The sequence below is a fragment of the Panthera leo genome, chromosome A1, assembly GCF_018350215.1.
Source record: "Panthera leo isolate Ple1 chromosome A1, P.leo_Ple1_pat1.1, whole genome shotgun sequence".
Lineage (NCBI taxonomy): Eukaryota > Metazoa > Chordata > Mammalia > Carnivora > Felidae > Panthera > Panthera leo.
Window position 1 is genome coordinate 106358278 of NC_056679.1, and position 128828 is coordinate 106487105.

Sequence of the window (128828 nt, forward strand, 5' to 3'; positions counted from 1 at the left end):
AAATGGGCGAATTTGGTCAAAAGGCATAAACTTCCAGTTTAAAAAAGAATAATTTCTGATGAAGTAATGTACACTGTACATTGTGTACAACATGATGACCATAGGTAATAATACCATATTGTATATGTAAAGTTGCTAGGAGGGTAAATCTTAAAAGTTCTCAGCACAAGACAAAAATTTATAACTCTATGTGGTGATGAATGTTAACTAGACTTATTGAGGTGATTATTCTGATACATATACATATATTGAATCCTCGTGTAGTACACCTAAAACTGATGTAATGTTTTATGTCAATTATGTCTCAAAAAAAAAAAGTTTTTTTAAAAGCGAGATCTACTATTCTCACCTTTTCTAAAATCACTTTCTGAGGAAAAACTTCCCCTTCATTTTTATGGTATTTTATCTTTTTATTTTATTTTATTTTATTTTTAATGATTATTTATTTGAGAGAGAGAGAGATTGTGAGTACGTGAGTGGGGGAGGGGCAGAGAGCAAGAGTGGGAGAGAGAGAATCCGAAACAAGCTCTGCACTGTCAGCTCAGAGCCCAGCATGGGGCTCGATCCCATGAACTAAGAGATTATGACCTGAGCCTAAATCAAGACCCAGATGCCCAGGCGCCCCTATTTTCTCTTTTTAAAGTGTCATTGTTCTATTTCAGATAATACCAGGGATTTGCTCATATGGCACATATTTATTTATATACTAGTGAACCTCCTTGTTTGTGTAGAAGGCAGCTCCCCGAAGGTAATGATGATTGGATGATAATATGAAAGAATAATGACAATGATTATAAGCTCAGCGTTCATATTTTGTGTTATTCCAACATGTCTGCACAATGCAGTAAAATTATCTCTATTATTTAGCTCCGTAGTTAGGTTAAAGTAGATCCTCAAATAATTCTATTTGCTGAAAAATGTACAGTCTTATTGCTTTATTGGAAATCACCGACCTGTTGTGTATTAACATTAGCATCATGTGTGACTACTCTTTTGTTTTCCTGCAGCACAAAGAAGATGCCATTTGCATTCACACTGAACCTCCTCCATTCGATTCAAGACTGTATTCTTGGTGCTGCATGGAATGCATAAAGGACCGAGGCAGTGTCTGACTTCAAGGATCTGGCCATCAAATCGTAAGGATAAAACAAGAGCACAGTATAAATCAGATAATAAAACCCGTAATTGGAGGCACACACAATATGCTATGGAATTTGAAGTAAGGACACATCACATCAGATTACAAGTTAAAGGAAAGTTGGGGCGCCTGTCCGACTTCAGCTCAGGTCGTGATCTCATGGTTTGTGAGTTGGAGCCCACTTCGGGCTCTGTGCTGACATCTCAGAGCCTGGAGCCTGCTTCAGATTCTGTGTGTCCCCCCTCTCTCTCTCTGCCCCTCCTCTGCTCATTCTCAATCACTCACTCTCTCTCTCTTTCTGTCTCTCTCCCCCCTCCTCAAAAATAAATAAAAAGAAATTAAAGGGAAGATTTCATGAGATAGGTGGCATGTCATTTAGGGACTCTGTGGCAGAAACTATTAGTTGTCTACCTACATATCCACAATCCCCCTTCCTTCTTAGTTCAGTATCCTGAATTTTAGCTGAGCCTGTTGATGCATGGAAAGACCACATTTCCCAGCCTCCCTTAAAGTGAGGTGCAGTCATGTGACCAAGCACTGGCTGGTGAGATGTCCACAGAAGTGTTATGTATGATTTCTGCGAAGGATGTTTAAAGAGTAGCTGACTTGCAGGAAGGAGTTTCTTTTTATTGTTCTGCCTTTTTGTCTTCTGCCCCACAACTCAGATATAATGGTTGAAGTTACACAGACCGTTTTAGGTCTCGATGTGTCATGAATGTAGCAACCTTATGCTAACCTGGTAGAAGAGAACAACAGGAGTTGGGGTTTCTGATGAAAACATGGGATGGACTTCTTACCAGGGCACCTGGGTGGCTCAGTCAGTTAAGCATCCAACTTCAGCTCAGGTCATGATCTCACAGTTTGTGAGCTTGAACCCCACGTGGGTTCTCTGGTGTCAGTGCAGAGTGCACTTTGGGTCCAGTGTCCCCTTCTCTCTCTGTGCACCTCCCTTCACCGTCTCTCAAAACTAAATAAACATTAAAAAATAAGACGGACTTCCTACCTTCAGATTTGTTTTACATGAGAATAAAATCAACTTTATATTTATGTAACCCCTACTGTTAAGGTATATTCTGGTCTCTAAAGATCATAACACTATAAGCTGTAGACAGTTTCATTAAAGGGAGGCAGAGAGGAAAGTTGTTTTAGCAAAGAAAGTAACACTGTATTGGGAGATTGTATAATTTTACCTCTATTCTCATTTTGATAATTTCTTAAAGCCTCTGGTAGTATTTCTTGTGGTCCTCTTGCCTTCTAACAATACTTGAACTTCAAGAGAGGCAGTTTTCCTCAGTGATTAACGTTGCAGACTGTTGAGTCAGACTACATGGTTAAAATCCCAGCTTGACCTCCCATGAGCTGTATGACAGGAGCAATTATTTAACCTTCCCCAGCTTTCTCATTTGCATAGTGTAAAAGGTGATAAAACCTATTTCCTAACGTTTTTTGTAAAGATTGATCAGTAAAGCCTGTAATAATAAATGTCAGCGAGAAATGTGGCTATCACTTTCCAGAATGATATGTCGAGTGTTCATTGAATATCAAGCTCTATACTCAACCCGGGAACTCAGAGTTAAATACATCACATTCCTTACTCTCTGGAAGTTTACAGTCTAGTGATCTGTGAGAGAAAATGTGTTTGCATATCAGGGATGATTCTCTTTGTAGTTCCGCGTCCTGTGAACCGCACCACACTATGCAGTTCTGAGCTATAGAACAGTGTTTATTCAGCAGACGAACCATGCAGTTCAGTGCGCGCTCCAATGCCAAGAAAAGATGTTCTGGCATGGACCACAAGAAGATCAACGTGATCATATCATGAGATTATCCCCGCTACAAAAAGGAAGAACAGACTATCTCTCAATGTGTTCAGGTTAATGGTAACTCCGTTTGGGGGAGACCTAAAAATGAGTAATGTCAGAGTACAACGGCACTAAAGGTGTCTAGTGTTACTAGATAACAATTTGTGCAAATGACAAATGACAAAGCGGTCCTGACACGTCTCTACTGCCTGTCCATGTGTTTATACTGAGAGATACTTCCTCTTTTGTGCACATGACTTTTCATCAACCTCCACTTCCACTTGGAAGTATGGAGGAAATTGCCAAATCATTAGGAAGTCTGTCAGTTCTTTGGAAATTGCAGATATTTATTGGAGAAATAATGAATACGTGTAGCCTACCTGACTCATAATGCGCCTCATTAGAGCAGCATTATAGCATAACGTGACACTAGCATTGTGCTCTAAGCTCTCCCAGGGGAAATTCATAATGTATTCTAACTTCAGATAACAAAAACCACGACCCACTGCTGTAACCCTTTCCAACGCTGCCTCCCCAATCACTGGGAATGATTATTGAGACCCGGATGAAGAGTTGCAGCCATCTGGGGCTTGGGTAAAGGACAGTTGGAAGAGGGCAACGACAGTTCTCAGGTCCTTTGTTCTGCATCATCTCCAAATTACATTACTTACAGAGCCCTGACAGTGACCCACATGTTTTCAGTTCTGCTGCCCTGATCTGTCCCTTCTGCCCCCAGTCTGTCTCCACTCCCAGGTCACAATCGTGAAAAACTGAAGTTATTCTCTAGTCTCCAAATGCCTGAACCCAAGTGTACAGTCCTTTGGAGCAATGGTTTTCAAACTTTTATTTACTATGACCCACAGCATTTTACATTGTAATTAAATAAATATGTACCTATATATTTACATAACTGAAACTGTTTTAGGGAAGAAAACTCATCACACTGGGTGATAGGCACGTTGACCATTTGTATTTCCTTCTAGCATATTGAAAAAAATCAGCTCACTAAATTGATTTAATGACAGATTTAGAGGTCACATCTCACTGTATGCAGAACCCTTATTTGAAGGTTTTAAAAACATTTTATAACTTTTTTTTAATGTTTTTATTTATTTATTTTTGAGAGAGAGAGAGAGAGAGTGTGTGTGTGTGTGTGTGCACGCGCGCGCGAATGCGCACACACTCGTGAGAGGAAGAGAGAGACGGAGAGAGGGAGAATCCCAAGCAGGTTCTGCACTGTCAGCACAGAGCCTGCCCAACACAGGGCTCGAACCTACGAACCTGAGAAATCATGACGTGAGCCGAAATCAAGAGTCGGACGTTTAACCGACTGAGCCACCCAGGTGCCCCAACATTTTAATAATAAATCTAAAAACATTAGCTTGAAACTAACAAATAGGGAAATTCACAAAACTCAAGTCATCTAAAGTGTCCCTCTACTGGGCCTTTTACTTTACTTCTGCCTGGTTAGTTATTGAAGCTCTTTCCTACTTTTGGGGAATTCTCCACCTCGTGATGCCTGGGGAGGCAGGACCCATCTCCTACTACGAAGTTTCCATTGTCCAAACACTGTTCTTTCTCCAGGCCCTAGAAGTGAGGGATGAGTACAACCCTACAGGCCCTTGGTCTAGAGCAAGAACTCATCTGGCAGCTTACAAGGCCTTTGGCTGGTGCATCAATGTATCCTGTCTGGTGCCACATGGAACTGGGTGTCTGGTACTATACCTCACATACACTTGGAAAGATAGCAGTGCCTACCTCCACATGGTGCTTGGTCAAGGTGTGGTTTTAGCTGTACTCATCGTGTCTAAACTCCTTTGGCTCTTGCCTTGGCTTTCTCCAGTTCTCTAGACTTTCTGGCAATTCCTTTTCTGTTTGTTTATTTATTTTTTCAATATATGAAGTTTATTGTCAAATTGGTTTCCATACAACACCCAGTGCTCATCCCAACAGGTGCCCTCCTCAATACCCATCACCCACCCTCCCCTCCCTCCCACCCCCCATCAGCCCTCATTTGTTCTCAGTTTTTAAGAGTCTCTTATGCTTTGGCTCTCTCCCACTCTAACCTCTTTTTTTTCTTTTTTTTTCCTTCCCCTCCCCCATGGGTTTCTGTTAAGTTTCTCAGGATCCACATAAGAGTGAAAACATATGGTATCTGTCTTTCTCTGTATGGCTTATTTCACTTAGCATCACACTCTCCAGTTCCATCCACGTTGCTACAAAGGGCCATATTTCATTCTTTCTCATTGCCACCTAGTACTCCATCGTGTATATAAACCACAACTTCTTTATCCATTCATCAGTTGATGGACATTTCGGTCTTTCCATAATTTGGCTATTGTTGAGAGTGCTGCTATAAACATTGGGGTACAAGTGCCCCTATGCATCAGTACTCCTGTATCCCTTGGGTAAATTCCTAGCAGTGCTACTGCTGGGTCATAGGGTAGGTCTATTTTTAATTTTTTGAGGAACCTCCACACTGTTTTCCAGAGCGGCTGCACCAGTTTGCATTCCCACCAACAGTGCAAGAGGGTTCCCGTTTCTCCACATCCTCTCTAGCATCTATAGTCTCCTGATTTGTTCATTTTGGCCACTCTGACTGGTGTGAGATGATACCTGAGTGTGGTTTTGATTTGTATTTCCCTGATGAGGAGCGACTCTGAGCATCTTTTCATGTGCCTGTTGGCCATCTGGATGTCTTCTTTAGAGAAGTGTCTATTCATGTTTTCTGCCCATTTCTTCACTGGGTTATTTGTTTTTTGGGTGTGGAGTTTGGTGAGCTCTTTATAGATTTTGGATACTAGCCCTTTGTCTGATATGTCGTTTGCAAATATCTTTCCCCATTCCGTTGGTTGCCTTTTAGTTTTGTTGACTGTTTCCTTTGCTGTGCAGAAGTTTTTTATCTTCATGAGGTCCCAATAGTTCATTTTTGCTTTTAATTCTCTTGCCTTTGGGGATGTGTCAAGTAAGAAATTGCTATGGCTGAGGTCAGAGAGGTCTTTTCCTGCTTTCTCCTCTGGGGTTTTGATGGTTTCCTGTCTCACATTCAGGTCCTTTATCCATTTTGAGTTTATTTTTGTGAATGGTGTGAGAAAGTGGTCTAGTTTTAACCTTCTGCATGTTGCTGTCCAGTTCTCCCAGCACCATTTGTTAAAGAGACTGTCTTTTTTCCATTGGATGTTCTTTCCTGCTTTGTCAAAGATGAGTTGGCCATACACTTGTGGGTCTAGTTCTGGGGTTTCTATTCTATTCCATTGGTCTATGTGTCTGTTTTTGTGCCAATACCATTCTGTCTTGATGATTACAGCTTTGTAGTAGAGGCTAAAGTCTGGGATTGTGATGCCTCCTGCTTTGGTCTTCTTCTTCAAATTACCTTGGCTATTCAGGGCCTTTTGTGGTTCCATACGAATTTTAGGATTGCTTGTTCTAGCTTCGAGAAGAATGCTGGTGCAATTTTGATTGGGATTGAATTGAATGTGTAAATAGCTTTGGGTAGTATTGACATTTTGACAATATTTATTCTTCCAACCAATGAACACAGAATGTTTTTCCATTTCTTTATATGTTCTTCAATTTCCTTCATAAGCTTTCTATAGTTTTCAGCATACAGGTCTTTTACATCTTTGGTTAGGTTTATTCATAGGTATTTTATGCTTCTTGGTGCAATTGTTAGGTTTATTCCTAGGTATTTTATGCTTCTTGGTGCAATTCCTAGGTATTTTATGCTTCTTGGTGCAATTTATGCTTCTTGTGCAATTATGCTTCTTGGTGCAATTTATGCTTCTTGGTGCTTCTTTATTTGTCTTTCTGTTGCTTCATTATTAGTGTATAAGAATGTAACTGATTTTTGTACATTGACTTTGTATCCTGCAACTTTGCTGAATTCATGTATAAGTTCTAGCAGACTTTTGGTGGAGTCTATCGGATTTTCCATGTATAATATCATGTCATCTGCAAAAAGTGAAAGTTTGACTTCATCTTTGCCAATTTTGATGCCTTTGATTTCCTTTTGTTGTCTGATTGCTGATGCTAGAACTTCCAACACTATGTTAAAGAACAGCGGTGAGAGTGGACATCCCTGTCATGTTCTTGATCTCAGGGAGAAAGCTCTCAGTTTTTCCCCATTAAGGATGATGTTAGCTGTGGGCTTTTCATAAATGGCTTTTATGATCTTTAAGTATGTTCCTTCTATCCCGACTTTCTCAAGGGTTTTTATTAAGAAAGAATGCTGAATTTTGTCAAATGCTTTTTCTGCATCAATTCACAGGATCTTATCTTTTCTTTTCTTATCTTTTCTTATCTTTTCTTTTATTAATGTGATGTATCATGTTGATTGATTTGTGAATGTTGAACCAGCCCTGCATCCCAGGAATGAATCCCACTTGATCATGGTGAATAATTCTTTTTATATGCTATTGAATTCGATTTGCTAGTATCTTATTGAGAATTTTTGCATCCATATTCATCAGGGATATTGGCCTGTAGTTCTCTTTTTTTACTGGGTCTCTGTCTAGTTTAGGAATCAAAGTAATACTGGCTTCATAGAATGAGTCTGGAAGTTTTCCTTTGCTTTCTATTTTTTGGAACAGCTTGAGAAGGATAGGTATTATCTCTGCTTTAAACGTCTGGTAGAACTCCCCTGGGAAGCCATCTGGTCCTGGACTCTTATTTTTTGGGAGATTCTTGATAACTGATTGAATTTATTCGCTGGTTGTGGGTCTGTTCAAGCTTTCTATATCCTCCTGATTGAGTTTTGGAAGTGTGTGGGTGTTTAGGAATTTGTCCATTTCTTCCAGGTTGTCCAATTTGCTGGCATATAATTTTTCATAGTATTCCCCAATAATTGCTTGTATTTCTGAGGGATTGGTTGTAATAATTCCATTTTCATTCATGATTTTATCTATTTGGGTCATCTCCCTTTTCTTTTTGAGAAGCCTGGCTAGAGGTTTATCAATTTTGTTTATTTTTTCAAAAAACCAACTCTTGGTTTCATTGATCTGCTCTACAGTTTTTTTAGATTCTATATTGTTTATTTCTGCTCTGATCTTTATTATTTTTCTTCTTCTACTGGGTTTAGGGTGTCTTTGTTGTTCTGCTTCTATTTCCTTTAGGTGTGCTGTTAGATTTTGTATTTGGGATTTTTCTTGTTTGTGGACATAGGCCTGGATTGCAATGTATTTTCCTCTCAGGACTGCCTTCGCTGCATCCCAAAGCATTTGGATTGTTGTAGTTTCATTTTCGCTTGTTTCCATATATTTTTTAATTTCTTCTCTAATTGCCTGGTTGATCCATTCACTCTTTAGTAGGGTGTTCTTTAACCTCCATGCTTTTGGAGGTTTTCCAGACTTTTTCCTGTGGTTGATTTCAAGCTTCATAGCATTGTGGTCTGAAAGTATGCACGGTATGATCTCAATTCTGGTTGAGGGCTGTTTTGTGACCCAGTATGTGATCTATCTTGGAGAATGTTCCATGTGCACTCGAGAAGAAAGTATATTCTCTTGTTTTAGGATGCAGAGTTCTAAATATATCTGTCAAGTCCATCTGATCCAATGTATCATTCAGGGCCCTGTTTCTTTATTGACCGTGTGTCTAGATGATCTATCCATTTCTGTAAGTGGGGTATTAAAGTCCCCTGCAATTACCACATTCTTATCAATAAGGTGAGTAATTGTTTTATATATTTGGGGGCTCCCATATTCGGCGCATAGACATTTATAATTGTTAGCTCTTCCTGATGGATAGACCATGTAATTATTATATAATGCCCTACTTCATCTCTTGTTACAGCCTTTAATTTAAAGTCTAGAGTGTCTGATATAAGTATGGCTACTCCAGCTTTCTTTTGACTTCCAGTAGCATGATAAATAGTTTTCCATCCCCTCACTTTCAATCTGAAGGTGTCTTCAGGTCTAAAATGAGTCTCTTGTAGACAGCAAATAGATGGGTCTTGTTTTTTTATCCATTCTGATACCCTATGTCTTTTGGTTGGCGCATTGAGTCCATTTACGTTCAGTGTTATTATAGAAAGATATGGGTTTGGAGTCATTGTGATGTGCGTAGGTTTCGTGCTTGTAGCGATGTCTCTGGTACTTTGTCTCACAGGATCCCCCTTAGGATCTCTTGTAGGGCTGGTTTAGTGGTGATGAATTCCTTCAGTTTTTGTTTGTTTGGGAAGACCTTTATCTCTCCTTCTATTCTAAATGACAGACTTACTGGTAAAGGATTCTCGGCTGCATATTTTTTTCTGTTCATCACATTGAAGATTTCCTGCCATTCTTTTCTGGCCTGCCAAGTTTCAGTAGAGAGATCCGTCACGAGTCTTATCGGTCTCCCTTTATATGTTAGAGCACGTTTATCCCTAGCTGCTTTCAGAATTCTCTTTTTATCCTTGTATTTTGCCAGTTTCACTATGATATGTCGTGCAGAAGATCGATTCAAGTTACATCTGCAGGGAGTTCTCTGTGCCTCTTGGATTTCAATTCCTTTTTCCTTCCCCAGATCAGGGAAGTTCTCAGCTATTATTTCTTCAAGTACACCTTCAGCACCTTTCCCTCTCTCTTCCTCCTCTGGGATACCAATTATGCGTAGATTATTTCTCTTTAGTGCATCACTTATTCTCTCATTTTCCCCTTATACTCCTGGATTTTTTAATCTCTCTTTTTCTCAGCTTCTTCTTTTCCATAATTTTATCTTCTAGTTCACCTATTCTCTCCTCTGCCTTTTCAATCCGAGCTGCGGTCGTCTCCATTTTATTTTGCAGCTCATTAATAGCATTTTTTAGCTCCTCCTGGCTGTTCCTTAGTCCCTTAATCTCTGTAGCAATAGATTCTCTGCTGTCTTCTATACTGTTTTCAAGCCCAGCGATTATTTTTATGACTATTATTCTAAATTCACTTTCTGTTATATTGTTTAAATCATTTTTGATCAGTTCGTTAGCTGTTGTTATTTCCTGGACGTTTTTCTGAGGGGAATTCTTCCGTTTCGTCATTTTGGATTGTCCCTGGAGTGGTGCGGGACTGCGGGGCACTTCCCCTGTGCTGTCTTGAACAACTTGTGTTGGTGGGCGGAGTTGCAGTCAGACCTGACGTCTGCCCCCAGCCCACCGCTGGGGCCACAGTCAGACTGGTGTGTACCTTCTCTTCCCCTCTCCTAGGGGCGGGATTCACTGTGGGGTGGCGTGGCCCGTCTGGGCTACTTGCACCCTGCCAGGCTTGTGGTGCTGGGGATCTGGTGTGTTAGCTGGGGTGGGTAGGCAAGGTGCACGGGGGCAGGAGGGGCAGGCTTAGCTCACTTTTCCTTCGGTAATCCGCTTCGGGAGGGGCCCTGAGGCACCGGGAGGGAGTCAGACCCGCCGCTGGAGGGATGGATCCGCAGAAGCACAGCGATGGGTGTTTGCGAGGTGCAAGCAAGTTCCCTGACAGGAACTGGTTCCCTCTGGGATTTTGGCTGGGGGATGGGCGAGGGAGATGGCGCTGGCGAGCGCCTTTGTTCCCCACCAAGCTGAGCTCTGTTGTCCGGGGCTCAACAACTTTCCCTCCCGTTGTCCTCCAGCCCTCCCGCTCTCCGAGCAGAGCTGTTAACTTACAACCTTCCAGATGTCAAGTCCCGCTTGCTGTCGGAACACACTCCGTCCGGCCCCTCCACTTTTGCAAGCCAGACTCGGGGGCTTTGCTTTGCCGGCTGGCTGCCCCTCGCCCGAGCTCCCTCCCACCAGTCCCTGGAGCGCACACCGCCTCTCCATCCTTCCTACCCTCTTCCGTGGGCCTCTCGTCTGTGCTTGGCTCCAGAGAATCCATTCTGCTAGTCTTCTGGTGGTTTTCTGGGTTATTTAGGCACGTGTGGGTGGAAACTAAGTGATCAGCAGGACAGGGTGAGCCCAGCGTCCTCCTGCGCTGCCATCTTCCCAAACTCCCTCCTTCCTTTTCTGTTTAAATCGGCATGGCGTTAGTTGGTTTCTCTCATTTGCTATCAGTTGCAATCAGTTTCCCTAAGGTTTAGTTAAACATTAGGGATTTTCACTCTGCTTTATGCAAAAGATGACTATCTTGGCAGTTCCTTGCAAAATCTGCATTAGAAGTCCGGTGAACAGAAGGATGGGGAACTCTGACAGGTGAAAGCTTCATTGGGAGACTGACAGTGCATCTTGCTGGTGAGACAGTATGTAAGGGGAGGACCCACCTTGGAGGTTTTACACTTTCCTTTCTCAATTAGCTTCCTTGTTATTTCTCTTCTTACTATGAAAAACTCAGGGTGTGGGTTGTAGATTGTGTGTGGAGAATAGGGAAGGCAGTCATAGGCAATGAAAGGGAAGGGAAGGTGCAGGCCTGAGGAATAAAAGTAAACTATTATGGTCCTTCTCTGGGATAGCTTTTCACATTCCAGAGGGCCAGTCCAGGGTATACATGAGTATACTCATGCTATAGATGAAACTACAATACATCTACCACCCATGAACAGTCACTGCAATATAAATATCTGATTCAACCTTTCCTTCGCCCTTCCCCTCCTTCCCTTCTTCCTTCCTTCTTTCCCTCCCTTCCTCCTTCCCTTCCTTCCTTCCATCCTTCTTACCTTCCTCCCTCCCTCGTTCTTTCTTTCTTTCTTTCTTTCTTTCTTTCTTTCTTTCTCGATTGTTTGCTTGCTGTCAGCAAACTGTTAGATCCAATTTAATTCTTCCCAGTCAAGGAAATCAAGGGCTATACTGGTTAGATGGCCAGTTTAAATTCTCTAGTTTGAGTCATCAAGGTGGTACCTCAACTTCTATAATTTCTAGTAAATAGGATTGGAGTAAGGAGTACCCAAGTCCAAAGATACAGGTTTGTTGGAGCAAACACTCACTCAATTCCATTGCTGCCTTTCTTTTTAGGACATTAATGTTTTGACATCTCAACCTCATTACACAAGATATTTCAGACAAAGTACTTTGTGTGCAAATCCAGTAAGTACAGATATGTTGGAAATTTTAACTTCCAACCCAAGTGTCACCAGCCTACCAAATCCATACTGGACTAATTCAGTGTGTGAATGTGATGATTCCTTGCCTGCTGCTAAGCCAAGTAAACAGAAATATGTTCTTGTAGCAATAAGCACTTGCAAACTAGTGAAATAAACAGGAAATAATAATAAATTAACAACAAAAAAAACCCAAAAGATGTAATAAATAATTTCATTTAAATGTTGGCTAATTTAGTGTAGGTAGTGACCATATAGATACAATTAATGAATTTGTTTTAGTATCAAAATATCAACTTTAATGTTCAAAACATCTGGAAAGGTGATATTTACTGGGTTTGATCTCATGAATTTTTATTAAAAAAATAGTTCTTAGAAATTTTTTTTTCTTAGAACTCTTCTTTATCTGCATCTTGATAATGAGATAGAGATGTAGGGCACAGATAGTGTTCACATGAATTATTGTGCAATAGGAATTTTGAATCGTATGAATATATGATTAAAAGGTGTCACCTGTGGTTTCAGGCTTGAAAAATATTAAGGCTGAGTTGCCTGAACTTGTTTTAGGTCTGAGGTGTGAAGGGGCAGGACCTTTGAGGACATCATCTAGTTCATCCAATGAAGTATTTTTCTCAACTTTTTAATTTTTAATTTTTTAATGTTTGTTTATTTCTTTTTGAGAAAGAGAAGGAGGGAGAGAGGGAAAGAGAGAGAGGGAGAGAGAGAGAGAGCACCAGTGTAGGAGGGGCAGAGAGAGAGAGAGGGAGACAGAGAATCCAAAGCAGGCTCCAGGCTCGACATGGGGCTCGAACTCACTAACTGTGAGGTCATGACCTGAGCTGAAGTCAGACACTTAACCGTCTGAGTCAATCTGGAGCCCCTCCAATAAAGTATTAACGTGTTGGGAAGAATGATTCTTCCTCATAAACTAAATGCTAATGTTAACTTACAGAATCTGATAGATAAGGTATCTTCAGAAATATTCATGTAATCAAGAATGAGAAGGAAAATACTTAAAGTTTTTAAAGAGCAAATAGTTTCAATTTTTGATCCAATTGATTAAAAAAATCATGTGAGGGTTATCACAGAAATATGTGAAGATTTTAATATCTTATTCCTTTTATCATAAATTTCTGAATGCTACTTTGTTTAGGAATGACAAGCTCAAAATCTAAGTATATTTAGAAACAAAAAAATAAAAATGAAGTAAATTCTATTTCCAGAAGAGTCATAAGTTAATTTTACAAATTATTTCAGATGATGAATGCCCTGCGAGGCTATGCCTAAGCAGCTTCTCTGGATCTGCTTTTCCTTCTCTGTGAAACCTGAACCAGTGGAGGGCAAAATGACAGTATCCAGAAAAATAATATATATGTTTTCTCTTGGACTCAACAATAAATCACATTTCTAGGAAGCTATCCCAAAATTACATTGGGAAAAATATATACCATGTGCATGGATTCATTACTTATAACACTATTCATAATGGCAAAAGATTAAAAACAAGCCCATCAGTGGAGAGCAAGTTGAATAAGTTATGATATCATCACATGATGGAGTATATACAACCATAAAAGGAAGTGATGAGAATGTCTGCATAATGATAGATTGGGGTCACCAGAGTACATTAGGTGGAAAAAGCAAGGTGGACATCAGTGTATACAGTAAGGTACATTTCATCATCAACAGTGATGAGCAGTCTGATTCACAACAACTAGATATCATGTTTATCTTGATGTAATACAGCATAAAATACATAGATTCTCCTATGAAGTATTCTTGCCAAAAGTGCTTGACCGGAGTCTAAGTCTATAGGTCTAATTCTCAGTTTACTTGAAATATGGGGGACAGAGGAACATTTTAAAGGGGTCATGGGGAAACAATCAGATCAAAGCAGAAGGTGGGACACTCTCCACAACCACTGGTCTATTGTCTTTAAAAAGGAAACTTCTGGGGAAAAGATAAAGAGGTTGTGATAAGGATTCTTCTAGATTAAAAGAGAATTTAGACTTCAGAGCTTGAATTGATTCTGGTTTTAGACCAACCAATTCCCAAAGGCATTTTGGAAGCAATTAAATATGGACTAAGTATGAGATGGTATTAAAGAATTATTGTTAATCTTATCACATGTGATCATGATATGGTGATGAGGTAGGGAAATGTCCTTCTTTCAGAGATGTCCCTAGATATTTAGGATAGAAATACTATGTTGTCTGCGATTAAAATGCTTCAGAAAAAAATAGTTTAAACAAACTGGCCAGAATGTTAACCATCACGAACTCTAGGTGATGACTATATGGTAGGGGGTATTATTATTATATTATTTCTACTTTTATGCGTGTTTGCAAATTTTATTTGATAAAAAGCTAAAAAATAAAATAAAACAACAAGACACTAAATGAGGTGACTCCTTCAGTTCCTATCCCTTCCCCCTCTTGGAGACTGGGAGCAGGCAAGAGCTGGAGCAGCTGCCTTGACCCCCCTAAATAGAAGGCATGAGTTGAAGTTGGCAGAGTAGTGCCAGGTCTGGAGCACCCGCCCACCAGCACTGGACCACCTGTCTACCCAGGGAGAAATAATTATTATAATTAAGCCATTGGAAAAGTATTTAATTTTAAGTGTTGTAAATTTCCAGGATGTGCCAAGAAATGAAATATTCATGCTGAATCTCAGAATTCCCACTGTCCCCTCCCAGAGCTTTGAGACTAAATCTTAGACCCTATGGGATTTGCAAAAGTGGGGCCCATGGAAGAACTCACTGTGATATTTGGAACATTGTTAATTCCTAATAAAGGTTGCCAAAGAATTTCTTTGATTTATGTCACTAATGACCAAATGACCTGCCTCCATGTAGGTGGCTTATTAAATAGAAATGAAGCTACCCTGAGGATTCAGAATAAACATACAAAACTTTGCATAAATGTCCTTCCCAAAGGGTATATTTCACCAACACTGAGGAAGGGAAAGTTGCCGCAAACAGACGCACTTAGATGTAAGAAAACTGTTTCTAAAATGCATGAATAAAATACATGTGTAAAATATCTTCTTGGCAGGATGGTGATTGGCAGAAGTTTCTAGGCATGGTTTGTAGTCTGTGGCAAAAATGATAGTTAAACATTTAATTTGGTTGAGAATTGCTGCCCAGACTGTTATTATAGGATCACTTATTTGGTGCTGTAAAAATTTTATATTTCAAGAAGTGTTTGATGTGTCTAAGACATATGGTAATGTTCATACCACCCAACCTTCTAACCCACTTCTCATCTTTAATGTTGAATTGGCTTCTTGAGTTCTTGTGGGGAATAATCTTGTGGGCAATGATGGCTCATTAACACAAACAAAGCAACTGACGGTAGGAAGAGTGAGGCTTCCCATTAAAATCAAGCTATGATGAGAGACGAAGACAGTGATTAAAACCTGAGCGAGACCCCCTTCCTGTATGGAAGTGTTAAGTGGAAGTCTTGCATTCACCCTTCCCTACCTCATTTTACCAATCCATCTCCCTCACACATTCCACCCCACTCCCACCCACCTCCTCAAGCTCTGCTACACTCAAGGAACTCAGCTTCCTTGCCCATTGTAAACACCTTTTGCGGATTTTTGACTTTCTAAACCTCTGCCTTCCCCAAACCTCCTATAATCCAAAATATGACTGCTGTAGAATTTTGTCAGAATACTTACAGACACGAGTAATTTGTCTACACAAAGTCAGAATTCTTAAGTTACAGTGGTAAAATCCTATGGGCATAAGATGACTCCGTGTCTACCATACGATGCTTTTTGTTCAGTTTTACTTCTATCTGCTGCCTAAACAATCTGCAACAGAGGGGACTGGGAGCAGGTTAGAGGGGAAAGTCAAACCAGAAATGGGAATGGGGGAGAGGAGATCACATATACACTGAAAATAAAGGAAGGGGATTTATTTGCATTGACTTGCATTTAGTCACAATATTTATTTTCAGATAACATTAAAAGCAATTAAATTTCTATATTCCATAAAAGGGAACCTGAGAAATACTGCATTGTCCCTAATCAAAAGTAATAGTAACAGAAACGTCTAGACTCTTCCCATGTGTTTGTTTTTATTTTAATTTAACAATAAATTTACTCATTTGCAGTTATTCTTAGTGTCTTACCCCCATTTTGCAATAATTAGCAACTGTAATAAATAATTATATATATTTTACTGAGCTGTCTTTGGTTCTTTCTGAAAGTGAATACCAAATTTATGGAAAAACAAAAACAAAACAGGAACAGACACATGGGCTGATTTAAGAGTACATACAATACTGCTTAGCTGTCCCAATATTTTCATTGACTCTTTTATGGTGAGATTTCAGGTGAGGAATTGTTCTTGGCCCATATAAATTTTGGCAACGTAGCTTGTAGCTCTCCTAATAAATCAAAGTGTCTCATATTCATGGTGCCAAATATTTTCTTGACTCACTTATATCTGTAGTTGATAAAAATCTATCTCCATGCCTTGGAATGATGTTAAACATGATGAGAGGGGCACCTGGGTAGTTCAGTTGATTAAGTAAGTGTCTGACTCTTGATCTCAGCTCAGGTCTTGATCTCAGGTCTTGAGGTCAAGCCCCAGGCTGGGTGTGGAGCCTACTTTAAAAACAAAACGAAACAAAGGGGCACCTGGGTGGCTCAATCAGTTAAGCATCCAACTCTTGATTTCAGCTCAGGTCATGATCTCTGGGTCACACTCTGTGCTGACCCTGAGGAGACAGCTAGGGATTCTCTGTCTCCCCCTCTCTCTGTCCCTCCCCCATTCGCTCACTCTCTCTCAAAATAAGTGAACATTCAAAAAAATGATGAGAAAAATAAGTGTAACCCAATGAGTTTTTCATGAAGTTAATTTTATTTATTTAAAAAAAAATTTTTTTTAACGTTTATTTATTTTTGAGACAGAGAGAGACAGAGCATGAGCGGGGGGGGGGGGGGGGGGGGGTCAGAGAGAGAGGGAGACACAGAATCGGAAGCAGGCTCCAGGCTCTGAGCTGTCAGCACAGAGCCCGATGCGGGGCTCGAACTCACGGACCGTGAGATCATGACCTGAGCTGAAGTCGGACGCTTACCCGACCAAGCCACCCAGGCGCCCCAATTTTATTTATTTTAAAAGACTGCCCTTTATTATAATAGTATTACTTTCTTGGCTTTTAATGTTGAAATAAATCCTTCCCTTTATAAAACAATGGTGACAGTAGCAGGTAATTGTTTTAACGTGTGCTTAATGTTTTTAATTTAACAAATTAAAGGATGGCAAACCTGTGTCTCCTTAGTTGTTCTGTTCCCACTAGAGGAAGACAGATTTTACTTGTAGTGGAAATCCAAAAGCTGAAACCCACTGCTCATGGTCTGTATGGTCTGCTTTGAAAGTTGTTTTTCCAGGTGACTGAATCAGATTACAGCTAGGAGAGAAAAGGATCCAATTTCAAAGGTGCTTTTCAAGTCATAAACTGACTTTTCAAGTCATAAACTGACTTTTCAAGTTGTAAACTGCTTGATACTAACACTTTTTTTTTTTAACTGAAAAGATGTTTTTGAATTGAAAAGACCATCCCTTCTGAATAAACTGAGAAAGCATTTTCTTCATCTGCGCAAAAAAGATCAAAGAGCCTGTCTTTCTCCTGGGCTCTTCGCTGTGATTTCAAAGTAATCATTTTCAGATTGATAAACCAGAGTCGGCCTTGGAGTTACCAGGTTTTTTTTTATTAGGAAATCTGAGGCTAGCTAGAACCCAGCTGCAGAACATAAGAGAAGAAAGAGGGAAATGTGAGGCAATGCTTAATGGTTTCATTATGTACAATTAACCATTTATTCACACTCCTTAAAAGCAGGGGCCTGGGATGATGGTGTCTGCAAGAAAAAAAAGTGTAACTAAATGCCCCTCAGTTTTTTACCTTCAGTTAAAATTTCATCATTGCAGAAAATTTTATAATTCTTTGCAATTACTTGTTTCTTCACCATCTCCTCTCCCATTTTGGGAATTCTTAGTTCAAGTTCCCGATCTAAATGGGGGATTTAAAAAACAGTTATTGTTAAGGACAGAGAATAGTATTTTTCACCTAAAAAGAAATATGGATGTAGATATGGACTTAAGTTTCCACATCAATCAGTAATTTTGGAACATTTTGTAAAGAGCAATGACTAGGCACTCTAAGGATAGAATTTCAACATACATGTCAATACCAAACTTTAAGTTTTCAAAAGTACTTTTTGTAGAACAACCCAATTTTGTGTTTTCTGAAGAAAAAGTTCAAATATTCCTTGATGTGGCCAATTCATAAATATTTTTTTGTCGTTTTCGTTCTTTCTGTCGAGACTTTTTTTTAATTCTTCCAATCGCCTCTCCAGCGATTTTAGGTCTTACTGTTTAGTGAATGAACTCTCTCGACCCAATTCCAGCAGCCTGGTTGCCCTTGACTCTAGCCACGACTTCCAGGATCCCCGGCTTTCCCTGCATTCGGGGACCGTCTTTTCCCGGCCAGAGGCCCGGGGCGGGTCGAGCGGCACACTCGCCGGGGCGGCGGGACGCACGCCCAGAGAGGAGGCGGCGACGGAGCCCGAGCCGTCCCAGCGGCGGCGCCCCGAGCAGGGGTTGGCCGGGAGCCTGGAGACGGGCTACAGGCGGACGACACGGCCGCGGTTCCGAGCAGAGATACACCAGCCCAAGAGCACCAGGAGGGGAGATGGTGGCCACCCGGAGCAGTTCGCGGGAACCCAGTGTGTCCGTACGCCCGGAGGGGAGGGGGGAGCTCCTGGGCGCGGGGCGGGGGCGCGGGGCGGAGGAGGGGCGGGGCTCGGGCCTGGATCCCACCTGACTTGGGGGCATCCCCGGCAGAGGCGTGGCCCTGAGACCCTGCGCCGTTTCTGGCGGGTTAAGACCCGCAGCGGCTGCGCTTGTCAGCCCTCGCCAACTCCAGCTTCTCCAGGCTCGAATTCAGCGTCCAAGTTGCAGCCGCCCGAAAGCCCACACCCAGCAGAAGAACGTCTGCTCCTGGACATAGTTCTCCTGAGGGTGGTGGGGTTGGCTCAGGGCCGCAAAGCCGTCGGGGGTTGAGCCAGCCTGCAGCGAGAGGGCTGAGAGGGCCAGAGAACCCCGCAGGGCGCGGACAGCCGTCGGGGCTTGCGAATTGGACTCCTAGATTGCGAGGCCCCTGATAGGTGATGACCTAAGCCTTATCCCCAGCATCCCTCGGGGCGATTTCTTCCGTGCACACTTCTGATTCTGTTTCTCAAGATCACCCTCTTCCTCCCAGAAAGGCTGACTCAAGCTGCAGGTGCCAGCCCTCAGCTCTGGGTAGCCGTGGTCTCTGCGGAAAGCTGCATTTGAAAAGAAGGGCTGGGATCACAAGCTGCTCTCTGTTCCGGTTGCCCCCATGCTCCTGCCATGGTTAACAGGACTAGCGGCTGGAATAGGCTTCCTGCATTTCTTGCAGAAATTGGTGTTCCCTTATTTCTGGGATGACTTCTGGTACCTGCTGAAGGTGGTACGCTATGGAATTCGGCTGGAGATGTACGTGCTGAAAGGGGAGCTGTTCACTGTCCTGGATAAATTCCTGAGTCTTGCCAAGAAGCAGCCCCAGAAACCTTTCATCATCTATGAGGGAGACATCTACACTTATCAGGATGTGGACAAAAGGAGTAGCAGAGTGGCTCACGTGTTCCTGAACCATTCCACGCTGAAAAGGGGGGACACCGTGGCTCTGCTGATGAGCAACGAGCCTGACTTCGTCCATGTGTGGTTCGGCCTGGCCAAGCTGGGCTGCGTGGTGGCCTTCCTCAATTCCAACATTGTCTCCAACTCCCTTCTGCATTGCATCCGCAGCTGTGAGCCCAGGGCCCTCGTGGTGGGTGCAGGTAAAAAGCCCGTCCGGGTGAGGTCTCCATGGGCAAAAGGCAACCCTGCCTGTCATCGCTCCCTGGCCCCTGTTGGTTACAACACTTCACAACTAACACTTCGGGTGTGTGTGATGAAGTGTGCATAGTATGGCTACAAAATAGTTTTACAGTTCTGTGACTGCTGGTTTAATATCCCCTGTTCTATTTCAATCACTTACCCTTTTGTAGATTAGTAACCACCAGGAAAGGTTCAGAAAACTTTTCTGAAATCTCTGCTTCTTACTATTTTGAAAGAGGGGCAGTTTTACGGTTATTGGTATCTTCCATGAATGCAAGAACACAGAGAGATAGAATTCGGTAAGTTCTAGTTTTGTCAGATCTGACAAAATTATTTGATGAGTAGGAAAGTTACTCTCATTTCATTGTGGAATACCTACCTGCCTCTAACAGTAACAATATGAAGGTTGACTACATTTGAAGAGCAAATTAATCTGAATTGCATGAATTCTTATCTTCATGTCTGCTCTTATTTTGCCATCCCTGCAAGCTGGGACTTGCATAGCAAGGTTAGGCTCCCATCTCCCAGCCAGTGGGCGGGCTCTTGGCAGAGTCTAGGCTTCTTGCTCTCCCTTCCCTCACCCCCATCTCTGCATTTTTTTTTTCTTCGCTTCCATTATGTTCTAGTCTTCTCTCCCTCCTCCCTTGGGTTAGGCTTTGGATACACATACTGACACAGAACTGCAAAGAAAAGTTTTTGGTTGAATACCTCATTAACAAAGAACCTGGGAAGTTGAGTTGCACCACCAAGTGGAATTGAAGTATGACAAGTGATACTTACTTGGTATAATGTAATGGGTTTATGTATATTCTTCTTGCATGAAGCCAGGAAGGTAGAGGATGAAGAGGCTCCATGGCAAGGACCTTAGCTAAAGTATTTAAGTATTTTAGATGAATAGATGCATACTGACAACTCGTGCAGAGTTTTTAGATTCACAGAGCAGTCTGGAAAAATTATCTACATTGATATGTAAGTGATCTTGAAGGTGTAGAACTTCACTAGTAACCTTTCTTGTATCATTATTGCACATCACACAATCATGGGTTAGGCGATATATAGTACAAAGGTTACTCAAGACTTTGATTTCTCCTTGCTCCCATTGTCCTTCCAGCTCAACTTAGGACCTGATAAAGTAGCAAAATGTTTACTCTCAAGCATTGATTTTGTCTTGTTTAATCTAAAGAAGTGGAGAAGCTGCATAGTCTCTCCTGTGTATTTTTTGTTCATTTGTTGTTCATTTGTTCAAGTTTAACTAGCGTGATGAACTTTCTCTGAACTGTGACCATAAGCAGGATAAATAAGTCATACAGAATTTTGATATCATGGTGAATGGGGCAAGTGTGAATGAATGTGAATGAAGCAGAAAAAAAATATTATAGTTCTTCTTTGGATATATTTTCACATTTTATTCCATTGCCCCTATTATTGCTCAATCCAATTAGATCACTAAATCCAATTTAGGTCACAGTTTCTAGAACAAATCAAAATTAAATTGTGCTGAAATTTGATAAAGCCATAAATTGCTTTGACAAGAGCAAACGAAGAGGGCCAGAGTGTCCCTGAAAAGGTTTCTGTAGCCATATTTTTAAAGTCAACCTGAGAAACATCCTACAGCCAGTCTCCTGAGGGATTCCTCTCAAAATGTATAGGGCTTATTACCTTTCAACATAGACATTCCAACTTTGCTCTTTGCTGAGTGACTGCCTAATTAGGACCAATTAATTTTGCAGTGTTACTTGTGCCAGAGTTTTGCTTTCCTTGCCAGTAACTTAATTGCATTGTTTCCTTGTTTTTAACACCAACAGTAAGTTTTGGTATATAAAAGCCTATTTGAGATGCTGGAGTTTTAAGCCAACAACAGTCAATTTGCTTACGAGTAGATAGGTGGGGAAATCAACCTTAAATCTTTTTAACAGTTCTTTTCAGCATATCTTTAAAATATATAAAGTACATAAGTTTTTCGGCTATGGGACAATTCCGTTTCATTTAATTACTAGATTTTTGTTGTTGTTGTTAAGATGTGGCTTATATCACAAGCACCTTTCTATATATGAAGCTCTTAGCCTGAAATACAAGAAATTCTGTATTCCTGGCATCTTGAGTTAAACATACATATGGTTTTTAGAGCCTTAAATGTTAGAGCTCTTAGAATCTCATGGAATGTTTCTGATGGAGATGTACCATTAAACCATTATATCCCCAGGGAAACTGTATTGAGGTGGAAAGAACAATCAGATGGTTTAGATGGAGATAAGCCAGACATTAAGGATAAGATGATCTTCCTCGTTCCCTCGCTCCCTCTCGTTTTACTTACTTGCAAATGGTGACAATACCATCTATTTCACAGTGTAATTCTGAGATTAAATGATAGACCTTATGTAAAGGGGCTAGCTGAATGCCTGGTATGTACCAACTGAAGCCTTAGTGAATTGAAATAATTGTTACTATTATTATCATTATTAAGTCATCTGAGGCCTTTAATAAGGAAACTTGTTTGGATTTTGCTGCTGCCATCTAACTGGTGTTAGCTATAAGAAAGGCTAGTAAGTGGTTTGGCATAGGACCCCAAACACCTTACTTTGGTATGTTTTAACAACATTTTATTTTCCAGAAGTTATCTAGAATCGATTTCAAACAGGTTTTACAGGTAGGCCAGATAATGTCTTATAATTCTGTCTCCATGAACAAGTCAAAGGGAGAAGATAGCAACTAATCTACCAGGCAAATGTTACTGGCATTAACAAAAATGTTAACAGTTGCCTTTTACTCAAGGCTGACTATGTAAAAGATATTCCCAGTGACTCCGAGAGGCAGGTACAGAGTTATATATTGGAAATCGAAGGGAAGAAATTGATTGAGGGTGTCCAGGTTGATACAACTTAGGTTTAAGAGCAGACGTTCCCAACCTGGTCTCCTATATAAGACAGTGCTGGACTGTAGAGCCTAATTGTTTCTGTATCTCAGTCCCCTGGTGATACTACTAGGAAAAAATATGCATTCCAGTTATATAAAAATAGTAAAATAAAAGTTGCCAATATTAAAACACCAGGTAGTTCATACACAGATAACTAGAAACAATTTAAATGGTTTTAAAACTTGTATTTCATTCTCTCACGGTATGCAGGTTCAAAAATACTTACTAGGAAGTTTCCTGTGTGTACTCTGTAGTTTTGAAGAAGTGTCAAATGGCATTTCAGATTTCCCTGGAAAATGTCAGTGCTTACTGAAAAATAGGCTTAGATTAAACCTAGTCCTTTCCTCACAATATCTCAACTTTGATATTAGTAATAGTGGCTGTTGCCAAAATGATTTCTATGTCTATATGCTTTTCTCTTTGCTTAGAATAAATAGGAAAGTGTTGGGATGCTTGTGTATCACTTTAAAAAGTCTGTGTAATTATATTCTTTGACCTATTTACTACTACTACTACTACTACTACTACTACTAAATAATCTCTCCCTTTTCTAAAGTACTTAATAAATTATAAATTGTTTTTATATGTATTATCTTATGTGATTCTCACCACAGCCATAGTAGCCTTGTTTTAAAGATCAGGAAAGCATAGGTTAGAGAGGGCAAGCTGTTCCCTGAAGCTCACATATGTAGAAGAAGCATATGACTAGAGCCTGCATTTTCTGATGCAAAGGCCTGCTGGGTACACCTTTGTCCTTGTCCTCGTGCTCCTGTTCATTCCCCCATCTCCATCTTTTCCTTTCTTTTCTGTTCTCCATCCCCCCCCCACCCCACCCCACCCTTCCCCCTTTCCCTTCCTTCTCTCTCACCTTTCATCTATCCACTTACTTTCTTTCAGTACCTTTTCCACTAAACCGTCCTGCCTCCCATATGCTCTGGCTATTCACAGCCACCCAATGGAGTGGTAAAGTTCTAGTTGCTATTTGTGTCTCTCTGGGGACTAGACTGAATGGGGATGTAAGCTCTTTGAGCCGAGGAAGTTGGTTTGGTTCACCACTGTTATGCCCAGAATTCGTGATCCCCAAAGACCACTAGGGAGCCGAGTCCGATGCAAAAGCAAAAGAACCTTTATTCGAGCTAGCTCGAACTCAATCCCCTACCTGCACCGACGCAGCGGTGAAATACCAGGGAAAGAGAGCGAGTTTCAAAAGCACAAAGGTTTTATAGGGGTCTAGGGGCAGTTGGTGAGGTAATGGCTGTGGCCTCAGCCGATTGGCTGGGGAAGGGTCGTGGCCTCAGCCGATTGGCTGGGGAAGGGTCGGAGTCCTGTTACTGGGCGTGTTTTGATCAGGAAGTTTGAACGGGTGAGCGGGAGGTTACTCAAGGGGAGGAGGCGCGGTCTGAGGTGTCTGTGATTTTCCCGGAAAAGGGGTCATGTCGGGGACATAGTCACTCAAGGTGGAGAACACAGAACAAGATGGAGTCGGCCGGCGTAGGCCCGCCCTTTCAACCACTAAATTCCCTGAACTTAGCACAAAGGAGATGCTCAACAAATATTTATTGTCTAGATGGATGGATGAATGAATGAATGAATGAACTAATGAAAAACTCCAAAGTACATATATACACTCAGTACCTTTTTATTTACTTGCATAGTTTTGCTAATAAACTGTCCCTCTGCTGTTCATCTGGTAATTAATGTTGCTAAGTGTTAGGATCATGACTTCCCAAAAGTACGAAGTCTTTTAGACGCACTAGGCATCCCCAAGTTTTCAGATTTACTTGCATGTGTGTGTTTTGTACTCTCTTCCTTCTGAATATACACAAATTATTATCAGTGGATAGCTAAAAAATACATATTAATATTACCCTGAACTCTTACTTTAGATTCAATAGTATTTTGTTTTTCAACATGTTTGGAAGGGTTTTGTGTTCCTGTTCCCAAGAAACAGTACTATAAACTTAAAGTAACATGCAGGTTTGCCTCGTTAGTTTTCATGAACCATCTCATTCAGACTGTTCCAGTCATCAAGCCTTTGTAATTCTCCCAATGACTATCAGCCATAAAGATAACTGCTTTTTAAAGACCAAGAGGAAGAGTTAGGAGAAAAACAAAAGCCTTTTAAGTTGTATAGAAAGGAATGCATATTCAGATAAGATACATGGCTCATGTACACTTTTATCATTTAATCCATGTGCCATAATTGTCTTCACATATATTGGTTTTAATTTGGGGGGCACTTTAATATTTTTGCTAATGTTTAGTAGAATGACTGGCTGTTTTGCATTTTTCTTTTCCATTTTAGACTCCGCTCCATCAAAGATTACCTCCATTCCAAAAGAAAATTGCTCACTTCAATAGGAAGGTTCAGTGGCTTCATGATTCATTAACTAAAAAAGACAGTGTTCTAAGTACTGATACATTTGTAGTTTTCTTTCTTTTCTAATCATGGGGACACTCAATGGGGTTCTTATTTACACTGTCTGCTGAACACGTGTTTACTGTAAGGGGATGATGTTTGAATACTGGCAGGAGCAAAAACTACTTAAAAGGACATCATGACTGCTTAGAGAAGTGGCAGGGTAAAATGGGAGAAGTATACATCTTGGAGCCAGGAAAACTTGGGCTTGGATCCTAGCTCTGCCGTTAACTGACTGCTGACACATAGCAGATGATCAATGAGTATCACTGGGTCTTGTGTGAATTAAACGTAAAGAACGCAACAGAGTCCCTGGACCATAGTATCTATCCATTAAATGGTTGCTATAATTATTTTTAATTGCAGAGGAGCAGAGACATGTATACGAAGTAGGAGTCTCTGTCTTTGTTGGGGAGAGGGCTGACAGGAGGGAGTTCCAGGCACATGGCACACGGCCCATGTGAACTGGTTTTAAGCATCTATTGTGTCCTCCCCAGTAGCATTGCAAACATGTCCACTTCCCCGTCATCAGCAGCTGGGGCTGGAAGAGTGTCAGGCACAAATTAGCAGCCAAATGGGTTAGCTCTTCTGTGGCTGAGAAAAAGAGGATACTTCCATTTATAACCAAAGAGGAGTGTGGAAAAGAACTCTGATGGGGTCCGAAACTTGTAGAAATACCACCTTGTATTTGCCTTTTACCACTTTATCCTCTACTTACTGTTTAGTCTGTGTCTAGAGAGCTTTTCTATGCATTTACTGGTTTATACTACTTTGTCATTGAAAAATAGTAAGCCAAATATATTGTGGCGTTGTGGTCCCACTTGAGTGATTATTTTTCCTTGGCAATAGGAGATGTGCTAGAAACAAAGTCAAATGAAGTGTTCTACTTTTTCTTTTTTTGCACAATTTTACCCATAAGGAATATGATGTCTCTTCCTCAAAATGGGTGGGGATGGCCAAGAGTGAAAACACATAAACCCCCTTAAAAACTCATGTGCATATATTCAGGGCAGCTAATAAAATCGTTTCAGGGAAGAATATGTTATCACAATTGAAAGTCTTGTGCTTCTGTGCCCTTCCTAGGGTTATTATGATAATTAATAAACTAATATTCATTAGGATATCAACTAAATATCAACTTTCTTAGAAACCAGAGTCTGCCCATGTTTTCTATGAAAAACCTATTCTAAGCTGCTGAAAAGCTACCCTAAGTAGTAGGATGGTGGTTAAAGCATGAAGTGAGGTCTATAATTCCACTTTGGATTCTGTGTGATTATTGCTTTGGAGTGTGAAAAGCTCAATCTAAACGTTTGTAGTTGAATTTCATATAAGTTTTCTTCTTAACCTAAGAATTCAAGTATATTAAGAGCCACAAGCTCTTCCTTTGCAAGCCTTTTAATAACCTAATTCATGTTAATGGCATAGTAGAGTGATATATTAAGTTTTACTAATTGCATTTGTACTATCAGAAATAGGAATAAGAGACTTGACGGAGAACCAACTTCATTGGTACAAAAAGTGCTACATGATCATAAGCAGAGATCACAACTTACCTGTTTTTATGCTTGCAACACCACCTAATGAAATGCCTTGCATGCTTGAGACATAATGTGTGTTTTTTTAAGTTTATTATTTTCTCTTGAGAGAGAAAGAGAGAGAAAGAGAGAGAGAATGCATGCATACAAGCAGGGGAAAGGCAGAGAGACAGGGAGAGAGAGAAAATCCCAAGCAGGCTCCAAGCTGTCAGCTCAGGTCCTGACATGGGCTTAAACTCACGAGCCGTGAGATCATGACGGGGGCTTGAACTGTGAAATCACAACCAGGATTTGAACTCATGAATCATGAGATCATGACCTGAGCTGAAAGAGTCAAGAGTCAGATGCTTAACCAACTGAGCCACCCATGTGCTCCAATAATAAGTGTTTCTTAAAAGAACCTATTGCTTTGAAAGTCTCCTCCATTACAGCCTTGTCCTATAATGTTGACTTAATTAAAGGTCACAGAATATTCAGCTGTCTCACTTTCTTATGGTAGTTTTCCGTCAAAACCTGCATCCACAGTGGATCCCATGGGCAGAGCTCAGTTCCGTAAGCACATCTCTGTCCAGCAACTCCCGTGTGTGTGCCAGGCACAGTCCGCTCAAGTATGGATTAGGGTCCACATCATTACCTTGAGATGTTTACAGTTCTCTGGGTTTCAGTGGTAGCACACTTCACTAAAGAGTAAATCTTCATGAAAAACAGACAAATTTCCTTGAGGCATTTGAACAAATGTTCTTTTCTGTCAGGACTTAATGTTTAGAATTTATTTTCAAAATTACACTGAAACTTTTCATTTTGTTAACATAAATTGGCCGTGAAGAGTAAAATAATATTTTATCTTCTGCAAGACTTTTTTAATTTTTATTTCAGTTTTCACTATCCTCACCCACGTTTCCTACTACTACTGAAGAAATAATTTGTATGATGAAAGTTCTGTGGAATTCTAAATGTTTCAGCTAAGTCAGTTTAATGTTAACATATGAAGGAAATGAAATTGTATTTCCTCTAATTCTTAGGAATCTACTCACTTCCTTTTTCTTGTAAAAATCATGACTCTTTGACAACATTGAGTGTTTGTTTTTTATTATATATATATTTTATAATATATATTTATTTACATATATATTTTTAAAATATATATTAAATAAGTATATATATTAATATTAGTAAATATTAATCTATATTAAAATACATATATATGTATTTAAAGTCTACTTATTTATTTTGAGAGAGAGAGAGCGAGCAGGGGAGGGGCAGAGAAAGAAGAAGAGAGAGAATCCTAAGCAGGCTCTGCACTGGCAGCATGAAGCTTGAGTCTGGGCTGGAACCCATGAACCGTGAGATCATGACCTGAGCTGAAATCAAGAGTCGATCATTTAGCCAGCTGAGCCCGTCAGATGCTCCTGAGTATTTCTTAAGCCTCTACAATTCCAACAAAGATTTCGGGCCAGAATTCATCATCCTCTAACTTTCTTTGTACTTATTTTTTCTATTTAGACATACATACCATTATGAACATATAAAAGTTTATGCTGTTAATTTACAATTCCCCGTGAGTGATTTGAAATTAAGATAATGAAATGAGTCACTTAAGAGACTTGTACTTATATGTTCAAAATGTGAGAGTCATTAAAATAAAAGAAAATAGAAAGTCTAGATGATTTGTCCTATTTTTTTCATTTATTGTGGCTTGTTCTTCCCCCCCAGCCAGCATTCCTTGTGATTTTTCACTTCTTCTTACCAAAGCAACCTGCAGCATGCTGTATATGCTCAGTGGAACTCTGGACTCTTACAGTTTATTTTCTTTGGATTTGCTATAGGAGTAGAAATTAATTCAGAAAACTTCAAGTCCCAGTTTTCCTCCCTACGCCCTACATATGAACTCCTTATTATTTTCTGTGTTTCCCTAGTATTATTGCAGGTTTTACTTGTGAACAACCTGGTCCCATTTGACATATTTCTCTTGTTGTTTCTTTGTGATCAATCTGAATGATAGATTTTGAGGAACTAAATCATGAGTTTTTTCCCAAATGTATTGAATTATAGTAGAATTAAGTAGTGGCTGACAGATGGCTTTTTGAGATAATCAGATTCTGATTTACATTTCAAAAAAGGTGTTTAATGCAGCACACTGAGTTCAGCTTCAAATATATCTTGTAATTATTTTTAAAAATTTGTTAAAAATTTAGAAAAAAATATAATTGATTGGAAATGTTCATATCTATATGTACTTGAACATTCTGACCAGGGTATATTTAATATTTAATATGTTTTTTAAATGTTTACTTATTTGGGGGTGAGAGGGGCAGAGAGAGCAAGAGAGTGTGAATCCCAAGCAGGTTCCATGCTCAGTACAAAGCCCAAAGTGGGGCCCAATCTCATAAACTGTGAGATCATGATCTGAGCTGTAGTCAAGTGTTGGACGTTCAACCTACTGAGCCACACAGTGCCCCTAATATTATTTTTTATAATTGATTTTTTTATGAGGTAGTGTATACACTTTAGAGATCATCAAACACAGGTCAGAATAACAATTCTGGAGGAGGGGCCAAGATGGTGGAACAGCATGGAAGGTTTTTTTTGTGTCTCATCCATGAAATACAGCCAGATCAACACTAAACCATCCTGCACACCTAGAAAACTGATTTGAGGATTAACACAATAATCTGCACCACCTGAACCATAGAACTCAGCAGGTACACAGTGCAGAGAGGTGAACTGGGGGAGAGAGAAACCACAGAGGGCAGGGAGCTGTTTTTGCTTGCAGAGAGAGGATGAAGATGGCAGGGAGAATATGGGAAGAGCACCCCCCTCCCAAAGTAGCTGGAGAGAAAGTGGAAGAGTGCAAACAGCCACAAGGGACTGAACAAAAAAGGGAAAAAGGAGAAAGGAGAGGGTTTAAATTCCATTAAGACTCTATAAACAGGGCATGTGCAGAGTCTGAAAACTCCGCATATCAATGCCTGGCAGTGCTCTGGTGGGAAAGGCAAATCCCCAGGAACAGACAGCAAGGTCCAGGAGGCCCTCAGGTCACCTGGGGAGTGGCGGTTCCTTTGCTGCGAGGATATTTGGTAGAGGCTGTGTGGCCTCTCCACAGGCAAAGGAGAACCCAGAGAACACAGCATTCACTGGTGTTGAAACAAGGACATTAAGGGTGAAGCCTGGTGCCAGATGTGTGTTGTGATTTAACCATAATCCTTAACATGCTGCTGCTACATGATCGCACAAACTTTTTGGGGGCAGCCTGGCACCGAGCAGCAGTCTCTGGTCATCGACAGCAGCATGGTCCTGCTGATGTTCCTGGGGGCGAGCCAGCACCCAGCCATTGCTCAGTGAGACCCTCCCCAGAGGGTCTGAGTGGGTCAAAGCCACAGTCCCTCAGAAGTGAGGGGTGTGGGAAACACAGCCCCATCTGAGATAAAACTCAGAAAGGAAGTGCCACCTGTCAGCCTGATGGCTTGCTCACAGAAAGTGGAGAAGCGCGGAGTGGACAGAAGCCAGAGACAAGGAGGGGTGTAGATTGCCAATAGGAGAGAGCACAGAGTTCTAAAACTAGAGACTGGGTAGCTGGGTATGCCATTTTCACCTGCGCATGTGCATACATGCCTACAAGCACCACAACAATCCACCCCGGTAAGCTAAGCAGTGCCATCTAGTGGAGAATGGAACCATGACACTAAGCCCCTCCCAAATGGGCTAACCATGCTCTTGAGGGACACCACAAGTCTCTCTGTCTGCTTAGTTTACAGACTATAAGGTGCTTCATAGTTTGACTTCTAGGGGAGACCAGATGTAATTTCAATCGTATTTCATTCTGTTCCCTGATCCATCTATCCAATTTTTTTTCTTTTCTTATTCTTGAATACAGAAAGGGAAAATTTTTATTTTTATTTTCCATTTTTATTAAAAAGACTTTTCTTTAATTTTTCTACTGTATTTTTTACTTTTTTGTAAATTTTTAAAATTCTCTTTAGACTTTCATCATTTCATTTTATTCTACTTTATTGTATTTATTTTTTCTAATTTAAAAACATTTTCCTTTTTTTTCTTTTCTTATCTTTTCCTTTTTTCTCTAATCTGTCAACCTTCTTTCAACAACCAGACCAAAACACACCTAGGATCTAGCAACCCTTATTTGATTTTTTTTATGTTGTTTTAAATTTTTTTATAGGCATTTATTTTTTTTTCAATTTTTTTTTAATTTTTAATTTTATTTATTTATCTTTTTAAATTTACATCCAAATTAATTAGCATATAGTGCAACACTGATTTCAGGATTAGATTCCTTAATTTAGCCCACTCCCCCTCCTACACTCCGTCCTGTAACCCTCTGTTTGTTCTCCATATTTATGAGTTTCTTATGTTTTGTCCTCCTCCCTGTTTTTATATTATTTTTACTTCCCTTCCCTTACGTTCATCTCTTTTGTCTCTTAAAGTCCTCATATGAGTGAAGTCATATGATATTTGTCTTTCTCTGACTGACAAATTTCACTTAGCATAATACCCTCCAGTTCCTCCATCCACATAGTTGTAAATGGCAAGATTTCATTCTTTTTGATTGCCGAGAAATACTCCATTTTATGTATATGTATATATGTGTGTGTGTGTGTGTGTGTGTATATATACTATAACTTTTTTATCCATTCATCCATCGATGGACATTTGGGCTCTTTCCATACTTTGGCTATTGTTGATAATGCTGCTATTAACATTGGGGTGCATGTGTCCCTTCGAAACAGCACACCTCTATCCCTTGGATAAATACCTAGTAGTGCAATTTCTGGGTCATAGGGTAGTTCTATTTTGAGTTTTTTGAGTAAGCTCCATACTGTTTTCAACAGTGACTGCACCAGCTTGCACTCCCATGTTGTTTTTAATTTTTTAATTTTTTTTTTTACTTTATTTATTTTCTTCCTTCAAAATGATGAAATGAAGGAATTAAACCCAAAAAGAAAGAACAGGAAGAAATGAAAGCCAGGGACTTAACACAGATACAAGCAAGATGTCTGAACCAGAATTTAGAATCATGATAAGAATACTCGCTGGGGTTGAAAATAGATTAGAATCCCTTTCTGCAGAGATAAAAGAAGTAAAAGCTAGTCAGGATGAAATAAAAAATTCTGTAACTGAGCAGCAATCTCTAATGGATGCCACAGTGGCAAGGATGGAGGAAGCAGAGCATCAAATCAGTGATATAGAGGACAAACTTATTGAGAATAATGAAGCAGAAAAAAAGATGGAGCCTAAGGCAAAAGAGCATGATATAAGAATTGAAGAACTGAGTCACTCATTAAAAAGGAATAACATCAGAATCATAGGGGTCCCAGAAGATGAAGAGAGAGAAAAAGGGGTAGAACATTTATGTGAGCAAATCATAGCAGAAAACTTTCCTAACCTGGGGGAAGACACAGACATCAAAATCCAGGAAGCACAGAGAACACCCATTAGATTCAACAAAAACTGACCATCAACAGGCATATTATAGTCAAATTCACAAAACACTCAGGCAAGGAAAGAATCTTGAAAGCAGCAAGGGAAAAAAAAAAGTCCATAAGACTTTGAAGCGGACCAATCCACAGAAACTTTGCAGGCCAGAAAGGAGTGGCAGGATATATTCAATGAACTGAATCAGAAAAATATGCAGCCAAGAATTCTTTATACAGCAAGGCTGCCATTCAAAATATAAGGAGAGATAAAAAGCTTCCCAGACAAACAAAAATTAAAGGAGTTCATGACTACAAAACTAGCCCTCCAAGAAATTTTAAGGGGGACTCTCTGAGGGGAGAAAAGAAAAAAGAAAAAAGAACAAAACAAGACCAAAAGCAACAAGGCTAGAAAGGACCAGAGAACACCACCAGTAACTCCAACTCTAAAGGCAACATAATGGCAATAAATTCATATCTTCACTACCCACTCTAAAGGTCAATGGACTAAACGCTCCAATCAAAAGACATAGGGTAACAGATAAGAAAACAAGATCCATCTTTATGCTTTTTACAAGAGACCCATTTTAGACCTAAAGACACCTTCATATTGAAAGTAAGGGGGTGGAGAACCATCTATCATGCGAATTGTCGCCAAAAGAAAGCCAGAGTAGCCAAACTTAGACAATCTAGATTTTAAAATAAAGACTGTAACAAGAGATGAAGAAGGGCATTCTATCATAATTAAGGGGTCTATCCACCAAGAAGACCTAACAATTGTGAACATTTATACTCCAAACATGATAGCACCCAAATATATAAATCAGTTAATCACAATCATAAAGAAACTCATTGATAATAATACCATAATAGTACAGGAATTCAACACCCCACTAGCAACAAAGGACAGATCATCTAAACAGAAAATCAACAAGGAAACAATGGCTTTGAATGACACACTGGACCAGATGGACTTAACAGATATATTCAGAACATGCCATCCTAAAGCAGCAGAATATACAGTCTTCTCCAGTGTGCATGGTATGTTCTCCAAAATAGATCAAATACTGGGACACATATCAGCCCTCAACAAATACAAAAGGATTGAGATCATACTGTGCATATTTTCAGACCACAATGTTATGAAACTAGAAATCAACCACAAGAAAAAATTTGGAAAGGTAACAAATACTTGGAGACTAAAGAACATCCTACTAAAGAATGAATGGGCTAACCAAGAAGTCAAAGAGGAAATGAAAAAGTACATGGAAGCCAATGAAAATGATAACACCACAGCCTGAACCTCTGGGATGCAGCAAAGGCAGTCATAAGAGGGAAGTATATAGCAATTCAGGCCTTCATAAAGAAAGAAGAAAGGTCTCAGATACACAACCTAACCTTACACCTTAAAGAGCTGGAAAAACAAGAGCAAATAAAATCCCAAACCAGCAGAAGACAGAAAATACTAAAGAGTAGAGCAGAAATCAATGTTATCGAAACCAAAAAACCAGTAGAACAGATCAATGAAAGCAGGAGTTGATTCTTTGAAAGAATTAATAAAATTGTTAAACCCCCTAGCCAGTTTGATCCAAAAGAAAAAGGAAAGGACCCAAATCAATAAAATCAAGAATGAAAGAGGAGAGGTCACAACCAACATGGCAGAAATACAAACAATAATAGAATATTATGAGTAATTATATGCCAATAAAAAGGGCAATCTGGAAGAAATGGGCAAATTCCTAGAAACATATAAACCACCAAAATTGAAACAGGAAGAAATAGAAAATTTGAACAGACCAATAATCAGCAAAGAAATCTAATTAGTAGTCAAAAATCTCCCCAAAAACAAGAGTCCAGGGCCGATGGCTTTCCAGGGGAATTCTACGAAACATTTAAAGAAGAGTTAACACATATTCTATTGAAGCTGTTCCAAAAAATAGAAATGTAAGGAAAACTTCCAAACTCATTCTATGAAGCCAGCATTACCTTGATTCCAAAACCAGACAAAGACCCCACTAAAAAGGAGAATTACAGACCAATTTCCCTGATGAACATGGATGCAAAAATCCTCAACAAGATACTAGCCAACTGGATCCAACAATACATTAAAAGAATTATTCACCCCGACCAAGTGGGATTTATATCTGGGATGCAGGCACTGGTTCAATATCCGCAAAACAATCAGTGTGATACATCACATCAAGAGAAGAAAGCATAAGAACCACATGATCCTCTCAATAGATGCAGAGAAAGCATTTGACAAAATATAGCATCCTTTCTTGATAAAAACCCTCAAGAAAATATGGATGGAAGGATCATACCTCAAGATCATAAAAGCTATATATGAAAGACCAACCAATAATCTCATCCTCACTGGGAAAAAGCTGAGAGCTTTCTCCCTAAGGTCAGGAACAATGCAGGGATGTTCCCTCTCACCACTGTTACTCAACATGGTATTGGAAGTCGTAGCCTCAGCAATCAGACAACACAAAGGAATAAAAGGCATCCAAATCAGTCAGGAGGAGGTCAAACTTTCACTCATCACAGATGACATGATACTCTATATGAAACACCCAAAAGATTCCACCAAAAACTGCTAGAACTGATCCATGAATTCAGCAAAGTCACAGGGTATAAAATCAATGCACAGAAATCGGTTGCACTCATACACCAATAATGAAGCAAAAGAAAGAGAAATCAAGGAATTGATCCCATTTACAATTGCACCAAAAAACATAAAATACCTAGGAATAAACACAACCAAAGAGTTCAAAAATCTATACACTGAAACCTATAGAAAGCTTATGAAAGAAATTGAAGAAGACCCAAAGAAATGGAAAAACATTCCATGCTCCTGGATTGGAAGAACAAACTTTGTTAAAATGTCGATACTACCCAAAGCAATCTACATATTCAGTGCAATCCCCATCAAAATAACACCAGCATTCTTCACAGAGCTAGAACAAACAACCCTAAAATTTGTATGAAACTGAAAAAGACTCTGAATAGCCAAAGCAATCTTGAAAAAGAAAACCGATGCTGGGGACATCACAATTCCGGACTTAAAGATATATTACAAAGCTGTAATCACCAAGACAGTATGGTACTGGCACAAAAACAGGCACTCCGATCAATAGAACAGAATAAGAAACCCAGAAATGGACCCACAAACATATGGCCAACTAATCTCTGACAAAGCAGGAAAGAATATTCAATGGAACAAAGACAGTGTCTTCAGCAAATGGTGCTGGGAAAACTGGACATATGCAGAAAAATGAACCTTTCTTACACCATACACAAAAGTAAATCAAAATGGATGGACCTAAGTGTAAGACAGAAAGCCCTAAATGAAGGACAGAAAGCCATCAAAATCATAGAGGAGAAAGCAGGCAAAAACCTCTTTGAGCCTGGCTGCAGCAACTTCTTAAGACATCTCCAGAGGCAAGGGAAACAAAAGCAAGAATGAACTGTTGGGACCTCATCAAGATAAAACGATTCTGCACAGCAAAGGAAACAATCAGAAAAACTAAAAGGCCACCAACTGAATGGGAGAAGAGTTTTGCAAATGATGTATTAGGTAAAGGGTTAGTATCCAAAATATATAAAGAACTTAGCAAACTCAACACCCAGAAAGCAAATAATTCAGTGAAGAAATGAGCAAAAAGACATGAATAGACACTTTTCCAAAGAAGACATCCAGATGGCTAACAGACATTTGAAAAAATGCTCAACATCACTCATCATCAGGGAAATACAAATCAAAACCACAATGAGATACCACCTCACACCTGTCAGAATGGCTCGCATTAACAACTCAGGCAAACACAGATATTGACGAGGATGATGAGAAAGAGGATCTCTTCTGCACTGTTGGTGGGAATGCAAACTGGTGCAGCCTCTCTGGAAAACAGTATGGAGGTTCCTCAAAAAATTAAAAATAGAACTACCTTTTGACCCAGCAATTGCACTACTAGGTATTTATCCAAGGGATATGGACATGCTGTTTCAAAGGGGCACATGCACTCCAGTGTTTATAGTGGCGCTATCGACAATAGCTAAAGTATAAAAAGAGCCCAAATGTCCACGGACGGATGAATGGATAACGAATTTGTGGTATACACACACACACACACACACACACACACACACACACACACATATACACACACACACACACATATATACACACACACACACACAATGGAGTATTAGTCGGCAATCAAAAAGAATGACATCTTGCCATTTGCAACTACGTGGATGGAACTAGAGGGTATTGTGCTAAGGGAAATTAGTCACTCAGAGAAAGAAAATATCATATGACTTCACTCATATGAGGAATTTAAGGTACGAAACAGATGAACATAAAGGAAGGGAAGTAAAAATAATATAAAAACAGGGAGGAGGACAAACCATGAGAGACTCTTAAATATGGAGAACAAACAGAAGGTTGCTGGAGGCGTTGTGGAGGGGGTTGGGCTAAATGGGTAAGGGGCATTAAGGAATGTACTCCTGAAATCATCATTGCACCATATGCTAACTAACTTGGATGCAAATTTAAAAATTAATTAATTAATTAATTTAAAAAAAAAGAATAACAGTTCTGTTCACCAGCTTGTGACCTTGGTGTATTAATTTCCTGGGGCTGCTGAAGTAATATATCACAAACTAGGTTGCTTAAAACAATAGGAATTTATTCCCTCACATCTCTGGCGCTAGAAGTCCAAAATAAAAGTGTCTGCAGGGCCATGTTCCCTCTAACGGATCTAAGCAAAAAAATCTTCCCTTGACTCTTCCTAGCTTCTGGTGGTTGTTGGTAATCTTTGGCATTTCTTGCATTAACTCTACAGGCTAGTGGGGTATTAGTGTTTTCTATCTCTACTACAATAATGTAGATTTTAAGATAAATAATGTAGCCCTCAGAAATCACTTATATCTTCGACAATTGGGACAGTTTATAGGAATACCAAACTAAAATTGGAGCACCTTTGTGGAATGTAAAAGTCAAACTTCACTGTTAGAGACCCATATTAAAGTAGGGAAGTGTCAAATTTTAAAAGAGTTTAAAATACGTAAATAACTGTGTCTCTTCCCTGGAAAAAAAAAGAAGGCCTCCTCACTGGCTTATGCAAAGACTCTCCAGGAACAAGATGCCTCCCCCACCCTTGTTTTATATCCTACAGTGTGCTGGGTACCCTAATAAGTATTTCCTCCTCAGGGACTCATGCCCACCTTCTGTCTTGCTTTTTCTCTACCCACCTCTCCCCATGAGCAGATTACATTTTCTTCTACACTAATGACCAAATTAAGAAGATTTAGTTCAGTCTCCCAAATTAATGTAACATAGCCTCTCCTCTCCAGGTGCTTTGTTGTGATCTGTACGGTAGATGCATCTTGAGAGAGGTGTCCCTTTCTCCTTTCTGAAATCTTTATTGCAACCCAGATTCTTTGTCTTATGAGACTCTCAAGATCTTCAGGCTTGAAGACACCAGTGTTTCAGGATTTTCTTTCTACTCCTCTGCCTCCCTTTTCGCCTGACCTTGGTTCTAGCCGAGCCTTGGATTCCATTGCTGCTGATGGAGGGTGCTGCTGTCATCAACCTGCTCCTACTTGCCATTGTTGGACCTTGCTGGGAACCGAGGATCTTACTACCTTTTCTGGAAGACATTCATTTCCTCCTTTTGCTTTCAAAGACTTTCACTTTAGAAAAAAAAAGTTTTATTTATTTTTTTGAGAGGGAGAGTGCAAACAAGAGAGGGGCAGAGAGAAAGGGGGACAGAGGATCCAGAGTAGGCTCGGCACTGACAGGCTGACAGCAGTGACCATGATGCATCCCTTGAACTCGTGAACCATGAGGTCACGACCTGAGCCGAAGTCGGATGCTGAACTGACTAAGCCACCCAGGCGACCCCAAGCCGACTTTCCATTATCCTGATCCAGAGAAAAGGACATTTCTAATTTCCTTAACTTTTGACTCCAAAAGTATCTCTAAACCATAATGATCTTATGATACCAGAAGAGTCAGGGGAGTCTCCTGAATGTATTGCAGAATACAATGAATTAAACAGTGACAGACAGATGGTTTTTTTGGGTATAATGAGCCACTAAGATGTATTTCACGGAAAGTGTTTAGTATCCTGAGTGTAGATGTAAAGCAGGATATAAAAAGAGTTCCACTTAAAAATTGGAAAAAAACATAATCTGAATAATGTTGTCTCTGAAGTTCAATTTGAATCAGCCTATTTGAATTTATTAAGTCAGGTGATAACCGGATTTCCCTTTCAATTGGTCCGGTTGAATCAGAATCATATAGTTATCCTAATGAAAAGGAAGTCGGTGTTCTATTTACATTTTATCCCTGTTTCAACAGAGAAAAGAAAACACAGGTTAATCATTTGAGATTTATGGTTTATTTATCTATTCCTAAACCTTTGGTTTTTAGATTTGCTTGGAACTATAGAAGAAATCCTGCCGAGAATCCCAGAAGGTATCAGTGTTTGGGCAATGAGTGATTCTGTTCCACGAGGCGTGATTTCACTCAAAGAAAAACTGAGGACGGCATCTGACAAGCCTGTGGCACGCAGCCACCTTGTTGCCTCAAGCCTTAGGTCTACTCACGTTTATATCTTTACCTCTGGAACAACAGGTATGATCCCTTTCATCTTGAGAATTAAAAAGAAAGCAACATATTTGCAAAGCAACCGTAGTCACCATGGGTACTCAGCAAACATCTGAAAAAGCATGCATCCAAGAAGTCCTGAGGCTCTTAGATCTTAGAACCCTCAAACCTGGATGAAAAAGTGCATTGCTCTAACCACAACGTGGCAAATTACTCTGTTCACTTGGCCACTGTCTCATTTAGAAAGATTTTCTTCAAACTTGATTCGATGAAGGACTCTGGAATGTCTGAACAGTTTGACCCAACCCAGTTGCTCGGAGTGTGAAATTTGGCCAGCCTCTTTGGCAAGATACCTGGTAGCTTCTCTGTTCCTTAAGATTCCTGATGCATAAAATGAAGAAATTAGCTGAAGTAGTTTCTAATTATCTTACTGGATTCAAAAATCCGTTAGTCTCTTTTAAAGGTCTTCTCTATTTTCGTGTACCATGTTAAATCCTAAACACAATCCAGCTATAGCTGTAATTTAAGCACCTGTAGCGGGCTCTCCCAGTTTTTCCTTAGGGTGATCGGAACACGTGACAAATAGGAAGTCTTGGAAGCCCTGCATGTTTTGGAGAAGATAGAAAATAGGATCAAGTAACTAAACATTCACACCTTTTTTTTTTTTTTTTTTTTTTTTTGGGTAAAAATAACAACACACCAAAATAAAAAGAATAAACTGCCTAAGAATTCAACAAAATATTAAACTCAGTTGATTCTTAGGAAAAGTTGAATGGTCTTTATGGTAGGCTAAATACACTTTTGCAGTTAGTGTGAAGATGATTGGGTGTTTGAATTAAGTACATTAAAAATACTCTGTTCCTCATTTCCTGGGCACAGGCAGTAATATAAGCAAACTATTATTGCATAAATAGTTTTCTTACATTTTTCTTTTTCTTTCCTCTTCTGTGTATGTGTGTGCCTGTCTCTCTCTCTCTGTCTTTTTTAAATTTACTCTTTGGAGGCTAACGATCTCTTTTACACTGGAAAGTAGGCTGTGCTTTTAACTTCATTTAGAACAGCTTTGATAAATGAACTGGAAAATGCTAATGTGTATCAAATTGTCTGCATACATTTAGTCTGACTTTACAAGAGACAATAAAATTTCAGAAATGGTATGTTTTAAAAACTTCCGACAGAAGGTACTTAACCAATCTGTCTGTATGGCTGTTTTCTTGCTAAAAACAGAAAGTGACTGGTCTTCCAAACAATCTTCACCACTCCCCCAGCCCAAAGAGAACATGCCAAAGCCACTAGTAACAATTTTTGTTTTTCAGGATTGAAACCAGATTGTTTAACGCATTTGTACAACAGGCTGAAAGCAAAAGTACTACTAATTTTTATTTTATTTGATACTTATTTGTGTTAAAGTTATAGCACAGAGATGAAAAATTCTAATAGCTTAAGAAATTTTAGAGAAAAGTACCCCGCATGCCACCACCCCCCCACCCCCTGCCGCCTCAATTTCTCCTTCCCCAAACCAAATGCATTCAGTATTTTTAGATCTTTCTTTTTAGGAATCACCTCCATTTCTCTAAACAAAACAGGTATCTTACTGGATATTTAGTAGATTCTTACTGAAAAGTATCTACTGATTTCCCATGATGGAAATGAGGATTTGCCTCCCATCACCAGCCACTCTTTCTCTCCATTTATTTCTTTCTCTCTGGTGCAGACACTTTCTTTCCCCAACATCCTGCTAATGTGTCATCATTAATTTTGACTGGATTGGTATCAGTATCATAACTTAGTAAACACTATTATCTCCTTTTGTGTAAGATTTCCCCCCAACCTGAACTTAAACATTATTGTTTTTGTTTGCTTGCTTACTTAGTTATCTATACACCTATCACTCATATTCACCCCTTTGTCAAAAAGAGAGCTCACGTTTGATATTGAAAAGATAGTCTGTATGTTGTCAAGCATGTGTTCTTGGCCACCTTTCGCCTGGAGCCTTCCTATGATTTTCAGTCTCAACCCCTTGCTCTCTGACCATCCTGGGTTTATTTTTCACCATTGTCCTGGGAATTCCCTTCAGTTCTTTTTTTCTGATCCCCCAATTCCTAGATCCTAAATTAGTTTCCTCAGTTCACTGCTCCGCTTCCAGTAGCTATCTGCTAAGGAGTATTTAGGAGATGAATGGTTAAGTCCTTACATCCAGAAATGTCTATTTTCTACCCTTCTACTTAGCCACGTAGTATTCTAGGTTAGAAGAAAATTTCTATGCCAGGGTTTGAGGACATGGCTCCATGTTCTGACTTCCAGGACACATAGTGAGACATCATTTCTTTTCTGATTTCTTTGCCATTATATCCAAGCTGGTGTTGTTTTTCTCTTTGGAGGGGATTTTTATTATCTCCTGTGAGTCTTCAGTGGTCCTGAATGAGGTGATGACTTATACTGGGCCTGGTCTTACTTATCCATTTTGCTGCGAAATTTATAGGCCTTTTCTGTCTGGAAACTCATGTCTTACAAGTCTAGGTACTTGGAAATTAAAGAGAAAAAAGTTCTCTGTCCCCTTCTCTTTCCTTTTTTATTGCTATTCTTTCTGCCCATGTACTCCTTCTATTATATTTGTTTGTTTATTCTTTTGTCTTTGAAACTGTAACTTCTTAAAGATTGGTCCTCCTGGACTGAGTTATTAATTTTCTAATCTTTTTATCCCATTTTCCTTCTCTTACTTTTCATCTACTTTTTGAGAGATTTATCTTCCAAACCTCTATTCTCTGAAAATGCCTCTTTTTTCCACCATGTTATTTTTGTGTTATTATTTATTATCCCGTATCTCTCAGAATATTAGCAATAATTTTTTGAAAATTTCTCCTCTCTACCTTGTCTCTATTTTTGCCAACATCCTTTTATCTTTTGGTTTGTTTTGGTCTCTGTCCTTTATCCTAGAGGATTTCCTTAAATATTCACTTCATATTGAAAATGCATACAAAGAAACACACATAAAACCCCCCAAAACAAATCCTGACTAGAGGCTCTGTGTGCTTGAGTGGAATTTATGGACTGTTTGGTTTCATCGTAAAGGACATTTTGTCAGGGAATTCATGACTGTCAGTGTCTTTCAGTTTGTTACTTGTGGACGATTCAGATTCCTCAGACAGGATTCTCGAAGGGTGAAACGAGTCAAATGTGAAAGGGAGCTGAAGGCAAAGGCAGACTTTCTTTTTTTATTCCCCTTATTTGCTCAGTATTTCTTCTTCCCGAGGTTTCCGGAGGCTTCTCTTTTCCAGAGGGTATATCTCATAATTTCTACCAGAATAGTGGAAGCAATCTGGGGCTATAATTTTGTATTATTTTTTTGAATTGTAAAACGAATATCAAGAAGCATTTATTGACATTCTTCTAAAATTGGTTTGTGAATGATCTTACACAGGGAGTGTTCTACAAATGTCATCCCCTCTTAACTTAAAGTCTAAGCAATGTGGGGTCCTCTTATAAAGAACAGAGCAGAGCAATGTACAGAACTGGTCACAGATATCACGATTTAATAATATAATGCTATCGAAGAGTCTGACAAAACCATATGGAGCCTCCTTGAAGATTTAATTAATATTTTTTTATAAAAGGCATCTCTCTCTAATACAAAATGTTGCTTTTGCAACTCAAAATCTTGTGCTGAATTAAGTGACTGTAACGGTAATAAATATGATCATTTATATTAGTATGCCATTTGATGTCATAAAAGTCACTTGATTCTCACACAATAAAGTCTTAGGATGTTGATAATGAAGAAGGTGTTGATGCAAGTTAGGAAGTGATATAGAAAGTGGGCTTTGACAAATTATGGAAAGAGCCTAAATGTCCATCAGCTGATGAATGGATAAAGAAATTGTGGTTTATATACACAATGGAATACTATGTGGCAATGAGAAAGAATGAAATAGGGCCTTTTGTAGCAACGTGGATGGAACTGGAGAGTGTTACACTAAGTGAAATAAGTCATACAGAGAAAGACAGATACCATATGTTTTCACTCTTATGTGGATTCTGAGAAACTTAACAGAAGACCGTGGCGGAGGGGAAGGAAAAAAAAAAGGTTAGAGAGGGAGGGAGCCAAAACATAAGAGACTCTTAAAAACTGAGAACAAACTGAGGGTTGATGAGGGGTGGGAGGGAGGGGAGAGTGGGTGGGTGATGGGTATTGAGGAGGGCACCTGTTGGGATGAGCACTGGGTGTTGTATGGAAACCAATTTGACAATAAATTTCATATTTAAAAAAAAAAAAGGAAAGTGGGCTTTGAAAAAGTGAATGATAGAGAGAGAATCTTCTCATAAGCCCTTTTGGCAGGTTATAAGGAAGCCTGTCAGCTGGTATTAAACATTTCCTATCCATTCTTACCACTGCCAAGTTCTGTTTGCCCAAGGTCACCAAAATAATATATTCCTGGATCTGAGCAGACACAGTCTGTCTCCAAGTGAGAAAAAGATTGAGTTCAGTTTTGATGGCATTCGTGTTTCTTTGACATAAGTGATAATGTGATATTTTAATGAACAAAGGTTGAGAATTATATAGATTCCCTTTTCTATAACATTGACATCATGGTTTCTTAAACAGAACTTCTATAAAGCTCCTTGTTTATAGTTCCATATTTATCTTCCATTTCAATAGGGTGCCTGCTAATCAAATTTCTGAGCCTTTCTGAGATTCTGTGGGGGCAGATCAGCTTTCCTCAAGGTTTATCTCCTGTGTCAGCTTTTTGGGTCTGCTGTGTACACAGCTGTCCTTCTGCTTTTCCAAAATTTGGTTGTTTTCATCTGTAATTCCATTCTTTTTGCCTTGAGCGTATGTGTTCTATCTGCCAACATCTAGTTCTCTTATTGTTCACTGGGCTTGGTTAGGTAGCTTCAGGAATCTCTAGGAAAGCTGTTTAAGCCTGGACAGAGGAGCCATTTATTTGACCGTTCCTAAGAAGGAGGGGGAAGAAGAAAACGAGGTCACTGCCTGCCACACTATGCCTGGAAGCCAGTGGCTAGCACCATCTCAATCTCTCTGTCCTTTGTCTCTCCTTTTCCTTGACCTTATGGATTTTTTCATTTTTCCAAAACTATCCCAGAATTCCTTAAATTATTTATTCCTACCTCTGAATTGGATCATCTCTCCCTTCTTTATCCTCCTAATCCTCAACTCACTGGACACAGCTTCCCTCCCACCTTTATGCCTGGACCTCCTCCTGGACATGTGAGGAGTTCCAATGGTAGGGATTCATAGAAGGTTAGGAGAGCAGAGGACTTTGGAGACCATATTAGGTATCTTTTCTCCACGTCTGTTGTACAGCATATCCCTTCACAACTTTAAAAAAATGAAATAAAAATGGAAAAGGGACTTTATGACCACATAAGTTTGAGAAACACCATAACAAAAATACCAAAGTTTCTGCACCATTGGGCTCCACAAGGGCTTTAATATGTTAATGTGCTTTCTAACTCTTTAAAGGCAGTACTTTAAAATGCTGTTTTAACAAACTGTATTCTCCTATTTCTTTTTTCCTTCTTTCCAACTTTAACCTCCATCAAGTTTTGATCACTTTCATTTCCCGGACAAGTTCATAATTGTTGTCTCTTATCAAAAAATCTAACTGAATACTTTGGATGGCTTATAATACATTAACAAGGTCATTATCACTTAAAGCTAACCAGATTAGGAAGGGAAACATGGCTAATTAGTTTACTAGTGTGCTTTGAAGGAGGTACATAAGCTCACAGGAAACACCTAGATAAAGCATCCTTATTTTTGGTCACAACCCCTAGTGAAAAGCTACTTTTAAAGCTGGGTTGCCATGAAATCAGGAGCAGTGTTGGAAGTAGGGAATATAGTGACTGAAGGACCATGGGTGGGAACTTCTTGGAAGCAGAAAACACATAAATGCTTGATCCTCTGGATGAAGAAGAGAAAGGCATTGAATTACCAAAAGCCAAAGATGGAGCTAGTCTTACCCAATGGGTTTAACAAGAAAATTTGGAGAGATTCCCCATGCATGAGGAGGACAATAAACTTCTATGGTGTGAGATGCCAAGCTATCAGGAAGAGCCAGAGAGATTTCTTTTTAAAAAAATTAGTAAATTTTAGTTAGGATAAAATGCAAGACAATGCCAGCTTTGCATATGAGATCAATTATCTTCCATTTTAGTAGACATGGAGCACAAAGCTTGTCAGAAAATGTCAAAGCAGGTGAGGCAACAGGGTGGACTTGAGGTTCACCTGGGTAAAATGTCTAGGAGTCATTGAAGCCTCTGGTTCATAACTCTATGTGCTGCTGTGACCAAAAACCCCATGAAAATGTTGGCTTTTTATCAGTGAATATGTTGAATCAGAGGAAAGAATGATGTCCTACTATTGTAGGATGTCCAGAGCAAACTGGAGTTTAGTTTGTATGCAATAGGTAGTGCTCGTTGTCTCAGTGAGATATATGTTGGGAGATAGATAGAAATACCACCATGAGTCAAATCTCATTTGGAAGATCAAGTATCATTTCAAAGAGGTTGAGCCAAAACAGGTAAATGATCAGTAGTAGGAGGTCCAGGAGAAAGTACCAGCCATAGGGCATTACATGGGGCCAGAGAATACCTAGAGAAGCATGTATTGGGCAGTAGGAGATTTTGGCTATAAAATTCGAACATCAGACATGGGAGTGTATTTTATTTTATAACTTATTTTTATTGAATAAATTCTATGTGTAGCATTGTAAATTTAAAGTATATAATGTGTTACTTTGAAACATTTATTATATTATAATACCTCTATATAGTGATATTTAGCATATCACATAATTATAGTACAATTTTATTGTTATATTCCTTGTACTATACCTTAGATTTCTACACCTTATTGACTATTCCTTAAAAGTTTGTACCCTTAAACACCATCACTTTTATCCCCCTCCCCCCACACCCATCCTTTGGCAACATTTTACTCTCTGGTTTTTGTAGGCTTAACATTTTTAGATCCCATATATAAGTGACATCATACAGTACTTGTCTTTCTCTTTCTGACTTATCTCACGTAGCATAATGTGCTCACAGTCTATCCATGTTGTCTCAAATGGGAGAATAGCTTTCTTTTTAATGACTGAATAATATCCCACTGTGTATATGGACCACATCTTTTTTTATCCATTGATGGGCATTTGGGTTGTTTCCCTATCTTAACTATTATGAATAATGCTGTGATAAACATGGGAGAGCAGATTATCTGATTGAAATCACATTTTGATTTCCTTTGGGTATATATCCAGAAGTAGAATTGGACTGTGTGGTAAATCTGTTCTTTAATTTTTTGAAGAACCTCCATATTGTTTTCTATAGTGTTGAGTCCAGTTTACACTCCACAAGCAATGTATAAATATTCCCTTTTTATTGCATCTTTGCCAGAATCTGTTGTCTCTTGTCTTCTTGGCTGTAGCCATTCTAACACGTGTGAGGTGATATCTCACTGTGGTTTTGATTTGCATTTCCCTGGTGATTAGTGATGTTGCATATCTTCTCAGGTATCTGGCCATTTTGATGTACATTTTGGAGAACTGTCTATTAGTTTTTCTTCCCAGTTTTTAATTGTATTTTTTTTCTGTTACTGAGTTGATTTACTTCTTTACATATTTTGAATATTAACTCCTTATCTGATATATGGTTTGCAGAAATTTTCTCCCATTCTATAGGTTGTCTTTTTATTTGGCTGTTTATTTATTTATTTATTTATTTATTTTGTTTGTTTTGCTGTAAAGAAGCTTTTGAGTTTGATGTAATCCCATTTGTTGAATTTTCTTTTATTGTTTATGCTTTTGGTATCATGTTAAAAAAATTAATGCCAAGAGCAATATCAACAAGCTTCTTCCATATATTTTCTTTTAGGAGTTTTATTGTATTAGATTTTATGTTTAAGTCTTTGATACATGGTGAGTTCATTTTTTTTATGGTGTGAGATAGAGGTCCAATTTCATTGTTCTATATGTTGTTAACACCTTTTTAAGTTTATTTATTTATTTTGAGAGAGAGAGAAAGCAAGCATGTGGACGGACAGAGAGAGGGGAGAGAGAACATTCTAAGCCTGATGTGGGGCTCGATCTAATGAACTGTGAGATCATGAACTGAACTGAAATCAAGAGGCTGACACTTAACTTCATGAACTGAACTGAAATCAAGAGGCTGACACTTAACTGACTGAGCCACCTCGGTGCCCCTCATTGTTCTACGTATGTTTTTCTAGTATTCCCAGCATCATTTGTTGAGGAGACTACCTTTTACCCACTAGGTATTCTTGGCTTCCTGGTCAAATATTAGTTGACCATATATGCCAGGGTTTAATTCTGGACTCTCCATTCTGTTCCATTAGTAGATATGCCTCTTTTTGTGCCAGTGCCTACTGTGTTTATTACTGTGGCTTTGTAGTATAGTTTGAAATTCAGAAGCATGATACCTCTGTCTTTGTTCTTTTTTTCTCAGTATTACATTGGCTATTTGGGGTCTTCTGTGGTTCCACACAAATGGGGTCTTCTGTGGTTCCACACAAATTTTCAGATTGTTTCCTATATTTCTGTGAAGAATGCCTTTGGTACTTTGATGGTGATTGCTTTGAATCTGTAGATGGCTTTAAGTAGTTTGGCAATTCTTATAATATTAATTCTTCTGATCCATGAACATGGGATGTCTTTCTATTTGTGTCTTCTTTAATTTCTTTTAGCAAAGTTTTATAGTTTTCATTGTACAGATCTTTTATTTCCTTGAGTATATTTATTCCTATGCATTTTATTGTTTTTGATGCTATTGTGAATGGGATGGTGTTCTTTCTTTTTCAGATGAGTCATCATTAGTGTAAAGGAACACAATTGATTTCTGTATGTTGATTTTGTGTCCTGACCCTTCACTGAAACTGTTGATCAATTCCAATAGTCTTTTGCCTAATTCTTTGGGATTTTCTCTATATATAGGATAATATCATCAGCAAATAATGACAATTTTACTTCTTTTTTTCCTATTTGGAGAACATTTATTTCTTTATCTTGCCTAATTGCTCTTGCTAAGACTTCCAGTAATGTATTAAATAGGAATTGTAATAGTGGGCATCCTATGCCTTGTCCTTGATCTTATTAGGAGTGTTTTCAATTTCTCTCTGTTGAACTGTCAGCCTGTCATATATGGCCTTTATTATGTTGAAGTGTATTCCTTCAATACACAGTCTGTTAAAGGTTTTTATTAAAAGAGGATGTTTATTATCAAACACTTTTCTTCTAGGTCTCTTGAAATGATCGTGTGATTTTTAGGTTTCATCTGATTGATGTGGTGTGTTATATTTATTGATTTGCATATGTTGAACCATCCTTGGATCCCAGGGATAAATCCCACTTGGTCATGGTGTATCATGCTTTTAATGTGTTCTAGAATTCAGTTTGCTAATATTGAGAATTGTTGCATCTGTTTTAATCAGGGATATTGGTTACTATTTTTTTTTCTTGTATTTTTATCTGGTTTTGGTATCAAAGTAATGCTGATCTTGTACAGTGCGTTTGGAAGTGTTGCTTCCTTGTCAGTATTTTCTTCAAATGTTTGGTAGAAGTCTCCAGTGAAGGAGCTGGTCCTGGAGATTTCACTTTGGGGAGTTTTTGGTTTTTTTATACTCAGTCTTTTTACTCATTATTGATCTGTTACGATTTCCTATTTCTTCCTGATTGAGTCTTGGTACGTTGTGTGCTTCTAGCAATGTATCCATTGCTTCTATGTTATGTAATTTGTTGGCATATAATTGTTCATATTAGTGTCTCATGATCCTTTTTATTTCTATAGTGGCAGTTGTAATGTCTTCTCTTTTGTTTCTAATTTTATTTATTTGATTCTTCTCTCTTCTCTAGTCTACCAATTTTGTTGAACTTTTTAAAGAACCAGGCTTTAGTTTTGTCGATTTTTTTTTTATTGTTTATTTTGGTTTGTATTTCTCTGATCCTCATTATTTCCTTCCTTCTGCTAACTTTGGGCTTATTTTTTCCTTTTACTAGCTCCTTGAGGTATAAAGTTAGGTTACTTGAGACCTTTCTAATTTCTTAATGTAGGTATTTATAGCTATAAACTTTCTTCTAAGAACTGCTATTGCTGCATCCCACAATATTTGTTATGTTGTGTTTTCTTTTCTTTGGTTTTGAGATACATTTTTTATTTCCCTTTTGATTTCTTCTTTGACTCAATGGATGTTTAGAAGTGTGTTGTTTAGCCTCCACCATTTGTAGATTTCACTTTCCCTTGTTGCAGATTTCCAGTTTCATACCATTCTGGTCAGAGAAGATAATTGGTATGATTTCATTCTTCTTAAATTTGCTAAGATCTGTTTTGTGATCTACCCTGGAGACTTTTGCATTGCATTTGAGAAGAATGTGTATTTTGCTGCTGCTGGATGGAATGTTCTGTTTATATCTATTAGGCCCATTTGTTCTAAAATGTGGTTCAATTCCAGTGTTTCCCTGTTGATTTTCTTACTGAATGATCTACCTATTGTTGATAGTGGGGTATTGAAGTCCCCTACAATTGCTTCTTGGTCTTTTGGTTAAGATCAAATGTGAAGTCCCCTACAATTATTATATTGTCTATTTCTCCCTTAAGATCTGTTATTAGTTGCTTAATACATTTTGATACTCAGGTGTGGAGAACATATAATGACAATCATCGTATCTTCTTGCTGTATTGACCCCTTACTGTATAATGACCTTTTCTCTCTTATTACTCATTTGGCTTGAAGTCTGTTTTGTTATATAAATATGGCTATGCCTGCCATCCTTTCATTTCCATTTGCTTGGAATATCATCTTTCATCCTTCGATTATGAACCTATGTGTGTCTTTAGAGCTGAAATAGTCTCCTATAGGCAGCATATAGTTGAGTCTTGTTTGTTTTAACCTATGCAGCCACGCTGTGCCTTTTGACTTACAGTACAATCTGTTTACATTCAGGGTGATTATTGATATGCAAAGATTTACTACAGTCATTTTATCTTTTGCCTTCTGGGTATTTTGTGTTTCCATTGTTTCATTTCCCTTCCCTTTATGTCTTCCTTTGGAAGTTGGTGGTTTTCCATGCTGGTTTGCTCAGTCTCCCCCCTTTTTATGCTTAATGTCTCTGTTCTAGATTTTTGCTTTGTGGTTACCAAGCATTTACATAAAATATCTTAGATAAAATAGTTCTTATTCTGCTGATAGCGATTTATCTTCATTCACCTATAAAGTTTCTGTCTTTTTATTCTTACCCTTTTATATTTTTGATGTCATAAGTTATCTCTTTTTATGCTGTGATTTTATTACCAAGTTGTAGCAGCTGGTTATTATTATTTTTTTAATGTTTATTTTTGAGAGAGAGAAAGAGTGAGCACAGTACGAGCAGCGAGAGAGGGAGACACAGAATTGGAATCAGGCTCTAGGCTCTGAGCCATCAGCACAGAGCCGGATGCAGGACTCAAACCCACCAACTGCGAGATTATGACCTGAGCTGAAGTCGGATGCTTAACCGACCGAGCCACCCAGGCGCCCCAGGAGCTAATTTTAATGCTATTTTCCTTTATCCTTTATGTTATAATTAGGAGTTTATTATATTATTTTAACAAAGAGTTATAGTATTCTAGTTCTGACTACTTAGCGACCTAATCAGAGTTTTGTGTATTTTTGTCTTTTTGTTTCAGCTCAGAGAGCTCCTTTCAATATTTCGTGTGGTGGTGAACTCCCTCAGTTTTGTTTGTTTGGGAAAGCCTTTATTTCTGCTTAATTTCTGAAAGAACTTTGCCAGATGGATTATTGTTGGCTGGCAGTTTTTATCTTCCAATATCTTCCAATATTTGAATATTTCATTCCATTCTCTCCTGGCCTGTAGAATTTTTGCTGAGAAATCTGATGATAGCCTAATGGGGGTACCTTTGTAGACTGTTGTCTTTTTTTCCCTCTGGCTACCTTTATCATTCTTTCATTATCATTGGCTTTTGACAGTTTAATATAATGTTCTTGGAAAAGATCTTTTGCATTGAAATACTAAGGTATTCTATTAGCTTCATGGACTTGTATATACCCAGTTCCTTCCCCAGGTATGGTAAGTTCTCAGCTATTATTTCTTTAAATATTCATTCTGCCCTCTTCTCCCTCTCATCTCCTTCTGGGTACCCATTATTCTTGTGTTGGCTTTTCTAATGGAATGAGATAGTTCTCATAGGTTTTCTTCACTTTTTAAAAATCTTAGTTTTTATCTACTCTTACACCTGAATCATCTCTATACTTTTATCTTCCATCTAGTTAATTTTCTCTTCCATATGATCTGGTCTATTTCCAGTGAATTCTAATGCATCTTTCATCTCATATATTGAATTCTTCAGCTCCAGAACTGGTAAAGTACTCCTATTCATTAATTTTATCCCTGAGATCATCATATTGTCTTTCTGAGTTTTCTTGTAGGTCATTGAATTTCTTCATGATAGATATTTTAAATTCCATACCAGTTAGATTCCATTGTTCCATATTTTGAGGTTCTGTTTATGAAATATTGTCATTTTCTTTTTGTTATACTGTATTACCCTGATTTTTCACGATGTTTGATGAAAAGTGCCTCCGGCACCGTATTTAAAGTGGCAAACACTTTTCTTATGTAGGCAAGGTGGGTTTTTTGGTAGTAAATATTTTAAGTAATACTTTACACCAATGTGGGGCTCCAAGCCACATACCAGAGATCAAGGGTCTCACGCTCCATCTACTGAGCCAGCCAGGTCTCCCAGACAAGGTTTTGTTTTCTTTGATACTAACAGTTGAAAACAAAGGTAGTTAGGAGCCTTCCTTTTGTTTTCCAGAAGGTGGCGCTATAGCACCAGTTCTTGGTTTCTCTTTCTGGAGCTGGCAGCACTTAAAAAAGGCAGAGTGGTGGGGGCCTGGGGGTCTACTTAGCTCTTGGGGCTTTGGGTGTGCCTCTGCCCTTGTAGGGGGAATCATCAAGCGTTGGGAGGAAGGGTGACCTAGAGATCTATGGGTGGTCCTCTTGAGTCCTGGGGAAGCCAGTAGGAGTCACTTTGCTTCACTTCTCTTTGTCTGCCTCTTTGACTTTCCTTTCCCTCCCCTCAGTCACTGTGGTCACTCCTGAGAGAGAGCAACTGGTCCTTCCAGCGGCAGCACATGTGGCCAGGCCAATTCACCACTCATTCACCTTCACCTTGGATCTCCTCCGCCACAAGGGTCATGCTGGCCTGCTCTTGGGCCAGCTACCTCATTCTCTGCTCCACGGCTCCAGTGCCACTTCCCTCTCTCTGTCATTGGGTCCAGTTCAGCCATGATCGTATCCACCAGCGGATGGATGGATCTCTGGGGTGTCTTCGTGAGCTATGCCGCGGCACTTTTCGAGGGAGGTAATTATACATGTCCCCTTAGTTGTATATCAGAGGGAAGAGAAACAAGGACGGACTCACACAGCCTCGCAGCTGACATCACTGTAGGGGTGTATTTTACTATAAGACTTCAAGGCAAGCTGAAAATAATAAGGAAGTACTTCCGTTTGGGAAACACATTGTGAAATTTAGGACTCCATTTCTAGAAGTGGGAAATCAAGTCCACCTAGGTGCAACAGTAAGTTTGTAGAGCCACTGACATTAGTGACCTGCCTTTGACAGATAGTGAGTAAGACTGTATCAGTATGTGGGGTAGAGAAAAAAGCTATACTTCTGGCTCTACTATCTGCTGCTCTTCACTTTTAATCCTGTTATTTGCTTATTCCTGGGGCTTTTCTGACGTTGGTTTCCACCTGCATCTCTGGAACAACAAATGATACTCCTTGTCACCGTTGCGTTTTGTGAAGTGAAGTAACTTTATTGGTGAGGTAGATTTGGGCTGGGACCCTCTGAGTGAAGACATTCCAAAAATATTAGAACTCTTTGAAGTGACAGACAAAATAGGACTAAAGTAGCATTTAATCTAACAGATGAATTTAAGAGAGGGTACTTATCATTGTGAAAACAAGTTGTGTCCCATGGTAAGGAATTGTATGTTGAAACATGAAATTGCTGATATTCAATCTCAAATAAGCCAATTTCATATTACATTATGTACTAACTGGATGAATTTATTATGCTGGCATTGTAATCCAAAAGACCATAACGATATGGAAAATAAAAAAAAGTAAGCAAAACGTTTTATATATTAATCACAACTACAAATGTTTTTAAGAAACCCATTGTACATAGAAGAAGACTGGAAGGGAAAAAGAAAGTGATCGATGTTTGGCTCATGAATGTTTAGAACTGTTTCAACATTATGTATTACTGAATCTGATATTCTATAATGATCTCAATTCAGGACATATGAAACATGATAAAACTACTGGTTCTTGAGACAGAATCTTGGAATTAGAATTGCTCACTAGAAAATTTCTACTTTAAGTATAATTTAGATTTATGTTGTGATTTGCCTCATTTTGGGTGTACATTTTCGGATTTGGGACATTTTTGTCATTCTTGTAGCAGATGTGGCTCTTTGAAGTTTATGGCATCCCAAACTCTATATAATTGTAGTTTTGATTCTTCTGGGTAGATCCAAGATTCTAGGAACTAAGTACAGGGGCAGTTCACATTTGCATGGTCCCTATAAAGCACATGTAATATTTTGATGTATTTTGTCTCAGTTGCCACTGTAGTTGATACCAGCATAAGCTTTCTGTTACATATATTTCTTTTCTTTTCTTCCAGGACTACCAAAAGCAGCCGTGATCACTCAGATGCAGACTTTAAAGGGCTCTGCTGGCTTGTGGGCTTTTGGTTGTACTGCTAATGACATCATTTATATAACCCTTCCCCTGTATCATAGTTCAGGAGCTCTTCTGGGAATTGGTGGATGTATTGAGTTAGGTAAGTTTTTATTTTATGTCTGGTAAGTCTTCAAAATGCCTATTAATTGTAACTTGTGTTAAAGTTTGAAACTCTATCAGTAGAATTCAGAGTGATTGTGTGCTTATTATATAATTACAACAGAACGTTTATTAAAAGGACATAATTTCATGGCATAGCATTCTATTCCTGAAACTGGAAAGACCAGTGCCTTGGAAATTTGGCCTTGTGGTTGGAGCTGACTATTGAGTGGGCTTCCTTCTCCATGCGGTCACTCTTCCTTGGATGATCTACCCTGGCCTCCTTAGATGGTACTAGGAGCCTTCCACGAGGGTGAATGTGGAAGCTGCGTTGCTTTAAAGGCTTACCCTCAGAAATCACTTAGATAATTTCACCTGTATTTTGATGATCAAAGCCAGTCCAGATTCAAGATTTGAGAGGTGGGGAAACAGACCCTACCCCTTGAAGGGAAGAGTGGCAAATGCACATTGAAAGGTAAGTGTATAGAAGGAATTGTTGAGCCTGTCTTTGAAGACAAGGTACCTGGGCATCTAGTAACTCAGTTGGTAGAATTTGTGACTCAGTAGGTTTCATTCATAAACATGCTCAGATTATGTGTCTGGCCCTGAAATAGTACTTAACTATAGTTATGTGTGTGTTTATATGTCACAGTGTATATGTCTGAACTACAATAAAGTAATTTTATGGAGGAGCATATTTAGACTATGATCAGTGTCCAAAATAAATCAAGATGAGGGTCAAGACATTAGCATTTTCCTTGGAAAAAAGTCATATGATTTACATTGTTGTGAAAATCAGGTCATTACAGTTAAATTCTGCAGCCATCAGTGAACTTGTTTTTGGTGCTATGTTACCAACTCTACCTTACTAACTCTCAACCTTGAGAAATACTAAGGCTCCTTTAAGGTTTTAAAAGTAAATAAGATGTACATATTCAAGGTCAAAAGTAAATGAATATTGTTGATCCCTGTGGAGAAGACTAACCCTTATCGGTAGTCATCCTCTAACGCTTGCAACTCCCTAAGCATTTTGATTGCTCCTTTCATCCCAAAAAGAATATATTTGTAGTCAAAATACAGAATTGTAACATGAATTTTTAAAAAGTTTATTGGACTGTAAGATTAATGTTTTCAAATTAGCTTGATATAAATGGCCACTGATAGATTATAAAAGTCTTGAAATTGAATACAAGTGCACCAGACAGGCCAACATCATTTTAGTTTTCTGTTCATTCTGCCCTCAAATATTTCCCCTAGTGCCTGTTTTTTTTTTTTGTTGTTGTGTTGTGTTTTGTTTTGTTTTGTTTGCCTTTTCTCATAGGAGCTACTTGTGTATTAAAGAAGAAATTCTCAGCAAGTCAGTTTTGGAATGACTGTAGAAAGTACAATGTGACTGTGTTTCAGTATATTGGAGAACTCTGTCACTATCTTTGCAAACAACCTAAGGTAAGAATAATCATTACCAGAAAGGAAAAGTAATTTCAGAAAGAAAAAGCGTGGGGAGAAAATTAATTTTTGTTCGTGTATATTCTACTTCTTCCAGAGCATAGTTTGGCTGACTGACAGATGTTTGCAATACCCCAAGATGAAATGAATGTAAAACAAGTCAGAAAAAATAAAAGGAGAGCTAGGCAGGATTGTACTAATGTGCTCTCTATGGTGGCAGGATAGGACAGACCCACAATCCAGTCCACTTGGTGTTTAGACTGATTAAAATTTCTGTAAACACAGCACACATCTGATTATGACATTAGATGATGCACACAGAAAGCAGTTATTACAACGTTGAATTAGAGAATCTTTTAAAATGCTGTTCTTTGAAAAAACAAAACAAAACTAATGACATGGATTAGACTTGTTTTCTATTTCTTTTCTTTTGAATATGTGATTATATTAGTATATCTTTCTGTTTGGTTTTGATTTCAACTTAAAAAGAAATTTTGCTATGTATGTTTGTCTGCCCACCTAAACCAATCATTTCCACAGACAATTGACAAATTGCCCCTTTCTGAAAATAGACAAGCAGAGAGAGTTGCAAGAGCCTGAAGTTTGTCTTTATTAGTTTGTTTGCTTTTTTGCCTCAGAGGTTATTTTCCTTTTCCTGATCTCATTTATATTTCACGGTGCTTATTTTTTAACTGTCTGGTTTTCTAAACATTCTTGAGGCTATAAAGAAGTGGGCTTCTGTAATCAAATATCCACCAGCCCCATGAATAATGGTGATAGACAATGCCCCCTGTGTAGGACGGGCAGCAGAATTGATGACCTGCCCTTGACCCTTGCTAAACTTATTTGTTCATTTCTCATCACCTTTGCCATCATCATGCCAGCTTAAGGCATGGATGGTGGGCCAGATGTCTTCTCTGGCTGGCTAAAATATGGACATGTAATCCTTCCTTTACCCACAGCACAGCTGAGACTAGGCTGGAAGCATTTAAATAAGACTTTGTTGAAGATATGGGATTACACAGGGCAGAAAAACACAAAAAGAATGTGAAACTGGATAACCTTATTTATAAAATGCTCTCATTCACTTTAAGCTCATAGTTTACCATGTAGAGACCTCCCGTCTAGTTCCCGACCCACACCCTCCCACCCCCGTTGTGGCCAGAAGCCATCCTTGTTCTTTCCTTGGTCAGGAGTGCTTCAGTTAGCTACAGATTCCCTCGATCTATCGCTAAGACAGAGAGTCTCAGAGACATGTTCTAGACTTTTTTGACCTTTGTTTTCTTCGGGAGGCTTTGCCAATGTCAGTGTTGTGGTCTTCTGAAAAGACCTGGTAGAACAATTAAGTATAATGCCACAGCCTGACATATTTTCTCTTCTAGTTTTCATTGTGTTCTTTGGTAATGTGGTATCTGGACTAAGATAATTTAGGGAATTAATGCCCTCCAGTAAAATAGAAGCCACCTTCAGTAAAGGATAGATTAGGTACTTCTTCATGAACTTTCTAAACTGTGCCCCTATCCATTCCTTTTCCTCCTTATCCTTCAGTAACAACATTAGCTTTTTGCAAGACTTTTTTCTCATTAAGTATGTACTGAATGGTTGAACACATGCATTTTTTTCTAAACATTTTACTGTATTAAATGATGCTGCCATTAGTATCTTTATGCAAGATCGCCAGTATAGGGGCTCAGAAGTGAAGGCTGACAAAGGACGTGGATATTTTGGTGATTTTTATGGCATATTTCCAAATTGCTGTTCAAAATGGTTAATGTGATTTAGAGTCTCATCGACCATTGTGGGAGGATGCATATTGTACGGTCTCTTATCAGTACTGTGTGATATTAAAAATATGGTTTTCTAATTATGCTTCATGGGGAACCAGCGCCTCCTTCAAGGTTCCTCAAAAGTCCCTGAAGGAGGTGAACAGGGAAAATAGACCAATCTTCAAGATCCACCCTTTCAGATATGATGGATGAAACTCAATTTGGTTGGGCTTCTTAATAATATTTTGTTCGCACAAAGAATGTCTTGTTTTTTTAATGGGAAAACTATAATTTTATTTATAATTTTATAGACTAGAAACAAACATGTTTTTAAATTTTCTGTTAAGATTACTGGCAAGGTGGAATAATTTTCTATCTTATTTCACCTCAAAATGTCTCTTCTGAGCCTTTTACTCATTTATGTCTTTAGCACATAATATTTTCTCTTACCTGTTTGAGCTATCATTTCCTATAATAAAGGTATTAATAGTTTGTCATGTTCACTAAAAATCTTTTTCCAGAGTGTTTTCCTTTGATTTTTTTTATAAAATGAAATATCATTTCACCTCTTTGAATTGCTAATGCACTAATTTTGAGAAAATGCTATAGCTGCAGAGAATTTGAGACAACTGAGAATTGAAAGTAGAGCACTCAATTTCTTTTAGTTAGTTAAATATTTTAATTCTTAACTCAAGTCCTTTGAAGAAAAGATAGCGTTTGTGAAATATTCTCTAAGCATTCACCTGAAGGAAGTAGAGAAGAGAAAGAAATAAAAATAGCTTTGCCCAAAGGAAAACTTAATGACTTTTTTAATGTTTATTTTATTTTTGAGAGAGAGAGACAGAAACTTAATAATTTTCTTAAGCAGAGATGCATTGTATTACCTAATCACTTTCGCTGATTTCACACAGAAGGAAACAAACAGTTCTTGGCATTAAAGATCAGGAAAAGAAGAAAGTCATTCTGTTATGACATCTTACACCTTCAAGGAGGTCTTTTTTTTCCCCCCTGTCCAGTATTTATTCTTTTCAGTGAATTGCTTCTGCAGAGAAGGGACCATGTCTTCTGTGAGCATAGCATTGAGTTCTGGTACAGCCAGACAGTGAATAGATGATAGGGTCCATATCCTCAGGGAGTTAAAAGTGGATGTCTCATAAACTGTGGTTTGAAGCCTCCTAGACACTTGGTTAAAATAAATCCTTAAAGAAAAGAAAGCAAAATCACCTATTCTACAAATACATCCGGATTTGTTGTCCATCCAAGGGTAAGTGATATATTCCAAAGGAGATTTACCTGCAGGTAGAATTCACCACCTGAGTCGAGTGTTTAAAAGCAGAATTCCTATATATTTTAATTCTTAACTAAAGTTCTTTGGGGGAAAAGTTAGTATGTGTGAAATAATCTTAAAGCAATTACCTGAAGGCAAATGGAGGAGGGGAGAGGAAAATAAATACAGCTTTGCCCAAAGCTGTATGTGGTTTTATTTAGTTGCATAAAAACACCCTGGACTTGGCTTTCCCTGGATGGAAGCATTTATCCACCCCCTAAACCCTGTCTTTTTTCTCCATTTCAAAAGTCCAATTACAAAAGTTCCTGTGGCGTACACATTGGATATGCCTCAAACTTCTGGCAGCAGCACTGCCCTTTTAAAATAGCCAAGGTTCTGGCCCTTCTTACTCAGAGGGATGGAGTAATTATTCTCTTCCTTGGAGAGTAGGAAAGCAGCTCTTCCTCACATCCATCCTTCACGTTTTCTGCATTACCGAAGCGCCATCATACAACTTCTGACTGGACCTACTTCTTTGGTTTTGTACCAGTAATGCTGCATTTAATATTGCTTGGTGAGGAACGCTGGGGAGTGCTACATATCACTGATCGTTTGGGGGAATTCCTGCAGCATTTCATCTTATTTAAATAAATTCTGCCTAAGACAGCAGGCAGCCTTCTCTAGGGATAGGATCATATCTGTCACTCACTCATTCATTCAGGTAATATTGCAGGTTTCCATATACGGGGGCACCCAAGACAAACAGGACTCCTTTTCTCATGGATCTCACACTCTAGCTTGGGGAGAGAGAAAATAAACCAGCCAACACATGAAGGAAATTCATTACAAACAATGACAAGTGTGATGATGAAAAAGAGGGTGAGGTGGTGGAGGATGATGGGTAGTGAGGGTGAGACTTTGCTAATTAGGTTGAGGGGTCTGGGAAGGCTTCCCTGAAATGGTGACCTATGAGCTGAGGAATTGGGATGGCAAGTGGGATCCAGCCGTGGAAAAGCTGGGGGGTTGCAGTCACAACAAAGCAAAATAAAATAAAGGACACAGTCTGAGTATTTAAAGAGAAGGAAGTTTTGGCCAGGCCACTGACAGACCAGATCTTGAAGGGCTCAGTCTACGTGAAGGAGAAATTTGCATATCATTCCCATCAGAGCATTTGGAAAAAACGAAGGCTAACTGAAAAAACTATACTGATTTGGGACCTATTTGAGGGAATGATAATAAGATTTGTTAATTCAGGGGTAGGGAGTGAAGTAAAAAAAATCAATGATGAGTTTCAGGTTTCTGGTGGAAATAGGTAAATTGGGAGCCATTTGCAGAGATGAGGAAAATCAAGATTTAAGAAATTAAAATGAAATTCCTTTTGTATCTGTTAATTTTGGTCTGTTCATGAGGCATCAAGGTAAACAAGTGGAATATACAGTTGGATGTGGGAATCTGGAGCCCAAAGCATACAGGGGGCAGGATATAATTAGCAAAACAAAGACCTATGTTATGGTGCACATATGAAATGCTTTTTTTTTCAAGTTATTATTATGGTTTATCATTTGGGCAATGTAGTTTGTCTCCGTGTAAAACCCCTATGTTTTCACATTCTGAATGCATAGCCTACCTATACTTTCTAGTATATGTATTTTGGTATATGTATTCTAGTGTATACATCATAAGTTACATCCCTTTTCTTCTGTTTTCTTTTCTTTTCTTTTTTTTTTTTTTTTTTTTTTTACTGTTTATTTATTTTTGACAGAGAGAGAGACAGAGCACGAGCGGGGGAGGGGCAGAGAGAGAGGGAGACACAGAATCCAAAGCAGGCTCCAGGCTCTGAGCTGTCAGCATAGAACCCGACGCAGGGCTTGAACTCACAGACCTGAGTGAGATCATGACCTGAGCCGAAGTCAGACACTCAACCGACTGAGCCACCCAGGCGCCCCTCTTCCTTCTGTTTTCTTAAAAGCCAAGAAATATACTGGCAGCTAGAAAGCATCTTTAGGATTCTAGATACTTGGGTTAAAGCGCATTAAAACTTTGACAAAATGGGTTACACTCGATTCCCATTATGAAAAGAGAGACATTTTGCAGGACCTGGATAACTGATAAATATTTATTAATTATTGCTCATCAAAAGCCATATAAATTTTACTGAGTTTTTTCACTAGCAGTGTTTGGACAATCCTGTGGGGAACCTTTAAGCGATTGCTGGGCTTTTCTGAGTGTAACAAAACGAAAATGTTGAGTAACAGTGATCAAGTATTGGCACTGTGAGATTTTTTTAAGACTTCAATTTGAAAAACTACCCACCCTATTTTCCCTGAAGAACGCCCATCATTTCTTCCAAGCTTTAAGACCAGATAAGACAAGCTTTTTCCTTGTCGTGTTTAGGTAGGAGGTGGGAATGAAGAAGATATAGCAGTGTCAAAGGATACGATTCCACTAGAAGATACTAAATGATGCTGAGTTGATGTAGGTGAATAAATGCACCTTAATGGGTATATTAAGAACATTTGTTCTTTCATCGTGTTTTCATGTTCTTAGTTTCTACATAACCTCAAATGTTTTATCATCATGTTTTCCTTATTCCACCTCTTGTAAAAGATGTAGTTTATCAAAGCATGAAGGTCAGGAAACTTTTCTCATCACACTTAATAACCTCTAAAGAATGATATTTTTAAATTAATGTGAACTTTAATTGTTATTAAGATGTCCTGAGTTAGTTTCATCACCATTTTCTTCTCTGGAACACTCAAAAGAATTGATTTTATCTCCAAGACCTAGGCATTTTAAGATATTTATACATTTTTTGTTATTTGTTTCCCCCAGATATTTGAAACATATTATTATATGGTTGAGTAAATCATCTCTCTTTTAAAACTCACTTTTCCTTAAGTAAATCAAAGGTGTGTTTAATATTCTCATACTAGCTATGAAAGCATTTAGAAAAGTTGGCAAGTTCCCAGAACCTTCTTTTCTGCTTAGAAACTACAAATATACAAATATAGTCCTCAGAAGGACTAGGATAAGAAATAACTACAAGCACCCTAAATGCTAGTAGAATTAGCAGGGAATTAATGAATATTTTGAGAATGTTTTAGACTGTGTAAATTATTAAAAGCTTTTAATTGCTAATTTAAAATTTAATGGTTCATATTTCATTAGTAGTGATACATATAAAATACACATTTTTTTCTGTCTATCTGCTTTTACCATTCATGCTATGATTTCCGTTAAGAGTACACATATCCCTTATTTATGAAATTTCCCAAGAAATTTACTTTATGCACAAAGTCATCAGATAGTGCATTAACTGTGGAATCAAAAGACACGGGTTCAATTTCAAACTCTTTAAAAAAAATTTTTTTTTAATGTTTGTTTATTTTTGGCAGAGAGAGCACGCTCATGGGCATGAGCAGGGGAGGGGCAGAGAGAGAAAGAGAGAGGGAGACACAGAATCTGAAGCAGGCTCCAGGCTCTCAGCTGTCAGCACAGAGCCTGACATGGGGCTTGAACCCATGAACCATGAGATCATGACCTGAGCTGAAGTCGGACTCTTAACCTACTGTAGAGCCACGCAGGTACCCACTTTAAAAAATTTTTTTTAATGTTTATTTATTTTTGAGAGAAAGAGAGAGGGACAGAGCATGAATGGGGGAGGAGCAGAGAGAGAGGGAGACACAGAATCTGAAGCAGGCTCCGGGCTCTGAGCTGTCTGCACAGAGGCCAAAGTGGGGCTGAAACTCATGAACTATGAGATCATGACCTGAGCTAAAGTCAGACGCTTAACAGACTGAGCCACCCCGGTGCCCCTCAGTTTCAAATTCTTGTCGTATGACTTTCTGCTGGTCACTTCTCTTTGAGCCATACTTGCCGTCTTCATCTAAAATAGGTGACAGTACTTACTTGTCCTCACTTGTCCCTCACATAATCCAGTTATGAGATATATGTGAAAAAAATCTAAACTGGGAAGCCCAATACAAATGGAAGGATTTTATTTTTAAACAGAATGTAGTCATGTTTTCTGCATATGTCATTGTAAAATGAGAGTAATTTTTGTGTGTTGAAAATAATTGGTCTATGACCAATAAAAATCACACTCTAATTATAAAAGCCAGTTTCTTTTTTTTTTTTTAATTTTTTAACGTTTTATTTATTTTTGAGACAGAGAGAGACAGAGCATGAACAGGGGAGGGTCAGCGAGAGGGAGACACAGAATCTGAAACAGGCTCCAGGCTCTCAACAGTCAGCACAGAGCCTGACGCGGGGCTCGAACTCACGGACCGCGAGATCATGACCTGAACCGAAGTCGGCCGCTTAACCGACTGAGCCACCCAGGCGCCCCTAAAAGCCAGTTTCAATACAGCATAATTTTAAAGTACAACTTTAAAATATTAACATATTAGTAATTTTATAATATTGTGTTTTCACAACTAAAAACACTGAAAACAAAAATATAAAATTAGAAATCCTGAAAATATGATGCATGTTTCCTCTTGGATTATATACTATTTTTCCTGTATATATGGTATGTGAGTGAGGTTTTCCTACAGTCCAAATCGATTTAAAATATTAAAATTATATCTAAGATTATTTTATCATTTATTTGCAATTTTTCACGTTGCTTCTTCCTTTAATAGTATGTTCCTGACTTCCTTGCTATGAACATACAAAATCAAAGTGAGAAATGGCCAATCTTTACCCTGCAATGAGCAAGTACAAGAATCTTCAGCAAGTGATAAATGACTAGAATTTTCCAAATGATCATTTTATTCCCAATGGAAAAAAAATAACAATAAATTTAGAGTAAACATGTCAGGGGGCTAATTCCAACCTTTCCATTAATTCACCATGTGACATGAAGCAAGTAATTTAATTTGTTTGCCCCTTGGCATCAGGGAGCTTGAAATTCAAGCCTAACTTCCATGTCTCAAAAGCTGTGTGATCTTGAGCAAATTATCTTGCTTTTCTGAATAGCCAACACCCCAGTTTTTTCATCTATAAAATGAGTGTAATAGCAGTTATGTCCAGAGTTGATGTAAGGGTTAATGAGTTAAGTGCAGGAATTCAAATGGAAACAGATTGATCTCAATGGCCAGGGACTCCCTGGAAGAGGCTTCCGGAGATAGTTTTTGTTACCTTAGGGAATATGCCTAAATTGAAGAGCTAGTCTCCAGCGTGATAGGTTCAGATTGCCTTTTATCAGTGTATGTGTTTAGATTAGACTCATATCGACCAAGCTCAAGAATGCCAGTTGAGAGCTTTACATGGTCTCCATTGCTGGATCTTCCTTAATCTTCCTGACACCTGATCTCGAAAGTGGCCAAAGCCCAACTTTTCAGCACTTCCTCTGACATGCTCTCCTTGCCCCAACCTGACTCTCCGAGTTAATGACAACTCCATTCTTCCAAGTCCTCAGCCACACACACCCTGGGATCTCCCTTGGAGTTCTCTTTCCCTCACACCCCATCTAACCCTTGAGCAAACCCTACAGATTTGACGTTCAAATACATCCAGAACGAAACCTCAGTTTAACACCTCCCTGCTGCTCTCATCTGAGCCAGCTCTGGTTCCTTCTGATATTTTACCACTGGCTTCTTCTTCACTTCACTCTTGTCCCCTTAAATTCTGTTCTTACATAGCAGTTGGAATGGTTCCGTTAAAATATAGGTCAGGTTGTGTTACTCCACTATGCAAATCCCTCTCATGGTTCACTTGGAAGAAAATCTCGGTTCCCTTATCACAGACCACACAGCTCTATGTGGTCTGCTTCCGCTACCGGGATGTCCCCTCATCCCCCGATTCCCTGCCACACCGCTCTCTCTCCATGTTCACTCCACCACATTTGCTGCCCTTCTTGCTTTTCCTTCAGTGAAAGGGGGCTCTCAGTTCCCTCCCCTTGAATGTTCCTTCAATATTTGCATGACTCACTGCCTAGCCCATCCCAGTCCCCCTCACCAGAGAGAGCTTCTCTGACCACAGGTCCTACTGATGTGTAGTGTGGTGGCCACATTACGATACCACACATGCACCAAGAGAATGTGAACGGTTTATTACTTACATAATGGGGCTTTCTGGGGAGAGCAAGGCAGGGTCCCAAGCGTATCCAAAAATGGCTTCAGGGGTACCTGGGTGGCTCAGTCAGTTAGGCATCCAACTGTTGATTTCCGCTCAGGTCATGATCTCGAGCCCCACGTGGGGCTCTGTGCTGACAGTGCAGAGCCTACTTTGGATCCTTTCTCTCTGCCCCTCCCCCACTCACCCTCTCTGTCTGTCTCACCATAAATAAACATGTTTTAAAAATGGCTTCAGAAAGCAGAAGAAAGGGATGGGCTCAGCTTTTATTGTGATGAGGAGGAGGCAGTAGGGTGAGTGGTCTTGTGCAGGTGGGGCTGCTTGTGTGCTTTGAACTTCCTGTTGCTGCCAAGGGAAGGAAAGCTGGGCTTTCTCTCCTGCTTGCCCAGATGTGAGGTAGGAGGAGAAGGGAGTGTTGGGGCTTGAAGGCTATCAGTAGTCATACACCAGGAATGGAGTCAGACTCTATTACAATGTTTATCCCATAGTCTTCGTTTACTGCTTTATTTTTCTTCATGGTACTTATGACTCTGTTATAGATTTTATATGTACTTGTTCTTTATTCTCTCTTAATCCCTCCTTTCTACTATTATATAGGTTCCAGGAAAGCAGGGACTTTATCTTTTTCATCTATAATTATATCCTCCATGCTCACAATGGTACCTGACGTATGGTAGGTGCTCAGTAAAAATTTGTTGAGTTATTTTTAAATTGTTTTTAATGTTTATTTATTTTTGAGAGAGAAAGACAAAGTGTGCATGGGTGAGGGACAGAGAAAGAGAGGGGCACAGGATCTGAAGCAGGCTCCAGGCTCTGAGCTGTCAGCACAGAGCCTGATCCGGGGCTCAGACTCCTGAACTGTGAGATCATGACCTTAGCTGATGTCCGACACTTAACCCACTAAGTCACCCAGGTTCCCCTGTTGAATTATTATTATTTGTTAAATAAAGTAACCAATATAAGAAGCCTCATTGCTGGGATACTCATGTACTCATGACCAGCACGATCTTTCACTGGTCCCAGCCCTGCATGGTAAGCTCAGTTAAAATCAGAAAGTCAAGGGGTGCCTGGGTGGCTCAGTTGGTTAAGCATCTGACTTTGGCTCAGGTCACGATCTCACAGTTCATGAGTTTGAGCCCCGCGTCTGGCTCTGTGCTAACATCTCCGAGCCTGGAGCCTGCTTTGGATTCTGTGTCTTTGTCTCTCTCTGCCTGTCCCCTGCTCAGCTCTGTCTCTCAAAATAAATAAATAAAATAAAAGGTTAAAGATTTTTTTATAAAAATCAGAAAGTCAAGTTCCTGAGGACAGAACTCAGAGGGAGTTTGGATAAATCAAAGGTTTGCATCATTACCTGGAGCAAGTCAGACCGTTGCTGCATCCAGCTCAGAGCAGAAATTATCTTGGTAATGGGCCCCTGCACTTTTCAGAACATTTCATTAATAAATCACAGTAGTTGTGGCTCAGGTGACCCTTTTTCTGGGTTTCCAGAGAAGACTACCGTGCCCTCTATGTTTACACAGCCCTTTTTGTAGTTAGATGAAATAAAATTCAGGTTCAAGGCAAGTCTTGCAGAGACTCTTGGAACCAGTCTTTCTCAAACAAGGCAACTTTGAAATGTCCCCGGTCTAAAGCAGGACTCTCCCCCTGCTCTGAGTCCCCTCCCCGCCCCCCCCCCCCCCCCCCCGAGTGCTGTCAGGTTAGAAAACACCTGTTCAGAAGCAGATTGTAAATGGCAGTCCCTCTTAATATTATATCTAAAAGATAAGTGTGAAATAAGCCCACGATGTGGCTGCAGAAATTTCTGCTTTAACACTTGAAATCACAGAGGTCTTTTCAAGCTACTATTTATGCCTTCAAATGGTTTGTGGAACTGTGGCCTGGCATCTCGGAAACTATGGCCTGCCCAAACCCACGCTGGGGAGGCAAAGACTTATGGGGTGCTGGAGCCCGCACCCAGTTAGCAGTACAGGTCTCTCCTTTCAAGTACTCTCTGGTCCCTTCTCAATAGAGGCCTCCACTCTGTCCCCCACCATTCCTCTCCCCCTTCAGTAAAAGAGAGGCTGCCGGTTTTTTTTTTTTTTTTTTTTTTTTTTTTTTTGGCCTGGATTTTTTGCCCCAGGATTCTCTGACAGCCTGTTTGCATTTAGTGTTACTCTCGTACCCATTCTGTAATACCCATGTGGCTCACTGCCTTTATTTTTTCAAGGTATAATATTGGAGTGGCTGTGAAGGAAGCAAACTGTTGGAATGTAGTTCATTCCTATTATATGGAGTGCGTTGATGTGATACATGCAATTATGCATGCATAATTATCAGTGGGCTTTGGGAAAAAGAGGTCTGACGTTAAAGAGAATCAAGATGGAAGAATCATAATCCCTAACATGTGTTGTTAGAGATTTTAGATGATCCTTTAGGAATTAGACCATACTTTTTTTACGCACTAAGCAGCTAGTTATCCGGGACTGAAGGCGGAAAGGATTTGCCCCTTTGTTTTCACTGTCAATTTCTATTTCTTTTCTGCGTCTCCATCTATCAACAGATGCCCTTTGTTTCCCAAGAAATCATAGCTGATGCCAAATTACCTGTGTTTAAGCAGAACCTCCAGAGTTTCATTTTTCATAGGCACATAAAGAGGCTATTTTGCTTGGGTGTGTTTTAGATTTTCTGAGGAGGATTAAGCACATGTTCTGGAAGAAGAAGACTTTGTTTCTAGGAGGGTATTGTTAGAGGCCTGCCCACTTCAGCAGTTGAATAAATAAATAAATGACTCAGTAGGAGGTTGCTGTAGTTCAACCACTGACTGCCCTGTAGCAGCTCAACCAATAGACACTGCTGGAAAAACAGCTCCCCAAGAACACTTTGAAGAAACAAGAGCCTTGGTTCCAGTTGATGTGAGTCCTGTATGGCCACATCTGTTGGGCATTGTACGTCCAAGTTGGAATGGATACATGGTACTGAAAGGCAAATGAAAAAAGTGCTCTCCTGAAATCCAAGACCTTGGGATCGCTGTCCTAAAAGGTCTGATTCATCCAACAGATTCACTTTTAAATTTCAAGTGGGTTGAGTGTCTGACTCTTGAGGTTGGCTCAGGTCATGATCCCAGGGTTGTGGGATCGAGCCCCGCGTTCGACTTTGCACTGACAGGGCAGAGACTGCTTGGGATTCTCTCTCTGCCCCTCTCCAACTCACACACTCTCTCTTTCTCACTCTCTCTCTCTCTCAAAAAAAATTCAAACAGGATTTTAAATGGCTGGAGATAAAATGAATACTTTGTGTGTGTTCTAAAATGGCTTACTCTACATGTGTGCAAGTCTATAAATATTTAGGCACTAACTACTGAATTAGAAACCCATGTTTTGATTGCTTCCTATTACTAAAATCCTGGGGAAAGGTTGGGAAAAATAGAACATGGGCTTTGGGGGGTATGGGGTTGGGGGGCTTGAGCTGTTTTTTTCTCTTCTGTTTTTTCCTTTCTTCCCTCCCTGTCTTCCTTTCTTTTTTGACTTGCTTTCCCTCTCTTTCTTTCTTCCTTCCACAGATATGTTTTAAACATCTCTTATGTACCAGGCACTGGCCTAGTCATTGGAGCACAGCGGAGGAGAGAAAAGGCAACAGCCCTGCCCACACAGGGCTTTCATTTTCATGAGTTCAAATTCTGTCTCTTGTTTATTTCATGTCTATGACCTTGGACCTGAACTTCATTATCCCAGTGTGCAAAATGGGGATAATACATCTTATTTTATAGGGTTATCATGGTGATTAAAATGAGGTAATACAATAACCTGGACACAGGGACTCAAACATATTCTCGATCTTTCTGCTTCTGCTGATTTGGCTGCAAACATGTCTTTTGTTTTTTGTCCAACATCATCCTCTGGATTTCTGTATTTGCCCTCTTTCTATGTCTGTCTCTACCTTACTTGTTTTTCCTTGTTTGTTTCTCTATTTGCTTGTATCCCTTTCTGCATGTCTCAGTACCTGTGTCTCTCTGGGCAACCATGTGTCTCTATTTTTGTGTCTCTGTGAGTGCATCTTTCTCTCTCTCTTTGAATATGTTTCTCTGTATCTAGTTTATCTTTTTTTTTCTACCATTCTGCCTATGTGTGTGTGAGTGTGTGTGTGTGTGTGTGTGTGTGTGTGTGTGTGTGTGTGAGAGAGAGAGAGAGAGATGGCATCCCTTTGTGTGCAAGCACTGTTGTCTTTGTGCCCCGACTGTGTTTTTGTTTCTCTGTATCTCTATTTCACTTTGTCCCTTTCTCTCTTTTATTTATACTCTATCCTTTCTCTCTGTCTTTCTCTCTCTACCCACCCTTTCCTGCCCCTGTCCTCTGTCCCTTGCTCTGTGTGTCACTCTTGCTTTCTTCTGTGTAGGTCTCTCTCTCTTTCATTTTTACTGTGTCTTTCCTTCTTTCCATGGGTCTCTGTTTGTCCCTTATGTATTCTCTCTCTCTCCATCACTTTGTCTCTCTCATTACTTGTTCTCTCTGCCAGTCTGTGTCTTTCTCTTGCACATGTATATATGTAAGTGTTATGTATTCCTTCATTCATCTAATTGTACTTATATTTATGCATGCTTTCCTCATTCCATTCCCGATGCAGCTCAGATATCTAGAGATATTTAGGTAGTAACTTCCTGCCTCAGGGAGAATTAGAAGAAATAGGAATTTGTTCTAACAAGGTTTGAAGGGGGGTGCCTGGGTGGCTCAGTCAGTTAAGAACCTGACTTCTGCTCAGGTCATGATTTCACTGTTTGTCGGTTCAAGCCCCACATCAGTGTCTGTGCTGACAGCTCAGAGTCTGGAGCCTGCTTCGGATTCTGTGTCTCCCTCTCTCTCTGCCCCTCCCCTGCTTGCATTCTCTCTCTCTCTCTCTCTCAAAATTAAATAAATATTAGACAAAATTAATAAAAAAAGAAGTTTTGAAGGAATTTATGGACAGAGAAGGGGATTTTTTTTTAATTGTAGGTGGAAGTTGAGAAATTTTGGTTGTGTTTTAGATGATGTACTGGCTAGTTTCTGAGCAATTATAAAATGTACACATATAAAACCAAATATAATTAGCAACCCTTAGGCCCACCTTCCAATTTCCATACATTCCAGGGTCACTTTTTTAAAGCTCCCTTTGCCAATCCTTATTATGTTTTCTTTCTCACATTTCCCTTTCTGTTGACCCCCTTTTTCCATTTCCTGACCCCTACCAACCTCCCAGTTCATCATGCCAGTGGATGCCAGGTTAATGTAGTCATTACATCAGGCTCTGCTTGAAGTAGATAGAATAAAGATACCTTGAGAGTTAGATAAGGGCATTTGATCTTTTCAGACAAAAGCCTTATCCTAGTTTTAATAACTTGATTTTTCTACCAATTGAATTATTTTGAATGAATGTCCTTATTTAGTAAACTTCTATAGCTGTGGCCCACACAGGTTAAAGTCTATGAAATTTGGTTTGTAAACCACCTACTTATTGTTTTCTGGAGTGTGCCAACACATTTTAGAAATAATGATACTTGCTGAAACTCATCTCTGACCTGAAAAGCTTCCGAGAGTTCTACCATATAAAGGATTGTTCTCTGTTCAAGCAGAATAACTCTTAAGATTTGCAGCACTACTGTTTTGTCTAGAAAAATGGCAGTGGAAAATCTATGAACTAGTTCCATGCCAGGTAGGCAATATCCAACATGCCCATGGGAGCTGGGAGCCAGTACAGAACTGCTCAAGGTTATATTTAGTGGTAGAAAAGAATCCTCTGTCTAAGAAGGAGCTGTTCTTGTCTGAGTGAGTTTTTTTCTGTCTGGAGAATGTTTACCTTAAACCCTATTGATGTGGGACTAAGGAAATCAGCAAGTTGGAGTCTTATTTTTGATGTACCCACACTCTTGTTTGCCTCTTATTTAGTTTCTTTAATTTTTATTTTATCAAATAAGGACTTCTGTAGTTTTAAAAAATCAATCTCTCAAGATAAATAGTAACCCCCTGCTATCAATACCTGATCTCTGCAGGTAAACATTCTTAATTATTTTAAGATATTTTGGGTTGTTATATAGTCACGTATTTCTCGATAAAATATGTCTATGACTATTGACTTTTCAGGTTTTTTCCTTCCTTTTTTTAAAGTTTATTTTGAAAGGGGTGGGGTGGGGAATGGAGAGGGGCAGGGAGAGAGGGAAAGTGAAAGAATGCCAAGCAGGCTCCAGGGTCAGCACAGAGCCCTATGCAGGGCTCAGTCCCACAGGCTAATATCAAGAGTCAGACAATTAACCAACTGAGCCACCCAGGCACCCCTTGATTTTTAATTGTCATCTACCTGACTTCCTACTCACATATATACATACATTTCTTCTCCCTCTTTGGTACCAATATAATTGTGATCATTTTAAAATATGTTGATCATCCGTTTTTTATTATAAAGAAATTATAATATGTAAATTTTATTCATAGCTGAGGCACAGAATGTGTTTAAAATATAATTACAATTTGACTTTTGCAACATTTTCTTTTTTTTTTTTTAATTGGTCAACAATATTTATTGAGTGTTTTCTGCATGCCAGGTCTGGAGTAGACTCTTTAGACTTAATCATAAATTACTGTCAGGTCATAAAGCAAATTCAACGGATGAACAGAAAATATCTAATATAAAAATTGAAATGTATTAATTTTAAAAATTAACATATGAATAAGTTGTCCTGCCCATTTTCCCCTAGGAAGTCTTCACAACCCAGGAGAAAAGATTTACTCCCTAATTTCCACACCCCTCACCCCTGCCATGTACAATGATGACACATATCCTTTTTTTTTTTTAATTTTAAAAATAGGTTTTATTTAATCCATTATATCCAAGATAATATCATTGCAACATATAACAGATATTTTAAAAATTGAGATATTTTATAACCCTTTTTTTTTTAACTAAGCCTGAATCTGGTGTGTATATAGAGGTCACAAAATTTACAGTTAAAGCAAATAGATTCGAATGACCAAGTTGTTTCAAATACAGTTAAAATTTTTCTAATGACTCAAACCAAGAATCGATTTTTAAATTTAAATCTCAATTCATTAAAATTAGGTAAAATTGATGAGCACTGGATATTGTATGTAAGTGATGAATTACTAGATTCTACTCTTTTTTTTTTTTTTAATATACATCCAAGTTAGTTAGCATATAGTGCAACAGTGATTTCAGGAGTAGATTCCTTGGTGCCCCTTACCCATTTAGCCCATCCCCCATCCCACAACCCCTCCAGCAACCCTCTGTTTGTTTTCCATATTTAAGAGTCTCTTATGTTTTGTCCCCCTCCCTGTTTTTATACTATTTTTGCATCCCTTCCCTTATATTCATCTGTTTTGTATCTTAAAGTCGTCATATGAGTGAAGTCATATGATATTTGTCTTTCTCTGATTGACTAATTTCACTTAGCATAAAACCCTCCAGTTCCATCCATGTAGTTGCAAATGGCAAGATTTCATTCTTTTTGATTGCTGAGTCATACTCCATTGTATATATATATACACATATATAGACACCATATATATACAATATATATATGGTATACCATATATATACTATATATATATATGGTATATATATATATATATGTTATATATATATAACATATATATATAACATATATATATACCATACCTTCTTTCCATTCATCCATCGATGGACATTTGGACTCTTTCCATACTTTAGCTATTGTTGATAGTGCTGCTATAAACATTGGGATGCAGCAACATCTTATTTCTAATAATAGCCTTTTTAAAAAGGCATTGAGCTTTCTAAATGCCTAATGAGTTAGGATCTAAATGAATTAGTATTGCAATACTAATTAGTCTCAAACTCTCCATTGAAGCTGAAATTTCTCATTATGATTTACACTTCAAGTATTTTTAAGCAATTTTATTTTTTTTCATGAAGACCTTCCCCCTGAATGTCCTTAAGAGTCAGTCATTGTCCCACCAAATGCCTACAATATTCTGATTTCTATCACTATAGATTAGTTTTGCTCTGAGTTTAATGATCTCACCTTTTATTTAACACTACTATTTTCAGTAGATTCCTCAATCCAGGCTGGTGTCTGTCTGGATGGACTTTTCCAGAGGGGAAATCTCCAGTATTTGCCTAATGTGTAGCAAGGGCAGGTGCCCAGATGTATATCACCTGTGCCGACGTTATCTGTGGGTATGGCTGCTGGTTTTCCACCCAGGCTTCTACCTTCTTCATTCTTTTTGAAGAATGCTTCCATAACACCTTAGGGCATTTGTTGTGCCCCACCTATGGACTTTGATGTCAGCCTTCCCCACTCTGCTTAGTCCCATGGCTGTTACCTATTTACTTTGCGGTTTCCAAAATGACCTTTCACTCACATTCTCTTTGTTCTTGAGAATTGATCGATGAAATCTTTCCTTTAAGACTGAGAAGGAACTGAGATAAAGAATGTGATCAACCTATCATTTTTAATTATAAGTGTCAGGGACATTGATTTCTCTATTTTATTACTGTTGTTGATGTATTATTATTTCTTGTTAAGTTTGTATTTTGGTGAGGATGGAGGTAGCTCAGCGGGAATCATGGATTTACCATAACTACATTGATAGTATAGTCTGACTCTAATTTTTTGGTAAGGTATAATTGACATTTAATGCTATGTAAGTTTTAGGTGTACAACATAATGATTTAGTGTTTGTGTATATTGCAAAATGATCAACAAAATAAGTCTGGTTAATATCCAACATCACAGATAGTTACACATTTGTTTTTCTTGTGATGGAAACAGATTTACTCTCTTGGCAACTTTGAAATATTCAGCCCAGCATTATTAACTCCATTCACCATGCTGAACATTACATCCCCATGACTATTTTATATTAGGAAATTTGTACCTTTTGATCCCCTTCACCCATTTCACCCTTCCCCATTCCCCATTTCTGTTCTCTATATCTGTGAGCTTTTGGTTTGGGGATTTTTTGGGTTTTGCTTTTGTTTTTAGGTTTCTCATATAAGTGAGATCACATGGTCTTTGTCTTTCTCCTTCTTATTCCACTAAGCATAACACCCTTGAGTCCATCTATGTTGTTGCAAATGGCAATATTTACCTTTTCTTGGCTGAATAGTAGTCCTGTGTGTGTGTGTGTACCACTATTTATTGACTGATAACATCTGTCAGTAGGCCCTTAGGTTGTTTTTGTGTCTTGGGTACTGTAAATAACGCTGCAGTGAACATGGGGGTGCATATCTTTTTCAGTTAGCATTTTTATTTCCTTCAGATAAATACACAGATGTGGAATTGTATGGGATCCTATGGGAGTTTTATTTTTAATTTTTGGAGAAATCTCCATTCCATTTTCCATAGTGGCTGTATCAATGCACATTCCCACCCACAATACACAAATGTTTCCTTTTGTCTACATCCTCACTAATACCTGTTATTTCTTATCTTTTTAAAAAATTGCCATTCTAACAGGTATGAGGTTCTCATTTTTGGTCAGTGTATAATTCATGTTACTTAATGTATTGTATTGTATTGAATGTAGAAGAAAATATAGTTCTGTTTTCTCTTTCAATTCTAAAATACAAATTAGAAGTAAAATATGAGACTATTATGCATTCAAAAATAATATTTACAAGTAGTTGCCGTAATATTTGCACTGTCATATATTATAGCGATTAGATGACCTCAGTTTATTGTTTCCCACCTGCTATGTGGTGGGTTTACATGACTACTGCAGTACATAGGTGAGATAGATGTTCTCAGTTCTCAGCAAGTGAGTAAAATGAGAATTATAGTATTATAGTGGTATTCAACCTTTTGTTCCAAGTTATACAGATAGTAAGTAGTAGAGCTGAGAGGATAAACTCAGGTACATTTTATAATTCTTTTAAACTATTGCTTGTTTCCTGAAATAAGCTTTCTTCCTTACCTAATCTCTACCAAAATAAGGCTTTCATAATCTGGAATGTGGGAAGAGCTTTTACCAGATAATAAAAGCTATATTACTCTAGGCCAGTGTTAGTTTCCTTAGCTATTGGATGTAGTTCTGCAACAGAGTTAAGCATGATTTGTTTTTAACTTCCCTTCCATTATTGCATATGTGCACCCAACTTCTGGATATTTCCATTTAAGTCATAATAATGAGAGAAAGAGCTGAGAACTAGAATGAATCAATTACAAGTCAAATCTTTTCCTCTAACAGAGAGAAGGAGAAAAGGATCATCAAGTGCGTTTGGCAGTTGGAAACGGCCTACGGAGTGATGTGTGGAGGGAATTTTTAGACAGATTTGGAAATATTAAGATTTGTGAGTTTTATGGAGCTACTGAAGGAAACATTTGTTTAGTTAATCATAATGGGAAAATTGGATCCGTTGGGAGAACAAATTTCCTTCACAAAGTAAGTATGGTATTTTCTTTACAAAAGAAATATATTGAGATCTGCTTATCTCTCTTCTAGACTTTTTGTTTGTGAATTATGGTAAATATTATCACCTTTCTTTTTCCTTTTTTTTAAGTTGAGGACTTCTATAAAGTCATGGCCTCTAGGTGAACATAGATTATGAAAATCTTAACCATCTCACATGTTTTCCTCTATAATGTAGGGATAATGATACCTAAGTCTTTTGTTCTGTTTTCAAATTTCATTATGTAATGTATAAACAGCAAGCAAAGTTTCTAATACATGTTAATTTGACTCTTTTCATTTTGCCTGAGTATTTTCAATGCAGGGTTTCTGCTTACCCTTCATTTTTATATCACTCAAAAGTTATGTACAGGCTTCTAATGAATCAAGATACTACTAAAAATCGTAAAAGCTGCCCCAAATCACTTATCTAGGAGTAAAAAACTTCCTGCTGATTTCTCAGTAACAACTGTGGAAGACAAAAGATTGAACAGATGTCTTCAGCTGGTTTGGTGAAAGTAATTGTCAAAATAGAGTTTATAGTCATCGATATTTTTTAAGGAATAAAAGTGAAAGTAAAGAAAATAGTCTCTAAATTTATAAAGCAAAATATATGTAACCTCAAGAGGAACTAAAATAAGGCTGGAATCATAGTAGGATATTATATTATAGCTCTTTCAATGTTTGATAGAAGAAGCCAAAGAAAATCTGCAATGATACAGAATAATGCAATAAAGAAACTACTTGAGCTAATGAATATATATAGGACACTGCCTCTAAAAACTGCAGAATAGGGGCACCTGGGTGGCCCAGTCCATTGAGTGTCCAGCTCTTGGTCTTAGCTTAAGCCTTGATCTCAGGGTCATAAGTTCAAGCCCCACGTTGGGCTCTGCATGGGGCTCCATACAGGTTGTAGAGCCTACCAAATAATAATAATAATAATAATAATAATAATAATAATAATAACATTAACAATAATAATAATAAATACAAATAATTTGAAAAAGACTGCAGAACATCCATTCTTTTCAAGCCCTTTTGAAACATTCACAAAGATTACTGGGCCACTTAGGGAATTCCAGCAAATCTCAGAGGGTTGAATATAGATGATGTTTCCAACGGCATTTTAATTCAAGTGGAAATAAATGTTTTAAATGACAGCTAGTTCATCTCCCATATATTTGGAAATAAAACATCACTAAATTTCCAGTGAGTCAACAAAAACAAATAATTGAAGTTAAAAAGTAATTTGAGCTGAATCAAGATGAAAGCATTATATTTCACAGTTTTTGGACTCACATAAGAATGGTTGAAAATTTGTGAGCTAAATATCCATTTCTGGGGGTTAATTAAAATGCAACTGAGGGGCACCTGGGTGGCTCAGTTAAGCATCTGACTTCAGCTCAGGTCATCATCTCATGGCTTGTAAGTTCTGTGCTGACAGCTCAGAGCCTGCTTCGGATTCTGTGTGTCCCTCTCTCTCTGCCTCTCCCCTGCTCACAGTCTTTCTCTCTCTCAAAAATAAGTAAACACTTAAAAAGTGTTTTTTAAATACATAAAAAGCAACTGAAATAAACCTAAAGGAAATAAAAAGAAGGAAGTAGTCAAGAATTTAAAGTAAAGAAATATAAAATAAGGGGCGCCTGGGTGGCTCAGTTGGTTAAGCGGCCGACTTCGGCTCAGGTCACGATCTCGCGGTATGTGAGTTCGAGCCCCGCGTCGGGCTCTGTGCTGACAGCTCGGAGCCTGGAGCCTGTTTCAGATTCTGTGTCTCCCTCTCTCTGACCCTCCCCCATTCATGCTCTGTCTCTCTCTGTCTCAAAAATAAACGTAAAATAAATAAATAAATAAAAATATATAAAATAAACAGTGAGGAGCATCAAAAGAGATAAACATGTAATTTTTAAAAAGCAGAGAAATAGATTCAAAGCTGATAGAAATTGCTCTGATGTTTGTAACCTTGAGAAGATACACACTATTTTTATGATGTGCTCTTTGGGATTTTGAGGGTCTTATTGACATCACAGACATGCATGTACATTCTGAAAAGTAATTTTGGGAAAATAAGTGCTGACACTACCAAGGTTTACACTCCTCCCAGTTAATTTTCTCAACTCATTGCAGTGGTTCCATTAAAAATATGGTATTCATGTTAAAGCTCTTTAGTGAAGCTGAGTCATTGCAAAGTAATCATCCAACAAGAGCACAATGAAGAAGATTTGTATTTTACATTACTGGCTTGACTTCATTATAATTTTAAAATGTCTTAAATTCCCTGTCAGACTGCAATACTGTCAATAAAGCAAGAAGGCATGATTGTCTCCAACTGATTTGGAAAACTTCTGATTTTAAACTTAGGTTCGGTTATGTTTTCAGTTTGGAAATGAAAAACGTGGTACCTCATATCAAATGAATTCTACCTTATCTTTTCTCACTTCATTTGCATAGGAGTTTGTTACAGAGCAGGGAAGCTGAAAAATTTGGACCAATAATTGCTTCATGATCATGTGGGGAGATTTGATAAGTCTGTCTCTCACAAATTTAAACTTCATGGAGGCCTCCTCTCCACTTACTGTCTCAGAAACAAATCAGCCTCCAAAGATGGGATATTAACAGAGAAGGAAAAAGAAGAGGCATCAACATAGAACTCCTGTGACCCAAGTGTCCTTCTTGTGTGCCACATTTGCCATTTAAATGTACACAGCTGAAGGGCTCTGTGTGCCATTTGTGCCCTCAGAGCAAACCCTATATTTTGTGACAGTGCCTTTGATGGACGGACCTGCATTTGATAACAGCAACAGACTGGCTTTTCCTTATCCCTACACCCAGGGATAACATAATTGGGAAGGAACAAACACAAAATCCCTAGAGAAAATAAAACTTGAAAAAAAGAGAAAAGATAGATCTTAATAAAAGGTAGCTGAAAAAATAATATGGATGCACAGAAAATAATAAGCCCTCCGAAATGACCAGGGAATGTTTCCCTTAATTCCCCTTAATTTCAAAAATTGCAATGATACTCTCTTTAAAAATAAGAGTTCAGGGGTGCCTGGGTGGCTCAGTCTGTTGGGCGTCTGACTTCGGCTCGGGTCATGGTCTCAGGGCTCGTGAGTTTGAGCCCTGCGTTGGACTCTGTGCTGACGGTCTGGAGACTCAGGGTCTGGAGACTGCTTTGGATGCTGTGTCCCCCCCCCCCCTTCCCCTGATCATGCTCTCTGTCTCCTTCAAAAATAAATAAACATTAAAAAATAAATTAAAAAATAAATAAATAAAAATAAGAGCTCAAAAGAGAGGAAAGTTCCAGGGAAATGTCAATCAACAAAAGGAGTTGGAAAGTAGATAGAGTCAGCTCAAAGAAAAAAAACTAAAAGGGAAGATGAAAGTGTTGCACAAATGAACACCACATTATAGGCTGTAACATTGTTAGGGAGCAAGATAGATGGGATTAAGGCATCACACAAACACAGTAAAAAGGATAAGCAAATAGGAATACAAAATAAATTAGAAAGATTTTGGAAACATAGACAGTTATCTGACATGTGCTAATTGGTGTCCCTGCAGAAAAAGAAAATTAAAGAGAAGACTCTTATTTGAAACCTAATAGAGGAAAACTTCCTTAAAGACTTGAATCTTTAGCAAAAGAGCACATTGTGTTCCAGGAACAAACAACTTAATGCAGGATGATCATCAGAAAAATATATGCTGTTGAAATTACTGAACACGAATTAAAGATCTCTAAGGAGATGCTGAGGCAGAGAAAACAAAGGCTGTACAAACTGTAGGTTGAAGATGCGAAACAGCTTAGGCTTCTCTCAAAATGAGGACAAAACACTCAATGCCAGAAAGAAACAAAAAAACAAAGTAACGTATTCACCGAAGAATTTTACTTCTGACCCCATTGTTCTTTGAGTCTAAAGAGGTGTTCCCAAAAAGTTAAGAAATCAGAGACTATAACACCCATGTATTTACAGGAACGCCGTACTTTATCAAACTCACTTAGTGAAAATGTCCAGTCATCCTGAAGATAAAACAGAACTTAGAAATGAAGGAATCACCTTCAGTTAAAAGGATTGATTGAATCCATTTAAATATAGAAGATTGAACAGCTCCAAATTATGTTTATAGATGGAATGGAAGTATAAATCCTGAAAATATAAAAATAATTATAGCACTAACAATGATGGGAATTGGGTGGGAGCAGAGGCCGAAATACAAGTGCTGATTCTTTCATCTTATAGTAGTAAGTCCATAAGTACAGTGTAAATAAAAGGCTCCTTCACATGTCTTTAAACTTTTATTATCTTAAAAGTAGGCATTTTTTTTAAGTTTATTTATTTTGAGAGAGAGAGAGAGAGAGAGAGAGGAAGAGTGGGGAAGGGGCAGAGAGAGAGACTCCCAAGCAGGCTCCGTGCTGATAGCCCAGAGCCCAGTGCGAGGCTTGATCCCACGAGCTATGAAATCATGACCTGAGCCAAAACCAAGAGTCAGTTGCTTAACCAACTGAGCCGCCCAGGTGCCCTAAAAGTAGGTGTTTTTTATGGACTAGGAAATTTAGCTAACTATGAAGTTAGGCAATAATCCATACAAGCCCTTACCTCTGACAGCACTTGCAGTTTTGAAGTCCCTAAAGCCCCCTTTGGGTTCAATAATTCACTAAATACTCACAAAACTCACAGAAAGCTGTTATGCATAATAATTACCATTTATTACATCTAAAGGATCGAAAGGATACAGATGAAAATCAGACGGAGGAGGAAGCAATGGGGCAGAATCAGCAGGGCACCAAATGCAAAGGCTTCTACTCCTTTCCTGTGGAGACAGGATGGCATTACTCTCCTGGAATTGACAGGTGACAATGTACATGGAGTATTGCCGCTAGGGAAACTCACCAGCCTTGATGTCCACATTTAAATGTAGTTGGCTGCTTCTGGGGCTAACCTCCATCTCCAATCCCTCAAGAGGTCAAGCTAGGGGACCCAAAGCCCCGCCCCTACATCACATTATCAGTGTGGTTCAGACACTAAATCTAGCTCGTATTGTCACTATCCACATGCCGAACAGCCTGAGGCTAACAAACATACTGTTGGCCATGGCATTGGAGGGGCATAGAGATTATCTGCCAGAAGCTGAGAGTGAAAGCCAGACCTCCGGTTAAATTCTGCGTTTAAGGTTAAATTCTTTACCTCACAGGGACTGATATCTTTTACACTAAAGAAACACTGTAATTTAACTTGAGCTCCATTTTCATTGGTTAAACTCAAGGAAATTTAAATTGGTTTCACTTCCTAAAATGGTATGGTTTCATTTGTCAGAGAGTATATTTTATTAATCAGTTTCCTACCTTTCTCTCTATCAATTTAAACACGTTTGTAATGATGCTCATCAAATGAACTCCTTTAGGGGCGCCTGGGTGGCGCAGTCGGTTAAGCGTCCGACTTCAGCCAGGTCACGATCTCACAGTCCGTGAGTTCGAGCCCCGCGTCAGGCTCTGGGCTGATGGCTCAGAGCCTGGAGCCTGTTTCCGATTCTGTGTCTCCCTCTCTCTCTGTCCCTCCCCCGTTCATGCTCTGTCTCTCTCTGTCCCAAAAATAAATAAACGTTGAAAAAAAAAAAATTAAAAAAAAAAATGAACTCCTTTATACAGTCTATTAAAATTTTTCAGTACGCCTCACCCTGTGAACCCAATGAACACAGTGGACATAGATTCCTGTTGATGTGCAGGTTATATTCTATTGGGGAAGGCAGAAAACAAACAAGATAAACATAACCGATTAACAGAGGCAGTGAGTTTTCTATTTCCTTTCCAGCTTCTAAATGTACAGATGTGAATAGACAAAAGCATGCGGACATGTATGGGAACTCTGAGGCACTGTGTACAGCCCCCAGGTGTGTGCTTCACAGTGCTGGGGATCCGTTTACCTAGTCTGTTATGAATGCGATCCCGTGCAGCTCTGCTCTTGACACACATACCTATACCTGTGTGTGCACATATACAATCGGGATATTAAAGTGGGGATGTGGGGTGCCTGGGTGGCTCAGTCAGTTAAGTGCCTGCCTTCAGCCCGGGTCATGATCTCGCAGTTCGTGAGTTCCAGCCCCACATTGGGCTTTGCGCTGACAGTGCAGAGCCTGCTTGGGATTCTCTCTCCCTCTCTCTCTGCTCCTCCCCCGCTGTTCTTTCTCTCTCTCTCTCTCTCTCTCTGAGTGAATAAATAAAATAAACTTAAAATTTTTTTTTAAAAGGTGGGGATTTATTTACTTTTATTTGTGTTATTATAACACAGCCATTTTTGTAATCGTGTGGAATCTCAAAGGCAAGAAAAAAATAAAAATCCCTCTAGCTGAAACTTAATACTCAGACCCAGACCATCTCACGATGCTGCAATATATTTAAATTTCATTCGTATGATAAAATTACCCAATTTGTGACCTGCAAGTCCCCTATATGTGACAACAGGCACAGTGGTTTGGTGTAAAACGAATCGCATCCATGAATGCGGTTGACCAATTAATCTGAAAGAAACAACACTAATGCTGATATCGTCAGCTCCTGAGCAAAGTTTTCAAACTATAAAACATGTTAAAGGAGATTGGTAATGAACAAGGGCGCTGTTCCTGTTTGACCAAAATGATAAATGCAGTTCCGGAACTTCTGGAATCTCTCCTTTTACCAGTCATTAGGCAAGTGGCCAGAAAGCTGTTATCCCAATTACAGACGAAGACCAACAAGATGCAAGCTTGCCTTTTAATGAAGAATCTTTATGTCTAGAATTACAATATATTTTGTTTTGCCTCCTCTCTCATTGACCCACATCTTAAAATGGGATAATATTAATTAAATTATCCCATTAAATTAAATGCTATTCTTAAGCTTGTAGCAGTGTCTGACATGCAGGAGGCACTCAATCAACATGAGTTGGTGTCAGTTATATTCATCACAAGTAATGATATGTGATTCTAATTACATGTAGATTTTACTGACATTAAAAATAGGGGTGCCTGGGTGGCTCAGTCAGTTAAGCTTCCGGCTCCTGACTTTGGCTTAGGTCATGATCTCATGGTGTCATGAGTTCGAGCCCTACATCAGGTTCTATGCTGGCAGCACAGAGCCTGCTTGGGATTCTCTCTCTCTCCCTCTCTCTCTGCCTTTCCCCAGCTCATGTGCTTTATTTCTCACTCTCTCAAAATAAATAAATAAACTTAAAAAACAAAAACAAAAACAAATGTTTGTGTCTAGTCTTCAATGATAAATAATACATTTATCTTGGGGTGATTGGGTGCCTCAGTCCGTTAAGCGTTCAATTTCGGCTCTGGTCATGATCTCGTGGTTTATGAGTTTGAGCCCCGTGTCAGCCTCTGTGCTGACAGCTCAGAGCTGGAGCCTGCTTCGGCTTCTGTGTGTGTCTCTCTCTGTCCCTCCCCTGCTTGTGTGTGCATATTCTCTCTCTCTGAAAAGTAAATAAACATTAAAAAAATTTTTTTGTAAATAATACATTTACCTCACTAATTTTATTAATCTTTTCCACTTACTTGTTCTATATTTGTTCATTTTGTTTCTCCTCCTCTTGGTCTCTGTCTTCTCTGTGTCCTTCCTTATTATTTTTTCTTACCTCCTTTTATTATCTCCATCTTAGCTTACCATTTTCTAGTTCTCCTTAATAAGATTGTTTGTTTAATGGATCAGGAAAACCTCAATTTTCTTATATATAAAATAAATGAGTTGGATTGAACCACTCTGCAGTTTTCTCCCAGGGTCACACGTTAGTGGATTGTGAATCAGCATGGCATGGTAACATGGACATTACAAGAGCAGGGTAGCTGGAAATATTTGGGGACAAGGAGAGATGTCCAATTAGCTTGCTTCCCAATCTGATGAATGTGTTCTACCAATTTACCATCTCATAGCACATGAGTGCACAGAGGTACTGAGTTAGTTTAGGGACATTAAGGTGAAAGGCCTAGGGAAAAAGTTCAAAGTCCATGTCAAATAAGTATTTTTTAGGCATCTGATCCCTCCCTTTTCAAGGGATTGTAAATTTAAAGTAGACAACAAAATCCTTGCATTCACATAGTTGACATTTTAGTTCTATTAAAACTTTTATTTCAAAGGCTGTTTCTGAATGATTTCTGAAGGAGAAGGCAAGAAGTGTTCCTCTTACCTGGAATTAGTAGAATATGTAATTGAGGAATAAAGAATAAAATTAAATTTTCCTAAGATAATGTGCAACATAAAATGAAATTGAAGCAAATACCAGTATACAAGTGCTATTTACTATTGCCTTCAGTTTTGAGTTTCAAATACATAGTTAATTTTTTGTCAGTAAAGTTGACTTATAGTAATAAATCTACATTCTCATTCTTTATTTCAACTGACAGAACAAAAAGTCCATAACCGGTAGATGTCACTGCACAAATGAATATTTTGTTGTTGTTTTTGTCTTTATTGTGTGTTTAATTTTGTTTTGGCAGCTTTTATTCACTTTTGACTTGATAAAGTATGATCTTCAGAAAGATGAACCCATTAGAAATGAACAGGGCTGGTGTACTCCTGTGAAAAAAGGTAAGATTCTTGTGTTTGACCACGTCCCCTCAGGCAATGTTTCTGAATTTCTGTTTAATTACTACTGAATTTAGAATGAATGGCTTTTACTAATATGTGATGAGACTTGTTTGGAATTTCAGTGCAGGGAGAAGAGTTTAATTATTAGATGTTAGGGATCCCAGATAGGTCACTCAGTAAGATATTGATATGTAGAACACATTACTCTTGCGCTCATATTTCCTTTTTTAAAAAATGTTTATTTTGAGAGAAAGAGAGAGAGCAAGCAGAGGAGTGGCAGAGAGAGAAGGAGAGAGAGTGGAGCCTGACGAAGGGCTCAGTCTTACTACTGTGAGATCATGACCTAGGCTGAAATCAAGAGTTGGATGCTTAACCAACTGAGCCATGCAGGCACTCCTGGGCTTATATTTTGCTCAGTCCACCACGTCTAGCTGTAATAGTGGCACTAATGTCCCATATGACTAAGATATAATATGAAAAACAATGCCCTAGTTATCATTCTAGGTATAATGGAAAGTCAGGCAGACTTCGATTTAAATGTGGGCTCTCACACTTAGAAACTGTCCAACTCTGGGCAGGCCACTCAGGCTGAGATTATTTTCTTCATATGTAGAGTAGAGGTGACAATATTTATTTATGAGGTTATTGTTCATAATTACATGAGATGATAGATGTAGAACCCTACTGAGAGCCTGGCATGTGGCTTGCTACCTCCCCACTTCTCCCTCTCACTTCCCTCCTGCCCCAAGGAGGACTTTATGATGATTTTTGGTTAGACATGTTAATAAAAGCAAGTGCCCCAATTAACTTGCTGCTGCATATAATCAGTCTAGGAATTTAAATGTAGATATGTGCATTTGGAATTGTTTAGACATTCAGTCTGAATAAATCAGGCCAAAATTACTTTTTGCCGCCTCACAATATGCTTGGACTACATTTCAGAGATGATTTCATTTAAATTGTTACTTCAAATGTGGAGATAAAGGTTGCAAGCCTGGTCGGTTGGTTTGTTCTGGTAGCTGAAAGCTTGGGAAGAATATAAGCATTATCTATTAAAACACAAATTTCCTTCTCCTCTGAATTTCAAGCCTAAGGGCATTTATAAAATATCTTTCCCTAATTCAACTCTATAAGCTGTGTCCAAGAAAAAAATCCATTTCTAAAATATACACACACTTAACTAGTGTGTTTTGTTTTATTTTATTTATTTATTTTACAATTTTGTTTAAGTAATCTCTATACCCAACATGGGACTCAAACTCACAACCTCAAGATTATGAGTCACACGCTCTACCGACCAAGCCAGCCAAGCACTCCTGGTGTATTTTACTTATTACAATTACAATCATATCTGACATTGGAACTTGAATCCCAGAACTGCTTATGTAAACTCAGGGTTTTTTAAAAAGCAGATTGTCCCCAAACATCTGCTTTAGTGTTTTGCAATTCTCATTATGAATTACTCAGTGTTTTTTTCTATTAATGGTATTTTGCCTTGCATACATTTGCCTAGAACAGATAGAAGAAACACTATGATCTTTTTAAGCATTTGTAATAATTAATTGTCAGGGAAGAAACTATAAGCCTGTGTCTTGAAGAAAAAAGAAGAACATAAATTCTAAGGGAAATAAGAGAAGCTTGGAAATTTCTGAAATAGAGGATATGTAGACTGAAGGAATATGTGATGGAAGACAGGCTTAGAAGTCAGATGAACCTGGTTAAAAAAAACCATCTCCAACATTTGGCAAATATGTGACACTGGGCAAATTACTTTCTCTTTCTCGGTTTCTTCACCTCTAAAATGGAGATAATATGAGGGCTTGTGTTATAGGTTTGTGATGAGACTCAAATGGGATACATAAAATAAAGTGCTCAGAATAACGACTGGTACCCAGAAAATGCTCAGAAAGTGTAGCAATGGCCATGATGATGATGACGATGATGATGATGGAGGTGTCAGTGATGACAGTGACAACCAGGAGCCTTTTCTGTAGTAGAGCAGGCATGGCTTTGCCACTGGTGTATATCTTTGGAAGCCAGGATGTCCAGAATGAGTGGAAGCAATGAGAGTTTAACAGAGAATGTTAAAATGATATAAATCACTCTACAATGTGCTGGAATTAACCCCATCTAATCAATCATGTGGATGTTGCCTCTCTTCACAGGAAGTCAACAATGGCCTTAGAATGTTCTGGGACAGGAGTGCCTAGCTAGGTGTCTCAGTCTGTTAAGCGTCTGACTTCGGCTCAGGTCATGATCTCATGTCTCAGGTCATGCTCTCACATCTCAACTCATGATCTCACGGTTCATGAGTTTGAGCCCTGCATCGGGCTCTCTGCTCTCGGCACAGAGCCCGCTTTGGATCCTGTCTCCCTCTCTCTGCCCCTTCCCTGCTCTTTCTCTGAAAAACTAAATAGACATTTAAAAAAAATTTTTTTCAGGCAGTGATTGCTGCTTCCCTTTGTCTTCTATCATTCTCATAGAAGTAGTTTTTTACCGCGCAGCTTGCTGGGCAAAATCCTGATCAATTTGAGTAAATCTGATCGAATATTTTTTTCAGATAATGTTTCTAAGTAATACTAATAACTTTTATGCCTTGTCTCTTGCCCATTGAGGATTTCCAGACAACATCCCATAAGAATAAAACATTTTCTTAAACTTCTAATAACTTCTAGACCAGAGATAGTAGTGAACAGAAACCTTGCTACAGAATCCTAGACTTACATTTGAGTTCTGGGTCCATTCCTGTCCATCTGTTGGTCTTTGGTAATTTACTTCACCCTTCTGGGCCATTTCTTCCCTGTGAAATAGGAATTTTAATGATCAATTTCAAAGGATTTCTGTGAAGAATAAACAAGCTAGCGTTTGCAAGGGGCTCATGGGGCTTGCTACATAGTAAATGCTCAATAAACATCGCTACAGTCATAATCTTATTAACATTATAATTGTGGTTATTTATAGGGTTGTCATTATTCTTAGTGTTAAAATCTAGTTAACATAAAAGAAAAGTAGCCTTCGGTCATCCATGCAGGATGTAAAATAAATTTAATATGGTTTTGTTGACATTCGCTTTCCTTTTTTGTTAGTTTTTCCAAAGTAATTTGTGTCTGTGGCAGTCTGTGAAAGGATATGCTGGATGCAGACACCCAGAGTGCCTGAGGTCAAACATAATAAAAATAAGTTCAGAGGAAGATCGGCAACCCTGGTTGTGTTGGTCAGATACCATTTAAGTACGTGCATGATATGTGTAATAATCGTTTTAATCCAATCACTGAAAAATGCTTTTCTCTCCCAGGAGAACCTGGACTTCTCATTTCTCGAGTGACTGAGAATAATCCCTTTTTTGGTTATGCTGGGAATAAGAAGCACACAGAAAAGAAACTGCTTTGTGATGTTTTTAAGAAGGGAGATGTTTACTTTAACACAGGAGATTTAATGGTCCAAGATCAGGAGAATTTCCTTTATTTTTGGGACCGTATTGGAGACACTTTCAGGTATGAAATAACATCGGTTGTACTGCTGGTTCTGTGACTGTGAACCGTGCTCTAAGCAAGGCTCTAAGGAAACATTCTAGACGCCCTGGTCTTTACCTTCAGGGCAGACAGAGCGCTTTTTATCTCAATAATGTCTCCTCATTTAAAAATTCATGGACCATCTGTTGTTAGATTGAAACGTAAGTTAAATCTTGATGTCAATTTTTATCATTACTTTAATGAATCAGTGTGGTCAAAATCAGTGAGCTCCTTTCGTTAGAATATAAAATAGACGGGCGCCTGGGTGGCTCAGTCGGTTGAGTGTCCGACTTCCGCTCACTTCATGATCTCACAGCTTTGCGAGCTGTCAGTCCGGCTCTGTGCTGACAGCTCGGAGCCTGGAGCCTGCTGCAGATTCTGTGTCTTCCTCTCTTTCTGCCCCTAACCCACTCACTTTCTATCTCTGTTTCTCTCAAAAATAAATAAACATTAGACATTTTGACATATTTAGACATTCATATATGTATAAAATATAATATATAAAAATATATAATATATAAATATTTAATATATAAATAAATAAAAATATATTTATATTTATAAATAAATAAATTTATATATTTATAAAATTTATTTATATATTTAAAATAAATAAATATAAATTAAAAATATAAATATAAATATATAAATATATAAGATATATAAAAATATATATGTTTATATAATATATATAAAATATTATATATATATGTGTGTGTGTGTGTGTGTGTGTATCTCCTCTGAACTTATTTTTATTATATTTGACCTCATCCACTCTGGGTGTTTAAATGGCAGGGTTGAAACAGAAACCAATCTGGTCAAATATGGTCTAATTCTTGACCTAATGATAAAAACAGTGAAAGAGCCAAATTTATCTTTTTTACATTTCTTTCTTAATTCCTTAAGATTATTTTGGGCTTATGAAATTATTAGTCATGGTCTATGACTATAGAACAGTGAAGAACATACAGGAGACATTCAAAAACATGTTTGAATGAATAAATGAGTCATACTTCTTACTTCCTCACCTTCTAGTACCATGTTATGTGCTCACCATACGTACAATTATTTTAATTGAAATAGAATATTCATTGGCATTCAGGGAACCAAAGGGGTTAATCCCTAGAAGTTGAAGGGGGTCGGTACTGGAGAGACCACTATAGCTTTCCTTTCATTTTTTTCTATCTCTGTCATTGGAGACAGGGAATGTTTTGTACTGAACCGTTAATACATCTCATAAATAAAGAGGGATTTATCATTCTTTTCCTTTTATGACATATTACCAAAAAACACTTTTCCGTAACCAGTTTATACCAATGAAACACAGATAAAGTTATTTTCACTAAAACACTGATTCTGGTTTTGTTGACTTGTCAACAGTGTGCTCCCTTACAAATGCCTCCCATTCGTTCTGAAATCTGCCATTGTGTTCAGTTACTAGGTACTGGCACGGAGCCACGTACAAGGCACTAAAACTAAAACTGGGTACCTACTTCTTCAAATATAGGTGTATTAATCAGAACTTCTTTCTTTCATTTAGGTGGAAAGGAGAAAATGTTGCAACCACAGAGGTTGCTGATGTTATTGGAATGTTGGATTTCATACAGGAAACAAACGTGTATGGGGTGGTGGTGCCAGGTATGAATATAATTCAGGTTTGGGAGGAATTCTCCGAATAGAATGTGCCACATTTCTTCACTTCTGCAATGATCTTACTAATGCCACATTTCATTTTTTTTTATCAATTAAAATAAGTAGCTTCGTCTTGTCTTGGCAAGCGACTCTAGACCTGGCTAACAAATTTCATGGTCCCATCAGGTACCAACTTAATTTTAATGTATGTGTGTATTTTTAGGTAAAGCTTGGAAACTCTGGTCAGTGACTCACTGCTCGAAAATAGTTACAGCTCTTCCATAGTTTATTATTGTTCTCTTTATGACTAGAGTTTATACATGCTACTAAACGTGGACATGTTCTAGTTTAAATGTTTTATGACACTGACTTGTAGCTAAGTTGAGTCTTCTTCAAAAATAATTTTAAAGTCTGTTTGGCCTCATTTATCTTTGAAAGTATGCAGAAGAGGATTTCTCATGATGGCGAAAATGGCAAAGAAAAGTTACCAACTTGGAATTAGAGGATAGCTATGCCCCTTTGCTCTTCTGTGCTGTTTTGATAAACAACAATGTTTTCCAACTAATGTTTGTAGGTGCCCAGGACACATGAGGTGGGAGTATTAAATGGGGGGCAGAGGAGGAGATATTTACTCTAACAGACATTGGGTGCTGGAGGAAAGCCTATAGGAGATTCTGATTCCCTGGAAAAATCCATAGGTGGCATGATCAGCAGTAAGTGATCTGTGGAATTAGTTATGGAAATGGCAGTCTAGTTTTTAAATTTGAAAACAATGTTGTCTTTTTTTTTTTTTTTTTTTTTTTGCATTGACTCTTAACATGGATATATTTCTGGAATATATTCACCAGTAAATAAATGTCTCCTCTTAATATTTTACATTAATGGTTGTAGGATGCAAACTAGCGGTTATTTATGGTGTTTTCCACCCCATCTATTTCATTTTCGTGGTGTGGATGATTAAGAATAGAGTCTACCGTTCCCTGTTTATAACTTATTTCTGGGGAGCAAATCATATGCTCAAGGAAGGACCCACTCATTTATGCTACTGTTGCATTGTTATTGCTGTGACACGATTAATGTCTCTATTTGCAACAATTAGTATATAATTAACAGGACCGTTTTAAAAATCACCTAGTACCTGTAAAATTAATGCTATTTCCAACTTTTTTTTCAGATTATGAAGGAAAAGCAGGAATGGCTTCTATTACTTTAAAACCAAATAAGTCATTAGACTTGGAGAAAGTTTATGAACAAGTTGTATCTTTTCTACCAGCTTATGCCTGCCCAAGATTTTTAAGAATTCAGGTAATCTTACTGCTTCACCTTTAAGAATTCAGGTAATTGTACTTGGGTAAAGACTCAACTGAACTACAAGACCGGGAATCCAGGAGATGGTCTACTTACAAAATAATATTTTATCTTTTAGATATTGTGAGCACTTTATTTCTATTAGAAAATCTCAAGAACACTGTGCAGAGCCTAAAAGCAAATGGCTTTAAGCAATTCTGCTTTTAATTTTTACCTCCTTCTGTCTGCCCTCCCTCTGGGACTTTATACCTTTAGGGATTTCTGAATGTATTTGTTTTGAGAGCTGGCATTCTCTTGTTAGGTTATTAGAATAAAAAACAGTAAAAAGAAAATTTACTTAGCTACTGTATCAGTTTGCTTGCTCATTTATTCAGCCATTCATGTATTTAGTATTGTGAACCCAAAGCTAACACTTATCACCTCTTAACATCCAATCACATAGAGCTTTTCTGGATACATTTGTCATATCACTGTTACATTCCGAGGGGAGCAATTGATGGCCTCATATTCATCTTTAAAGCATTTGTTGAGCATCTTTGTGGCCTGTCATTACTGTCCAGTGGGACACATCATCTTAACTGTCATAAATACATATTTACGTAATTTTCTATTTTTCTGTTTGTATACACTGCCTCAGATTATTTTCATTAAAATGCTCTGAAATACTAAAGGTAAGTGGATGTAAAGCAGAAATAACACATTCTCAACTGGAATTTTTAGTGAGATCATTGTAGACTGATCTACAATGTATAACATTCTTACATGCTGTTGTGAGAAATAATACAGAAAGATCCTGTGTGTACTCATTACTTGATTTCCTCCAGTGGTGACATTTTTTCAAAACTGTTATAACCTGGACATAGACAGTGATACAATCTATCCATCTTTTTAAATCTCCTGCTTTACTTATATTCACACGTGCATGTGTGCGTGCGTGTGTGTGTGTGTGTGTGTGTGTGTGTGTGTGTGTGTGTGTGTTTTAAGGCCTATACACTTTTATCACCCATGTTGCTTCATTCATCATTGACTGCCGTCAAGATATGAGCATTCCTGGTACCACAAGAACTCTTTCCCTTTTATAACCATATCCTGCTTCCTCTTGGCCCTCCCCATACCACCCTAGAAATAGTGTATTGTGTAATGGAGTACACAGTTGATAGATTAAATGATATCTTAAACATTTTTCCCCTAGGGCACCTTACAATTCACTTTCATGAAGCAGAAGAAATATTTTAGCTTTGAACTACTCTAGAAGTCTAAATCAGTCTTGGACAAACTTAGAAAATATTCTAGTGTCATTAAACACCTCAAAGAACTAGAGCCGTGACTATTATATTTATTACAGTGTTTGTATTTATTACAGTATTTGTATTTATTACAGTATTTATTACAATGCGTGATAGTTGGCAGTCGAAATATTTATTTAACAAATGAATTCTTATAAATGATGTGATATAAGCAGAGCAAAAAGCATAGGTCACCTCTGACAAAATGAATAAAGCAACTATATTATCAAAATAAAATCTTATCGAAGTCTGTTTAGCACAAACTAAAAAATGACTTTTTTGGCCAATAAATTTACAAAAAAAATTTTTATATGGTATTGCTCAGCATGGGTACAATGAAATTAAATGGTCCTTTTATTCTGCTTGTAGAAACACAAGGTGTTATAATCTATCTAGAAAACAATTTGGTAAATATATAATCAGACTCTTAGAATTTACATGTTTTGACTCAATAATGTCATTTCCTGAAATATATCCTTAGGAAATAATCAAAGATGAAAAAATGTTATATATAAAGATGTTCTTCAAAGTATTATTTATAGCAATAAAAACTTTTGATATTCTTTATAAGTTAGAATAAGAGTAATGTTAATTAAAATAATATAATTAGATGAGATCTTATTAAACCATTGCCTAATAATTTTTCATTACCCAATGAAAAATTACCTAATCTGGGGAAATATACCTGGCACATTATAAAACTTTTTTTCTTTTAAGGTTGAACATCAATAGTGTAAGTACAGTGAGCTTCTAATTTTCTAAAAATGAGAAAAAGAGTATGTGTTTCTACATAGATCTAATTCTGTGATGACAGTATTGGGAAAGGGTGGGGACAGTGAGGATGAGATCAGGGAAGGAGACTGACAGAGAACTTGACTCTTGAATTAGTTCAAAAGGTTGAATAAAAATGGCCATATTACTCCTAGAACCTTTATAAGGACCTCTACATGGTCATCTGATTTAAAACAAGCTCCTTCTCCATGCCTGAAACAACCACAAAGGGTTACATTTTATCTCCTTTTTTTGTTGTGTTTTTTTAATGTTTATTTTTGAGAGAGAGAGAGAGAGAGAGAGACAGAGAGACAGAGCTGGATTGAGGGAGGGGCAGAGAGAGAGGGAGACACAGAATCTGAAGCAGGCTTCAGGCTCTGAGCTGTCAGCACAGAGCCCGACTCAGGACCCGAACTCACGAACTGTGAGATTGTGACCTGAGCCAAAGTCAGATACTTAACTGACTGAACGACCCAGCTGCCCCCATTTTATCTCCTTTAAATCCCTTAAAGCAGAGCTTCTGAAATTTTCTAGATTCATGGCATCTATAGTGTCTCAGTAAATATTTCCTGGCATTCTGCAGTCAAGCAAATACCTAAACTTTGATTTATTCAGTATTTGGGTCAAAACAAATTCATAAGTCTAACAAATTAGTTGCTGTTTGAAAAAGTAATGCATACAACGTGAAAGAAAAAATGCTTTTTTTTTTTTTAATAACCAGATGTACCAAAGAGATGTAAATTGGGCATTATACACTCCTCAAACCCTGGGATTAGATCAGACTGAACAGAACCAGCCTAATTCTTTGTCCCACATTGATTTTCGGCTGTACTTCCCTTTTATCATGCCAACCACTGAAAACCCTGTTTCATAAAGACATAACATCATTGGAAAGAATGTATCACAAACTACTATAGGAACTGTGAACTACCTTGAGCTAGTAGTTTGCAAGTGGTGACTGAGACGTCACAGGGTTTACCTAGAAAATTTAAAATATCCCTTGGACACTCTGGAAGTTCACCAGGGATACTGCAAAGCACCTTAGTGCAGAGTTTGGCAACCCAAGTATTAGATCATCCTTTACCCCTTCTGGTTTTTATCAAATTCTGCCTTATGAAATAGAATGTTCTCTTTTATAACTTGTATCTTCTTGGTGTCTAATAGCTTTCTCTGTACATAATGTACTGACAGTGAATTAAAGTGATAAGCCTGTGTGTTTTAGAGGGTTTATAATCAAGCATAATTAGTTTTTGACAATTTTCATAATTCTTTTTTTTAATATTTATTTATTTTGGGGAGACTGCAAGTGAGGGGGGCAGAGAAAGGGGGACAGAGGATCTGAAGTGGGCTTTGCTGACAGACTGACAGCAGTGAGCCACTGTGGGGCTTGAACTCACGAGCCACGAATCATGACCTGAGCCAAATTCGGACACTCAACCGACTGATCCACCCAGGTGACCCGACAATTTCCGTAATTCCTACAGATTGAATAAAGCTCAGCGGTAAATTGAGCTAAAGATTTCAGTGTTTTAGAGGGCATTTTAAAATTTCTAATGTTGAATTATTAGTAGTAAATAGAGAGATGGTCAATGGTTATGAAAGTGTTATAATTAAACGTTATAGTCTCATTATTGAATATTTTGTTTATATATTTTAGACAATATTAAATGATTCCACTAATTCTGGCAATTATTTTACAGGAGAAGATGGAAACAACAGGGACATTCAAACTACAGAAGTTTCACTTGGTGGAAGAAGGGTTTAGTCCACTGAAAATTTCTGACCCACTTTATTTCATGGATAACTTGAAAAAGTCTTATGTTCCCTTGACCAAAGAACTTTATGATCAGATCATGTTAGGGGAGGTCAAACTTTAAGATTTTTTACGTATTGGATTTTCATATGTTTTCTTAGGACAGGTGAGAGGAGAGGAGAGTGTGATTCTTTAACATTAAAGGAGGAAGGGAATGGACATTAATCAACATATGCTGTATTTTCTTTAATACGCAACAGCTTTTCTTTTAGTAGGAACTCTAATTTATTTTAATTCAAAACAAACTCTAGTTGATTATTTGTTTTACCTATTTTGGGGTTTAGTGCATAACTAATATTTGCTTTAGTTGTGAAGATTCTAAATGATACATAAGTGGGTAACAATTTAGACACTTAGTAAAAATGTACTTTTAAATATTTAGTTTCTAGTTTTGAAAAATAGGTTTATTTTTACTCCATTATTTGATTTTTATCTGCCCTGTCCTAAAACTCAATAAAATCATCTTCATTAATATGTGTTTTGAGGTGTTTTTTTTTTTTTCTGATGTTTTTAATTATAAACTTCCAGTAGAGGAAGCTGACTGGCCAAAATATATGCACTTCTGTCTATCGCCCTTATCTTGAATTCACATTCAGATGATAGGAGAAACATAGAAGTGTGAGATAGCAAAACAAGAAAACTGGTAAGCTCGAAACATTTAGGAACTTTTGAAAGATACATAAATGGGATCAAATTCATTATAAAATCCAACAGAGCTACAGAGAAAGAATGGACTAGAACAAGAATGCAGGTATGAACCCCAAGATCGGAGGCAGGAAAAGGCTTTGCGTGTGAGCAGACTTGTGAGTTGTTAAGTGAGAACACTATTGCAAGGACAGGGTAATAAGCACCCTTGCACTTCTTTCAGTCTGGAAGTGCCAAGCTCCAAGGTTTGCTTCAAGCTAGAACCACATGAACAGCTCTCAGCAAAGTGAGCTTTCTCCCACAGGGGGGAGTGTGGAGCTGGACTGAGAAGTGGAGCGGAGCTCGGCAGGAAGCTCCTTTGCCCATAAACCCGGCTCCCTGTGCAACCAGAAGGAAAGTTGGCTTTGCCTCAGGTTGCCTCCCATGCTAAAACGCTTATTTTGATTGGAAGAGAATTTGCAGATCTTGTAGTTCCTTTTTGTCATTGTTGGAAAAACAAAGGTTATAAGGTTGAAATATGTTTTAAATGTAAAGGTTAACCATAAGTAACATAGAAATAAGAGGCCGAACTTTAGGATAAGGAAAAAAAAAAAAAGAGAGAGAGAAAATATAATCAATTTTGCAAAACTAAAAAATTTTAAAAGAGAAAAAAAGTTTTTAAATGATAAGTAGAATGAATTAAATAAGTGTATTCTCCCACCATCTGAGAATGGATAAATGTTTGTTAAAAAAGTATTAAGTGAATGAATAAATTAGCATTTAATTTTTATACTGGTGATTGGTGTTCTTTACCTTTCCCATTAAAAAACTGCTTTGCCTTTATGTACATATTTTTAATTTATGGGTGCTCTTTACTGCAATAAATCTGAACACTTTTCTACTAATTCCTCTTTAAAATCTTTGGAGATTAGATCATGATGGTGAATTTAGCATACACATCTCACTCCCTTACCCACACCTTTCCTGTCAAATCCATTACAGTAAAAGACAGAATATTATGAAGACAATAATCCACTAAAAGATGGGGGGGGGGGACAAGAGAGTCTGTCTTCTGTAGATAAAACGTTGTCAGAAATTACTGGAAAATGGAAAATACCTGGGATCAGATTATCAAAGAAACAACAGCAGGATGGGGGAAACGAAGCCGCACGATTAAGCAGTTGAAAACTGCTTCAAAGGCAAAAGAAACTCCAGCCACATTGAAAATACATATAAAGACCAAGATGGGCCCTCTGTGTAATTGTAGCAAATTGAGATAGTTTCTCCGCTTTTCTCTTGATTGTAAAAAATTTCCATCAGCACGTAAAATAATTCATGACATGAAAGAAAGAAAATAAGACTGTATGACATTCAAAATGCCTTTCAAACAAAAGACACTAAGGATTTACGTTTTTAAAGAGTTGGGAAGTAAGACAAAAGATCTAGAAACTTGGGGAAGGAAGTTGGCCACATGTATTGTTAAGAACAATTGCAAAAAATATATATATATATGAGAGTATGAGAAATGGAACTCCTACCAAGATCCAACTTTGCTAGAATAGAAACAGGGGGAAAGGAGGTTTCTGATTATAATTAAAAAAAATAAAGTCCTTAAGAGAATATAGAAAAGATACTTCCACCTGGAGTGGAAAGCCTCTGATGTTAGAGACACAGAGATGAGGCTATTTCAGAAATAGAATGGTTCCCGTGACTTCCATTTTAGCAGGAGATTAGTGAGAAGGACATTGGGCTTTTAGAGGGTTGGGGGCTGGAAATAAGGAGCATCTCAGTGACTAACAGCATGGATCTTTGGGAGCCAAATAAAACAATGGCTTTTTCAGAGACCACTGTATGGCACGTAACCCAATACGCCCCCTCTTCTCCAAGTGTCCACGGCATACTTTTCAGGACATAGACCCAAAGTTGAGGGAAATGATAGGTGGAAGAGAAGCCAAAGTTACCTGAAATTAAGTGCTTCCATCTTGCTTTCCAAAATGTAAATTAGATAAATTCTGGTTCAAACTAATATTAAGTATCTTAACTTTTAATTCTTGATATGGAAGAAAAATTGCAATAAAGGAACTCTCCAGATAAATACTCAGAGAATTGTCCATTAATTGTGCTTCTGAGGGTCTTCTAGTATGATTCATGAGGCACTTCTCTTAGAATTGGCAGATATTTTGCCTCTTTCTACCTGTTTATGAATTAGGGCTGGAATAGAAAGAGCAGCCAAGGGATTACTTTGGCTTCCATGTGCCTGATGGATGGGAAGAAGATACCCATACCAGTAATGGGTGGGCCAATGACAGACTTATGCTGGCATCGTGATGCCAGATTTGGGAATGGAATTAGGTAAGTCATTGCTATTTATTTTATTTATTTATTTATTATTTTTTTTTACTATGGCTCTTCTTTGTTCTATTTCTTGAATGTACTATCTTTTATAAGTGAACATCTGAGCCAAAAAATGCCATTTTCTACAGACATATGTTTTGTAAATTGTCAATGACATAAAGGAAAATTAAAGCAAATTCTCCATATACTAAGAGTTGCAGTATTGAGACCAGATATTATATTCTCATGGAAATGAGCTAAAAATATTGAAGATAATATGTGAAAGCTTATGCCAGAAAGGCAATACCATAATGAACAAATTTCTGTCAGACTGAATTTAACAAACAAAAAGGTAATTCTTTCTTAATGTTGCCAAGAAAACGAAGAAGGCAAAAATATGACCTCATTGGTTCATATCAAAGAGAATGGTCAAATCTGCACAAACTATGGTAGTCAAATATTTTGGTGATTGATAAGCAAGCCAAACTATTATGTTTAAAAAGGAAATCTAGGGGCGCCTGGGTGGCTTGGTCGGTTATGCGTCCGAGTTCAGCCCAGGTCATGATCTCACAGTCTGTGAGTTCGAGCCCCGCATCGGGCTCTGTGCTGACAGCTCAGAGCCTGGAGCCTGTTTCAGATTCTGTGTCTCCCTCTCTCTCTGCCCCTCCCCTGTTCATGTTCTGTCTCTCTCTGTCTCAAAAATAAATAAATGTTAAAAAAAAAAAAAAGGAAATCTAGGGGCTCCTGAGTGCTCAGTTAAGTGTCCAACTCTTGATTTCAGCTTGGGTCATGATCTCACAGTTCATGGATTTGACCCCTGCATCAAGCTCTGTGCTGACAGTGCAGAGCCTGCTTGGATTCTCTCTCTCCCTCTCTGCCCCTCCCCTGCTCACACTCTCTCCATCTCTCAAAATAAATAAGCTTTTAAAAAAATGTAAAAAATAAAAATACATAAAAATAAAAAGGAAGTCTTTAAATAGCCAATTGTTTTTGATCTGCATCAAAATATCTGATTTTGCTATTTAATTACCTTCATACTCTATTTAAACCCAAGAAGAAAACATTATCTGAAGCTATCACAATGCATCTGCTATGAAAACATGAAAAGCCATTTAGATCAAATGGGGTTTTGTAGTAAAGGAATTAATTTTTTTCTGGGAAATGGGAGAAGTTTCATATATAAAAAGAACAAAGCAATAATACAGTTTTCTCATATGTTTTTCTTAGCCTTTAGTCATTCACACTGGACTAAAAAAAAGACTGTGGGCAGTAACCCACAGATAACCCCAGTCTTATCGTGAGAAAAAGCATCCGAAAAATGCCAAATGAGAACACTTTCCAAAATACCTGACTAGCACTCCTCAAAACTTTTAAGGTCGGTAAAGACCCAGAGACATATAGGCTTGTGTCTAGGCTCGGAATGTAAAATATTGGGCAATTTTAAGAAAATTATTGTCTTTGTGTAAGAGAGATATCAGATTAACAAGTTCTAAAAACTCTATGGAATAGCAAATGGTGATCTTTCTTATTATTAATCTGTAGTGATTTTTATTTCTTAAAAAATTTCCCAAACAGTGGTGTATATCTACTGGCCCACACTGCAGATGTAGAAGTTTAATGCATACCAAAATATTCTTTTAATATGTGGCTCTTGGAAATGCATTGCCACCTTGACATTGCGCTGTCCAGTGTCCAGCATTATGACTTTCTATTTAAACTCAGGAGTAGGGGGCACCTTGGTGGCTCAGTTGGTTAAGCGTTCGACTCTTGGTTTTGCTCACAGTTTGGGGTTCAAGCCTCCAGCTGGTAGCACAGAGCCTGCTTGGGATTCTCTGTCTCCTTCTCCCTCTGCCTCTCTCCTACTCAAGCTCTCTCTCCCTCAAACAAAATAAGTAAATAAATATTAAAAAAATAAAAAATACACTCAGGAGTAAAGTGTAATTATAGTCAGGTTTACTGTGTTCTCTTCTCTCACAGCCTCAGTGCTTACCTAGTTGGGTTACCTTTGGGAAGTCACTTCTCTAACCTTTATTTGCCTCACCTGTAACATAGGAGTTATAAATCCATAACTCTAAGTATAAATCTTACAAAAATGTTGTGAAGATGAAATGGACAACAAATGTGAAGGTTCTGGGTACACTCAGTAATAAAAAAAAATGCTTGTTGCGTCTACCTACTGAATATACACAACTGTGTGTAATTTTCATTTTGCAAAAACATAGATGGCTATTTCGTATGTACAGGATTTAGATCATGCAATATCATTCTTAATGAATGAACACATTAATTTGGAAAAACCAGTATCTAACTTTAGAGCCATATACTAATTCAAATAATAAATGGATTTAATGGCAATGGAAATAATAAAAATGCAGTCATTTTCCCATGGAAACAAGATTTTAGTAGAGGGTTACATTCCTGAAGAGGTGGATTCCCAAACCTTAATAATCCAGACATGACAACAACGATCATAAGTAACAAATAATATTCCCTCATATTGTTCATCACAAAGCTATCTAAGTGTCAATCAATCAGCAAGTTAAAACAGAAATGAATGCCATACAGGATGTTCATTCACCTTTACTTAGCAGAACCAAGGAAGAGGTAGTGTGCTTGATTGAGAAGGCTTGCAGGAGGAGCATGGACATGAAGGAGTTAGGCATACAAATTCAGAAAAAGACTATGTGAAGCTCAATGCTGAGGGAATAGATCACCAAAGTATTACTGGCAAGATGCAGGGGTGGGAGTCTCTAATAGGAAAAAGAAGTCCATAAATGAAGGCCAGTACGTTTACTTTCCTTATCCTATCTGAAATAGTGATGATGATGGTGATGATGATGATTTTCTCCTATCAATTATAAGGTTTGTGTAATTGACCTCAGTTTATGGGGTAGAACAAGTTGCTCTTGATATTCCCTTGTTAAGTGGGCTTGTTAAGAATAGAAATGAGTTTCACATTCTCATTAATGAGACACCATGGTAAGTTTCCTGGGGGTTTCTGTGAAAGTCCTTCCTTACTTTTAACAGAGAACAATGGAAAGCCACACTCTCTAACCAGAGGTGAATGAGTAAGTGAGTGGCCCTAACTGTTGAAGGCAGCTGTGTTACAATTAATGTGGCAATTGACAGGATGCCTGGGTGGCTCACTTGGTTAAGTGTCGGACTTTGGCTAGGTCATGACCTCGTGGCTCCTGAGTTCTAGCCGGGCCTCGGGCTCTGTGCTCACAGCTCAGAGCCTGGATGGACCCTGTTCCCAGGCTGGGTCTCCCTCTCTCTCTCTCTGCCCCTACCGGTGCTTGCACTCTCTCTCTCTTTCTCTCAAAAATAAAATTAAAAAAAACAAACAAGGATGTGTGATTGAGCTAAGAAAAAAAAAAAACACATACAGAAGCGTGGAGTTGAGCACTGCAGAGAAATGGAGCAAAATCCCAAATTGGACCTCTCAAGTAATTTGTTCTTCATCTAGACCTTTAGTTATGGGACGCAATGAAGTCCCTTTAGTTTGACTGGGATTCCTATTACCTGTCATTGAAAGTATCCTGATGTGTTCAGTATCTACTAGGAAACACATCAGGGACTTCGAGGAAAGCTGCTAAATCAGGTTCAAATGTAAGTTAAGCACAAAGTCTGACGTTATTAGCAGTAGTACTAAGCCATAACCAGAAGGGGAAAAGAACAATGAAATTGGATGTGGCTGTTATCGTGAAGAAATAATTTATAAGAATAAACATTGCCATGCATTACCTCCTGTAAACGATTCTTTAAGAGATGGATTAAACAAGCCTTCAAATGCCAAAATAGATTGCATGAGTAAGGATATCTCTGTATGGGGTGCTGCTCTCCTGGTATCAGTAGCTGGCAGCATACTTTCTGAGTGCCCAGGATAGGTTGGGGTCATTCTGTGTCCCTGGGGGACCTATGCCCAGGTTATCAATTTCATATCATTCCCCTTATGGAATCATGGCATCTTATTCTCCATGGAACTAAGTGGATTATTTTCTTAGACAGGAGATTATAAGGCCCTTTGGGGCTGGTGCCTGGATTCTTTCCTTATTGTTGTATAGAATAAAATTTATATTGTGCGTTGAAAAATACAATTGCCTAGCAAAACACAAGCATTACTTCAGTAACAATTAAATATATATAAATTTAAGAAAAACAGAAAGACAACTTCTCATAATATTTGGCAGTGTCTGAGGTTTAGGATTGAAAGTCTTCAACAAGAAGGAGAGACGATGATGAGGACAAATTCTCCCTATTTTTTTTTTCATTTTTTTCAGAAATAAAAAAAATTAAGATTTATTTTTTATTTAAAAAAATTTTTTTTACATTTATTCATTTTTGAGAGACAGAGCACAAGCGGGGTAGGGGCAGAGAGAGAGGGAGACACAGAATCCGAAGCAGGCTCCAGGATCTGAGCTGTGGCACAGAGCCTGATGTGGGGCTTGAACCCACAAACTGCAAGATTATGACATCAGCTGAAGTCGGACACTTAGCTGACTGAGCCACCTAGGAGCCCCAGATTTTTTTTTTGTAATCTCTACACCCATCTCGGGTCTGAAACTATAACCCCAAGATCAAGAGTCACATGCTCCACTGACTGACCCAGCCAGGCACCCCTCCTGAGGTAAAAATTTTGCAACCACCATGTGACCAGAAGAGAACTTGTAAAAATGGGAGTGAATTCCTTTCTGCCCAGCCCATTGTCATTCCTCATAGCATTTTAAAAATCTAAAATTTAACTTTTATCAGAAAAAATTACAACAAATCAAACTACACAAACCTTGAAAAGCTGGTTTACTAACCAACACTTTTCTCCCTCTCACCTGAATAGGTAAGTTCCTATGCTAGCCTCAATCCTATGCCCTTTCAGGTGGAGCTATTTTCATTCACAACTCCTGTAATTTCAAGAATTCCACATAAATTAAGTGCTCCCCCTCCAAATATTCACTCACACATTTGTCCTTTTTCTTGTGTTTTTAAGTTTGAGACTAAGACTCTGAATATGTATCCACCTCCTAGTTATCCCAGGAACCAGCTTTTCCTCCCTTCCCATTCTCTCCTCACCATCGTCCTACCCAGCTAGGGCAACAGGCAGCCATTACCTCAGATTTGGTCTGAACACAGAACAAAGAAGAACACAGCAGAACACAGAACAAAGAAGTCAATACATAACTTTTGAGTTTCACAAGGGTTAGCTGCAAAGTCAGTCAGGGCTACTGTTTCCCGTCTCTGGAGATAATATTCCAGTTTACCAGACTAGAAGTTGGGGAGGGGGGGGCAGTAGGGGATACCAAAGGGTTCAATATTGTTGTGATTCCCAGGGAATCACAATAGCTGATGTTTGAGGCCAAATACCAGGAAAGAAAAGAACAGTAGAAACCCTAATTAGAGCAGTGGTTGGAGGGGGCTAGTCTGAACCCCAGTTCAAGTAAAGCCCTGGGAGGCAGCAAGACGTCAAGGACCCCTTTATCCAATATGGCGTGGTGTGGTAGGAACTGTCTGTGGTGTGTCTAAGCAAAAGCGGTCTGAGATAGTCTGAGAGAATTCTAATTGTGCCAGCATGGTTCAGGAGCCCAGCCAAGTATTGTTCCAAGGCTTTTAGAGGGTCATTGTCATAATGAAAGAGTTGGACCAAAAAGCTTCATAGTTGGGGAGGAAGCTCAGCTGCCACTGATGTGCCTGCCTCTGGCCTGATCTGCAGACCAGATGGGGGAAGTGGGATGATGGACAGGTCAGCTCATGCCAGTGTCAAGTGATCAAAGCGACGAAGGCCTCGGTTCCCTTCCTGTGCACCTGAGTCTGCAGCCTGATAATCTCACCAGTCACCGCTCATGTTTTTCTATTTTTTTTCCATGTTTTCTTCATTGAAGAAGAGGAATTAATTACTTCTTGTCATACAACTCTTATGCATCTGCCTATGTATGCGTCAACTCAGGATTTTAAAAATATGTGTCCATCCCAAATCCAATAATGAGTCTGTGGAAAAGGTTGAGACAATTTAGAATATCGTGTAAATAATTATTGGTTTAAAAGATTTTTATAATGCCATATTTACTACTCTTGCAGCTTAAAATCTCAACCTATTAAAAGTTTAGCTAAAAGTAATGATAGCAGGTAAATTCTGTAATTGGTTATACTGTAGTGTGTAATGAGAGATGTTCATGAGACATATGGGCAAAATGAAAAAAAAAAGTTTTCAAATGTTGCAGAGGGTTTGTTTCACTTAGCAAAATGTCTTCAAAGTTCATCTGTGTTGTGGCATGTGTCAGAATTTTCTTCCTTTTAAAATTTTTTTAAAAGTCCACTACAGTTAAAACAGTGTTTAGTTGCAGGTGTATGATATAGTGATTCACTAACTCTGTATGTTACTCAAGGCTCATCAAGGTAACTGTGCTCTTAATCCCCTTCAGCAGATGGTGATGTTAAATTGAGCATTTTGAAAAGCAGATGGTTTAAAACCTTGCGTGATGCAACCAATAATAGAAAAAAAGTTTTAAATGAATTTTTGCTAATAAAACTGCATGATCAGATACAATAATTCAGAAAAAAAAAATTCATTGTACCAAGATTTTATTGAGTTTAAAGCTTAGGCCTTTTCCTATAATTGTAATGTGATTTTTTTTTTTACTCAGGTTTTATGAATCTAAAATTTTTAAAAATGAGGACATAGTAACAGTACAAAGTAGAGAGTATCCTCATTATCTAGCATAGTGTCTGGTGGATAGATGCTTTAAAAACAATCTTTTTAGGGGTGCCTGGATGGCTCAGTCGGTTAAGCGTCTGACTTCAGCTCAGGTCATAATCACATGGTTTGTGAGTTCGAGCCCCACGTCCGGCTCTGTGTTGACAGCTCTGAGCCTGGAACCTGCTTCAGATTCTGTGTCTCCCTTGCTCTCTACCCCTCCCCCACTTGCAGTCTGTCTGTCTCTCTCTCTCTCTTAAAAATAAACATTAAAAAATTTTTTAAAAATGAAAATAATCTTTTTTGAATGAATGTTATCTCCTTTTCTAAATATTATACTACTAATAATTCAGCTTAAAATCATATTATCTTAAAAATCATATTGAACATGGAGTCAATTAAAAAAATAACATTTTATTTTTGACAATCTTTCTGTGAAATCATGTCTTTCTTCCTGCATTTCATAGTGTTTTTCTATATTTGAGCGCAAGAATTTTCGATGGATTACATCATGTGCTTTTAAGATAAACTAGTTTGTTTTTTTTCTATTTATTTTTTTCAGTTGCTCTGAAAATATAGGCTCTTTTGACCATGTGTCCACAATGTGCAAGTTTTAGATTTGAGAACTAAAAACGTTATTAATTTATGTGTATAAATATCTAAGTTTAGAAGTTTTTTACACTTCACGGAGCAGCTCTCAGTGTCCTTCCTTACTACTAGTAAGTTTAAAATGTTTAACTGAAATCTGCAGTTATTAATTGTATTTGACTGATATTGTAAATAATGATAATCAACCAAGAGCTAGTGTATGTTAGAGGGATGATAATAAAATGAATGCTTTAGTGGACAGAATAATGTCTCCCACACACATACCCCATGATCCTTGTTCTCATTCCCAGAACCTGGGAATGTGTTTCCTTACAAACAAAAGGGCCTTTACAGAAATCGTTAAGTTAAAGATACTGACATGTGAAGAGTATCCTAGATTTTTCAGGTGGGTCCAGTGTAATCACAGAAGCCTCACAAAGGGAAAGAGGAAAGCCAGAGAGACCTTGGAATGAAGGCTAGAGATACGAAGGTGAAAAAGAGATTTAAGAAAGCTAGGCCCTTGGCTTTGAAGACAGAGGCAGGTACCACCAGCCAATAAATGCAAGTAGGCCTCTTGTAGCTCACAAAGGCAAGAAAACAAAAGCAAGAAAACAGATTCTTTGTTAGAGTCTCGCTGACACTCTGATTTTAGGACTTCGGACCTTCAGAGCTTTAAGGTAATAAGTTTGTTCGAAAACTGCAAAGTTTGTGGTAATTTTTCACAACAGCTAAAATGAATACAATTCTAGGACAAAAGAAGATTGAGTTAAAGACACAGACTCTGTCAGGTCAAGGCTGGGAGCCCAGCCCTTCCTGATTCTGAAATCCTCCCAGAAGGGAGACTTTCAGATCCTAGGTTTGTGGAAAGCTCATTTACTAGCAGGGGATCAACCTGAAGCGCTTAGAACAAGAGGTTCTGAATTTGGAGAATACAGATCTCTCAGGAGGTCTTGAACTGTTTCCCCAACAAACCGTGTGTATTTACTTGGGGAAAATGTCCATAGCTTTCCTCAGTTTCTCAAAGTTCAGGACCTAAAAAACTTTAGGAAGCACTACATAAGAACAACGGCTTACTGTTTGTCTACTTTTATGAAGTAATCTGTAAAATGAGGGACACCTGGGTGGCTCAGTTGGTTAAGGTTCATGAGTTCAAGCCCTGCGTTGGGCTCCAATAAAAAAAAAAGTAATCTGTAAAATTGCTGTATTAAAAAAAAAAAAGTGTAGAACCTACTTAAAAAAAAGTAATCTGAAAAGAAATCTGTAAAATTTCCCATTATCACTAAGATTGCAATCATATCAAAATATAAAGAAACTGATTAGGGACTGCTGATGGATGATTTCTGCCCTGATCAGGCGTCCATGCTGAGCACACTTAACAAATGGGGGAATGAGCTCATTTAAGCTAATCCCTCTGGCTCCCGTAGGCTTTGTGTAGGTAACCAGTGGACTTTTGGATTTCTCATCAGGCCTTTTACTTTGGTAGCCATTTAACTTTATATGTTCTCACTTAATTCTCACATGAGCCACTGAGGGTCAGAGTCTCCTGAAGCATGTGACTAATCATGAGTGATCTGGGATTTCAGTGCAGGCCTGAATTTTCACCGCATCTGGGCAGCAGTGTGATGGGGCAAGAATGAGTCAGGGTTTCTTGAGTACCACACAAGGAAGAGAGTATTTTGAGTTGCTACCTGTAATAAGGCAGGGGCTCTCAGGTGTGGGTTGGGACAGCATCAGCAGCATCATTAGAAATCCCCGAGTTTTACTCCACTCTCCAGCTGAGTGGCAGACTTACTGAAACAAACTCTGGGGGCAGGACCCAGCAACCTGTGTTTTAACGAGCCTCCTAAGCATCTTTAATGCCAACGTTGGAAAATCCTGCACTGAAGTATAAAATCCCTTATCTGTCTATAGAGGCTTTTGTATTGATTTTGTATTCAAGAAACAATATTCAAATTATAAGCTGCTTTTCCAGAATGGGGCGGGAAAAGAAGAAAGGCAAAGCAAATTAATAGGAAAAGCAGATATTAATTTGATTTTTCCCCCTTTTGTCTCCTCAAAAAAAAAAAAAATGCTAATACAGTCCTTTACTTGTGGCTACAAATAACTACTTCTTTTTAGGTACCTGGCTCTTAATTTAAAAAGCATTGGATTCAGTGAGAAAACTTCTAGAGGTTTATGAGCCTCTGGGGCATTTTTCTTGTGATTAGATCTTTATCATCAGGTCAGTAGTTCAGCCTTAGCTAATCTCCTGCAGTTTGAACAGGGAAGCTTATAAAATCAAGCATATCAAGGTCAAATTACATTAAAGCAAAATGCTTTGGTTGGGAGTGGCTTCAGGCAAACACCAGTGGACATGGCGATCTAATTTAAAATTTTCTTACCCCTCTTAACTTGACATATTCACTTAACTTCTGCATGACCTTTCTTAGTTCTAATGTTCAACCAGGTGTGCCTAAATCTAGGCTCACCACATGACAAATGTTAAATAGGAAAGGATGCTGTGACAACAGATGTAAACCAGGCAAACAGGGATGTATGAGCTCTATCGAAATCCCAAGGGCCAATATAAATAGAAGATTACCAGGTGCAGTGAATTGTGGTGAATGCTTCAAAAACTCTTTCCTCAGCTCTTATTTTCTACATATTTTTAGGCATGTCCTCCTCTTTGACTTCTGCCATCTCAGGTATTTTTACCCCATCGTGACTGCTGGCCTTTTCTTTGGTTGATGGAATGGACGTCCTTGAAGTCTAAGGGCAGCCTTCCTGATGAGAACATAGCCTTTACACAACATCAGCAACTCCCTTCCATCCCATAATTGTCATTCAAGCTCAGTCTTGAATGCAAGATTTTTTAATTAGAATATTCTTGTTGGATTGGTTCACAGTATCATTCATCTTACTTAGAGTCTCTATTATGTGGATGACTATTACAAATTGTCGTATTTCTCTTAATTATATCCCTTGTATTAAACACCAACTTCAACTAAGTTTTCAGAGTAAAGCTTAATCAATGTATCTTTCATCATTTAAGGTGTGATCATGCATCATCTACATAGCTAAGCCTCTCCAAACACATTCACATCTATATCTTCATTAAACAATTTTTGCCTACCCTCAGATGTTCAAAATGTCCTTCTGTTTTATGACCAACCACTTACCATTACTTTCCATCAAGACCCTCCTTTGTCAGGGGTGCCTGAGTAGCTTAGTCGGTTAAGCATCTGACTTTTGCTCAGGTAGTGATCTCACAGTTCACGTGTTTAAGTCTTGCATCAGGCTCTGCGCTGAAAGCCTGGAGCCTGCCTCAGATTCTTTGTCTCACTCTCTCTGCCCCTCCCTGCTTGTTCTCTCTCTTTCTCTCAAAAATAAATAAATAAACAGTTAAAAATTAAAAAAACAAACAAACCACTCTTTCTCATTTGGTATTTTCTCTATCAGCTGTGTACTTTTTCCCCTCTACTTATCCTATCCCTGGGTCTTTCTGATCTCTCAGTTTACTCCTTCTGGGGCTGGGGCGGGGGGACACCTTGCCTCAATCTTGATTCCTTTATGGAATCAAGGCCATGTCACTGTGGCCTAGGTTCTTGAACGTCTACTAGGCCTTGTTATTTCTACTTCCTTACCTTCCTTTGCATGTTCACTCACTGAAATCTCATTTTTGATGCCATAATGATGTCAAAATTGCTTTCAAAAATTCCTTAGTAGTCAACATATTGTTAAATCCAATGGCTTCTCACTATTTTCTATTTAGACTCCCGGGCTTCATTTGATATCTTTGGGTGCTTATTTCTTTGCAAAACTCTCAAATCTCCTGACTTCTAGGATATTACTTTCTCTGGATTCGCTTCCATTTCCTCTCATAGCCCCTTGCACCTCTTTGTAATCCAATTTCTTAAATTTGATGCATCTTAGGATTTCAATCGATTGTATTTCTAATCACAGTAAACTGCACCATTATCCTTTCACCCAATTCATCAGGTCAGAAACTTTTGTCTGATTAGAGGCAGAAATTACTCCTTTGCTTCTCCCATGATAAGATTTTAAAATACATCTCTTAAATATATCCCCGTGTTAGCCACCCTTCCCCCATACCCTTTTCAACCTTGGTAATTCATAGTCACTATTCAACAGTCATCACAGACTTTGTCTTTACCAAGAAATCTTTTCTACTCCACAAGCAGTTTCTGAACAGAACTGCATTAAACAAAGCTTGAAGTATTAACATAAAGTAACTCAGTCTATCCCTGGCCAACTGATTGCACATTTCTAGTTCACAGTAAGGAAAGCAACTGAATTGAGTTATTTGAGACTAACTCCCATTTAAGTTCTGGTAGCTGTCTCTTAGAGCCTGTTAACTGGCCATACCATCTGGCATTGTTTTCATTATCAAGAATAAGCAAGCATAAAGCTAGGAAAATGAGATGGGAGAAATACTCACACGAACCCCCAATTCACATTATTTGCATACTAGGTGAACGAGCAGCTCCAGAGAACTGTAGTAGAGCCTAGAAAAAGAGAAAAAATGGAATTTGTCTTCTGCACATATTTATCTTTATTTCTGTCCTTGCTTTTAGTTCCTGGTTTCCCTATCTCTTTAGTGTCTTCCAGATTATAAATATTTGGAGACCATTTGCCCCATATCTCTAATATTATATCTATTATTACTATGTTTTCCTTTAGAATTAGCTAAGCTAAATAAAGTTGATGTTAAATGTGTGTACATAAAGCTTAGGCCCATTAGAATCTTGATGGAATTGAATACTAGGGCAATGCACACAATAAACCTGTTAAACCCTTGACTTATAAGTATTAAATATAGTATTAATGACTGAACTCAGAGATTCTCTGACTTTTAATGAGATTCTATGCTATTTGATATTAAAACCCTTATTTTTCATAAATTTAAGAAATGAAGAGGCCATTTGAACTAGATTAGAAAGATGAAATGGCAGCCCCGATGCCTGTGGAAAAAAAATAATAATAAGGGAGGAATTATCTTCACTGGTAATGGCAAACTAGGTAACTTCTCATTGAGAACGAGAAAACCTGCAGAAACTAGGTTGCAAAAAAATGTCCTTAAAGTGATTTGGATCCTAAAAAGTAGTACGTCCCTGGATGAGAAAACAGAAAAGCAAATAACTGAGTCTTGAAAGAAAAGCAGAGAAATGCTGAGTCCCTTTGGGGTTGCTTTGGCCCAGGGTTCTTTGGTTGAGCAGTAAGTGGTGTCGGGGAAGCTCAGCCACACTAACGAAAGAACTTTGGGAATCTGGGACAAAGGCACTCCAGAATCCACCTATGGTGGGGACACTTCTAAACCTACAATGCTTTACATTATGCCTCAAAAGATTATATTGTAGGAGTTAGGATACACTGGGAATCGATCGACTCCTGCAGAGACTGCACAATAGCTTTAAGGCATCTGAGAGTTTCTGAAATAGCCCAATCCTAGCACTTACTACAGTTACATGCAATAGAACGGGTATTTGAATTTGTAACTAACATCCATAGTATCTGAGCTAAAACCTATAATGTATCTATAGGCTTTTTATGTGATTTCTTTCTTGTTCCTTTTTCAATTTTTGTGTCCTCTTTAACCATTTTCCCACTTATTTGCCTGTAAAATTTTATTTAGATCAGAATTTAGTGTTCTTGAATCTATGAATTGAAGTCTTTAATCAGTTTCAGGAAATTCTTAATTGTTATTACTTCACATATTCCTTCTGTCTCATTCTTTGTCTCTCTTTTTCTCTCCTGAGACTTTAGTTACATATATGTTAGACTTTCTATGGGCTCAGTCAGTTGAGCAACCCACTCTTCTTTTTTTAATGTTTATTTTTGAGAGAGAGAGAGAGAGAGAGAGAGAGAGAGAGAGAGAGAATGAGCAGGGGAGGGACAGAGAGAAAGGGAGACAGAATGTGAAGCAGGCTCCAGGTTCTAAGCTGTCAGCACAGAGCACGATGCCGGACTCGATTTCCCGAACCGCGAGATCATGACCTGAGCCTAAGTGAGAAGATTAAGTGAGCTGTCCAGGCACCCCGAGCAACCTACTCTTAATTTTGACTCAGGTCATGATCTCAGGGTTGTGGATGGGATTTTCTCTCTCTCTCTGTCCTTCACCCTGACTCGTGCACAGACACACACACACACACACTCTGTCTCTCTCTCTCTCTCTCAAATACAGATTACAACGATAAAAAAGATGTTGTTAATCTGAATATTCTTCTATGAAGTAAATAAAATGTGTAATGAAAGATTTACTATACAGCTAAAATAATTAAGGTATTATCATGGTATCACAAAGTAGAAAAATTAAAAAAGGAACAGAACAGGGAAGCCTGAAACATGGCCTTGTGCATATGAACACTTGACTTGTGGAAAAATAGTACTGGAGATCGGTGAGGTAATGACACAGATTTCAAAATACCATGTTGTGAAAATTGGATATCCACGTGGAAAAGTAATGAAACTTGTTTCAACATCCTGCCGCAAACAAAAATCAATCACAAATTAATCGCAAATTTAAATGTGAAAGTAAGAAAACTATGACATTTTTAGAAGATAAGAGAATATGAACTTGTGATCTGTAAAAATTTAAACAGAACCAAAACATATGAATAAGACTAATGTCTCTAATTCAATTGAAATTAAGTTCTGTTTCCCTAAGTTGATCACTAAGAAGATAAAAATTTAAGCACAGTAGGAGGAAACACTTGTTTTCTCATTTGAAAACACACACACACAGAGCACTCAATTTTTATTGAAAATAATATATAATATTATGTAAATGTCTAGAGGAGCCCAAATCTATAAGTCTGTATTAGCAAATAAACTTACTTTTGCATTTCATTCTTTATACGTATGAATATTTTTATATTACAATCATGGTGTACATGCAATTTTGGATTATTTTATTGTAACACAGTGTTTTGATTTTCTACATTCCTTATTTTTAAAGTATAGATATAGGGGCGCCTGGGTGGCTCAGTCAGTTAAGCATCCGACTTCGGCTCAGGTCATCATCTCATGGTCCGTGAGTTCGAGCCCCGTGTCGGGCTCTGGGCTGACAGCTCAGAGCCTGGAGCCTATTTCAGATTCTGTGTCTCCCTCTCTCTGACCCTCCCCTGTTCATGCTCTGTCTCTCTCTGTCTCAAAAATAAAAAAAGGTTAAAAAAATTAAAAAAAAAATAAATAAAGTATAGATATAAATAAAGTATTGTTTATATATAATAAAAATTGAAACTAATATATATCAGTATTTTGAAGACAAGGAAGTTTTATTGGTCTAAGTGCATGACACACAGAAAATACCCAATAGTCTTTATTATTCATATATTTTATGGTTTACATTATAAAAATTGAACAGATTAAAATGAATCAAGTGTTAGAAACACTTTCATATTTAAAATTTTGTGATACCCTTTAGTGAAATTAAAATTTCTGAGTTAAAACCTTAAGGTTCAAATTAAATTTACCCTATCTTATTTAGAAAGTAGAAAAGTCCATAATAATACAATAGCATAAACATTAAAAATCTGATTATAGGGGTGCCTGGGTGGCTCAGTCAGTTGAACATCTGACTTCGGCTAGGGTCATGATCTCGTGGTTCGTGGGTTCGAGCCCCACGTCAGTCTCTGTGCTGACAGCTCGGAGCCTGGAGCCTGCTTTGGATTCTGTGTCTCCCTGTCTCTCTGCCCTCCCCTGCTAACACTCTGTCTCTCAAAAATAAATAAAAAGATTTAAAATTTTTTTAAAAAATCTGATTATAAATAATGAGAAGTATTTTTACCTCCAAGATGAGCATTTCATTTATTTAAAATTCCAGAAAAACATGAACATAATGTCCATAACATTCAAGCTATAATTTGATTCTTGTTTGAAACTCATCATGAGATACTACTGTAGTTAATAAATTGTTTAAGCATCAAAGTTATTAGATACAATGTAATATTATGGTCAGGAGAACTAGATTCTATTCCATATTCTGCCACTTAAAAGTTGGATGACATTGGGGACACCTGTGTGGCTTAGTCAGTTAAGCGTCATCCTTCAACTCAGGTCATGATTTTGCAGTTTGTGAGTTCGAGACTTGCATTGGGCTCTGCGCTGACAGTTCAGAGCCTGGAGCCTGCTTCAGATTCTGTGTCTCCCTCTCCCTCTCTCTCTCTCTCTCTCTCTCTCTCTCTCTGTCCTTCCCCCCACGTGTGCTCTCTCTCTCTTAAAAGTAAATAAATAAACATTTAAAAAAAGATTAAAAAAAAGTTTCATGACACTGGATACATTTAAGTTCTCTGTATCTAGGTATCCTTTATTATATAAAGACACATGACAAACATTACATTTTTAATTCATATCACATTTTATACATTTCTATACATGACTTTTGCATGTGTGCAGGCACAGGAATATGTAAATACATAAATGATAGGGCATTCCTCCCTTTCAAGCTGTTTTTTCAAATTTTACATTTATTGCTTTGCCATAAACTTTATCTCAGCAGTGATAGTCTACACAGCAAAAGAAATGGTTTCAGTACAAAAGTGGTGATTTAATTTTAATAATAAACAGTTACTGATAACCAGCTAGTGAGGTTGTGCTGGGTTTGGTAACTGTGTTAGGTTCTGATTTTTGAATGCAAGAATACAGGAGCAATGATACCTTACTATTTTATGACAACTTTTAACAATTAAAATCTTGCTGAGTGCCAACATTAGCGCGCATTTGAATCAACAAATGATATAGTTAAGATGCAGACTCTGACACTGTAAGGTTCAGGACCTAAGATTATGCCCTTTTCACCACCTCCCAGATGATACCCATGCTTCTAGCATTCAGTTCATTGTTGGACAGGAAGGGTCAGCTTCCTTGCCTGACTTCTGTTTAAGAGTTCCCCAGGCTTTTTTTTTTTTTTTTTTTTTTTTTTTTTCAATTGCTTATTCCCTTTGGTGTTTAGCATTCTGTACTTCCTCCCAGGTTATTACCCCAGGGTGTTATCCTTCTTGAAGTGTTATCTACACATTAAAAAATACCCCCAAACTGTCTCATTTCAAATTTTATTTTTCAGCCAGTGGTCTCATCATGAAAACATTTGTAACCAGAAAGTTTTCCACGCTTATTAAAAATATCCGTTTTCTTTTTATAGATCTATCTTCTGAAGGGAAAGACTCAGTTGGGACCAAACAAACCAGATGCCAGAAGCACGGATATTAGACTCCAGTCTAAATGAGCTCAGGGGCTGCAGACTGCATAGGCGGGAAGAAAGTGAGGTGGAAATAAAAGCGAAATGCATTTGCCAGAGGAGTCCTGGGGTCTAAATTTAGTCAGCCCACCAGGGAGTTTAATTTTGCGCATCTAGAAGCTGACAAACAAGCCTGGGATAAAAGTAAACTGTGTCCTATCCTGGTGCCTACCCATCTTTGGACATGCTACAGAAAATTTTATTTCATTATATTAATTTGGCAAAGTACTGACTAGTGGAAGCTCGTTGTCTCTGTCTTTTCCAGGTACCGTCGTAAACCTTGCTTTGGATGAAAGATGCCAGACAGCCTCCTGATCCTGCTCATTGGTAAGATTCACAGAAACCACACTAAACTAGTGGTATTCAGCAGTTCTCTATTTTTTGTACTGGACTTGTAATGCTTCCAGCCTTAGCATGATCACCTGTTTCTGTTACACTAATGTATGGGGTGTGTGAGTGTGTGTGTGTGTGTGTGTGTGTGTGTGTGTGTGTGTTGGAAGGTGTTAACTTGTCTTTTTAGTTGATAGTTCTCCATTTCAACAGTAGCTGCATCCAAACTTGAGGTAGATATGAAAGAATATAATGCAAAATTCTAAAATAATGAGCATAATGCCATTGTAATAGCACTGTAACTAGTCTAAGAGTTAACTTGCTTCAAGCTAACACACTCTTTACTTTCTGACATAAGTCCCTTGATCCACAGCAAGCAGGCCACTTGCCTTGAGGAGTGTAGGACCAAAACTTTCCCAGGCCACAGAGGCCAGCAAGTCCGCTTGAAGCCACCTCAGCTTTTTGATTAACCTAGCATTTTTTTTTTTTAACAAAATGTTTTTCTTTTTTCAGGTCACAGAGATGATTTTACTAACTTCCCTTTGTGTATCTATAGACCTTGCCCTCCTTTGCAGAATGAACAGAATATTCCTGCACATGATGGAACAAGAACAGAACCTGCTTGTACAACCCCCGGGGGCACTGAGATAACGTTGTTAGCTGGCACCATCGAGTTGGCATGCAATCAAGAAATGTTGCAGACCACTGCACTCCCTTTCCTGATTAACTACCCTAAGCCCTTTTCAAAACCCCTGGACCAGACAGAAACCTCAGAGTTGGCTCTTGGACTAGAGTCTACCTTCTCCTCAGGTGGCTGGCTTCTTTTTTTTTTTTTTTTTTTTAAGAAATTTTTTTTTAACGTTTATTTTTGAGACAGAGAGAGACAGAGCATGAACGGGGAGGGTCAGAGAGAGGGAGACACAGAATCCGAAACAGGCTCCAGGCTCTGAGCTGTCAGCACAGAGCCTGACGCGGGACTTGAACTCATGGACCGTGAGATCATGACCTGAGCTGAAGTCGGCCGCTCAACCGACTGAGCCACCCAGGCGCCCCCAGGTGGCTGGCTTCTTGAATAAACCTCAAATTCCTTTCCAGTCAAAACTGTCTCTTGAGTATTGGTCTTTCAAGTGACAAGCAGCTGAACTTGGGGTTTGGTAATATCATGCTCCGTTGGGTGGGATTCGGGGTTGTCTTTCTAGGAGTAGGGGCAGATGTATTCTCTTTTTGGGAATAGAGAGTGAACCAACTGAACCAACAGTTGATAACCAAAATGATGATCTTTGGTAGTCACTATGCTGTTTACCAAATGTTTCCAGTTCATTTACTTCCAGGCTACCATGGAAGGTATATGAGCTCCTGTGGAAGTTATAGGTAGCCATGGGATCTGCTATAGACGCTCAGGTATGATCAGAATATCAATTTTGCTGTATATCAATTTTGTGGAGGAAATTCTGATGATCATAGAAACTTCTACTTCTTGAGGAGTATGTATGTAAGCAGAAAAAAAAAATTTAATGGGTTAAGCCATTGTTATTAGGAACAATTTGTTACTGCAGCATGATGTAGCACTGATTCTGACTACCATAGACTTTAACTTGCTCAGTCTCTATCCTACTCTTTTCTGATTGTTTCTTTTTCTTATGTCTCCACTGCCCCGCTGTCCCCTCCCCTCCCCCACTGCTGCCTCCTCCCTCAAGCTTTAGTGCTTTTTTTTCAGTCTGTATCCCTAATCTGTGATGGGCAGGTAGTCTTTTTCAGAGTCCTTCAAGGGTTAACACGTAAGTAGCCACCAATGTCTATTCTTATGGTCAACCCTGGTAAATGCCATACTACTCAAAAAGAATTCATACTGACAATATAAATAATCTCTAATTCATCTGGAAATGACTCACATTAGCTAATAACTGGCCTTCCAAGTACTGGCCATATGTTTTTGTTGTAAATACTATTAGCTGATGGGCTGTAGCCATTATCTAAATTAGCAGATATCTCAGCCCAGATGAGCAGTATGAAAATCCTTGACAGTTGGCAACGTTTTTAGATTCTGTTGTCTTTGGCTACAGGGAAGGTGAACTGCAAGAGATTCAGTGGCTTGTCTATCTTTGATCTGTGTGGAATATACGTTTGTCCCCAGAAATCTCTTTAGTGAAGCACATATATTATTCACAATAAAAACAACTTGAAAATAAATACACCTTCCCACCAGAGTTACCAAATCTTAGTTTGAGTTTTAAGTTTGTCAAGCAATATATCAAGACACACAATTAGGCAATGGCATTTGGGGTACTTATACAGTAAAATGTGTGTAGTTTTGAGAATATATATATATGTATATATAAATATATATAGAGAGAGAGATCCATACAAATGAATAAGTAAAAGATTATCGCAAATAGCAAAAAACTAAATTATAAGTTGAAATCTGTGACACATTCACAGGAAGCATATATAAGAATGTTCATTGCAATATTTTTAGGAATAACACAAAATTGGAAATCTTTATTTATCTACGGTGAATGAATGAATGTATTATGCGCATCCAATGAAAGACTAGAATTTTAAGTGAACTAGATCTATAGACTAAATGTGGAAATATATTGGACACATAATATTGTATGAAAAAATAAATCAAATATAATTAATTTATTTATTGTTTATATATTATAAATTTATAAATAAAATTTAATATTACATTTATGTAATATTAAACATTCCAAATTATCATATATTTTTATGTGAATATATATGCATGGTCAGAGTTAAATTTGATCAAGAAGGACATACATCAACTCAAGAAAAAATTTTCTCTTAGAGGGAGAGAGGGGTATCAGGAGAAATTTAAAGGGATTTCAAATACATCTATAGTATTTTATTACTTTAAATAAGTTTTAACATAAGAAGCAGCAAAAGCAAGAAAAAAAACAGCAAAAGTCACTAAAAATTCAAAAAAATAAAAAGTCAAAACAAAACATGAAAAATGGTAGATAACATGGGTTAAAATTTTATTGCATTTTGGATTTTAATATAGCTGAGTAGTTTAACCTAATTAAATTCATATTCCTTACACATATCTCCTGCTTCAATGTATGTGCCCTGATTAACTCACTGATAATTTTCGTTCAACAAGAATCTCTGTCAGATATGTTCATATATAACTTTAAAATAGCAGTTATAATAATAGTCACCATTTGTTAAATGATTACGGCGTAACAAGTACTTTTGTAAGTGCTTTGAATACAGTATCCCATTTAATCTTTACCAGATCCCCATGAAAATGAATATTCCAAAGTGTAAAATAAACAAGTTTTAAATTACATGAGGGCCCCAGTTTATGAAGGCCAGAGCCAGCATTCAAATTTAAGCTCACCTATCTGTCCATGATGCTTGTATATGCTCAGTATTAGGGCAATCTTCCCACTACACTATGCTTCTGGTATGATACTCAGGCTTGCTTCTTAGGAAAGCTTGATGTGGCCACAACTGTTAGCTAAGCAACAGAATATTAATTCCTTTTGTTTCTGAGCATGCATGCTAGACTGTGTTGTTGTCTCTCCTGCAGTGGGTTGTCTTGTGGGTTTTCACCAGGGATTGTGAGGGGAAGTGATAGCTGTCACTTCTGCATTAAAACTTGAAGTGAATACCATGTTCTCCCTTCTCTTAGGTCTGCCAGATGCAGATGATGAAGAACTAGGGTATGGCGATGTCTTGGAAGGACGGACCTTGATCTCCGAATCACCGTATTGAAGAAAGTCACTCAACTGGAGCTATCACGTGAGTGAAAAATAAGCGTCTATTGTCTTTAAACCAGTTTACATGCTTGAATCTCTCACATATAGCACCTCAACCTATACCGACTTACACAGTAGAATTCATAGATCAAAGATAATATTTTCAAGGTTCTTGATAGATGATGGCAAGTTGCATTTTAAAACGATTATGTTAATTTACCTGTTCACCAGAAATGTATAAGGGACTATCTTACTTCACCTCCCAACATACAATATTTTTTAAAAACATTTTTATTATTTGATATGGTGTTATGTGTTGAATACACCTTTCCAGTATTTTGTAGAAAAGTCATACCTGTGGTGTCCCAGCACTGACAGGATAGCTTAAGGCTATAAACTGAAGGGCATGTGAGCTGTTGTGCTAGTCTGGTCAGAGGAGAATGAGATTCACATGAAAGGAATTAAACTTCAGGCCAAGTGACCTGAACTTAAGAGTCTAGTGATATGAAAAATTGTGTTTTGGTGAAACTCTGAGTGTATGGAAAAGAAAAATAAAAAGTTAACTGGTTGAAAGGGTACTCCAAAGAATAGAGACTTGGGAAAGGATGTAAATACAGAGCTTTCTGGACGAGACTCCAGAACATATATACGGAAGTGGGCTGCTTGATTAAAACAGCCTGACCTGAGCCAGTGGCAGAGATGGATAGGTCTGAGATTTCCAAGGACAGAGCCTTCAATGCTCTGTAGTCCACAGGTTACAGAATTGTCTGCTGGAATTACATAAGTTTGATGCCAAAGGATTTTCAGTCTAGAAAAGCCTTTCCTGAAATACAGGGGTTATAGAAGATCTTTAACTAAGCTGGGATTTAGGGGATATAGGAGTCTAGCAAGCTGTTCTAGAAGGATCTGTCTTAAAAATTCAAAAAAATAAGAGGAGTATCAAGCTTGCTTATCGCTTACTGCCAACTCAAACGTGGTGTTCCTTTGATGAATCGGTTAAAAGTCCATTCATTTAGTAGATACCTCCTCTGCCTACAGTTTATACAGCACACTTTTCTCACATTACTCTAAAAGCCCTGCACTTAGAGTGATTGTGTATGTATAAGATGATAAGGTACACAGTGGAGCAAGGAGTCCTGCCAAAGAGGAGAAAGTGAGGAAATTCCATAACCCAGGAGTACTGCCTTTAAAGGAGAAACGTCTGTACATTTGACTTCAATCTTGGCACACTCAGCCCAGGGGGGTTCTTCTATAGGAATTATTCTTTTCATGGAATTACGATGGCAGCTAGTTTTTTCAGGTCACAAACCTGTGTTCAAGTCCAGACACTGCCCCTTAATGGCTGTTTGATCTTGGGTAAGCTGAATGACCTCTCTGTGCTTCACTTTCACCAGGAAATGGGGATAATCATAATACTTCCCTCAATGTCTATGTTGATTAGGTGAGTTACATGTATAAAATTTGTAGTAGACTGAATCATGGCTCCCAAAGTTATCTGGTCCTAATTCCTGGAACCTGTCTGTGTTTCCTTCTATGCTAAAGACAGTCTTTGCAAAGGTCATTAAGTCAAGGAAGATGTAGAGATGGGGAGATTACCTAGAGGTACCCTAAATGAAATTACATGTGTCCATATAAGAAGAAGGCAGAGGGAAATTCGACCACAAGAAGTTGCTAAGTTGATGCAGGCAGGGATTGAAGTGATGTGACCATAAGCCAAGGAATGCCAACAGCCACCAAAAGCTGGAAGAAGCAAGGAACACACTCTTCTCTATTGTCTCCAGAGGCAGCGTGGGCCTGTTGACATCTTAATTTCAGCCCAGTGATACTGATACTGACCTCAGATTTCTGGCCTCTTGAATTGTGAGAAAATACATTGTGTTTTTGTTTTTATTTTTTATTTTTTTGAGTTTATTTATTTTTGAGAGAGAGACAGAGAGAGCGAGCAGGGGCGGGGTAGAGAGAGAAAGACAGAATTCCAAGCAGGCTGCGCGCAAACTCATGAACTGTGAGATCATGACCTGAGCCGAAACCAAGAGTTGAACAATTAACCAAGCGAGCCACCCAGGCGCCCCTAAACTCGTGTTGTTTTAAGTAACCTCGTTTGTGGTCATTTGTTACAGCAGCCACAGGAAACTACTACAAATACTGAGACTTGTGCTTCTAACATGCTAAGCATTATAAAACGTTTGCTATCAGCATTCCAAGAAAATAGCCAGAACTGCACACGCTGAAGTACTGAGGATTAGACAGCTCAAAGACTAGTAACTATATACTTTCAAGGAGTGTGTTTTTGTTTACTTGACTACCGAAGGGATTTCCAGACAGAAGCTTATTCTGAAGAGGCAAGTAAAAAGAACCCGCTGTGTGGCATCCCACCTTCCACCAGAAAACATTTTAATCAGAAGCAACAAGGGAGAAGGACTTGAGAGCCTTAGAGGGAAGCAATGGCCACATTCCACAGCCTTCTCCTTCTGCTTACTTAAGATAATGTCTTACTCATGGTCCATGCAGTAAAATCACGTCGAAGGGGATGTGACACAGTTGTTAAGGCCTTAAAACAGTGGCTCTGAGCAGTATCTAGACCTAAAACTTTGCCTCCCAAAGAATAAGAAACTCATGCAAGAGCAGGTGGTCCACTAAAGTGACTGAGAACCTTTGGAGTCCGATAAACTGACCTCCTACTGGGTCCCTACTCTGTAGTTACAAGTTACGGATCCCAAGCAGCAGCTCCACCTCTCTGGCCCTTAGTCTCCTTTGTAAACTGAGAAGCGGGGAGGAGGGTGGACAGTGAAGACGCATTTTCTCATTGGATTATTGTGTGAATTAAAGAACCACATGTAAAATGCTTAGTCTTAGACCTCGTGAGCAGTAAATATTCAATAAATGGTAACCAGAAAAGATAAGACCAAGGCACAGATTTACTCAGGAACAATGGAAGTTTACATAGACAATTGATTTAGGTGCGTCTGAGGAAAAGTACAAAAAATTGTATGCAAAAGATCCCACCATGTTTTTTGGGTTAGCCCCAAATATTCTTTGCCTTACTCTCTAAAGCATGAAAGTCTGGTGGCACAATGTTTGGGGGTAGCATATTAGGACTGGAGAGGTTATTCCTGAAAAGAAAAGCAATAGGAGAATAGTCCAACTTTTCAATAAACTTAAAGTGGGGAAAAACCCTGCCAGTGAAAGTAGATTCTGGCATTAAAGCAATAATAATTATAGAAATCCTATTTTTGCCAAGTTTTAGCTCCAGAAAGGAGGTTATGAGAAATCACTTAACTTCATCATAGCCAGAATAAAATTTTTTTTAACATTTATTTATTTTTGAGAGAGAGAGAGGGTGCAAGCAGGTGAGCACTAAAGAGAGAGGGGGAGCGAAGGGGGTGTGGGGGGGGGGGGGACAAAGGATCCAAAGCAGGGGCTCTGCCCTGACAGCAGAAAGCCCAGAGGGAGAGAGGGAGAACCCTAAGCAGGTCCTGCACTGTCAGCATGGAGCCTGACGCCGGCCTCGAACCCACAAACCCGTGAGATCATGACCTGAGCCAAATTCAACAGTCAGATGCTTAACCGACTAAGCCACCCAGGCGCCCAGCCAGATTTTAAATTTTAATGGAGGTGATAGAATCGACAATATAAAGTGGCCACAGAGGCCATGTAGAAAAGCCAGACATGCATCACCCAAGTGGAAAAAGCCTGAAGCTCCTTGCCTGCTTCCACGGCAATGCTCGTGTTGAAAAGCATCCCAAGATTGTGAGCTGTGTAGTAAAGTGTAAACTGAGCCAATTGCAACCTGCTGTCTTCATGAAGCAAGGCCAGAGATGAAAGGCCGAATTTGGCTAATCTCATAATAGTTCACACCCCTTGTTCTTTTCATCCACTAGGAGCCATTCCCTCCTTCTTCCTTAAGAGCACAATACCTACTTCAAGTCCAAGGGTGGGCATGTGACCCGCTTCTGACCAATGATATGTCAGGAGAAGTTTGCTCAGGGGTTCTGGAAAATATTTTTTTTCTTTAATAATTGCAAGGGAAGGAGAGTGCCCTTGTGGTGCCCTTGCTTTGAGCCACTGAATATAGTTGTGCGATGCTTGGAACTGTACGTAGTCCCAGTCATGAGACCATGAAAGGAAGAGTAAGAGAATTAGAGATCTGCTTTATTTTTTTGTTTTTTTTTTTTTTTTTGAATTTTTTTTTTTAACATTTATTTATTTTTGGGACAGAGAGAGACAGAGCATGAACTGGGGAGGGGCAGAGAGTGAGGGAGACACAGAATCAGAAGCAGGCTCCAGGCTCTGAGCCATCAGCCCAGAGCCTGATGCGGGGCTCGAACTCACGGACCGCGAGATCGTGACCTGAGCTGAAGTCGGACGCTTAACCGACTGAGCCACCCAGGCGCCCCATAGAGAGAGATCTGCTTTAAATGATAACCTCACTGGGCTGCCGCCACCACCTTCTTCTAGTTACATTCGACAGGTAACAGTTTGTCAGACATTCTGTTTCTTGAAAAATAAAAGGACAGTAGCCCCTCTTTATCTGCGACAAATGCATTCCAAGACCCCCATTGGTGCTTGAAACCATGGGCATTACCGACCCAATATATACTATGTTTTACTCCTATACGTACATACCTATGATGAAGTTTAACTTCTAAATTAGGCACAGGTGTGACACAGAGATTAGCAATAACTAATAATCAAATAGAACAATTGTAACAATATGAGAGAAGTTATGTAAATGTGGTCTCTCTCCCTCTCTCTCAAAATATCATATTGTACTGCAGTCAGACTTCTTCTTATGTGAGATGATAAAGTGCCTACCTGATAAGTTGAAGTAAAGTGAATAATTAGCTATTAACCTTCTGAGAATACATGAGAAGAAGAGTCATTTGCTTCTGGAAGGTGCTTGATTGCTGGTAACTGAAACGGCAGAAAATGAAACCACAGATAAGAGAAAACAACTGTATTTGTAATTGATAGAATCTTGACAAATAAATGCAGGCTGTCAATAATTTAGGTTTAAGGACCTTGGAGCACACAAAGACGTAAATCATAAATTCACTGGAACATCTTCAGGGAGAGGGTAGGATATAACTTCAAATTACTCAACCAGAGAATAAAAAAAATAAGGAAAAAGGTACATCAATTACATTTAGTTATTCATTGATTTGTTCATGTATTCGTTGAGTTTGTATTATTCAACAGGCACTGTGCTCCTGGGAATACTTTTCTTTTTTTTAAATGTTTACTTATTTATTTTTGAGAGAGAGAGAGAACAAGCTGGGGAGGGGCAGAGAGCGGGGAAGACAGAGAACCCCAAGCAAGTTCAGTGCTGTCAGTCCAGAGAGCCGAATGCGGGGCTCTAACTCATAACCATGAAATGACAAACTGAGCCGAAATCAAGAGTCAGACGCTTAACTAACTGAGCTACCCAGGCGCCTCTAGGAATGCTTTGATGTAAGAAAGGGGTGGGGTTTGTGCTTTCATACAGTGTCTACACTTCAATAAATAAACTTATGTAAAAGAATATGGAATAGCAAGTGCCGAGGAAAAAATAAAGACAATAACATGAAAAGAGTGAAGGGATAGGATTGAGGTAATCTACTGTAGGCTGATTTGAAGGATGAGAAGGAGCCCAGCATGGGAAAATCTTGCGAAACAATCTTACAGGCAGAATAAGTGCAAGGCTTTGAAGCCACAAAATTCTAGAAAGTTTGATGTGGCTGGAGCCATGGAGTTTGAGGAAAGGAAGACAGGAGCTGAGAGCAGAGAAGTAGATGTATGGGATACATCGGACTCTGTAAGGCCTAGCAGACCAGGCAAAGGAAATGGATTTCCTTTCATTTTAAATCTAGTTGGAAGCTAATGAGAGGTTGTGAGCAGAGAAGTGAGATGCTCTCATTTACTTTGTTAACAGTTCACTCTGCAGCGTGAAGCATGGCCTAAGGGGCAAGAGCTTAACCAGAGAAACCCCTGGCAACCATCCAGGAGAGAGCTGATGTGCTTCCACTAGGGTGGTGGCAACTTGTGCAAAATTAGTTGGTAGAAGCAATGGGCTTTGCTGGCAAAAGTTGGTGCTGGAGGGGATAAGTCCAGAAGGACTCAACAGGTTTCTAGCTTGATCACTGGGACATGACTGCACTTTCTAAGATGAGGGAGGCCTTTGAAGAAAGATGTATAGAGGATGGGAATTAAGAGTTCCGTTTTGATCACAGTGTGAGAAGAGCTGGAGACACGAGGTGGAGGGGTCAAGGAGGCCGTGTGACATAGGAGTGTGAACTTCAGGGAGGAGTCAACACCGTAGATAAAACTTTGATTGTTGTTAACATAGAGATGGCAATTAGGGACCAGATCATATCAATTAAGGAAAGTATGCAGAGAGAAGAAAAGGACTCAAGACTGATGTCTGCTGTGTGCTGACATTTAGAAGTCAGATAACGAGAGAACCACAAGTTTAAAAAAAAAAAAAAAAAAGCCTGCCGAAAGCAGTGAGTAAAAAGGAAAAGCAGGAGAATGTAAAGTAATGGCAGTTACAACCTAAAAAGATTTCAAAAAGCAGAGTGATGAGAGCTGTGTTGCATATGCTTGAAAAGTGTAGTAAGTTCAGAATGCAGACATGGATCTCAGCCATAGACATAGTCACAAGACTGGCAAGAAGGAGATCATTGATGATCTTGACAAGAACAGTGTGAGCAGAACAAGTTTACAATTTGGCTTTTTCCTTTCCAGTCCAGGAGTCCCTTTGTTGAGAAATGAACCAGATTCCACATGAGACAGAGGCTTCCTTATGAGATACATGGTGGTTCTGAAATACAAAAGAGAATGAATTATAAACACCTTTCTATCCTTCAAAGATGTTCATGGGGCAATGAATGTTTTAAAATAGATATGTGACTCCCAAAGTATGTTCTTTGAAAAGAGACTAAGAAAAGACAGAGTTAGGAATACCAGGCCAAAATTATGACTGCCTTTAATATAATAATATGTATCTAAATTATACCAAGAAATAAGGTTAATCGATATTGATGAATAAATAGTAAGTAAAATTATATATAATGAAAAAGAAAATAGACTCACTTATTTTCTTATTCCAAAGTTATTACTCTACCTGGATGTTTACCCAATTTCTGTGCCTTTCATTCTCAATAGAACAAGGACCTCTGTTCCTATAAGAAGCATGAACACCGCCCCCCCCCCCCCTTCTGTGCTCTGGGTTCTTTCCTTTTCAAGGACTGTGCTCCTTCAATTATCCTCTCTTCTACTGTATTATTAATGTCCCCCTTTCTCCTGGTTAATTCTCACCACTGTATAATGCTAATCTAATATTCCTGGCATTTCCTATCTTTGAAGAAATTCTTCTAAACTCGTGAACCTCTCAATCTAATGAATTGGTCCACTCATTTCTCATTACCAATTTTCTCTTTGAACTCAGTAAAACCAGGTCTTATCCCCTATGTTCCACTGGAACTGCCTTTGTCAAAATCACCAAGAGACTTTATGTCCCCTTATTTTTTCTGCTCATTCTCAGCATGTTTAATGTCTCAGCAGTCTTTGACAAAGTTGGCCATCCTATCTGTTTATGTCTCCAGACATTGCCCAATATGCCCCCAGGGAAGAAGCACCCCTGGCTGAGAATACCTGGTCCAGAACAATCGGCCCTCACCTCTTGCCTGGATGACTGTAGTTGCCAACCAAGCGGGGCTCCTTGCCTCTACTTTTGACACTCACATTCAAGTTCCCACATACTACTAAGATGAGGTATTTTGTTTTGTTTGTTTTTTTAAATCATAAATCATCTCATGTCATTTCCCTGATTAAAACATTTTACTCAAATGAAACCAAATTCTTGGGGCCTGAGTGGCTCAGTCAGATAAGCTGAAGACTCTTGATTTCAGCTCAGGTCATGATCTTGTGATTTGTGACATCGAGCCCCATGTTGGGCTCCACGCCGACAGTGCATGGACCCTCCTTCAGATTCTCTCTCTGCCTCTCTCTCTCTCTACCCCTCCCCAGCTCGTGTTTGCTGTCTGTCAAAATAAATAAATAGACATAAAAATTTTTTTAAACATCCGTATTCCTTATGTGGTTATAGCCATTCATCACATACCTTATCTCATAAGTTTCACTGTGTTCCAACCACACCGTTCCTCAAACATGGCAGGCTTGTCACACGTTAAGAGCCCTTGTACTTGTTCTTCCCTCTGGAAAACTTTTTCCTACCACTCAGAAAACAGCTTAAATGTTGCCTTCTAAAAAAGCAGATCACAGACTATTTATTTAAAATACCCTGCATCCTACCACTGCCAAGGGACAGAAAGTATCTTGGTGATTTTGACAAGGGCAGTTCTAGGGGAATATAAGGGATAAGGACCAGGTTTTATTGCATTCAATGCAGTTTCTTTGTTTTTGCTAACTAGGGTTATTTCGTTCATTTGTTTGTTTATGTGTTTATAGTCTACCTACCCCAGTATACTGTCAGCTCCATAACAGCAAGGAGCTCTGTAGAATATTATCTTTCTTGTTCACTACAGAATCCTAAGTATATAACATTCATTGATTGACTAGACAGAAAATGCAAGCAATTCAATTTTATATTAATATGAGTTTGAATAACATTATGAGAGATAGTCATAGCTGGATGTGCCAGCAATCAACTTAAGATCTTTGGTGATGTTACAGTGAAATAATAAATCCTGGCCATAATTTTCTGCTAGATATCTCTAGTGGATGATCTTAAGGTTCCTCCTCTGGTTTTTAAATTTACCTGGTAGCTCTTCACGTCATTTGATTGTACCACATTGCCTCTATATATGAAATGACATCTTGACACTTGTCCTTTCCGTTGCAGAAAATTGTCAGAATCTTCCGTGGAGAAGGGTGTAAAAGCTGTCTGATACTTGACATTCTTTGCTTTCCTTATCACAAGGTTTTCAGAAAATACCAGTGGGGTCAGATAATCTTGTTTGGAGCCTTCTAAGAAATCCAGTGATCCTCTACTAATAGCTGTACCAGGATTAATTTACAATGTAGACAAAGCATTCACCCAAATACTAATATCTTTGATTGAGCATCCCTCTGATTTCTCAGTACAGTGAGCTTAAAGATACATTCATTGTAACAACCCTTCATCATACTTGTGGAGAGCCTACTGTGTGACAGGTGGTGTTCTAGGGCTTGCCATACAGCACGGAACAATAGAAACAAGTTTCTGCTCTCACAGTACATACAACTGGGGATAAGTGCTAAGAATAAGAGAAGTGAAGCAGGAAATGGGTGCTTACTTACTTATTTACTGTAATCACAGTAAGTGATCTATCTTATGTCAGAAAGAAAGGGCGGACCTCCTTGATTTGAGGTACATATTTAAACATAGACCTAAATTCAGTGAGGCAGCAGGAACGCATAGAGATTCATTTAAAACCCAGATAGAATGTGGCTACCTGGGAGAAGAAGAGTTCTCAGGCAGAAAGAATGGCAAGTACAAAGGATGTGGAATGACAATGGGTCGGGGGGCTGGAATGAGAGTGAATGGCAGAAAGTAGGATCAGAGAAATAAGACATTGGGTTGTACTTTTTATTTTAAATTATTATAAGGTAAAAGTTTACATATGGTAAAATGGGCATGCAGATCCTAATTATACAAGCGAAATATAGAATATTTCCACCAACACAAAATCTTGTGACGCCCTTCCAATCCTTGCAATCTCTCCATAGGCTACCATTGTTCTGATTTCTAATCTCTGAAAACCAGAGATTAGTTTTATTATTTTTGGAACTTCACTTGAATGGAATCACACAATATATACTCTTTTGTGTCTGGCTTCAGACACAGTCTGTGTTTGCTTTTGTGGTTGTTTTTTCAGATTGACTTATGTTGTTCTGTGTATCAGATATTCATTCTTTTTTATTTCTTGTGGTATTCTACTGTGGGAATGTATCACCAACAGTTTATCAAACCTCACTGGAATTTGGGTTATTTCTGGTTTCTGGGTATCATAAGTGGAGCTTCCATAAATATTTGTGTATAAGTGTTTGTGGACATAGGTTTTCATGTCTCTTGCATAAATACTTTGGATTGAGATTTTGTGGATGAAGAATAGATGTATGTTGAACTATGTAAATAGCTACAATATCAATTTTTCCAAAATGGGTTTTGCCATTTTACATACCTACTGCAATGTATAAAAATTCTAGTTCTGTATTGTTCTTATTGTCTTTTTAATTTTAACTATTTTAGTGCATGTTAGATACTATTTTTATGTTGATTAAATTTGGATTTTTCTGACAAGTAGTGACATTAAGCACTTTCTCATGTCCTTGTTGGATATTTGTTCATCTATTTCTTTCTTTTTTTCAATGTTTATTTATTTTTGAGACAGAGAGAGAAACAGAGAGAGAGAGAGAGAGAGAGAATGAGTGAGGGAGGAACAGAGAGAGAGGGAGACAAAGAATTTGAAGCAGGCTCCAGGCTCTGAGCTGTCAGCACAAAGACCAATGTGGGGCTTGAACCCACGAACCATGAGATCATGACCAGAGCTAAAGTCAGATGCTTAACTGATTCAGTCACCCAAGGAACCCCAATTGTTCATGTATTTCTATCAAGTGCTTGTTCAAGTCTTTCCTCCCACTTTAATTGGGTTGTCTTTTTTTCTTAATGTTTATTTATTTATTTTGACAGAGAGAGAGGCAGAGAGGGAGAGAGAAAATCCTAAGCAGACTCCACACTGTCAGTGCAGAGCCTGACGAGTGGCTCAATCTCATAAACCATGAGATTATGACCTGAGACAAAATTAAGGGTTGAGGCTTAACCAACTGAGCCACCCAGGCACCCCAACTGGGTCATCTTTTCATCACTCATTAGAAAGAGTCCTTTTTGGGCTGCTGGGTGGTTAGTAGGTTAAATGTCTGACTTCAGCTCAGGTCATGATCTCAGGGTTTGTTAGGTCAAGCCCTGTGTTGGGCTCTGTGTTGACAGCTCAGAGCCTGGAGCCTGCTTTGGATTCTGTGTCTCCCTCTTTCTCTGTCCCTCCCCTGCTCATACTCTGTCTCTGTCTCAAAAATAAAAACATTAAAAAAAAGAGTCCTTTTTGTATTCTGGCTATCCACTTGCTGGTATAGTGTCTCTTCTATAGTGGATCCTCTTGAGTGAGCATTACCATGCAACATGAAAATTGTCACACTTGGTGCTCCTTCCCATATAAACATTTTCATGTCACCATCCCATATCTCCTTGTTGTGGGCCCCTAAAACTTCTCAGAGCTTCTCTCTCTTCTGGAGTTCTTGTGTCTTACCAAGGACTTCCACAAATAGTTACTTTTTGTTCATCTTGTCCAATTAACAGGATGATACAATATAGTGGACAAATGTGATGTTCTGCCAGTTTGTCTCTGTATTATGACAGAGGGAAAAACAGTTAACATAGCTTTGGGTTGAAAAGGTACATGTATGGCTCATGTAGGAGCTACCCTATATGCACTGTGTTCAGTCTATCTCTCCAAAGCTTTACCATAGTGTTAAAACTTATATGCTGGTAGAGTGTTTCTTAACTGATAACATTTTTGCTCTACATCTTTGATCACATGTCCTCGTAGCCCAGTGTTACAGAGAATCTCTCAGCTCTTCCTTTGGATTCTCTTATTGCTTTGGGATATGGTCCCTTTCCTTCCTTATTAGGCCCAGTATATCTGTGGCCTAGTTTTGCTGTTACTTAAGGCTATGTTATGGGCCTAAGTACCAGGAGAAAAGATGGTAGGGAAATCCTGGTGGGAGTTCACATCTTGTTAAGGAAAAGCCTCTGCACTGTCTTCAAAAAAAAAATAAATAAAATAAATAAATAAAATGGAGGAATGTGTCATTAAGGAATCTGAGGACTCATGAT

General features: G+C 38.4%; 1 protein-coding gene across 3 annotated transcripts; it reads left to right on the plus strand.

The window, feature by feature from the left end:
• Nucleotides 1-18287: 18287 nt before the first annotated feature.
• SLC27A6 (solute carrier family 27 member 6) lies at nt 18288-93864 on the plus strand. Of its 3 annotated transcripts, XM_042934342.1 has the most exons (11): nt 18288-18631; nt 19168-19764; nt 38541-38744; nt 53445-53603; nt 54924-55048; nt 74350-74544; nt 83020-83110; nt 86406-86604; nt 88163-88260; nt 89429-89559; nt 93320-93864. In XM_042934342.1, the coding sequence occupies exons 2-11, from the start codon at nt 19284-19286 to the stop codon at nt 93494-93496; spliced, it is 1860 nt and encodes a 619-aa protein (XP_042790276.1). In that variant the 5' UTR covers nt 18288-18631; nt 19168-19283; the 3' UTR covers nt 93497-93864. The 3 variants fall into 3 exon arrangements, with proteins under 3 accessions (XP_042790276.1, XP_042790271.1, XP_042790280.1); XM_042934337.1 differs by lacking the exon at nt 18288-18631 and having other exon boundaries at nt 18730-19764; XM_042934346.1 differs by lacking the exons at nt 18288-18631; nt 38541-38744 and having other exon boundaries at nt 18730-19764.
• Nucleotides 93865-128828: the final 34964 nt, after the last annotated feature.

What these genes read in the sequence shown, in the direction of transcription:
- SLC27A6 (XM_042934342.1), top strand. Translation starts at nt 19,284, where the DNA reads ATGCTCCTGCCATGGTTAACAGGACTAGCGGCTGGAATAGGCTTCCTG. An exon ending in GGCCCTCGTGGTGGGTGCAG is followed by an intron (nt 19,765 to 38,540) that starts GTAAAAAGCCCG and finishes TTTGGTTTTTAG; the next exon opens with ATTTGCTTGGAACTATAGAA. An exon ending in GTGTACTCCTGTGAAAAAAG is followed by an intron (nt 83,111 to 86,405) that starts GTAAGATTCTTG and finishes TTTCTCTCCCAG; the next exon opens with GAGAACCTGGACTTCTCATT.